General features: G+C 45.8%; 1 protein-coding gene across 1 annotated transcript; it reads right to left on the reverse strand.

Annotated features, from left to right (window-relative positions):
- Nucleotides 1-20,432: 20,432 nt before the first annotated feature.
- LOC142839413 (calpain-13-like) lies at nucleotides 20,433-91,840 on the reverse strand. The gene is made up of 22 exons (XM_075955530.1): nucleotides 91,643-91,840; nucleotides 77,460-77,532; nucleotides 76,364-76,479; nucleotides 70,171-70,307; nucleotides 63,299-63,473; nucleotides 62,440-62,514; nucleotides 57,680-57,765; nucleotides 53,530-53,604; nucleotides 52,060-52,205; nucleotides 50,095-50,237; nucleotides 46,179-46,193; nucleotides 43,718-43,911; nucleotides 42,842-42,878; nucleotides 42,397-42,456; nucleotides 39,430-39,487; nucleotides 39,290-39,348; nucleotides 37,683-37,751; nucleotides 34,319-34,394; nucleotides 32,300-32,428; nucleotides 31,340-31,395; nucleotides 30,326-30,384; nucleotides 20,433-20,532 (listed from the first exon to the last, which is right to left on the reverse strand). Exons 1-21 carry the CDS (start codon nucleotides 91,838-91,840, stop codon nucleotides 30,358-30,360), a joined length of 2,004 nt encoding a protein of 667 aa, XP_075811645.1. The 3' UTR covers nucleotides 20,433-20,532; nucleotides 30,326-30,357.
- Nucleotides 91,841-144,179: the final 52,339 nt, after the last annotated feature.

Raw genomic sequence — 144,179 nt, forward strand, 5'->3', positions numbered from 1 at the left:
ATTTGGTGATATTTCAATTCCTTTAAATGTGTTAGTTTTTTTCCCTTTTTTAAAGCCCTGGATCTGGTTTATTTTGGCAATTGTTTCCATGTGCTTTTAAAAAAGTGAGTACCGCACTGTTTCTGGGGGTGGGGTGTTCTACAAGCATCCCTCAGATTAAGATGGTCTCTAGATCTCCTGTGTCTCTGGAGAATTCGTTATTTCCAGAGGACCGTGGTGGCTGTTAAGCACAATGTGGAGTTTCTATCTCCTCTCAGCTACGTCAGGCTTTCTTTCAGCGTGAATAGATGCACGGGAAGGATTGCTGTCCTATTGGAGAATGACCCCGCCCTCCCCGGTACTGTCATCTTCCATTGCTAGCGATATACTTTCTCCTGAAGTTTATTTTGCTTGACATTAATGTGGGTACTCCAACTTACTTTCAAATGGTTTTACACAATATTTTTATCAGTTTACTTTGATCTATGCCTTTTTATTAAGAAACAGAATTTAATTTTATTTCTTCAGTGGGTAAAGCGCTCGTGGCTGTTTATATACCCAGCATCCACATAGAGAGCCAAGTATGATGACTGTGTGCATTTGTAACCCTGGTGTGGAGGTGGGGTGGGGCAGAGACAGGTAGATTCCAGGAACGTTCTGACTAGCCATTCTAGTAATTAGTAAATTCCGGGTACAGTGAAGAGGCCTTGTCTCCAAAGGGGTAGGGTGGGGTGGGACTACCTAACAAAACCCCTAAAGCCAGGCCTGCGAAGCTTCCTTTCTAGTTGTTGATCAGGGGAATCCAAGAGATTTTTTTTTTTTTTGGTTTTTCAAGACTGGGTTTTTCTGTAGTTTTGGAACCTGTCCTGGAACTAGCTCTTGTAGATTTGGCTGGCCTCAAACTCACAGAGATTCATCCGCCTGCCTCTGCCTCCCGAGTGCTGGGATCAAAATTATAATATAGCCTCTTGCCGTTGCCCTTGGTTGTGTCCCAGAACTTGAAAGTAAGACTCCATTGCTGAAGACACCACACATGTCCGACATTGGGCTTGGAGGGAACCATCTGGAAAGGACCCAGAAGTCTCCTCCTTGAGCACTAGTTCTACAGGGAGCTACTCAAGCTTCCAAGAGAGAAAGGCAGCTGCTAATTCCACCCAGCTGTAATGCCCTCAGACCACAATGATGGCCAGAACGGCAAGATATCCAGAAAGGCTCATCAATGGGTCTTACCTCTCAGAGTAACAAACAGCTGTCTAATGGACGTTAGGTCCACTCAGTAGGAGGGGATTCATGTCTGCCTCTGTAAATCTAGCCAGCTACCCATGGATGTTAAGGCTGTGAACCTTAAAGAAGTATTTATCACTGCCACTTCCCTAAACCAGCTGTATTCTAGATACTTATACTTAAACCCACAGATAGGTAGTTCTCACCTTTCAACAAAGAAAGTTCTTTTTGCCAAAGACAAATTCCCTTACAGAAAGTCACAACTGGTCAAAGTTCAAATAAAAACTGTGGGCTCACCAACCTCAACAAAACATCTATAAAGCAAACTCTATTCCTAAGACTTAATGAACATTTTAGAAGGGTCAGGCAGAAAGATGGTAAGAGCCAGAGGAACCAGGATGTCTGGTTGTGAGATACGTTTTCTGTACATGACATGGAAGCGGTGCCCATGAAATCTCAACAATACGGTTGCTTAAACAAGACCCGCACATTGGCAATACCACTTGACATGCCAAAACAGGTGGGAGAAATCTCACAAGCTCTTACCCTTAGAAGAAGAGCTGCAGCCAATCCATGACTACTGAGAAAAGAGCCAGTCTTCTCCAGAGACAAGACCACCCCTGATAAGTTATCCAATCCCAAGCATTCAGTTCTAGACACATATGCATCCAAATGAATGAACACACCACATGGATGATACAGGCTGTTTATATATACGTTTGTGTTACGGGAGGTCCTCCCACTCCTCCAGCCTATCACAGCTGAGATACCAGCCCATTGGGGCGTGGTCTCTCTCCCTTTAAAAAAGCTGCCACTTCCCTCTCCTCTCTCTCTTCACTTCCTGCTCCGCCTGCGACTAGACTTCCTTCCTGGTTACGCAGAGGGCTGACAGTGATCTGTAAGTTTTTTCCCCTTTAAATAAATACCACCCTATTAATCATAATTCCAAACTGGTGTGGCATTGTTTATGACTTACGTCTTTACGTTTGTGCATGTGTATGGGCGCACACATGCAAATCAATAATTGAAGAAGAGGTCATGAATTTGAGAGGAAGTCGGGGGACATGGGAGGAGCTGCAAGGGGCAGAGGAAGGAAATGATGTAAACAGAGTACTTCATGCATGAAAGTCTAAAAAAAAAACCCTGTAAGTAAACAAAAAATAAGATGGAAAGTGTAGAGGAAGACACACAACATCAACCTCTGGTTTCTACACACCTGGATACACACACACACACACACACACACACACACACACACACACACACACACACAAAGAAGATCTCTCTCTCTTTCTCTCTCTCTCTCTCTCTCTCTCTCTCTCTCTCTCCCTTTGTCTTTCCATTTTCCTTTCTGTCTCTCTATCTGCCTGTCTCATTGCCTCTGTCTGTCTGTCTGCCTCTCTCCAGTCTGGCAATTGCATTTTAAAGCAATTCTGTTCTTCTTATGTCTCTCTGTGTGCTTGTGTGTATTCTTGTGTGCAGGCGCCCATGGAAGGCAGAAGGCGGCATCAGATCTCTTGGAGCTGGAATTGCAGATAGTTGTGGGCTGTCCAAAATGGGCACTGGGACTAAATTGGGTCTTCCAGAATAGCAGCAAGCACTCATAACCACTGAGCCTCCTTTCTGGCCTGCAATGGCATTTTTAAATTATCATATGCATTCATTTGCTAGAACTGTCATCACTGCCACCAATGTGGTACCTTAAACAACATCACTTAGTTTTCTTAGTCCTAGAGGCCACACGTTCAGAATAAAGATCCCAATGGCCAACAAGTATTGCTTCTTCCTGAGATTCCTCTCTGTGATTTGGAGATTAATGCAAGAATCTCATAAAAGTTTATTTACCTCCAAAAGCCCTATACACAGTCACATTCCAAGGTGATATATCAGGAGTTCTCAGCCCATGGGTTGTGACTCCCTGGGGGTTGAATGACCTTTTCATAGGAGTCTAAGACCATTGGAAAACACAGATAATTACACCACGATTAATAACAATAGCAAAGTTACAGTTATGAAGTAGCAACGAAAGTAATTTTATGGTTAGGGGTTACCACAACATGAGGGGCTGTATTAAAGGCTTGTAGCATTAGGAAGATCAAGAGACACTGGTCTAGATATTAGGGGTTCAGTATATAAATTCTGAAGCTTTGCAATTCACTCCACAAGTCATAATGTAATGATAGATACGTTTGGATTAAAATCTGTGCTCCTGGATCCTGGTACAAGTTTTATATGTTCCATTTCTTTAGTTTACATTTTTTTCAGATTGAATGTTTGTTATTATTCTCCTTTATCCCCACTATTGGGTTATTTATTTAATTTAAAATTTACTTTCATCTGTTGCCCTAAGTTTCAGAATACCTTCAAAAGGCATCCTTGTGCTTCACTTAAACATGGGGCTCTCACCACAACACAGAGCTGAAGGCTACATCCTTTGGGCCAGTGCTGTCTTATGTTTCACTCCCACGGGTGCTGCAAGACCCAAGACATGGTGACTCCTTCAACCCTTTCCAGCAGTTTAAGATTCGCCTCCGTGTTTGCCTTTTCTGTGTCCCTTGCTTTCTTTTGTTGTTCTTGGCTTCGGCTTGTTATCATAAATTTTGTCCTCAAGAACGTCTTATTATTTCTCAGAGTGTCCGTCTGCTGGCAACAGATCCTTCCAGCTCTAATTTTCACAGACGTAGCTTTTGCTGGACATTTGTGATGGAAAGGTCCCATCGCATGGAGTGGAAATCTGGGTGGGCAGTCTCCACTTCTTCCCACATCCTCTTTCATGATTGTATAGATGTCATTCCCTTGCCTTCTGGCTTGCTTAGACTTTGCAGACAAGTCAGCCGTGTCCCGTCTTTTGTTCTCTTTATGTTCTCTGTCATTTTCTGTCTATTTTCATGATTTTTTTGCGAATATTGATTTCAATTCTTTAAGTATAATGTGCTCAAATTTTTCCCTCTTCTTTCTCTTGCTCTTTTCCCTCTTTGTCCTTCAACGCCTTGTTTTCTTCTGTCATTTTTACAGTTCTTAGATTGATAGATCTGTAAGGTTTAATATCTATTACTAAGTTTTTCATTATCCATAGTAGAAATACATGCATAAATTATTTCTTTGTGTGTGGTGTGTGTGTGTGTAGGTCAGAGGACAACTTTGTGGAGTCTGTACTCTCCTGTCACCTTTACATGTGTATGACGCTCAGGGCATCAGGCTTGGGTACCAAGCTCTTTACACGCTGAGCATCTCATTGCTCCCAGTCAGCATGTCTTAAAATGTTCGCACTGCTTGGTCTTCCTGTCCACCTTCCGGTTCGATGTGTGGCCTTTGGACATTGTCCCCAATAGTTTCATTACTGCTCTGTTTTCCTCTTTGCTTTTCAGTTTGAGTAATTTCTGTTGTTTTGTCTCAGTTCACCATTTCCTCTGCTCCCTCAAGTCTGGTGATGAGACTTTTGGTGTCGTTCCCTTTGTTTTCCATTTCTAGTCTTTCTACTTGCCCCCACCCCCACCCCCCACTGCCTGCTGCTTACAGTTTGTATCTCTTTTCTTTTGTACCATCTAGAACACACATATTGCCTACTTTTTTTTGCTAAAAGTTTTAACACATTACCAATAGTTATTTTAAATTTCTTCTCTGAAAGTTGCAATATCTACATGATTTTTAAGTTTAGTTCTGTTGATGGATCTATCTGTCTGTCTGTCTTTCTATCATCATTCTTTTTATCTATCTATTTATCATTTATCTATCTATCTATCTATCTATCTATCTATCTATCTATCTATCTATCTATCATCTAGTTATCTACCATTTATCTACCTGTCATCTATCTATCTATCTATCTATCTATCTATCTATCTATCTATCTATCTACCTATGGATTGATTGATCTACCATCTATCTATCCACCTATCTGTCATCCATCCATCTATTTATCTATCAAGTTTATTTTTTCTTCATGGTGTGCTTTGTAACTGTGTTGCCGCTGTTGAAGGCGGAGCATCTTCTGTAGAACACTATGGACTGAAGTAAATACCGGGAGTGGCCAGGCCTCCTTACATTTTACTGGACCTTCTTTATGGAGAGTTGAACACTCTAATCAGGAGTCAAGATGCATTTAAACTTTGTTGTTTCTATGGTTACCCCCAGTGCACCACAGATTTAATTTTTCTCACATTGTCTTATTGGTCAAAAGACTTTTCTTAATGTCAGTTCTATCTCAGCTTTAGGGCCTTCCTTTGACTTACAGAGCAAGAAAATGTTTGTGTCATGTGAATATTGTTGCTTTAGGTCTTTGAAAAAATCCTCTAAAATAGTTTGATGCTACTCATTACTCAATGGATTTTAGGTGGGAGTTAGTTCTTGGTAAAAGAGAGACAGTCTGGTTGCTGTATTCTGGCTTCAGTCTTGAACAGAACTCTGGCACTCCATGGAGATATTTCTCTCCTTCATGTGCAGATCTCTGTCTGTGTGTGCTTTCAATTCACAACCAGGGATGGAGGATTTTCCTTCTGCCCCCCCCCCCCAGCTGCAACAGGTGTCCACCATGTTTTATTTTTATTTTCTTTTAATTTATTTATTTATTAAAGATTTCTGCCTCCTCCCCGCCACCGCCTCCCATTTCCCTCCCCCTCCCCCGATCAAGTCCCCCTCCTTCATCAGCTCGAAGAGCAATCAGGGTTCCCTGACCTGTGGGAAGTCCAAGGACCACCCACCTCCATCCAGGTCTAGTAAGGTGAGCATCTAAACTGCCTAGGCTCCCCCAAAGCCAGTGCGTGCAGTAGGATCAAAAACCCATTGCTATTGTTCTTGAGTTCTCAGTAGTCCTCATTGTCTGCTATTTCAGCAAGTCCGGTTTTATCCCATGCTTTTTCAGACCCAGGCCAGCTGGCCTTAGTGGGTTCTCGATAGAACATCCCCATTGTCTCAGTGTGTGGGTGCACCCCTTGCGGTCCTGAGTTCCTTGCTCGTGCTCTCTCTCCTTCTGCTCCTGATTTGGACCTTGAGATTTCAGTCCGGTGCTCCAATGTGGGTCTCTGTCTCTGACTCCTTTCATCGCCTGATGAAGGTTAGTATTCAGGAGGATGCCTATATTTTTGTCTTTGGATTCACCTTCTTATTTAGCTTCTCTAGGATCGCGAATTATAGGCTCAATGTCCTTTATTTATGGCTAGAAACCAAATATGAGTGAGTACATCTCATGTTCCTCTTTTTGGGTCTGGCATACCTCACTCAGGATAGTGTTTTTTATTTCCATCAATTTGTATGCAAAATTCAAGAAGTCCTTGTTTTTTACTGCTGAGTAGTACTCTAATATGTATAGTGTGTTGCCTTTCCCCAGTGACCTATTTTTCCTCGAAGGGTTAGAAAAGTATCCTGTTAGAATTGCTTCAGCACTGCCCCTCTCTCCCAGATCTGAACCAGGAGAGAGGCTAGTGTGGGTCTTACCCTTCCCATTGGCTCTTGTGAGCACTTAAAGTGGTTCACAGAAGAGAGACAGCTGGGATTCAAGCCTGGGTCCTCTAGAAGAGCAGCCAGCATTCTTGACCTCTGAGCCTCTCTTTCCAATTAAAATCAGCCTCTCTTTCCAATTAAAATCAGGAGTCTGCGAGCTGGAGAGATGGCTCAGCAGTTAAGAGCCCTTGTTCAGTTGCCAACACCTCCACGGTGGCTCACAACCCTTTGTAACTCTAGTTCCCGGGCGTCTGATGCCCTCTTCTGATAACTAGCATGCGTATGGTGCCCACACATACATGCAAACATGGAAAACACTCATACATATAAAATACATCTATAAATAAGTTAAGGGCTTTTTTAATGGCTACAGAATATTCCATTATATGAACGGGCTATTTATTTGGAAACACTGGAGTTGCCCCCTTCTTGATGGCCATTTAGATTAGTTACTAGGCTTGACACTGTTTACAAATGGTGTTGAAAGTCATTTACCTTATTACAGAGACAATGTGTGGCATATATATCTACTCATGCTATTCCTGGACCTACACACAAGTGCATCTGTGTTACAGTCATTAGAGGGTTAAGACAGCCCCTTTAGGGGGTGGGGCTTGCCTCGGGCGAAAGCCTGCCAATAAATGGGCGCGGGGGGGGGGGGGGGGGGGGGGGGGCAGCTCGGCCTTTTTTTCCTTCCTACCTCCTGTACTACGCTGGAACTTCGGTTCTGTAAATTTATCATTAAAGTGGTAAATATTCTTTGATATCTGCATTGCATTTATTTTACACCGATACACAGTCATTGCCAAACTCGCCTCAGCAGGGGCTGCGCCCAGTTCAGTTCCCCTCCACAGCCCAGGAGCATTTGCCTGTTCTTGCGCTTTCAACAGAGTAGCATGTCCTCCTCCACTGATTTGACAGAGCCGAAATAGTATCTCAGTGTGGATTTCATTTGCATCCATCTTACTAAGAGTTAAACCGGGCTTCCTGATGTAGGCGAAAGAAACACTGGCATTCACCCTTTGGTTATTCAGAAGTTAGAGGGGCCTGGGATAGCTTTACAGAGCTCAGGAGAGACCCTCCCTGGGATCAAGCTTTCTCCAGCCCTCTACCTTCTCTAGATTCAGACAAGAAGACTGGGACTATTGTGCGACGCTTTAGTGTGTGCAAAGTATTTCCGTTACATTTTGTATTTATTTGCAGAATTGAATTTTATCGAGCAATTTTGAAAATTTGAATATAAAATTTAAGCACAGGCATTAACGGGGAGATGGATAGTTGGAAGAGGGAGATTGCATATCTAAGATAAGAGTATGCAGAGAGAGGAGCGAGAGAGGGAGAGAGAGAGAGAGCAAGAGAGAGAGCATCTCTGTTACGTTGAAAACCAAGAAAATTACTGATAGACATAATGTCTTTGAATTACTTTGAAGGCTGATCAGGGATGAAGTCCCCTGCTGTATTCCTTCCTCCTGTAGGGGTCAGTCCCTTAGTGACTAGAGGGGTGAGCATTTTTGGTGGAGATGGGTGAGGTTTTAGGAACTGAGTTAAGATACTTTTCTGGGGGATTTGAAGCATGGACTTCATCATGGTCCAGTCTGAGCTTCCTGGACAGGCCAGCTCAGGGTACATCTCTAGGGAAGCTGAGTTAGTGTTTTCCTGGAAGGGGGGTGCTGCCCCTGGCTGACCAGGGCACACTTCTGTGCTGTGGGCTAGGCAGAGGATGGCTCCAGACAATGCAGAGGACCTTTGCTCTGAGGAGTGGGAGTTTCACTTTTATTTTATTTGTCCCGTAAAGGAAAGGAGGAGTCTGAGAGTAAGACGGCAGTGGAGGAGATGAGGGACCAGCACTGGGTCCCGGAGCAGAGATAAAGTGCCTGGACAGGAAGTCAGGGCATTTGAATAAATCTGAGGGGGAGAGTCAAGCTCCCTGCTACACAGGGCTTGAACGAATTGAATTTTATTCTTCAGGGGCAGTTGGAGCCCCATTAATCTGTGGGTTACAAAATAAACACTAACTGCCCTGTTTGCAGAGCCATCTGAGCAGCCCCCCTTCTCCCTCATCTGAAAATTGCCCCTTAATCCAGCGGGAGTTGGTGTGAATGCAGGGTGGCCCCAGGTCAGTGTCTACCTCCCTAGTCCTGTACCCTCATCTCTCTCAAGGCATTGAGCTCCAAGTCCAATGGTGCCTGTGTATTGCATATCTCTTCTGTTCAAAGGCCACATTGTAACTGTTGGTTCTGTCCAACCCTCTCTGCCTCTGCATCCAAATCATTGATGGGCACAGAATATCTAGAAACTGCCTAGCAACAGCCCATACCAGCATGTCTTTCAGTGTGTCTTCTGAGGAGCTGTGGTCCCTCAGGGTTCCATACTTCCAGAGGCGAGGAGGGAGGAGGATGCTGGAGGTCCTCGAGGGATGAAAACAGCAGCTATGGATGCTGTAGATTAGACCTAGTGTCTTAGTAGTTCTATGGCTGCAAAGAGACACCGTGACCATGGCAGCTCTTATGAAGAAAAGCATCTAGTTGGAGCTGGCTTGAAGTTTCAGAGGTTTAGTCCGTTGTCATCACAGAAGGGAGCATGGCAGCATGCAGGTAGACACGGTGCTAGAGAAGTACCTGAGAGTTCTACTTCCAGATCTACAGGAAGCAGGAAGAGAGGAACACTGGGCCTGGCTTGAACCCTTGAAACCCAAAGCCCACCCCAGCGACATTCGTCCAATAAAGTCACACCCACTCCAACAAGATCATCCCTTTTAATCCTTTCAAACGATACCAGTCCCTGGTGAGACCAAGCATTCAAATCATGAGCCTGTGGGGGCCATTCTTATTCAAACTACTACACACAGCTCAACCCATCAGTTTCCCAGGACCTCATAAATGACCTTGTTCTTCATAGCTTTGTTTCAAAATAACACTATAGCTCTTCTCAGTTGAGGTCCTAATTTCACATATGAGTATCCTGAGAGCCAGTCAGAGCACAGTGGGGAGAGAGCTGTGCCTTCTTCTCCAACAGGCAGTAAGCCCAATATAGAAACACCACACACAGGTCTGAGGTGTTGCCCTAGGCCGCTTTCATGGGAAGAGAAAGGAAGGCAAGAGGGAGAACAGCTATGCTCACAAGTGGGCTTCAGCCTGACCAGCTGTCCCCAGAAGCCCCAGCGTGGACCCATGTTTGTATGTGTGGCTAGCCGAGACATTCCCCAGGAACATTCAGGGTGAAGGGATTAGAGGCTGAGTTTCCAAAGCTGTGGCTAAAGCGCTCAGTGGGCGAGGATGCTCAGCAGAGCGCTGAAGGGGTTTTCCACAATCCATTTTGGCTTTTGGCAAAGATAATTTTGAGAATGGAAGTGATTTTCTTGGGTTATTCAGGGGTCCAGCTTTTCCATGGCTGTGCCAAGCCTCTTACTGACTGATCCATGCCCTGCATGATGGGACATTTCCAGGAGCTGGTCCTTCTGCCTCACTCTCCTCAGTAGTGAAGGAGGATGCTACACTCACAGAGAAGACCAGCATGGTGAACAAGTAACCTGGCCAGCAGTCTTGGAGATGGGACTTGTTTGGTTCCTGGTTCTCCTTGTCAGGGGTGCCTCCTATCAGAAATCCCTTTCATTCCCCAGTAAGCCAAAACACTTGAACATTGTTTGAGTAAAATGCTCCCTACATCTTGAGCATAGTTAAGAACCCAACAAACAGTCTTGTAATTTTTACTCTGGTCCCACCAGCATTTGTATTTGTATTTGTGAAGCAGTATTGCCTATACAGCAAAGCTCTGGTTCGGTGGCCCATGCTGCCATCTGGAGGTCATGGGGGAAAGAAATAAAATCAACCGAAGATGAGAAAATCAAAGATGTTGATCACGCTAATAGACCCAGTGTAATTATCTAGGCACAGGCCTGACGCTTGACATGATTTGCCCCACTTAATGATTCAAGTCAGCCTGTCACTAAATGAAGTGACACTGCTCTGTCACTCTGTGTATGTGGGCAGAGGCATCACAGCCATCACTTAGTCGTTATGACTGTCTCAGGTGGAGATCGATCCTCTCCACGACTGAGATATAGCCCCATGAAGCCAGAGATGCTAAATACCTTCCCAGGACCACACAGCAAGTAAAAGACAGATCTAGGATTAGAACCAAAATTCATACATGTTCCTCTACATTATAACTTCCCCAAGAAAAGCTTTGGATCCTACCACAGCAGTGATTCTCAACCTGTGGGTCATGACCTCTTGGGAGGTTGAGTGACCCTTTCACGGGGGTCGCCTAAGATCATCAGAAAACACAGATATTTACATTATAATTCATAACAGCAGCAAAATTACAGTTATGAAGTAGCAACAAAATTAGTTTTACAGTTGGGGGGGGTCCCCACAGCATGAGGAACTGTATTAAAGGGTAGCAGCATTAGGAAGGTTGAGAATCACAGCTCTTCAGGCTCTGGGCTAACATAGGCATCTGGCAGGAAAGATAGGTGTGGCCAAAAAGAGAGACACATGTGAAATCAGATGTGTGGTCCAGGAAGCATCTGTGCCGGTCCTGGCCTCATGCCGCCCTCATTGCAGAGACTGGAGACTGACCCGTAATGAACAGAAACTGATGGTAGATCATAGTCATGCTGTCTTCAATGCTATTCAAGTGTGATGCAAACACGCACTGGCATTCACAGCCCCACAGCGGTGCAGATTCAGAGGGCAAGTGAGGGAAGAAGCCCAGCACCTCTGGGGCAGGTGGTTGGTACAGGAGAATTGTCTGTATTCTGTCAATCACGTTTTAAATAAACGCTGATTGGCCAGGCAGGAAGTATAGGCAGGTCAACCAGACAGGAAGTAGAGGCGGGGTGATGAGAACAGGAGAATTCTAGAAAGGAGGAAGCCCATTCCTCCCAGTCCTGTCCAGACCATGAAAGAAGCAAGATGTAATCTACCCAGCTGAGAAAGGTACCAAGCCATGTGGCTAACATAGATAAAAATAATGGGTTAATATAAGCTACAAGAACTAATAAGTAGCCTGAGCTAATGGGCCAATCAGTTTTATAACTTATGGAGATCTCTGTGTGATTTTCTTTGGGGCTTGCCGGCTGTTGGGTATCTGGTGGGACAGAAACCACAACATGTTACAGGTGGTGTTGCAGATGTTTGTTTCTGTAGCTCCGTGCGTTGTGCCTTTTCTGTGACTTTCAGTGCACTGACATATCACTTAAAAACACACACACTATCACCAGAGGAAGGACCTTTAGATGTCGCCTGGCTCATAGCTGGCTATTGAAAATGTATTCAGTGTCAGAAGGAAGAAATCCAGGGAAATTGAGGCCCAGAGAAGAGATTATCACAAAGCCACACATTTAACTGTGAAGTCAGTCCTGAAATTCAAGTCTCCAAATGCCAGCCTGTTCTCTCTTTGCTTTTCTGAGTGGCACCTGGAAGTACAAAAGGGTCGAACAAGTGAGGGGAAGGCCTGTGTGCCAGATGGCTACTCAGGGGGTAGGCAAGGACTTGGTATTCTCTGGTGGTGTCTACTTGATTCTTATACCTGTCCCCATCCCGAAGGCTTCTTGTGGGAGATGTGATGGAACCCGGTGTCCCCCTTGCTGTGGGGGCATCTTGACTTGTAAGAGGATGATAAGACACCATTTAGCTTCTGTGGATCTCACAGTGTTACAAAGACCAGGCAAGGTTGTTTGACAACATTGTCTTATATAATTCTCGTATTAACCTTCAGAGGTAATATCTCCCCAGATGTACACTGTAAAGAATACATTTTCCCTGTAAGGTTTTAGGTTTATAGCAAAACTAAGCAGAAAGTGTAGACTTCCTTCCCGTGTCCCCACAGCCTCCCTCAACATCAGCAGCTCCCACCAGAATGGTCCTTTTGCGGCAACAGATGGACTTGACACCTCATTATCCCCCAAACTTCATAGATTCTGTTGTGGATCACCCTGGGGATTCGAGTCATGTGATAAGCAGTTGTATGTTTTAATGTCTATTTACAGAAGAGGGCAGCTGGGACCAGGAGTTATGATGTAGGTCATGCAGCAGGAGGTGGCAGGGATCCCAGGCTGGATCTTCAGAATGTTATACCCAACTTTGGGGCTTCCTGATGAGGGTCACCATGTGACAAGCCTAGGCTGGCTGCTGGACAGAGCTGCCACCTTGGAGGGCCACAGTCTTGTGGGGCCACAGATGCACCTAATTTGGCTGTCCTTTTAGTAAGTGGTCTTCTGTTTGTGAGCCCACCACCGCTGGGGTTTCTCAAATGGAGCATGGGCTGGCAGGCAGACAGAATCATTGGGAGGTTGGAGCTGGAAGCATTCCTGCAGTGACTCAGGACTTCTGATCCGATATCCTAACTGTTGTGGGATATTTTACTCTTTTGACTTTTTAGGGGGCGCACCACTCAGCTCCCAAATAAATCACACATGGAGGCTTATTCTTAGTTATGAATGCCCAGCCTTAGCTTCGCTAATTTCTTGTCAGTTTTCCTTAACTTAAATGATCCCAAATGCCTTTACCTCTTGGTTTTTCTCTTTCTCTACTTCTGCATACCTTTCTTTACTTCTTTCTCCGTGACAGGCTGTGTAGCTGGGTGGCTGACCCCTGATGTCCTCTTCTTTTTCTCTTCCTGCTCATTCTCTTTCTCCTTTTCTACTGTCTCCCTGCCAGCCCCACCTATCCTTGCTCCTGCCTTGCTATTTATTGACCATTCATCTCTTTATTAGGACCATCAGGTGTTTGAGACAGGCACACAACACAGCATCTCAGGGTTAAACAAATGCAGCAGAAACAAAAGTCACACACCTGAAAACAATATTACACAACACATAATATTGGTGGGTGTCTTTTTCTGTTGAGTTGCATCCCTGTCCCATAAGAAGGCTGTCTGGCCCTCATCTCCAAATACCTGGAAGATTCGGGGTATAGGGTAAATATTCTTTCTTGCTCCTCTAGGACATTTCTGGGTGCTCTGCCTCCTGGTGGGTGGTCCAGCCATTCACACCTGCAAGTGCTCACCCCATGTGGACTGGTCTGCGGGCAGCCAGCCTAGACTCGCCTTTTCTCCACATTTGTGCAGAGCAGTAGAAAGTGTGGCTTTGCAGCCGTCACCCACGCTCCGCCATTTCAGCTCGCAAGCATGTGTCCTTAGTTGATAACTGTGGTATAAGTCCACCAAGAGTGCTTAGGGATCAGAAAACACGGCATGATTCTTATTACTCCGCAGGTGTGTTCAGCAACTGGCAGCCCTCATCCCTGAGCAAGATGCTCTCCCTTGGAGGTACCTCCCATCTAGAAAGTACGCCAGATGGGGCTGCCAGACAAAAGCCAGGGCGTCTCAAGGCCCAGTTCTCTGGTTTACCAGTCCGACAAAGAACAATCCGTTTTGCTTCCATTAGAGTTGTTACAACTTCATCATTCATAAAGCAACCACAGTCCCTACTGGATTCCCACTGCAGATACCAGCTATCCCTGCCAGTCTCCCCACGAGGTGCCTGCCGCCTTCCTCTCCTAGAACCCAGCGGGTAATGCTTTACTTGCCTCTTCTAGTCCAGTGGGGAGTGATGATCGTTCCCTGGGGTGCAGCAGTGACTTGAGGGTGGGGCTAAATGTAGATTCCAGGCTTCCATCAGCACCCCAGGTCTATCTAGAGCAGGCCTAGAACACTCTTCACAAAGCTCCCCAGTGTCTCTGGTTTGAGTGTCAAGTGCACCTTCAGGATGGCTGCCTCATGGTCTTTCTCTCCAAGGAGAGTCAAGTTAGGGCTAGGAGAATTGGGAAGGGAGGAATAAACTCTTCCTCATTGGTTGCTCCAATTTTAAAAATGCTACCGCCCCAAATTCTTTATAGGCAGAGCGCGGCAACGCACACTCCAGATATCTGCACATATTTCAGTTTAAACATCAGTTCAGCAGCTGTACGCTCACGTCAAGTTATTTCTCTTAGTTTTTAGTGTTTTTCCAACGCTAGAATGGCTTGAAATAGCTAGTTCAAAGATTTACAAAGTCATGATAAATTCACGAGAGACATACAAAGCACAGGGCCTAGCGTTGCCTTGCAACCCAAAAATCTGTCCTATGATGCCAGACTTTGACACACCTGTGTACGTGTCTCCTTTCCCTACTCATGCCATGCCCATCTTCATTACTAGAGGGAGCCAGCGAGACATTGCAAGGCTTAGCATGATAACCATCAGCTCATGGGAGTATCAGGTCCCTGCTCCAGTGAGTGTCTCCAGTACACATCAGAGAGCCTCTCCGGCTCCAGCTTCATTCCTTTGAAGAAGTCAACTGCATTTTATTTTGGTAATTGCACGTGGCATGAATTAGATTCCCCTCATTCAAGTTGCCGGTGTGACTTTTGTTCCCAACAGAGACTCTGACAAATACACAGCAGGTGTTTTGAAATGGCAGTACTGGCTCTCACCTTTAGAAGGTCATTTCATGACAGAATGTGGCCACACACTGCCAGAAGCTATGGAGACTCTAGAATTTGTATCCTCAACAAGAGCCTCAATTCACTTCCTTCTGGGAGGGCTCTTATGGGTTCCTTCTATGCAGGACCTCCGCGGTGGTCTAGGGATAGACGACTTCCCCCAGGTCCTCCGCGGTGGTCTAGGGAGAGACTTTTTTCCCCAGGACCTCCGCGGTGGTCTAGGGTTAGACTTTCCCCAGTGCTTTCTCACTGCAGCATCTGGCATCTGGGATGGAGGGAAGCCTTCCCATGCAATATCTTCCCTGAATTACCAGCTCTGCGGTTCTGTTACACAGCCACGTGGAGGTGGGTATGGACAGATATATGATAATATAGGTGAAATCCAGGGTTCCCCTACTGGATTTTGGGTTACTCCTAATTGGTAAGAACTCTGTTTTATACACATTGGAGAATCTTGAGGAACAAGGAGAGGATGTAGGGGCCAGGCCAAACTAATAGAAGAAACGGATTAAACCCAGACTGAGGCACAGTTTCAGGATGTAGCTTACATTAGCCCCTCAGTGCTCACACTGTGAGGTAATGCTGTTGGGTTCAGCCATGGCTGGGACTGGACTTCTGGCAGCCTCCTTACTTGCTGGACAGAGCAGTGGGGCTGGAGAGTAATTACCAGATATAGCCACTAGGTGTCACTGTCGCACCAGCATCTGTCCAGGAAGCTAAACTGGCTGATGGCCAGCTCCAGGTAGCTGGAAGGGGTTTGTCATTTTTATGCTCATGAACATCCAAGGCAGAGACACATCTGCCCCACCCTGTGGGGAAAGAACACTGTCTGTCTTACTGCCCCGGACAGTGTTAGTCTCTGGCTGTTGCGGTGCCAGGGGTCTTTTTTATGGTTTATCCGCTGCCCTCAATGTGGATTAGACTACTAGGAACTGGCTCCTTAACACTGTCGTATGGAAGAGACCTTAGAGATCTTGAAGTCAGAGTTGTAATTTTTGAAGAGGCCCAGAAAGAGAAAGCTGTTCCTCTAAGACATACAGTTGAGTAGGGAAAGAGTAAACCTGAGCCTTTGGCCAGGAGGTTGAAGGCTCTGTCTACTCCACTGTGTCCCCTGTTTTACACTCCGCTCCAACAACTGTGCTCTCGCCATCCAATGAGCAGTTGCTGTAGGCTGTGCTCTTTGTAATGGAACAGAACTGGGCACGTGTACCGATGCCCTGGCATGTGATCGACATACAGTGCCTGTATGAGGGGGGCACCATGGCTAGGCAGCAGGTCATTGCCCCTCTCTTTGGTCAAGGGTGCTTTGCTAAGACCACCCACTCTTTCTGCAAAAAAAAGGGGGGGGTCAAAGATGATGCGGCAGTTTCACAGACAATCCCGCACCAAATGGAAGAGGTATATACATGTTCAGGCCCAAGCAGGTCCTAAGGGCACAAACAAGTCACATGAAGACGTTGCCCAAATGCCTGTGTTTTCCACTCCTGTTACAATGCCTTCTGCTCTAAATCATGCAGCTGTAGCCTCATGGGGTGTGTCCTATGCTCAGTTGACTGAGAAAGAGAAGACCTGAGCCTGGCTTACTGAAGGTTCTGCAGGCTCTGCAGGCCCCGCCCACTTTAAGAAGGTGGGAGAGTGGAAGCTGCAACTGTGACCACCAGGGGGCAATATTTCATCATGTTCTGACCACCAGGGGGCAATATTTCATCATGTTCTGCCTGATCAAGGACAGGTTTCCCAACACTGAAGACTCTAAGGGACCAGAGTGTTTGCGATAATGTTCTGGGTGAAGAAAATGAAAAGGTCTATCAGTCTGGACTTGAAATCTGCCTCTCAAAGGTATCATCCCGCCTGTCTCACATTAATGGAGTTGGTACGGCTGCAAAACCAAAGAAGCGACCATGTGTTCATCTGCCTTGCCTGGAGTCATTCGGGGATCCAGAGTTATTCAGGCTTTTACTCTGAGAACGTTTTGTGGTCTCAGATGGAAGGATATAAAGTATCATGTATGCGGGCTACCCAAGTCTCAGGAGAGCAACCCAATGTGTCCAAACACATTTGTAGATGACGACCACATGTCACGGTGTCAAAACGTTGGACACGGCTGCCCGAGGTTAGAGTTACTCCCGTCCGTGCACCCCCAAGCCAGTCTTCCTTTTCCTCCTCTGCCTTCTACCCGGTCTGCGAAACTGGGCCCCACGGCCCATTCTGCACCCGTCCTCTCTGAAGTGGCCAGACCTGCTCTGCCGCAGCCGCCAGCCTCCCTTGCTCTCATTATTGACCATTCTGCTGGGATATTAAGCACTTTGGGCTTGGCTGGGCGACCATTAATCAACAACCTTGTCAGAGTGATGGATTCTGTTAGAATTATTGCTTAATTAGCTTGTTTAGGGCAAGAAAATCAACCAGGACATTAGTTCTCTGCAAGCCAGAAGGAAAGGGGAAAGTGAGTCGCGGTGTTAGGGACCCTCGCGCTCTCTGGGGTAGCAGCCTGTGTCATGAGCCGGGTGGGGGTGGGGTCTCTGATCAGAGCGAACCTTATGCTTGAATTCACCGGACATTTCTGCCCCCTCTGGCTACCACAGTCGGGACAGACACCCCATTCAGTGGCACTGAAGAGCAAGGGTTCCCGATGTGTTGTTCAAGGGCTACATCCATTCCCCGGGAGCCTTTAAAATTCAGATTCCCAGGCCCGGCTTAGAATTTTCTCAATCAGAATCTTTGAAGACTTTTGTTTTGTGTTGAAGACGAGTTATTCCAGATGGGTTTAGTTCACAACACGGTGCAGAAGCCTTGGCCTTGATGGTTGTAGAGTTAAGTAAGTCTGGTGAGTGAGTGACGAGCAGGTCCACATTCTTTTTACATGGGTGGGGGTGGGCTTCACCTGCAGCATGCCTACAGCTTGCATGCATGCCTGTCTCCCTCCCCCATACTCCTCTTTGCTTTCCACTCTGCCCTATCTCTTCCAGCACTGCTTATATTGCTCCTGCCTTGCTTCCTTGGCTTGACTATCATTTTTGTCTCAAGTCCCCTTTCCAGGTCTTTCCACCCTCTGTTTTGCCTTCTTTCTCTCCATCTTCCCTTCCACCTGTGCAGATGACTATCTCTTGGCACCAGGCACATTTTATACCCCTCTCTGTAGCCTTTGCCAGCTAGAAGGGGCTGGAAGCCTGAAACTGACTTTGCAGAGAGAGAGAGTTCCAGATACATTTGCAGTCCCGCTGTCGAGATGCGCGTATGTGGTGTTTGGAAGGCAGAAGAGGGAGTCACATTACCCAGGGAAGCTGAGCTCCAGAAAGCAGCTGAAACTGTATACTCAGTGACTTTGTTTATTTTGGGGTGGGGAGAGGGACTCCTTAAGCTTTGCTTCTCCCTAAACCAGCAATGAAGCCGAACTTTGCTCTCATTGCCTCCAGGTCCATGGACAATAAAGGCAGAAGGCAATTGCAGAGGCTTTGTCACCAGGGCACTGTGACAATCTGGCTGTGATTAGATGGGACACATGGGACTGTGAGCACCTGAAGTTTCTAGTGCATCACACCATCCTTGCATTGGGACCTTTCTTGGCCTTTGCTGAGGGACACAAAGAACCCTGAGAAGGTACAGCAGCGATACACTCGAGCTGGCCTGTCCCCTGCTGGGGGACTGGGGTAAAGAATCACCCAACTCCAGGCAGGAAGGGTCTATAAGTCCTGTCATGGCCACTGTAGCCTCCCTGAGTCCTCTGGAGCTCTGTGTGGCTCTGTGTGTCAGCATTTCAATCAACTGACCAAATAACCTCTCCCCTTATATCTTGCTACTTTAATGAGAAAATTAAGGCCTGGCTCCCAGACAGAGCCTCGAGGGGAGTAAGCTGGCCTGAACGGTTGTGGACACCAATCTAGTCACTGCAAAAAAGGCTCGGCCAACTCCCTGGGCTGTCACTGTTGACCCAATGGCTGTAAAGGGAACCGCTCTTTCTTGGTTCCTCAAACCCAAACAGACTCAGAAGGGGCACGGGGCAACATGTGGCCGAGGCAGCCAAGAGGGCAGGAGTGCTGGACTATACAGATGTTCAGAAGAAGGTCCCATCCTTCGGTCTCCTGGGGTTTTCCCAGAGCTTAAGTTGACCCCCAGGCCTGATATGTTTTCATGTTAAAGATCTTATGGAACAGGGAAATTCAGCCCATTCGCTATTTTATTCTACATTTCATGCAGGAGGCACAAAATGACCAAGAACACCCAGCAATGCGCACATTGGTTGCCTGTGTTATTTATGTCCTGGATGAGGTCACTTCCAAATGGTGACCTTGTTCTTGGCATGAGTGTGTGTGTGTGTGTGTGTGTGTGAGTGTGTGTGTGTATGTGAGTGTGTGTGTGTGTGACGGATCAGTCCTGCCCACGCCATCTGTTTTCTCATGGGATCTTCTCACAAAGTCACACTCAGGAGGGTTTCCATCTCCCTTTCCTTTCCACACACACTTGCTGTTTCTATTGCCGTTTAAACCCAAAAGGTCTCCCTGAAGCTCATGTGGGGAATGAATATTTGTTCTCCAGCAGGTGACGCTGTTCTTGGAGGTTGTGGGACGCTCAGGTGGTGGGGATGTAGCCCATAGGTGGGTTTCAAAGTTTATATAGCCTGGCTCTAGGTTCCGGTCTTACTATGGTGTGAGGAACCTGTCTCACATGCTCCAATCACTATGAACATTGTTATTCCTTTTCCACCACAGTAGACTAAAATCTCATGATACACTACGCCAAAAGAAACCTTTCTTCCCTGAGGTTGTTGTATCAGGTATTCCGCCATAGAGATGAGGAAAATAACCAATACCACCCCGCACTGGGGGATGCTCCCAGAGTTGAGCTCTTAGCCAGCATATACTCCGGAGTACGGTCTGGCCTGGTTATTCCTTCTGAGAAACCCAAGGACCACACAATGAACAAGGAGGAAGGTGCCTCCTTCACTGGCTAGACTGCCTTTCCCCTGCTCTACTTTTAAAACCAGATGTAAGATTCTACTTTCACACCAAGAATCCCTTGTGGGAATATATTTTATTTCTCCATTTAGCTGTGAAATAAGTAGCATATAGGTACAAAAAAAATGTGATTACTGGCAAACGACACTGAACAGACCATTCCTGGGTCACCAGCGCCACCAGTCTGGGTTTTTTTTCCCCCCAAGAAATGGATCCACAGAGATGGTGGGAAGGGCCGGAGTGGATTATAGGCTTCTTCTTCCTTTATCACAGTGGACACATTCTGCTCCGTTTTCCCGGAAGTGGCTACTGATGTCTGAAAGCGCCCGGACGATCTAGTGGCCTTGGGTTTATCAGAGCCTGACTCAGCTAGGAACTCGGCCCAGTCTCTTGCAAGGCATCTTAGCCTCCATTTCAAATGCCAGGTTTAACTGTAGACCCACCGCAGGGGGTGGCACCGCTCCGAGGAGGAGGAAGTCAGTTCCTTGAGTGGCCACCAGGAGCTTGTCCTAGAGAAAGACATGGACACTTATAGGCTAAAGGTCCAAGGGGAACAAAGAAACTGTTCCTTTCGCCAAGTAACCTTAGAGGCCCAGCCCCATTCCCGCTGTGTGGACCAGCATAGCAAAGCAAGCCTAGGCGTTTCCTGCGAGCGTGACTGGCCCCTCACATGGTCCCCCCAACAGACGAGACGCTCTTCTCTTTAAAACCCCAGAAGCCACTTTTCATCTGCCCCGCTCTGCCCGCAGCTGGAATCCAAGCCACAGTTCACCTGGCTCCGTGCGGGCCTGCTTGCGGCACCATGACAGAATCTTGGAGTCAGCGGCTGTTTTGTCCTCCCCAGGGCAGACCAGAAAGGCAGCTCTGCCCTCTGCTCTCCCCCTCTGCCCTCCGCCCTCCGCGTGCCCCAATCCGCTGGCTGTGGACTTCCACAGATGAACGGCTTTTCTCGAGTGTCTGTGGCTCACAGTGAGTGACCCTGCACAGCTATTTCTCCCGCAGCTAGAATTTGTCCCCGCCCTCGGCATCTAGGAGCCCCAGTTTTCCTTCCCATTTGGTCTCCTCTTTCAAGACCTAAACATTTGACTTTCAGGCTTCTTAGATTTATCTTCTACTAAGAATTCAATTTAACACATATAATTTGAAAACTCAATCATCACCACAAGCCATGAAGGAAGAGGGGCAGACGACTGTGTCTTTTCCTGTCCTCAGTTCGCCTCTGATTTGCTTTGGAAGCGCCTCTCTCCATTTCTAAATACTCAGCTCAGACAGCAGCTCCCTTGCGTGTCAATTTTCAAATGCCCATCGATTTCTGTGATGGAAGACGGGGCTGGGTGTTCCTCGCCCACTTTGATATTTCTATCTTCTCTTTCATTCTCCTAATATATTTATATTCTGCTTTTTGTTAAATCAATATTTAATTTCTACTTTATTACAGTTATATATGCACTGTTCACCGCTGAGTGAAGAAATTCTCTTGGATCACATTTCCTTTCTTCTGTAACTTTTTGTTCTTCCAGGAGTTACTAATTGCCTCATTTTTTTGGGGGGTCTGGATAGTTTGTCATTATCTTAATAATTCTTCTTAAAGTCTCCAGCAGAATTTCAAAGCGTTTTGCATGGCGAAGCCATCCAAGGTACTATTGTGGTTCGCTCTTCCCTCAGTTCACCCCTCTGCACCTCCAGGGACCGCTGGCCCCCTGCACGGTGTCTAATTCCACTGACTGTACTTGTCTCTTGGTGGAGCTCCAGAGTCCGGATTCCCACCCCTACCCACCCACCAGACTCTGCTCTCGGAGGGTGCATGTTCGTTTCTCCTCTGAGTTCATTTCTCTTGCAAAGCCAGCTCAGAAAGCCAGATGCTGTTTTCTTAGTGGGATCTGGAGGTCTTGTACTACCACTGGCAAATCCAGACTCCCAATCTTAATATGACCTCCATGGGAGAGTTTGATCCAAACTTCGGATGGTCTCATCTATTGGGTTGCTAGTCGTCAACCCAAAGTCTAGCCAGTCATCTCAGAGGGATCTCTTGGTCTGAAGGTTGGGAGAGATGGATTTATTGGGGGTAGAAGCAGACCCACTCTGAGGAATAGTTGACAGCAGTCAGCAAGAGCAAGGTCATGGCCGCCCGTTTTTCACTTTCCCAGAGATTCAAGATGGCTGTACAGTGGAAGCTTGTACGAATGCTAGCTTCGTTAGAAGGCGCTCTCCTGCCATATCATCAGTACATCAGGTGGCATTAGCTAGATAAGTTCTCAGCAAGATGCGATTCGCAATGCGTTAAACCCCTAGACTCTGAAATCGGTTGAGATCAACATGGCCTCCCTTGTCTCAGGGCACCACTGGCATTTCTGAGCTTGATAACTTAGCCTAAATGTCACCTGCAATGTGGCAGTGGAGGCACATGCCTTCTTCAAAAACAAACGGGTTTGGGGGGAGAGCAGAGGAGTCGTTCAGCCTGGCTGTGCTTACTCACACCCTAAACTAAGTCAGAAATGAGCGGGGGGCCCTGGAGATGAGGGAGGAAGAGAGGAAAACATGATTCTAACAAGAAGTACAAGCCACCCTATTCAGCAAGTCTAGGGTACATGAAAGGCTTCTTGTATACTTTATAGAATGTGACCCAGAAACAGAATGGCCTGGCAACAGGATTTCATTTCTTCCTCCTCTGGGGAAGAAGCTCATTTAGTAAACATAATAAATCCTTTGCTTATTCCAGCAACAATATGGCTGGATAAACAAGACCTGAACAGTGACAGTACCAGTAGATGCGCTAGCATGGAAATGGAAGTGGGAGACTTCACAGGGTCCCACACCCACACGAAGGACTACGGGCAACTAGTGACTGATAAGAAAGGAGCAGCTCTTCTCTCCTAGTAATGAGCTCCCTAGTCGTTTATCCCTGAAATCATCCACTCACAAGCAACGCTCAACAGACTCAGCAGGTTATAGTCATATATTTGTGCATTTATATGTGCATAAATATATATAATTGTAATAAAACAAGAAGCCATCAATTTGAGAAGGAATGAAGAGGGGGCCATGGGAGGGATTAGAGGGAGGAGAGAAAAGTGGGGAAGAGAGATAATTATATTTAAATTAGCATAAAATCTAATGAAAGCACAATGTCTTTGGAAACCCGGGGAATGGTTACTGAGTGATTCTCTTTGCCCACAGTTTACTTTGTGCTGAGGTCGCCACAATTAAGACACAGGCAGGCTTAGCATATGTCAGGGGATGTGGCCATCGAGCAAATAGCTGTAAGTGTATTAGCCAACTACAAACAGATCCTTAACCTGATGGGTGGTATCTATTAAAAACTCAAAGTTAACTGGGACTATCACACCCTTTCTCCCAAGGCTCAGGGGGCATCGTGGAAGAGAGAGCAGAAAGAATACAAAAGTTGGAAGTGGTGTGATGGAGGAAGGTCATTGGCTAATAAAGGAACTGCCTTGGCCCATTTCATTGGTTAGAAGATAGGTGGGAGGAGTAAACAGAACAAAACGCTGAGAGGAAGAGGAAGTGAGCTCAGACTCGACAGCTCTCCTCTCCAGAGCAGACGCCTCAGAGAGACGCCATGCTCCCAGCTCCCAGGCAGACGCACACTATGAAGCTCCGACCCAGGATGGACAGAGGCTGGAATCTTCCCGGTAAGCGCACCTAGGGGTGCTACACAGATGATTAGAAATGGGCTAAATTAATATGTGAGAATTAGCCTAGATAGAAATGGGCCAAGCAGTGATTAAATGAATACAGTTTCCGTGTAATTATTTCGGGTAAAGCTAGCCGTGCAGGCGGCCGGGGTGTTGGGGACGCAGCCCCGCCGCCACGCTTCTTATTACTACAGTGGTGGAACACTATTATGAAACACTGTTTTCTAGACTCAACAGGGACGTTGTTCATACGAACTCACAGAAGCTACCACGCAAGGTCAAGGTAGACAAGACCTCAGCATGAAATGGGAGGTGGTCACAAAATCCTGCCCCTAGCTGAGGAGCTATTGGTAATTGGTGAGAGAGGGACTCTCCCAGTCTGCTGTGAGAGGGAGGGTCTGTTTTCTTCAGAGATGTGGCCCCTAAGAGGATAGTCAGTTTCCGGCAGTTGGTCCTTACACCCAAGTGCCTATAAGACAGCACTAAGTAGACTCAGTAGGTTTTTTTTTTTTTTTAAAGAAGAGCACGTTAACTTTGAAGGGGAAAGTGTCTTGGGGAGGCATAGGAGGAATTACTGGGGGAGGGGGGGCCATGGGGGATAGATCTGACTAAAACACATTATATGCATGTATAATTTTTTCAAATAATAAAAAAGGAAAAATCCATCATGCACACAATTGTGCATGGCTCTGGAATACTCATTTCTGAATGAAATTTAGATGCGATGTTTTCTGAATACTAAACAGACTGTCATCTAGACATGAACACAATACAGTTCAACCACTGCACACAGCGTGGGAAAAGTACCATAGGAAAGTAGGAAAATTACAGACCTAGCTATTAACTCCACCCCCCCCCCCCCCCGTTAACTAGCCTTGCAACCCTGAGCAACTTTCTCAATTATAAAATGGGGATACCATCATACAGTATTTGTTGTAACATTAAAAAATGCTACATCCCCACTCCCCTAAAACAGTACCTTAAAATTCAACATCATATGGAATAGTAAAAGCCTGGGCTTCTTTTCCAAGATCAGGAACATAAGGATGTCTGGGGTTTTGTTCATTTTTTGTTTGTTTTTAAATTTCTGTTCAAAATTGTAATAGAACTCCTATCCTGCATAATAAATCAAGGGCTAAAAAAAGGAAAATGAAATCGAAACAAAAACCCAAAATGATAAACTGATACAATTTGGAAAGTAAAAAAAAAATGAAACTACTTTCAGATATGATTTTATATCTTTAAAATCCAAAGGGACCCCTTTAAAACCAGAGCTAATGAATGAGTTTAGAAAGGGTGTAAGATGTAAGATCAGTATACACAACTCAATGTATTGCTAAAAACTAGCAATGATTAGCTGAGAAGGGATAGGAAAACTGTTTTGCTCACAATAGCATCCAGAGGAACACAAAACTCAGAAGTCAGTTAACACAGGCATACAGACCTTCCATACTGAAAACAGGAAAGCGTCTCTAAGAGAAGCTAAAGATTTAAAATTGAAGCGTGTTCTGTATCTACAAATTCAAAAACTCGATGTTGTGAATATGCTATTTCCCAATTAATTGAATACTTGCTGTGATCTCTATCACCCCCGTAACCCCAGGATAAGACTGCAAATGTAAACTAAATCCTCACAGTAGGATGAGCTGATGTTCAAAGACAGCAGGGTGCGAGTCTTTTCAGCAATGGGTGCAGAGAAGACCAGATGACCACATGCGAAAGAATAAAGCTAGACTCCCGTTATATACAGGCAAAAAAAAAAAAAAAAACCTCAAAATAGTTTAAAATCCTAAATGACCAAGGCGAAATTATTAAAAAAAATGTTACAAGAGACTCAGGAGTAAACATTTGTGACTCAAGACTGGAGATCTTGAGAGCTACCACCCAAAGTATAATCAACTAAAGAAAAATGGGCAGGGTAGGACCTCATCAAACCTAGAATCTTGTGAACTTCAAGCGATACCACCCCAAATTGAAAAGACAAAAACCAAGCAAAACCCCACCAAAATACAAAGTGGGGAGGATCTGGGAGGAACTGGGAAAGGGTAAATAGGATAAAATATATTAAGTGAAAACAATTTTTAATTGACAACTAAACAAAAATTAAAATTAAAAAATTGAAAAGATAAGTTTAAAGAACAGGATAAAAGTCGACAGCATATGTGGTAAGGGATTAGGGACTAAAGTATGAAAATAACTCTTACAACTCAGTGCCAAGAAGATATTAATATATCATAATAATATAATCAACTTCAAAATGCAGGAAGGATTTGAATAGAATTCTCTAAAGAAAACATACGATTAACCTATAATCAATGGGAAAGAGACTCAGCATCATTTGATATCAAGGGAGTGCCAGTCAAACCCACAGTGAGGTACCAGTTCACACCCAGAGAGACAGACAACACCGAATGCTTCTTAAACACCATCCACTGCTGTCGGGAAGATGATAAGGCAAGCTGCTGCTCAGGATGTCACACAGAGTTACCATGTGATCCTAAGGCCCAATCCCTAGCTATATAGCCAAGTGCAGTGAAACACGTCCACCTTGAGGCTGGCCTGCAAACACTCCCAATATGTTAACTAATGATAGTCGTCACGAAGTAGGAATAACTTCAACATCTACCAGTTGTTGAATAATGAATCAAATATGGCATAGCACCAATGAACTCCTACTTAGAACTAAAGTGGAATGAAGACTGAGGCATGCTTCATTGTAGATGAACCCTGAAAATATCGTGCAAAGTGAAAGACACAGTTACTAAGGGCCGCTCATTTCATGATTGCACTTGTACGAAACACCCAGAATAGGCCAACCCACAGAGTCATGATGTAGGTTAGTGCTTTCCTAAGACTAAAGGTTGGATGCGCCTGGGGAGTGACTGCTGGGCGAGCATCACATTTCCTCATGTGGAGATGAAGGTGCTCTAAAATGATATTACTGGAATGTTCCTGCAGGCCTGCGATTATGCTAAAGCCACAAATGCAGCACTTTCGTGTGACGGTGTCTCCTCATGAAGCTCTGGCAGGTCTGGAACTCACGACGTAGCCCAGGCTAGATTGGAATGTATGGTCCTTCCACTTCTGCTTCCTGAACCTTAGGTTTCTAGGGGTGTACCGCCATGCCCAGCTTGAACTCCAAACTTTAAGTATGCTGTTGATTGCATTTCTCTAAAAAGGAGAAAATTGGCAACAAGAAAACTACGTGTTGAGTTTTGTAACTGGGGGAAGGGTATGTGAGAAATTTTATGGGAGTTGCCAGTCAGGCTACAGCAAGAAAGGGTAGGTGTTGCACTACTAATAGCCAGGGCAGAGCAGACAGTAAGGCCTGAGAGCCAAGGCTGGGAATAACAGACCGTAGAAGGCAATGGTATTAACCATGCATGGTGTATGTAGATGGAGGACCAAGGTGTGGTCAGAGGGATGGGCAGGGGCACATGGTACATCAATCCAGGGATCGATGTTAAGGACTCTAGAATTACCTTGTATGGCAAGAAGGGTTTTTAGCTTGGGGAATGCAGTAAATTAATTTGAACTTTAAAAGCATAGCTCTGGCTTCAGAAAATTGATTTGAGGGATATGAATGGATATAAAAAAATAAGCTCAAAAACCAATGCAAAATCCAGGGAGACAGATGATTTCTAAGAAATCCAGACAGGAGTAGTCTGAGGAGAGAGTAGGAAGCAGGATGTGGAGACAGAGTTCCTTTACGAAGCTTGGCTGTGTTGGGAGGAGAGGGGTGGTAACAACCGGAAGGGATTGTGAGGTGGGAGAAATTCAAAGGATGCATGTGCTTGAATGAGGCTTAGAACACCTGAGAAAGGAGAGAGAGAGAGAGAGAGAGAGAGAGAGAGAGAGAGAGAGAGAGAGCAGTTTAGTGTTCAGAAGATAGAGGAAAAAATCCATTCAATCAGGTCCTTGCAAAGGTGATGGTAATGAGTTATGGAACATGCCCAGAGGGAGATCCAAAGGGAGATGCTGTGTAACAGAAGACAAGGAAGGAGGAGGGGGTGTTTCCAAAGCAGGTGGATTTGTATATTTTCAGGCAGAGCTTCTTCACCTTGTCACCACCAGTTCCTCATTGAAGCTTATGGGCCACATGTAAAAGCGTATGTGCCATATTGTGATGTCAGAGAGTGGCTATGGACAAGGGAGAGGGTCCACTCTCAGGGTCATGACGGGCATTAATGCAAGAGATAAATACATATGTATACCCCCTCTCTGTACATTCTTCAGAACAGGAAACTGGAAAAATTAGTGAAAAGACAATTGGGACTCCCAAAAGAGACAACATAGAGAGAATTCTGTGACTTCAAAAGTTCAAGGATGTAGACCCTGTGTGCCAAATTAGCTTCAAGATACAATTAAAGAGTCATTCTTTGCATTAAAATCCATGTAGGCAGTGATAGGCACAATAAAATTGGAAATGATCTGTTTTTAAAAGGAGCAAAAGGGGAATTCAATGCAGCTGAGTAAAATTGACTCTTGTCAATCTGTAATCACTAGTAACCATCAAATGTTCATCAGGAAGCATTGATGCACAAATATTATATCTTCATGCAGACACCTTTCTCACGGTTTCAAGGCACACACACGATTCGTAGGTTATACGAAGACCATGTCCAGAAGCAACAATATTTCAGAGGGTGTGGGGGTGAATTTTGATTATCAACTTGATTGGAATAAGAAACATCTGTGGGATTAGTGGAGTGCACTTTTGGTATTTCCAGAGAGGGTATTTCAGAGAGAACTGACTAAGGGGGTAGGACATGTTCCGAATGTGTTGGGGAGGTACCATCCCATGAACAGTCCCTCACTGAGCAAAAAACGGGGAAAAAAGAAGAAAACCAGTTTGCCTGGGATGTCCTTCTCTATGTGTGTTGCTTTTATTGGTTGATGAATAAAGCTCTTCTGACCAATGGCTTAGCAGAGTAAAGCCAGGTGGGAAATATGAACAGAGATATATGGAAAGAGTAGGCAGAGTCAACAAGATGCCATGTAGCTGCCAAAGGAGAAAGGTGCCACATTAGCAGTAAGCCACAGCCTCATGGCAATATATAGATTAATAGAAATGGGTTAATTTAAGATGTAAGAGCTAGGTAGGAATATACCTAAGCCATTGGCCAAACAGTATTGTAATTGATGTAGTTTCTGTGCGATTATTTGGGTCTGGGAGGCTGGGAAACAAAAAAAGATCTGTGTTTAGAACCAGTTGAGTATCCTGCCCGTGGATGCAAAGCACCAGCCACCCTGAGTTCCCATTGCCATGCTTTCCCTACCATGACATACCATGTCCTCTCAAACAGAAACAAACTGTAGATGGAAGGTTGTTTTTTTGTTTTTTGTTTTTTTGTTTGTTTTTTGTTTTTGCTAGCTGGGTCCCACTTGATGAGTTCTCTCCGCCCATTGGGTCCCTGCAGTCGCTTATGAAATAATCACTCAGAGGCTAAATATTAAACATAATTATTGTTTGATAAATGGCTTAGGGAGTTTACTGGCTAGCTATAACTATAGACTAACCCATTTCTATTCATTTATATTTCACTATGAGGCTTGAGGGCTCATGGCTTGTTACCTCACATCTTGCTGATGCAGTGGCTAGCTACATGGTATCTCCTTGACTCTACCTTCTCTCTCTCTGTATCTTTGTTTGGATTTTCTGCCTAGCTATATTTTGCCTGTCTATGGACCGAAACAGCTTTATTCATCAACCAATGAAAGAAACACATATACAAAAGGATATTCCACATCAATGAACCTTTTCTTCTGTTAATTGCTGTTGTCAAGCATTTTGTCACAGCCACAAGTATATTGTAGAGAGGGTTTTGACCACAGTATTGTTCCATGAAGAACCAACAGTGATAACCAAATAAGAGAGACTTTGGGTCAGGCAACAAAGTGTGTTGAAGGACCTCTAGGTCTAGAATGTCCAGTCTTTATTTCTACAGTGTTCTAGTGGGTAGAGTTTCTATGGAAGGGTGTTAGAAATTTCCAGAGACTTGGATGCTTGTCTCGAAATAAGGAATATATAGACTTGAAGATTCCCAGAAAATGGGAAGATAAATCCTCAAGCTCGTCAGAATTTTAGAACACTCACTCAGTCAGAATTCGGCTGTGGCAGGACTGGGCAATGTGATAACAGATTTTATGTAACTCTAGTTTGTTCTATAGAAGTCAAGAAGAAATGGCAATGTGTTTGTTGATGAGCACAGACTAGAAGTATCCATGCTGATGACTACCCATATCTACTTCTGTCCCAAGCCAGCTAGACAATGGTAGAGCCAGTGGGGTGGCCAGCTCTCCTTTCCCCCGAGGTCAAGTGTTTGCGTAGCTCTGCGGTGTTCTGTTTCCACCATTTCTGGTCCCTGTCTGGAATGAGTCACCACCCTTTCTCTCTGGAACATTAATTAAATGTTGTAAATCTCTCATTCACGACTTTCAGGCTGTGCTCTTCATGAATGTGTCCGGATAAAATCTGAGCATTTGGCCTTGAAACCCAGAAGCCGTGAGCAGCAGGGCCTTAGCTCATAAAATAAGCCTTCCGGTGTCTCTGAGAGGCTGTCTCCAGGGAGTCTTATGTGTCATTTTTAGAGAAAGAGGGACACTGTTGAGAGGAAGAAGAAAGGACTTGAGTGCTGCCATGTCTTACCTGGTCCAGAGGGCTCGGCTGGACTCCTCACCTCAGCCATACATGACCAGGTTCATCCACTGAGAAATAAGCATCGTCATTAGAATGGCTATCTCTCTTTCTCTCCCCTCCCTTCTCTCTGGTGTGTAAGTCTTTATATATGGAAATTCATGTATATGTAAATTGTGTGTTTGGGGGCAGATGTTGCTGCCAGGTGTCTTCCTTACTTTTTGAAATGGAGTCTCTCATTGAACCCAGAGTTTACCAATTGGGTGAGGCTAGCTGGCCAGCAAACTCCTCAGATCCCCCTGTCTCCACCTCTCCAGGGCTCTGGGATTGTAGGCATTCACCACTATGCCTGGCTTCTTATGTGGGTGCTAGGGTTCTAAACTCAGGTCCTCATGCTTGTGTGATAAGTACTCACTGACTGAGCCCCAACCCCGAGTAACCAGTTCTTAAAGCTGGTTCATTTCACGCGGATCAGGGCAAATATATACACCTCCCTTAGAAGGTCTCAGTTCAGTACCAACGCCTTCCCCAGCTCACTCTACCCTCAGTGTTTTGCCACAACACGTCTTCCCTCTACTTCCTAGGTAACTCCTCTACAATCCTCCACTCCACCAACTGAGCAATTGAAGGGCATATATTATTTTCTAAATAGCCCAGCAGAGAGAGGTGTATGGGGGTTGACCAGCTGACTGGTTAGATGGCTCTAAAATTCAGGCTTAATGTACAGTGAGCTTGGTGGACTGTTCTTTACTTCTCTCTTGGATTTATGACTCCCACATAATCCTCTGCTTTATTAAGCTATTGGAAAAAAAATAAAATCTCTCTGCCAAGATCCTAAAGCAGCCCGGCAGCTTGCAATATATAAAGGCAGTAATTGGAGGCAGGTCCCCCCGCTCCCCTCTGCCCCAGCCTGGCTGGCCTTTGATGGACTATTCAATACCCTGGGGAGAAAAATGTCCCTTGGAACTGGATCAGGAGATTGTAGCCTGGGACTGTGCCTGGTTCTGGGAGGGGAAGATGCCTCACCTCCATCTCTGTGAGGTAGACTCCTTTGCCATCCTTGGAGAGGTTGCGGAATGCCTCTAGGATAGAGGTAGAAAGGGTTTGAGGGGCTGAGAGGAGGTCCTAAGTCGTCACTGTCCCCAGCGGGTGCTTTACTCTGTTCTCCCGTTTCATCTAGCTCTATGCCGTGGGGTGGCTTAAGGGTCTCCTGTCAGGACAGTTGGGATTATCCTCATCTCTCCCCTTCCAGAGTCCATGTACCTCGCCCCCCTGACTGTATTCACTGAGATGGGAAGACCACCATGGGTGGCACCATCCCCTGGCTGGGATCCTGGACTGTGTAAGTAGAGAAAGGGCATGCATTCGCTGCCTTCATCCCGGTTATGGCTGTAATATAACCAGTGGCTTCAAATTCTGGCTAACCTGTCTTCCCTGACTCTAACCTGCGACTATGAGCCAGAAAACAAAACAAAACCTCATTTCCCTCAGGTTGCTTTGGTCAGAGTATTTTATCATAGCAACGGTGAAGGAAAGTAAGACAACTTCCAAGAGAGGAAGCAGGCCAGAACATGGAGGAAGGCTAGAATCTCAATGGCATGGTGTTAGGAGGGTGGTAAGGCTTTCTGTGTCATTTACATAGAACCAGGCACCACACAAATTTCCACGCTATGGGATTTTTGTTTTCTTTTCCCTTTGAGAATGTACTGTCTGTTCTGTTGGCTTTGGTTGGGGAGGGTCCCAGCCATCTCTTGGCCAGATGGTTTCTCAGATGTGTTAACCTCACAGCAGCCGTGTCGGGGGTTTGCAGACCTCAGTCTCTACCCTATTCCTCACCACAGCACTACAGACAGTCTTACTCTTAGATCTGAGGAGTCTCAGGCAGGACACTAGCCTGCCTACTCTTGAGTCTTCACCCAGGTCCGGGGGCGTCAGTGCTTTCCTGGCCATGGGGAAGCTCCACAGAATGCCCCCAGGGTCACTTACTCGCCATGGTTTCTAGTCGTATCAGGAAGCAGACGAGGCTGGGGAAGCTGACTCGGCCAACGCTGTCGCTGTACCGGAGTGTCATGAGACTCAGCAGCTCGTTGCCGACCAAGATTCCTGAAAGGAAGTCTGGGACGGGAAGGCGAGCTGGTGAGCTAAGCGGACACTGGAGATGGGGTGGTCCTCTGCTTCACGAGGGTCAATAAACCTGTCACGAGGGTCTAGCAGCCTCCCAACATATCCCCTGCTCAGTCCAGTAGGTCAGCCAGCGCCGCCTCACTCAGGGCCTGGCCTTTTTCTTCTGATCGCTGGCTGTTGTGTCCTAGAGTCGCAAGCCTGCAGCTCGGCCAGAGGCCAGCTCAAGGGACCCAAGACACTGACACATTGTCTTTTCCAATAATTAGATAATCCCCATGCAGCATGGAGCTGCCAGGACACCTAAGGGCTGAAGTCCAACCCTGCCTCTGCCAGGTTTCTCTCTTCTTTCTGTATTCTAGCTAGATGTCATGACTCCCTGTAAGCCCCGTATATGGCGGGTGTGGTCTCCCTGAAAGATGGAGGTTCATTTCTACAGTGCCCATCCAAGGAAAGGCTGGGGCACAGAAGGGAGACACAACTCAGAAGGCTGCCTCGACTGGGCAGAAGATAAGCCTCTTGCCCTTGTCACCTTTGACCTTGTCATCTTGCATCTCTAGTTATAAGCTCCAGGGAGTCGCCAGCCACACAGGTGACAAGTGCAGAGTGGCCAACAGTTATTGCTCTGGTGAGCAGGCAGACACCTGAAATCTATGCAAGGACGAGCTTGGGGGCTCACGGGCCACATGTAGTTAGAGTCACACTTGACTTCTGCAGTGAAGCTGTTAACATAGTCTTCAGTTGGGGCTTGAGTTTTCCTGACAGCAACCTACCTAACCTCTGAGCTGCTGAGTTGAATTGGAAGTGGTCCCCACTTCACCCCCTTGTTCTATTCTGGGTCAGTTAGGCTGCTTTGGTGATTCTGTCTTTAATTGGTTCTTTAATGGTGCTCTAAGTGTGGCCCCATGTTAGCAAGAAATTAATCCCTGGAGCTTGCTGGAAATGGAGGGAGATCTGAGCCTTCCCAGCTCTCCCAAGCCTGGCAGGGCACTGTGGGGCAGCTCAGCTGAGTCTCTCAGCCTTCTGCTATGCTGCAGAGCCGTGACACTGGGGTGCACAGTGACTGTCATAGCTAAGGGAGGAGCTCTGCTCAAACGGAGAGCAGTGCCTTGCATTTCTACCCCTTTCTGTACCAGGAACGTGAGAAGAAGAATTATGGAGGCGCTTTTTTTTCCCCAGAGTTAACCTGGGGGAACACGAGTCTACGGTTTATTAAGGAAGGTGGCCATTTTCTTACATAACCTTTGTGTGATCTGTCTTCCCCACATGCATGGAAGAAGCAATGTTTCCTGTCCTTCCCAGTTCGCGGCCGAGCAGAGACAATGGAATGAGACGATGCGAACAGTTTGCGGTGACCTATGAAGCACTCTGCACCCTAAAGTGTTGTTATCATTGCCCCAGGCCGGAAAGCTCGCGCTCGGTTTAATTTAGCCATGAACTTTATGTGAAGAGAGAGAAGTGAGAGCCCCAGCCTGCTGTGGGTATTTAACCCTGACAGCCCAGACAGTGATCTGGAAGCTCTTGGAAGATGAGCTCCATTCCTCGTAGGTCATCAGTCATGTGGTCCTCCCCCACTCAATAAGATCCGGGTTGGAGGGAAATTGGTACAGGACTGTTCAGGCTACAGCGGGGCAGGAGGCGGGGCTCGCATCTGAGTTTAGGGTGCTGGGAACCTGTGAAGGTCAGTGTAGGTAGGGGAGGACACACAGCTAGAGCTCTCTTCTCTCCCAGCTGCCCACCCTCACTGTGTCAGCCTTGCTGGGAATGCTGGGAATATAGAACTTCATGCATGCCCCATGGCCCCCAGTCATGCTGGGAATGTAGGACTTCACACATCCCCCCCTCCCCCCCCCCCGTCATCCAGGTATCACAATCTCCTGTTACCTGTACTCTCTATGACCTTCCACAGGTCTGAGCTCAGGAGAACTCCAGGGCTCCTCTGGATGTTCTGGAAAACATGCTGATGGGGGTGGGGGAGGGAAAGAAGCAAGAAGTCTGTGAGGACCCAGAAGGTGACTGGGAGAGGTTTTGTAAGTCTCTTCTCCATCCCCAGAAGACACCTTACTAAAGTGTACAAGGAACCAGCTTACAGAGAGGTAGGGGAAGGAATGGGGCGAATGGGAATGGCCACACCCTTTAAGTCAGTTATTCTGGTCACATCTGGACCTGAAGCTTTCTCGTCTCACTCCAGACCCATGGGAAGTTTGGCTGTCTTTGGGAAAGCACAAGGCTTCTCTCCAGACCAGTGGCTCTCATCCTTCCTAACGCTGCAACCCTTTAATACAGTTTTTACGTTGTGGTGCCCCAACTATAAAATTATTTTTATTGCTACTTCATAACTGTAAATTTCCTGCTGCTATGATCGTAATGTAAATGTTTTTGGAGACAGAAGTTTGCCAAAAGGGTCATGACCCACGGGCTGAGAACGACTGCTCTAAAGAGTTTGTATCCAGCAGTTAAGTGCACAGACGGAGCAGGTGATCGATCATCTCTCCGAGCGGAAGTTCCAGTTCAGCTCTTGACCAACTGCGGAACTAATCTTCATCAAGTGACGTCACCTTTCTAGGCCTTGGTTTCCTCATCTGCAGTACAGGGCTAATTACAGTGCCTGCCTTCTAGGCTTGTTACAAGAAGCCGAGGAGCAAACACCGATAAAGTACAAATCCATGAAATGCTTGTCGTTCACTAATACCTAAGTGTGCAGGCTCATCTGTGAATCCTCTCACTTGTCCCTTAGAGAGAACTGTGTAGAAAAGACCAGCAGCGGGCTGGGGCTGGGTCCTGGCCCCAGCATGGCTGCAGCAGCCACAGCTAGCCACTCTGCTTATGCTGGAGACTTTTCCTCTCTGTCAAGTGCTCACTGGAATCCTGGTCCGTGGCGCACCTCCTAGATGAGGTCTTGGATTAAGTGGGCAGCTCCCCAGGGCTGAGCACAGAGTGCCTGACTGAGGTCGGTACACACCGCAGCCTCCTGGGAGCTTTTCCACGTCCAAATAGCAAATCCCAGGTATGCAAGACACGGCCAACTGGGGTGGGGAAAATAAATATAGGACCACAGCTTGAGAACCACCCCCCGGGCTTATTTGGTTATTGATAGGTTTGGAGACAGACCGGGTGATTTCCATTACATTAGCTCATTCATTTAGTCGCTGATTAGCTAGGCCATTTATTGAGCAATTCTGAACACGGCTGTGTTATACACACCGTGGAGGCCTCTGGAGGAAGATGAACATGAGGAAGACCCTGCCCTGGAGGACCCAGCCGTGTAAGGATAGGAGGAGCCTGTTGTTGTGGAGTGTTAGCTGAAGATGTGTTACATTTGTTTATGCCGTGGAACATTTGTTTAATGTTGCAAAGATGTCTTGCATCCTTTCGTGTTACATTTGTTTAAACTCTATAACTGTGTTACTTTGCCTGTCTAAAACACCTGATTTATCTAATAAAGAGCCGAATGACCGATAGCTGGACAGGAGAGAGAAATAGGAAATAGGCAGGGATGACTGGCAGGGAGAATAAATAGAAGAGAGGGAGAAGGATGCTGGGGGCCAGACACAGAATAAGAAGGAAAGAAAAGATATACAGACCTAGAGAAAGGTAAAAAATAGATGGGATAATTTAAGTTAAGAAAAGCTGGCTAGAAACAAGCCACGCTAAGGCCGGACATTTATATGTAATAAGTCTCCGCGTATTCATTGGGAGACCGAGTGGTGAGCCCCTGAAGAGCAAAAGAGAAAAGACTAAAAAACAAATAGCTACAACAACTTGTCCACCATTCTAGTGTCTGATGAGAAGCCCAGGGGTCCGCTGTCAGGGGTCAGGGGATGCATCTTGTCATAGTCGCCCAGGTGTACTTAATCCAGTCTTTCAAAGTGTTCAGAGCTCGAGACATGATTAGACACATAAATATTGGTGCTCTTTGTTGTGTAAAAGCAGCTTGTATGCAGGTATGTGTTTATATTTATTTGTGCACTCATTTATTTATTCGACAGAGGGCTTCTCTATGTAGCCAAAGCTGGCTTCAAACTCATACTCTTCCTGCTGCAGCTTCCTAAGTGCTGGGATTACAGATGTGCCCATCACGCCTGACCATTTTATACTTTTGTTTCATGTGTATAGACTTGCCTATTATAGGACACGCGCTGGAACGTATTAACTGGGTCTTAATGCTTTCCCTTTGGCAAGAGGCAAACCATGGTTTCTTTTTTGAGCTTGCCTTTTCTCATCTATGTGTTCTTTTTTTAAAAAAAAATTATTTATTTATTATGTATACAATATTCTGTCTGTGTGTATGCCTGCAGGCCAGAAGAGGACATCAGACCTCATTACAGATGGTTATGAGCCACCGTGTGGTTGCCGGGAATTGAATTGAGGACCTTTGGAAGAGCAGGCAATGCTCTTAACCTCTGAGCCATCTCTCCAGCCCCTCATCTATGTTTTCTATCAGCAACAGGCACAACTTTTAAAATAAGGGCAAAGTTCAAAATATCAAGGTAGACAATGTGATCTGCTCTACAGGTATCGCACAGAAGACGAGGGGTCAGAGCAAACAGTAATTGGGTCGTAGGGACTGGCAAGAAAGATTTGGCAGGGAAGGCATGTCCAAAGCTTCCTGCATTTTTAGGGTGGGTGAGAAATGGCCAGGCTTGGGGTATGGAGATGGGAGAGAGGAAGGGCAGGGCAGAGGAACAGAGGCATAGGGTTTATCAGGGACAGCAAGGCCTCTTAGAGTTGGATTTCAGAGGAAGTAGGATGAGTAAAAATGACGTCTTCTGGACTTAAAATTAGAAGCTCAACTCAAGAGGTCTGTGTGCTGCTTTGATGCATTCAGATTTTGTCCTGAGGACAATGGGAGGCCATAGGCCAACCACATCTCTTTTGGTAGGTCCTCCCACAGATGCATTGGGATAGAAACAGATGGGTTCTGACTAATGAGTGTTTGAACACACACACACACACACACACACACACACACACACACACACACACACACCATGCACCATGTTAATTCTAGACACTGCCCATGCTATCCTCTTTTCTCCAGCCTTCTAGAATATTCCTCACCCTGCCCCTCTGGCAGCATTGCAGCCTTTGTTTGCGTGTACGTCTCTCTAAGTAAAACGTGAGGTGACTTTGGGGGATGGGCTGATGCTCCCCATCATTTCATACCCCAGGGTGGGACACCCAATACGTATTTGCTCAGCTGGGTTAGATAAGAGCATTAGTCATGTCATAGAGCGTGTGACCGTACTTGGCAGTGGATGAGGCGACTCCACAGTCTTGCAAACTCATACTGATCCAGTCGCCCGTTCACCTTCAGCTGGAGGAGTAGTTAAGCGCCCAACAGTCCAGAGGGTGGTGGAGAAGGGGAGCAGCAAAGCCAGAGCCGCGTCATCCTTCAGCTAGTAACCCTGTGCCATGTTGGCCCCAGGCCAGCTGGCTCCTGCTCTGTCTCAAGGTGACCTGGTTTAGATTTGTTTTTACTAAATAAAATGCATTGTTAAAAAGGAAGGCACCCTGAGAAAGAGGCATCAGTTTCAGTTGTAACCAGCAGATGAGAGGGACCCCCACCCCCACCACAGCATAACCTTCACCAGTTGGGCTGGGTTCTCTGGCAGGAGAGGCTGGGGAGGAGCATGCAGGGGGCTTGCAAGGCAGATGTAGTGTGGATGGGTACATGTGCTGTCGCTGGGCCGTGTGTGTAACCGGATGCTTCCTATGTATTCCTATGAACTGCTTCCCCTTATAGTAAGCAACGAATGCAGGAGAACTAATTGAGTTATGAGAGCTAACATCCTGCCCTAGCACTCAACCCTAGGGGAGGCCCCATTTGCACTGTCCCAGTACAAAACATAGGTCTTTTCTAGCCCTTTCTTTTCTTCCCCCGGCTAGGTGCCCTAGCCACAGGGCTGCAAGGGCCATTTGGATTCCTCTGTGTCTCCGGGTGACTCCAGACCACAGTCAGCTAAGACAGGACTGATTTATGATTCCATCAAGAAGCCTTCTTGTTCTACAATAGCTGGCTTCGCATTCACACTCGAGCCTTGTTAACAGTGTGAGGGGGGTGATCTGTCTCTCTCTAGAGACAGCCACAGCCTGGGCGGAAGCTGCCAGGCTTGGGATCCATCCTACATGGCCAGTGTCTCTCGGGCCTGGGTAGAGACAGCGGTTGGGTAGGGGAGAAAGTCCCCTTGGGGAGGGTGTTAAGGTGAGAGTTAAGCAATTAAACTTTGATTCCTGGCCCTGTTCCTTGTGGCCGTGGAACTGGGCTAGCCACTGAATTGCCTCAAGGCTACTGTCTACATGTGCAAAAATGTCATGTGGGCCACAAGGGGGCGCCACTGTCGTGCACTGCAGACTAAGGAGGTCTGAGAGTTTTCAGTGGTTATCTTTTTAAATTGGGGGCCTTCTGAGTAAGGAACCCAAACAGCAAAGATTTCTCCAGTGTTGAAGGAAAGGGCAAAGGGAAAATAGTTCCAACTGGAGTATGAAGTACAGGAGGAGGTTAGAACAGAAAGCTTGGAAGCTAAAACTTCTATTTCAAATCCCTGCGTAGTTTCAACTAGCTGTGGAAGCAGGGCAAAAGTACTTGACCTCTGCGGCCTCCGTGTCCTTCATTGTTGAATGGAATAACAGCTGTTGAACCCTAAGGGCCCCTGCAAGCGTTATAAACGCACTTCCTTAGGAGTCCCAGCAGTCTGCTCAGTAGTGACCATGGCTGCCACAATGAGCTAGATTCTAGAGTAAGTCGGGAGAACAGGCACAGGATCTATGTGATACCTATGACTAGAAGCCCAGGGAAGCCCTCAGGCCAGGCGGGTTCCTAGGGTTGCAGGAGGGGGTGACTGCAAAGGATACATCCATCAGAGCCACGATGCTTTGGCACTGGTCCAAGGAGAAAGTGTCCCCTGGAGACCCTGAGGAAAGAGAGGAAGTGCCATCGAGCGTGGCGACCTGGGAGACAGGGCTGGAGCCAGCAGGACTCTGAGCTGACATACCTGTCAGGAACTCTTGGTTAAGAAGTTTCTGCAGTTGGGTGGCATCAATGTCCAGCCCCTGGTCCAAAACAGGAGAAAAATGGGCGTGAGATGGGAATCAGGAGCCAAGGGATAAATCCACCTGACTCAGTAGCTGTTCTCTGAGTTCTAAGCCCCTCCTTTCCGCAGCATGTCTACCTGTTCTTGGTCCCAGGCCTGCCCTGGGTTCTGGCCCTGCTGATAACCCACTCCCTGACATCCGTCTTGGCACTGGACTCCTGGTGTGGGCTCTTTCACGTTGCTCCCCTCCATCTATTATTAGACAGAAAGCGTGCTTCTTCCTCCCCTTCTCACTGCGGCTGGCGCTAGCAGATCGCCCCCCACCCCCGCCCCCAGGAGGCCTATGGCAAGCATTGAGGTGTGTTCTCCACTTCCAGAGGGACTGTGAGAAGATGTGATGCCTTCCAGCGTGCATGCGTGTGTTAGTAGGAACTAAACATGCCCGAAAGCCTAGGCACTAGAAACTGCTACCACGGCACCTTTCTTGGTCTTCTGGGTACTGAGGCTTTTGCTAGATTAACAGCAGAAGGCAGCTGAAGTGGTGGGTAAGCAGGGTGTTTTCTAGGCCTGATCTCAGGAGGAGGTCGTGACACTAGCTGTTCCCTGAAGAGAGGCACTGGGTAGTCTGGTGGGCAGTGTCCTTGACAACTATGTTACAGAGAAGCATGGCTGCTGTACTTGGGGGAGCCAGCGCTAGAGTAAGGTTTCTCCGTGATTAGACCTGGAGAGTGTCATTCCGTGGGTCAGAATGTGCCTCCAAGGGGTCTCCTGAGACCAGCCCCTCACAGATAACTGCCCTCACAGCCCCCCCCCCCCACACTGTCCCTTTCTCCTCTTAGGGTTGGCGGTTTTGCCTGCCCTGAAAGCAGAAGAAGTCCCATACCCTGTCCTTGTAAGGCCTCAGAGCAAGAAGCACAAGCCTCTAAGGTGCCAGTGCCTCATGCTCGTCCTCGGGCCTTCTTCTAACCTCATAGTTTGGGAATATCAGGGAAACTGGGTCGATGTGCCCAAAACATCAATCGAGTTTTGTTTTTTTTTTCCCCCAAGGAATCTTGCACAGAAGTTGGTATGCTAAGGAGGGACTTGCCGTCATGGGATTGCCCTCTAACTGACAAACTGAACAGAGCATGGACCCCATCTGCTTCCCCCTCCATGTTACCCACCTAGGGCCCGCTCGGACCAGGACTCTACATTCTGTCCCCCACTGGGAGCATTGGAAACACCGATGGCAGGGATGGCGATGGTGGTTGCTCAGACAAGTTCCCCGAGAATTGCATGTATGAGCTATGGGACCCTCGAAGGCTGGGGCTAGGGAACTGACAAAGCGTAGTGAACTAGATGCTTGGGGAAGGTCCTGGGAGTTTGGAAAATGCTTGCCAATTGAGTTCATAGAGGATGGCGGTTAGGTTTGCTCTGTCGAATCTCGAGCTCAAATGCATGATCCCTTTCCGACAGGCAGGCCTAGTTATACCATCCCCACTGCCGTGGTTAACGAAAGCAACCCGCAGCAAGGGAGGCTGAAAAACGACTGTGCTAATAGAGCTGGTTACGCCAGAGGGAGATGTCAGGGGGAAGCGACAACATGTGCATGAGAAATGCTTCGCTTAAAGATGTCTTGGGCGGCCACAACCTCTGAGCATAGCTTGCATGTTGTACAGGATGCTGCCAGGGTGCCTTGCCTACCTAAGAGGATACTGTATTGGTGTCTTATTCTAATTCCAACTAATGCCCAATACCAGCTGCAGCCACTCTAGGGGGAGCCAAACGTTTGGCTGTCTCTTGTTAAAGTCCTGATTAGGGAGTCTCTACCATCCTGTCATACGACAGATTTATATTTTTATTTTAGAGGTACAGGTACATGGGCCTGCGTGGAAATGTACCACCTGCCCTGGAAAAGCTTGGTCCCAGGCATCCTAATCAGGTCCCGCTGACCACTTCAGAGCAGCTAATCTAAGCTTGGGTGTCTGTTCCAGAGGAACTAATCTGTCTTAATTCAACCTGACAGAAATGATTGAGCACCTCCTCTGGGCCAAGGACGGTGATCGGCGCTTGGGGACGAGGAACGCATATGAAGTCGCCTCTGCCTTTGGGAATTCACAGACAGGGCGCAGTGGTCTTCTGGGTCAGTCTTGTCTCAGTGAGAGCTGGCCTGCATGATGGGTAAGCGCTGAGGGGCTGCTCTTTGTGGGACTCACCCCTCATTCCAGCCACACTCTTATCTGTAAACCCCCCTCCTTTGCCTGTGGGTCCAACCTGTGCCCGAGATACCACCATGCCGTTAGCCCTCTGAGTACAGAAGCATGGGATGGCATCCTTCCTTCCTTCCCCAGCCTCTGCTTGGCTCACAAAATCATCTATATCACTTTCTGCTTCCCACACCGACACAGTTATTAATGGTAAAAGGCCCATCCCACGGAGCCACTGGCAGCTCTTTTATCCTGAGGAGTCAAGGAGTTCTTTATAACAGTTTATTAAACCATTAGGAAAGCCCCATGTGCACATAGGTGGTTTGGCAGGAAGAGAGCTGTTGGGGCTTTCTGAAGCTGGCCAGCTCCCGGGAGGAACAATGCCAGGTTTGGTGGGGTGGGGGGGTGATGGCTGAGCCAGAGAAAGATTTCAAGGGTTGCTGCCAACTGCTTGTCTAAAGGCTTAAGCCACACTATATCCCTTACACACAATCCATAATTGTCCTCTCCCTTCCTAAGCTCTCTGTTCCAATGGGATTCCACCCTCATGGGGACATCACTTGTCCTACAGCTTGGCAGTCGGAGCCTCTGGGGCTGGTCCAAGGATAGAAAGCGGCTGATATGGTCAAGTCCTTTTTACTCCGTGCATTCTGACAAGCAATTGGAGATGGCTCTGTCCCTGGAGTTCCTTCCCCCGCCCACTCTCCTGGTGAGTAAGGTCCATGGGTGTTAGACAACATACCTGATCCACGTATCTGTAGAAAATGCTGTTTTGGGATTCATTTTCTTCTAATAGACTTCCCTGGAGCAAAAGGAAAATTGTTACGTCAAATTTCCGGGGAAGAGGCCACTCATGTGGTGTTGTAGCCTTGTTTCAGTAAGAGCGGGCCTGGTTGAAGGGTAAAATTAGCCTCACCCGAATCTAAGATAGATTCTTCACCTGGTGGTTGTAGGGGTCGGGGAATGGGGGGAAATCAGACATGAAGGGGGTTTGAAAAGTAAAGTTTGCTAGAAGGAAGATATTTGAATCCAGTCTGGTCTTGGGGGGGGCTGGTCTTCTCTTCTGCCCTGTTCCTTAGAGCTACCAGAAGCCTACCATTTTCCCTGGTCAATAGCAAGGGCAGGAAGGAGAAAGAAGCTCTTGGCAAGATGCTAATAAGGACAGCAAACAGGGCTTGCACACCTACCTTAAGGGCTCTGAAGTTGAAACTGCTGTTAAGATTCCTAGAAAATCAGGGGAAGAGTGAGACAAAAATGACCCGTACTGTATTCCCGGGAGTCCACTGTGGAGGACACCCAAAGGCACCTAACATCTCCAGTGAGGGTGAGCAGAAGGCAGTCATGGAAGGAGTCACGATGATCACATGTTCATTTGAGATGGGCATGGTCTGGTTCTCTAGCCACTGACTTGTTCATCCTCAGATGCTCACGGACAGTGATTTCTATTGTCAGGATGCAGAAGACCCTTGACTCATCCTCCATCTTGAATTGGCAGTGATGGCTACCTTTACATATCCACTGTCAAGACCTCTCTAACTCCTGCCTCAGGCTCAAAGGGACAGGACTCCCAGTCTTGACCCATGATTTAAAATTTAAGACGCTATAGAATCAGAATTTGCTTTTCAGGTCACTCTGACTTTCTGGTCTGCCCCACGTTCTGGCCGCGTTTCAGACAAGTGAATCTAACTCATGGAACGATCTTCCCATGCATATGACTAACCGAACTTACTCACTAAGCTCTGGGCTCTGCTATGTCTGCTTCTTCTCAGGATCTTTCTACACGCATGCTCTTCTCTTGAAGTTACTAATGTCTGTTTACCTCCAAGGACCAACTCAAGTGCCATTGTCTCTGAGAAGCCCTTTCCAGTCCCTAGGGACAGAAGCAGTTCCTCCACTCTCTCCTTTCATGCAGTTTTACATTGCTGTTGGGGTCAAGTTTTAGGTTCATGAACATTCTCATTTCCCACTGTAGTGAGTGTCTCAAGAGCAAGACTCATACAGTGTCCTTGGCACACCACGTTCTGCATGTGACACTAAAACACTCAGGACCCCCGGCTCTATACCTGTCCTTGTCTGGCATTTTGAGGAATATTCGGAGCAGGAACTCGACTTCTTTGCGGTGTGCCGAGGGAACCACTACATAGGTCCCGGGGCTCAAATGAAATGACTTCGTGAAGTTGCACTTGGAGACATAGTCTATGCCCTGGGCAGCATTTCTAAATGGGGAGAAAAATGCAGGTGGCAGTCTTTCCTGGAACTTCTGGAACTAGAAGAAACAAGATTATTGTGAGAAAGCTCTTCCCATGCATGAAACCTGGCTCCAGGGGCAGGCCGCTGCCTTCTAGACCCTTCTCCGCTCACCTGACCAGCATTTACGAGTTCTGGGGAAGGAGTCAGCGATGACTCCGATCCAAACTAAACAAACAAACAAACAAAAACCCCAATAGTAGCTTATCTATCCGGTGAATCCCACCTGTAGTCTGTGGGGCACATGGATCCCCAGGACATCCCAAGAGAGCCAGCGATGTGGCTCAACACTTTTGTAGATGATAAAAATCAAGCCGTGATGTCAGAAGGTTGGACTTGACAGATTCCAGACGCTATAGTGGATGCGCGAAAATCTGGCAGGTAATTTTATCTCACTAATCTAATGGCATCCTGGGGTTCTGGTTTTCTTTCTTATTTATGTGCAAAGAAGACATGGGAATGAGTGACAGTGTTCCAGGGTTGAGTTCCTTCTGGGGTCCCCACAGTTGGTCTCCTCTAAGCCTTTATCACATGCTCTGGGCTGCCATAGGACTGTAGGGTTGGATTTTCTTCTCTCCCTCTCTTTCATCTCTTCAGCAGAGCCTCGGGATTCCTTCTCATTGAAAAATAATGGGTCTCAATCATTTTCCTTTTATTTCAAATTTTCTTACAGATATAACAATAAATATAGCGCAATTCCTATTACCAGATGTCACATACATATTATATAATAAAAAACCCCTTACTAAACAAATTTTCCTACAACATGTGAGCGTGGTGATTCCATTTAGAATGGTTATACACCATGAAATGGTTATTGATGGACTCTGCCCTGGGGGACGAGCAGAGGGAATGGAGAAGTTTCTGTCCGGGGATAGAGATAAGACTAGGCTAGGCAAGAGGTAGGCCACTATTCCAGGTTATAGCAGAGGGCAGGGGGACCCTCGAAGGCAGTTTTGCTGTTCTTCACAGCAGCCCTTGCAGGTTTGGGGACCTGGTCTTCCTAGGTCCTTTGATGGAAGTAATGGATGATAGGGCCAGTCTACCAAAAGGGCAGCTCTGCATCCCCGTTCAGAGAGCGGACTTGCTCTGTGGCAGTGAGAAGTTTGACTAGGGAGTGATAGGAGACCTTGGTGTAGTGTGCAGAGGAACCTGCTTCATGCAAATTCTTGGCCGGAAAGGTACAGAACTGGCCCTGTTATTTTCCTGGTGGGGTTTGTACCTTTTTCTCACCGAAGTTCCCACTGTGTTCTGTGTCCCCCAGCTCAGGGAACTGGAACTCTGATCCATTCTATCCACTGAAGACATGCCCACAGAATTCTTTGAGGTGTCCTTCTATGGCTGGGGTATCAGGAACCAGAGTTAGATTCTAAGCCTTAGCTTTGTGGCTGGGCTGTGGCTAAGGGACACATCTCTTTGCTGCCAACCTTTTGTAGTTTGGAGCTGTGGGAGATGGTACTTTAGACACTGTCTACTTCTTGGGACCTTGTAACAGCCTTGGGGTGGGGCACTGTTATGATTTGCAGGCTATGACCACATCTTGGCCCTGGCCCATGCATCATCCCCTCTTCTTGGCAGCAGAGAAAGGTTACTGCTGAGTTCACAATCATGGCACAGTTTGTGTCTGTGAGGTCAGGCCCTCTAAAGTCCGTTGTCCCTTCCCATCCTTGCTATAGCCTTCAGATCTTTTATCAATACATGACCAGGTCAGGTTACTGGATAAAGAAGACATCCTTTTTATCATGAGGAGAGATAGAGGGTATGCCTTGAAGCTCTATGTAGTCAGCAAGCATCAGCTTGTGGTAGATTTGGGGACTAGTTTAGGAGTCTAAGGTCCTCCCTGGGTACCCCTTACTACTGCCCTCATCTTAAACGGACAGGAACCTGCTGCACCAAGCTTCTCTATGAGGACCAAATGCTTCAGGATGTTTGCACAGTTGCAGCCCCTCGTGGATGTTAAAGAGAGAATCCTAGTGGGGTCTAGTCCACATACCAAGATGACAAATCCTACCCTAGTTTGTTGACCTGTTTGGAAGCGCTAAGCAGACAGCTGATTCAACATACAACAAGAGCGGATTTGTGGACTTGGGAGACACATGTGGAGACCCCAGTGTGGGGAGAGGCAAAATAGTTTACCAAGGGACAGCGTCAGAAGTCAGTGAGGACAGCAGGGAGCCGTACCTGGGAGTCTACCTGTGGAAGAGAGGGAAAAAGGCTTCAGGAAGACACAACAGAAAGACGACTGGGTCTTTCATCCCGGCTCAGGGCAAATGCTACTCTTGTATGGCCAGCCTGTCTGACATACAGAATATGTGTCAGGCATGGGGATAGATGGGTGCCCAGGGTTGTGGAAAAGGAAACCTACCCTGTTGCAGGGAGCAGCAAAGGGTAGGAAACTAAAGAAGAAAGAATATACCCAAGAGGATGCAGCATGCCCTTTATGTATTAGGGGAAGATATGGTTATTACTCATAGTTATGATGGTAATATAGGAGGAAGGGGGAGGACACTGGCAGGACCAGAGATAAGACATAATCTCAGTGAAGTGCAGATTTCCCAAAGTCAGGTACAAATCCCTCAATATAGAGCCCACCAAAGAGAAGTCAACTTTGACCTCCCCAACCATAAAGGTGATAGGTGTTTGTTCTGTGGATGCTCCCCTCCTCCGTAGGGAATGTGTGTGTGTGTGCATGTGGGATGCGGGGCGGTTATGTTCCGCTCTTTCCATCTGGTAGAAGGAAACACCAAGGACAGCGTTCTGTTTTTATGACCCGCTACAATTTCCAAAGTCCTTTTGTGTGACGAGCTAGCTATTCGGCACAGTCCTTTGAGCAGATGCCTGGGTCCTGTTCCACGTGTAAGAAAAGGAAGGCTAGGAAGGCGAGACAGCGAGCAGGGAACAGGGCGAGCTGCGTTCTTTCCTTTGCAGAGAAGCCCCACCCACTTCCCATCAAGCACAGTCCTTCCCAGTTAGTCTGGGTTGGGATTCCTTTCTAGTGGGAGCTGGGGTTCTATACATGCAGACTAACACTTTGTAGGTGTGATTAGAGCTAGTTTAGCCATAGATACTGAGAGGGAGGTGTCAAACCCTGGCCTGTGGGAGAACCTTTGGGGAATGAGGATGAAATAGCATGTACTCTTATCATTTTTCTATCTTTTTTTTAGATTTATTTACTATGTATACAACATTCTGCGTGTATGCCTATAGGCCAGCAAAAGAATAACAGATCTCATTATAGATGACTGTGAGCCACCATGTGGTTGCTGGGAATTGAACTCAGGACCTTTGGAAGAGCAGTCAGTGCTCTTAACCTCTGAGCCATCTCTCCACCCTCTCTTATCACTTTTTTTTGTCCTGACTTTTTTCTGCTTGTTCACACACCACTGGTATCCAGTCGATGTAAGACAGCTGCCGGGGAGGGGGTGAGCTACAGGCTCACACTAAGCTTGGAACCTCATTTCAGCTGCGTCAGTATTATCATCAGCCCTAGGGACTCCCATAAGCCTGGATGCTGGCAAACTCATTGTTTCTGGCTGAAATGTAAAAAACAAAGTCTTTTTCTTAAGATGAAAAAAATGTATATGAATGAGTGTTTGCCAGCATATATGGGTAAGTTCCAGGTGTATGCCCAGTGCCCAAGAAGGAAGAAAGCATTAAAAAGCCTGGCACTGGAGTTACAGACAGTTGTGAGTTACCATGTGGAACCCAACCTAGTTCCTCTACAAGAGAAGCAAGCACTCTTAACCACCAAGCAATCTCTCCAGTCCCCCAAAAGTCTTATGATGAGAGCTAGACTGGCTTTTGGCCTTTAACTCAACAGGATCCTGGGAGGACCATTGAGACCTCAGGACGCCCTTGGAAGCCTCTGATCTGCATGCACTTTTGTTAAGTGTCAGCTGAGAGATGATGCATCTCTGTACAAAGGAGAGAAAGGTGGAGTTGATTACAACCTCACGATAGCTTCTGAACCATAAGCATGCTTGCCCGTTGGTTGTGGGTGGAATCATTGAGAAAAAGCTCAAAACATAGGCGAGAGCTGAACAAGATAGCGCCACAGCTAGGCAGGATCCTACAGACTGGCCTATATGGCTACTTCCAAGAGATTGTAAATTACACCTGCTTCTTCCTACCTCTTCTGTTTAATTCTTCAATAGTCAAGTATCGGCATGAGCCGGTATATGTGTATGGTGAGGTGACTGGAATGGAGATAAGAGGGACACCCAAGTGGAAACACCCAGGTCACAAATCTCTTTCTGCACCCAAAGCCTGGAGCCAGGGATATTTGGCTCTTTTTAGGTCCTACAGCAAAAGCACACACGCTTCCTCCCACCAGAGTGGAGGCAAGTGCTGGACAGCGATTCAAAGGATGCCTGTGTATTATTGCATCCTTAGAAGATGCCCTTTGCTAGTCTCGGCAGGCCTGAGGCAACTCAAGTATTGTGCTGAATCCCAGTAACCTCTTCTTCAACTCTTGAAGACTTAAGTAAAAGGGGTAGGGATAAGCAAGAGTTCTGAACTGTGGTCAGAGAGTAGAGCCCAACAGGCTCTCTTCCAAGGCCAGAATCCTTGTTTCTTTTGTTGTTCTGGGTACCGTGAGAAAAGCAAGGAAGCCCTGCTGAGAACCCTGGGCCTGAGCCTATAGGTGCTGTGATCAAACATGACCCATCACTTCCAGCTGCTGGAAAGATGATGGTTCTTCTTTGAGCCCAGATTTCGTATCTATGAAAGTGGGAATATCCATGGTTTTGAGACACGAAATGAGAAGCCATTTGTGACTCTGCAATGCCACATCCGTGAGGCCTTCTCACCAGCTAGAGCCACAGCTGTTAGCGGGACGGTTCCCCATGAGCAGAGGAGGCAGGAGATGTATCTGGCCACAAATGGACTGAGACTCATGTTTTTGAAATTTGCTTTGTCTCAATGAGCAACCGGAGTTGTTTGGGAGACTACTCCCATCTCTTGCTCAGTGTGTCAATAGACTTCTGAGCTCTGTGGTACTCATTCAAGGTGACAGGTGTGTCTAACTGCAGGCTTGAAGGGCATCTGGTGCCCAGTCCCAGCTTCACCCTTAACTCTGGCATGTCATTTCACACCCCTGTGCCATCGTTTCTTCAACTCTAGTGGGGGGAGGGACCACTAGCATCACAGGGATTCAGAGTCTTACTTGTACCATGAGGCTGCAGGATGGAGGACTTGAGAATCCCTCACTCTTCCTTGGGGATGCTTTGAATTTCTTGGGAGAAGAGATAGCCAAGCCATTAGATTTTCTTTTTTCTTTGTAGCTTTTTTCTTTTAATTAAGTTTCTATTTATCTAGTGTGTGTGTGTGTGTGTGTGTGTGTGTGTGTGTGTGTGTGTTTGTGTGTGTGCGCATGAGCATGTGTGCTGGTATGGGGGGGGGATGAGGAAGCTGGTTGGAATGCAGTGGAGGAGAGGACTCTGGGATGAAGGGAAAACCTGACTTTGAATGAGCAGCCAAACAGGGCTTGATTGTCGACCACCGAGCTGTAGCTGGGCTTTGGTCTAGACACAAGAGGACAAAGAATTCACCTATTGGATTTAGGTGTGTATGTGTGTTTAATTTTAATCAATGATTTTCAAAAATGACATAAGGAAGTTCCTGTAAGGAACTTGTTAAAACGCAGACCACTAGACTTTGCACCTAAGATTCTGATTCAGGGGGTCAGGGACTGTCTCAAGAATCTGCGTAATTAGAGACTCTGGTCTTGGACTTGAACACTTCTTGTGGTCCAGGAAGGCATATTTCTGAAGCACACCTGGGAAAGCTGTACCACACAAGTGGCACATGGTCACGAGGCTGGAGGGGTAGCTCAGGGTTGAGAGCAAATGCTGCTTTTGCAGAGTTCTCTTCCCAGCATCTGCATAGTGCAGCTCCCAACTGCTTGGAACACGAGCTCCAGAGGGATCCAGCCCTCTTCTAGACTCCATGGCTATCTGAACTCACATGCGTACATACCCACACACACATACATAACAGAAAACTATTGAAAAATAGTCAAGTCTAATTCTCCTGTGGTTTAAATTTTTTTTCTTAAAAATTTAGAGCTGGAAACATGCATGCTACAGAGCCTCTGAGCTTTTGTTACTAAATCTTCCAGCTCGGCCAGTGTCTCTATCTAGCTCCAAGTGTACACAGTATCCATAAAGAGCAAGTCCCCACACAGACTGCATACCTTGAACACCTGGAACTGTAGTGGAAATATATCCTCTTCTGTCTTCAAGCTTTGGGACGTAATTGTGAAGGCCACAACAACATTGTTGCCGTCTGTGGGCTCTTGAACACCAAAGAGATACTGAGTATCCCTCCCATGTCCTCCTGGAAGAGAATGAGCCATTATTAGTGCTCAGAAACACCCCTAAGGGTCCCAGTGCGGTGTTTTATGGAGTTGGATTTTAAGCTCTGTTTAGAAAGCTAAGACCTCGGTCAGCCATAGCCACAGTCAGTAGTTGTGAAACTAAGTTCTTAATATTCTGAACCTCAGTCTCTTTCTCTTATTATCCCTACTTGAGCAAAAATGTCTCCTAAACAATAAATTCAGTCCTGTGTGTGTGTGTGTGTGTGTGTGTGCATGTGCGCACATGTTTGTGGAGGCCAGAGGCCAACCTCAAGTTTTATTTATCACATTCTGATCACTGTTTTATTTTGTTCTGTGAGACAGGGTCTCTCAGTGACCCAGAACTTTCCAGCAGGCTAGGCCTAGTTAGTCAGTTAGCCCCAGGAATGTTCCTGCCTTCTCTTCCCCTACTATTGGGATTATAAGAACCCTACTGCATGGCCAGCTCTAAGGGCTATTTATATGTAAAATTACAGAACTTCTAAGTATGCCTGCACTTATTACACTGGCAATAACCATGAGAGCCTTGAATTGCATCAAATCACCAAGCACCCGTGAAGACAGTAGAAAACGGGTGGTTGGGTAGTTGTTATAGTATTCTGCATATATAACCCAAGCACACTTATCCAAGACAGAGCAAGAGCAAGGCTCACATGGAAACTATTAGACTCAAGTGCATGAAGCAGGGCAGGGCAGTCAGGATACAGGTGAGCAGATATTCTTCAGAAGGCATGGGTCGCCACTCGTGAGCTTTGTACGATGGCTAGGGAGACACAGAAGACGACCAAGGTCATGGCCTTCCTATGAGTACTGAATAAGATGCTGATTAAAATGCTCTCAGCAGCGTATAGCAGGCACTCAATCGCCGACTTCCTTCCTTTGCTTCCTTGTAAGGTAGCACTAAATGGCCTTGCTGTGTATATCTGGTTAGTTCACTAATGTGAGTTGTATCTAGGGGAAAGGGCTTTTGTGGCACGGCTTTGGGAGGTGAATAAATAAGAATGCCTCAGCAGTTGCACGCAGTCTGCCCGTGGCCTCCTTGATGACAAGGTTCTCTGAGTGAAGCGACTAGAAGAGCCTGGAGATCAGAAATGAAGTACACCTTGAGGTCTGGGGTCATTCAAGGAAACCCTTATGGACAGGCAAGTGTACACACGCGCTCTTCGCACAGATCCGTTTACAGCCTCTTTAACGGAGGACGTACTGTCTCGCCCAGACTCTACCCCCCAGGAAGCAGTTTCAGCCATCAGTGTCACAAACAGGGACCATGATAGACAGTGAAGGGTCATGTCAGAGGTGCCTGCCACCAGCTAACTCCTCAGCAGGGCAGGACTATTCACCCCGTGTCTGCATGGTGGTCTGTGGGTTCAAGGGAACCAGCAGGGGTTACTATTGATACTTTTTACAGTTATGGAGGCCGAGGACAGAGAAAACAGTGATATTCCCAGGCCCAAAACTAGTGTGTGGAAATGATCATTTAACTAGGCTCCGAATTCCTTTCCCACGCTCTTTCTGCAGCCTTTCCTCCTGGTCTTGGGTGTTTATTGGAGAGCAGAGAGCCAGATTTCTACCCTGGACATGGACGGAACTGAGTAGCAGGACCTGTAGGGTGTGGAAGCCCGGAGAGGTGACCACCCTGCCCACCCCTACTAGCTGCCCCTGTGCCTGGAGAAGCCCTGGTTGTCCCTTGAAGCTAACGCCTTTGCTTTCTTCATCAGGCTCGTGATTTAACCAGATGAAAGAGTCAGAGAAAAGTCTGGGCAGAGCAAGAGTTGACAGCTGCAGGTCTAGCAGAATGACCACCTGCCATGTTTCCTGAGATCACTTGGTTCTTGAACATCATCTGGCGCCATCTTTCATTGGGTGTGACTCCGTGATCCAGGGTGATGGGGATCTGGTTACAGATGAACAGGCATGAGAAGTTCTCCTGGAAATCTTGACATGACATCCTGTGGGAAACAGACACACAGTCCAAGTCACCTCTGGCTATGTCCCTGGGCTTGGCTTTCTCCCACTTCACTGTGTCTCTCCAGTCAGCAGAAGTGTCCAGCTGTTGACTTACCAGAGGCCTCTCCAAAGACCAAGGTTTGTCTCTGGTACATCCAGTGCCATGAGCTTCTGCCCTGAGACTCTCCTCCCAAGACAGAGACACTGGGAAAGCTTTGCCCTTCTATTGACGCTTGTCTCTCTGATTCTTAGTAACACAGACCAAGTGTTACTAACTTTCTTTTGTTATTTCACATGTGTTATTCCTTCGGTTTTAATTACTTAAATTTGTTTTCATACGATATATTTTGGCCATGTTCCTACCTCTTCTCCAAATCCTCCTCACTGCCCTACCCATCCAACATCACGTCCTTTCTCGTACTCAAAGAAAAGAACAAAACAAAAAATGAAAATCAAAAAAGATAAACAAAAAACCCCAATAAAACCCAAAACAAACATGCCCCAAACAAGTCTGTTGGTTTACTCCTTCTCAGCCTGGGCCGTGCCCTGGAGTGTGGGTAACATGCCCAGTGACACTCCACTGTGAGAACAAACATTCCCTTTCCTGGCAGGTATTAATGGCCAAGAGTTTCTTGGTTAGGGGTGGGACTTTGTCCACTTCCTTTTCTCAGCATTGGGATTTCATCTGGTTTGAACCAGTGTTGAGCTTGTCCATGCTGTCATAGTCGGGTTTTCTATTTCCTTTGTCCTGTTCTTCGGGGAGCACCGGAAGCCCCAGCCAGGCTTACTCTAAAGAGCTGTCCTGCTGTTTCTCTTTGTTTTCATTACACATGCTACAGCTCACCAAAATACGTCACTGAGTAAACCAGAGACCCCCTCCAAGGAATGGCCATCCTCTCTAAGATGCGCACATGAGGCAGAGCATGTGTTTTCCAGATATGGAGTCTTGAATGGTTTCTAGACAAGGACAGTGCTAGCCCTCCCAAGGCCAGGCTGGAAGATTCACCTCCAGTTACTCTTTTTTGGAAGAGTCTTGCCAAAACAAACTGAAGCTGCTGATCCCCTGTATGATGGAAGACAGAGGTGACAATGACGTTTCCAAGTTCAAACCTTTGAGAAACTACCTTTTTACTATCAAAATGTGCAGGAGATCTCAGTGTCTCATCTCCAAGATAACCTTCACACCAAAGAGAGGGGACACAGCTACCTGTCATTCAGAATGGCTGCAACACTGATTTCCATGCTCACCAAAGTTTAAAGCAAGTAGTTGGGAGGAAGGGGCTTGGGCAATGAATCCTTCAAATGTCTTTAAAAGAGGGTAAGTACCAAAACTCGCCGTTGTCCTTGTTCTCATACAACTGGCTTTTCCGTGGGTCTAGGGTTTCCTCCCACTCCTGGGACCTGGTGTGGAGAGAAAGACCACAGAGTAAGACCTCTCCCACATCACTGCAAGAGGCCCACAGTGACCTCACCTCACCTGTCCCCTTACGTTAAACTCTAGATGTCACCTATGAGAGAGAATACCCGACATCTATCCTTTGGGATCTGGCTTTTCCCTCTCAGTGTATTCTCTAGTTCTGTTCATTTTCTTGAAGATAGCATGTTTTCGGTCTTCTTTATGGCCGAACAAAACTCCACTGTGTGTATACCACACTTTGTTTACCCCCGTGTCTTTTGGTAGCTGCCTAGGCCGATTCCATCAACTAACAATGGAGAGGGGAGGGAGGACATGAGATGGTCATAAAGTGGGGAACTGATCAAAATACATCTTATTTATGTGTAAAGATGCCATAATTTGTATAATTAACGTACACAAATGAAAACTACCTCCTATCTTCAACCATCTTCTTCTTCTTCCCCTTCCTCCTATTACCGAACTGGAACACAAGAGCCTTTGCTGTCTCTATTAGACAGACATCAAATAGTATTCATTTACAGACTCTGTCTCCTAGACCCATCTCACAGATGCCCTGGTCCCCCTCCTCCTTTGGTTACCCCAATTCAGCCTACCGTTTCCTCCCTCGTGGAAATACAGTTGTTCTCCCTGAACATGCTCCCGCCCACTTTTCCTACTCTTCACGCTGTGACCAAAGTGAGCCCCCCAAAGCAGGAGCTTGATCATGACACTTCCCTGCTTAAAACATGCTGGTCACCTCCGGTCACCTCCAGTTACTGCCAGGGCAAAGTTCAAACCCCTCAAGAAAACTGTGGCAGCTGCTCCCGCCCCACCCCTACCTTTGAACATCCTGTTGCAGCAATCACAAATGCCTTCATTTCCTTAAAGAGGATCACCCCCCTCCCCCTCCCCCACATCCCTTGGCTTTCATCATGATGCTCCCGCATCAGGACCACTCCTATCAATGCTGAACCTCTCAGTATCTGTTCACCTACTGGGTACTCTGCACGAGAAGCCTGGCTAAAGCTCTCTTGCTTCATAGTGACACATGGCGCTTTCTTTGGACTCCCATAGAGCTAGACCTCTGCACAGCTATTGTTCTGTTGCTTTTTCTTTCTTTCTCTTTTTTAGACTCCAGGTGCCCAGCCAGAGAGCAGTGACTTTGCTTTCCATGATACCATCCCAGGGATCTAACAGATGCCATGACACATACTCCATGCAATGACTTCTCTCATTTTTGCTTAGTTAACTAAACTACAGAGATGATGTGTTCAGGAAGCCAGTTCTGGGCTGTAAAGGGAAAGAGACCCTTCTAGGCACAAGGCAACAGCTGTTCCTCCTTCAGCGTGTGCTTCAAAGCAGAGGCAAGCTCCACAGGCTACAGGCCCCAGAGGCACAACAATTTAATGAGATCTTTCCCACAAAGGAGGCTGAATGGAGAGCCAGGGTCACCTCTGTGTCAGGACAGCAAGGCAGAGACCACCACCCCCGGCTTCCTGCTGCTGGCTGGAGCAGTCAGATGTGTTATTGTAAAATGGCAATTTTATAATTAAGCGATAATTACATTTTTCTGCAGTGTGTAAGGGAAAATAAATGTAGTGTAAATCAATACGCTATTGATTCATGCAAGTTTGCCTTTAAGTGTGTGCGACTGAAATTTCAATTATGGCTGAGATTAGACCATCCGGCTCTCACCATCCGTCTCCATTCCTAAGGAGTCGGGGAGAAATCGACCACCTGCATAGAGACAGTGATTATGCGGTCCCCACCACTTCCTTCCAGCCTGGCTCTGGCAAGAGGGGGCTGACACTCAGCCAGGGGACTTGACTCTACAGGGGGGCGGGGGGCTATTGCGCTGTGCACCACTCACTCCTGTATAGGGGCTCCTTCCGTGTTCATTTCCTGTAGGGCTTGAATCCAGGATTCAGGCCCAATATGTCCTCCCTTGCTTCCTCTGCTGCAGCCCAGCAGTTTCCTGCCTAGGAAGAGGGGCCCTACCTAGTTCCTCTTCTGAAGCACACCCTATTCCTTTGCCACAAGGACACCTCCGTGCATGGCCACCTGTCACGCTTTCCCCAAGGGCCTCTTTTCTTCTCTGAGCTCTGATGTCCCTTGTGGCCTTCCCTGGCCATGGAAAACACAAGGGAAATATTAACCATTTCGAGTTTATTCTCTGCCCTCACCCCAGGGAACCTGATGTCAATGGTCCAAAATATCCTTTGGGTCACATTCAGCAGTTTGGGGTGCTGGGCATGGAGAGCTGGGGACAACTAGAGGTTACTTGTATTTACTTTGGAAAAAGTAAGAGACAATCCAGGTCAGCTTGCACACAGTCTTAGCCACCTGAGAAGCTGAGGTGAAAGGTGGCAAGTTCAAGGCCACCTTGAGTGATTCAGACCTAGACCAAGCAATAAAGCAGGGCCCTGCCTCGAACAGAAAATCAAGAAGGCTGAGAGCATAGTGAAGTGATTGAGATCTTGCCTGGCATGCATGAGCCCCATGTTTAATCTCCAGAATGGAAGGAAGGAGAGAAATATAGTTTTAAGGATACAGGTAAGAGACAAAAAGAAAGGGACCGTAAGGAAGGCATTGTAAGGCTGTGCTGGTGCTTAGATGCAGGCTTTCCTAAGTTCATTTCACTTCTCCCATGCTCCAGGGAGCAACAGAGGTTCCAGCCACACTTAACTCTACAGACATGTCCTCATGTTTCTCTTCTTCCTTTTATCCTTCCCCTTTCCTTTTTCTTCTCCTCCCTTTTCTTCCCCTCCTTTCCTTCTGTACTTCCCCTTCCCTCCCTCCTTCTTTCCCTCCTTCCCTCCCTTCATCCCTTCCTTCCCTTTCTTTTCTTTTTCCTCCCCTTCCTCCCCTCTATCACACATTTATCTCACACTATTTGCTAAGTGCCCACCCACGAGGCCAGGGACACACCGGCTCTGGCCCCCACAGTGAATCAAGGAGTCTTGTCTCAGCTTGGCCCGGGGAGTCCAACTCGGGTGTGGGCAGCTTGTGAAGCAACACTGGCTGTTTGCACGGGGCTTCCGGAACTGTTGTGAAAATCTGCCCTATTGATTTTCACTACTTGTTGGGTCCTGTTCTGTTTCCCTGACACACTGCATTTCCTTTCTGATCGCGCTTCCATCCCTGACTGGCAATGAAGCTGCAGCCACCCGGCTGTGATGCCTGTTACAGGTCTGCACAGATCCTGAGCGGAATGCGGCAGACTCATCCCCACTGGCCACCAAGAGAAGCAAATAAAGTATTGCTGCTCCTCGGTCCTTTCGCCTCCCTTTCAGTCACCAAAGCACTGGGGACTGAGGTGGGAGGAAGAGAAAACAGTGAGAGGGCCAAAAGAAAGACAAATATTGAATGTTCTCTCTCATATGTGGAGACTGGATATTGAATTGTTCATGACAGGCAGCAGGGTGCCAGAGGTCAGGCTATGGCAGCTGAGAATAACCATTCCAGCACCTGGATGAAGTTTCTGAGTACCCAGATGCTCATCAGGGTGTTGGGGACGTAGCTACTCAGCAATCCCCATCATGAGTCAAGCATCAGGGGCGAGCATCTGCGTCTGCTCAGTAAAGAGATCACTCAGAGGATAGTCTCAGCTCCTCAGCTCTACCTGGCATGGGGACTCCTCCACTCTGATCTTGTGGCATCGTTGGCATCTGAATCCAAAGAAGCCCTCCAGGAAGGATGCTTTTATTCTTTACTCGTCTTTTCCCGAGGGGGAAACATGGCTCCCGTCCTGCCTCTTTACCCTCTTGGCTAACCTTGGGTATGTGAGATCTTTTGAAGTTGCTTATTTCTCTTAGCTAATTGTGAGATCTTTTGAGAGACAGCCGTTGGGCCTTCCTATTTGAGCATGTATCACGGCACCTGTCTAGCCCAGTGCACAGCTTGTCATGCGCACATGACAGGTGTCTAATAGACGCCTGGGAAATGGTTCCCGAGAACACCCACAGCCATAACCAGTGATGAACTGGCCAGGCCTGCAGTGAAGACTGCAGAGGGCTGACCGGCCCCTGCCCAGATGTTCAGTGAAGAATCCGCCCCTGCCCGTGTTTCCATCACTCATACCCATCTCTCCAGCGCCCCTTCCATTCCGTGTTGCCCCAGGGATTCCAAAGGCGGATGATTTCTTCCCAGCCCTTCTGGTACCGAATCTGTAAGGAAGAACAGAAAAATCAACAGTTAGGGATCTCTGGCAAAAGTCAGCAGAGAGCTGAAGTATGAATGCAGCTCCTTTTCTTCTTTTTTCTTTTACCTCCCAGGACTAATTTAACTTCTGACCTCATTTGGCTGCAGCCAGGAGAAAAATGAAAAGAAGAAAAAAAAATCAATGTCTCTCTTGCTGCCTGCATGGAGCTGGAATGAGAGAGGGAGAGAGAAGCAGGGGAGGGGGGGGATGGGGATGAAAATGATCCTGGTTTTGCACTCAGCCCCCAGCAGGTGCACAGGTAGCTCCATCATGTTGGGTGCTGTCTCTCGGAGCTGGGTGAAGTCAGGTTTAACTGCAGACACCTAGCAGAGGCTAATTCATTCAGCTGTAGGGAAAAGAGCTTTGTGGTCCCCTGCTGCTTCGAATCCCCCTCCCAGAACTCAAATCCATCCCACCTTACACCCAGCAGCTTACCAGGGCTACAGTACAGTCTTGTGAGTGAAGAGATGTGAACAAGACAAGGATATCCTTGGAGCTGGGATAGCCAAGGCTAGCCTTCCTCATTCCCCATCTTGACCCTGACCAGACACCCCAGTCTATGAGAAGGTGGTCTCTTATAGCCTGAATCTTCCTTCATCTTTACACCTACATCCGACATGCAGGGCTTCCCTTGTGCTGTTGTGTTAGAGGGTAGGGGCTGCGGAAGTGATAGCAACAAACAATCTAGCCCACACTTCCGGGAACCCAGAGCCCTCAGCCTGGAGAGGGGGACTGAAGCATGACTGAGCTGTAGCTGGGCTATTGATCCTTGCTAATGCTGTCTACAGAGATGGAAGGCCCAGGAAAGGAGGCAGCTGCCCACCGACTTTACGGCAGAGAGAAACTCAATAGCCTATCACTAGACAAGGAGAAACTGTGCCGAGACCCCAATTCTCTGGGGTGGGCATTTCTACAATCCCTTCTTGCGGAGGAAATAACAGAATCAGAGAGGTAAGTAAACTTTCCCAAGACTACTGAACAAGCAAGCGGCAGGCAGAGGGGAGAATTCCAATCCTAGCTGCTGTGGGTCTCTGAGGTCTGGCTCTAAATTTTGGAATTAAAGATGAATAAAGACTCCTTGATGTGGCTGTGAGCTTGGCCTCGGATATAACCCTTGAGTTGCCTTGCTCAGGCCATCATGATCACTCACAGGCAGGCTCTGAAGAACAGCATGGTGCAGAGCCTGGATCGTGGCTTGGGAAAGGTCTTTTTTTTTTTTTTGTCTCTTTCCAGGTCTGCCCTGTCTCTTACCAGCATGCACTATGAAGTTTGCAGTTCCTCCAGAGGGCAGAGGCTTCTGGCACAAGCCCAGGCTCTCATCCTCTCTGACCTACCCTGAGCCTCCCCTCAGCTGCCAGCATCCGCTGGTACCCACAAGGCAGGGTCACCTTGTTTGCCACAGAACCTAACGAGTGCTCCTTTTGGTGCCCGGTGGAGTCAGGGGCTCAGTTGGGCCTAGGGAGGAGAAGTAGCCAGTGATTCAGAAGGGCTGAGAGGAGGGCTAAATGAGGCATGCAGATAAACACTCACCCCTAGGCCCAGGGGAGTTGCCAGCAGAGCTAGGTGCATAATAAAAAAATGCCAATTTCATTTATCTTCCTGTCTATGTCCTGCCTGGAGGGAGGATGAGCAGATTAAAAAGCATACTACATTTACAGGCTGGTTTAATCTTAGCGCTCATGGCTCAGAGTTATAGCCTCAACCCTCTGGAGGGGGAGGGAGTCTCTAGCAAAGTCATATCCCTGAGCCCCTGTGTTCTTTATTACCGTGCCCAGTTGGTAGCTACGTGGGTTGTGGCCAGGGGCGCAGAGGTCACAGTCAAAGCTAAGACCATGGATATGGATGAGAACGGAGTGGCTCATGGCTTTACCGCTCCCAACCGTCCTTTTGACCTTGGCCAGGCTTTTCAGCAAAGGTGTCACTGGACAAGTGGTAACCCAGGATATCTGTCCTAAACAGCAGCTTCTTAGATGTATTTCCTTGAATGAATGCTAGTTCCATTGACTATTAATAGCTCGACTCCAGAAAAGGTGGTTTGGTTGATGAAAAGCAAGAAGCCTTTAAACTGTGAATACACACTGCATCCGAGAGAGGCAGAGATGGGGAGAAGCATTCTCCAGACGTATCCATCAGGACATATACCTGAAGGTATATTCTGTGATGTGGCATCTGCTCAGAAAAGCAGGGCAGAGTTATCCACGCCATCTAACTTTCTCGCCTGCCATCCCAGGTCAGGCGCTCGGTTCAGACCATGCTCATTCCATGCTCACCACAGATAACCACTGACTCATGACAGCTCTTTTTCTCCAATTCTGTAAGCCATATCAGAATCTTGCCAACATAGAAACCCAGACAGCTTAGTTACCACGGCCACGTGAGATAAAATCTACTTGCAACCCTGAGACTTGTTCACAGCTGGGAGTGTAGGGCTGTGGGAAATGGAGTCTCTACACATGGCCAGTGTGATGAGGGTATTGACTGTCTATACCGACAAATCGTGGAAGAGGTTGGGAGAGTCGAATAGAGGGTCTGGCGAACAGCCCTGACAACTGGAGTCTGCAGCCACCATGACCTTGCTCATGAAAATGCCTTCTAGGCTGCTCACTCTATTCTGTAATGGGGGAATAGTGATGTCATCTTCTCCAGGCCAAGGGCAAGTGTGTTCATTCGTGCATGCAATTGCATTCATCCACGCGACAAGCATTTATTAGATGCCTACTGTCTTCAAGTATATTGATGCTGATTTACCATTTTGGAGGTCGGCAAGGGACAGCATGAGGTCCCACATGCTGGACTCAAAACAGTGGGGTAACTGGCTTGAAGCTGGTGGATGAGAGAGACGGATTGGCACAGAGGAGTTTGAGAAGGCTCCCAAGGGTACTTGGCACTCTGCATTCCTTAGTTTACTGGCACCTATGAGAGATCTTCCCTGGAGTTTGGAAGTCTGTCTCTTCGGTGACAGAAGCCGTGTTTGACTTCTAGAGGAGTGGGACATACAGTGACAGAGAGTGCTGAAGGAAACCCTTGAGGAGTCCTTGTACAGCGGGTTGGTGACTGCAGATGCGAACTGGGGAGGCCAGGCGCCAGGCAGCTAGGCCAAAGCTAGCCGTCTCTGTGACTCTCAGACAGAGCCCTCTCCTGTCCGCTCTCAGCTTCTTCATTTCAGAATGGAGGAAGCTGGACTTCCAGAGCGTTTTCTAGATGGATCGTACTTTATCCAGAAGCCACACACATTTTTGTTCATTTGCAGTCAGTTCTATAGACCGCCCTCTTTCTCGTGGAGTCAAGTTGCACTTGAATAGAAAGGCACGGCCACAAAGTGCACTTCCCAGCCTCCTTTGGGTCGCTGTATGGCTGGGGGATTAAATGCAGGCTAATGGACTGTGGGGGCGGGTGGGTGGATCTCTTTTCTCTTTCTTGTCCACTATGGGGAGCAAAGGGTGGTCCCTGACCTCTCTCTTTCCCCAAGCTAGAAGACAAGGGCACCATGTATCTTGAACTTAGAGATAGGATCCCATGCTCTGGATGTCAGAGTTACCCACTGTGGTGGTTTCAAGGAGAATAGCCCCTACAGGCTCATGTATTTGAACGGCTGGTCCCCAGTTAGTGAATTCATTTGGGAAGGATTAGGAGATATGGCCTTGTTGGAGGGAGTGTGCAACTGGGGGTGGGCTTTGAAATTACAAAAGCCTACCCCAGGCCCAGGTGTTCTCTCTCTCTTTCTTTTTTTTTAAATATTTATTTATTTGTTTATTTATTTATTATGTATACAATATTCTGTCTGTATGCCTGAAGGCCAGAAGAGGGCGCCAGACCTCCTTACAGATGGTTGTGAGCCACCATGTGGTTGCTGGGAATTGAACTCAGGACCTTTGGAAGCACAGGCAATGCTCTTAACCACTGAGCCATCTCTCCAGCCCCTCTCTCTCTCTTTCTGTGTGTGTCTGTGTGTCTCTCTGTCTCTCTGTCTCTCTCTCTCTCTCTCTCTCTCTCTCACACACACACACACACACACACACACACACTCCTACCTGTGGATCAGGATGTAGAGCTCTCAGCTACCGCTCTAGCACCCTGCCTGTCTGCTTCCCACCATGGCGATTATGGTCTAACCCTCTAAAACTGGAAGCCATCCCCAGTTAAATGTTTCCTAAGAGTTGCCTCGGTCATGATGTCTCTTCACAGCAATAGAACAATGATTAAGACAACCCACTGACCTAGGATTGCCCATTTACCCGAGAGAGAAGTAAATGCTATCTTGTTTGAACGCTTGTAGTTTAGAGGGCTTTGTTTGGTTAGTACATCACAAATGACCTGAGTTTCAGGGTAAAGTGTTCCACAGAGTCAACTGGGTGATTCATCGTACCTCCTTTTGGAGTAAATCCCCTATCTAACTAGATACCCATCTCTGTGATCACTTCACAGAGAGCAAAGACTTAGGGGAAAAGGGTCTTGGTGGAGAAGGACCAGAAGCACCATAACTTTGGAGAAGGGATTGAGATTGCCGGAGGAGAAAGTTAGGGTAAGCTGAGAGATAGAAATACTCCTGTCAGCTCTTGGGCTTTCTGCAGTCATCTGACCCTGACTCTTGCTTCGAGGACCTCAGAGGACAGACGCCAGGTTGGTAGTTTAGCCTCACCTGCTCAGCTCCTGTCACTGTGTAGGCATGCTGGCTCACCAGTCCATTCTCCAACACCTCGGACTCATCCGTCAACTGCACAAGAATAGACAGAGTGCTTTGGGGAAACAGAAAAATACATTCAGGCAGCAACTTAGCTAGTGAGGTACCCACCACCCTCAGCAGGAAGTGTGCGTGTGTGTGTGTGTGTGTGTAAACCCTTCATAGGAGTGTGAGTGTGGAGACTACTGGTTGGGAGTTCCCAATGTTTCATGCCCGGAAACTACCTACCCTACTAACTATGAAACTCATGGGGTTCTGGGGACATGGGCTGCTTGCTCCTCTTACCATTTGTCATGAGCAAGACATAGCATAACACATGTCAACACCCCCACACCCGGAAGGAACAGTGTGACTTAGCTAGTGTTTGAGAGAACAGGAAGTGTCATGTAGACAGGGAGTCAGACATCTTGGAATAGACTCAGATAAGTTGGAGGTCATGCAAGCTACGAGAGCTGCTACCCCCCTGGCTCGTGAGAACTTGGGCTTTTTGTAAATATAAAGAACACACAAGGGAGATACACATAGCTATAGTAACTTTTTCCGACACCTCAAAAGACTTCTGGTCACCCTGGCCCACATGCTGCTCTTGGCCATAAGGAAGCAGTATGTTAGGATTTGGGGGGTCAACTCCATTACAATTATGCACAGCACCCCCTCACCATGTGACTCTGAAACCTCACTTAATCTCTCTGAGCTCATTTCCTCTCCTCTGATAGGATTTTGGAATCCCTGTCTCCTCCCTACTTAAGGACTCTGGATGGACACTCCCAGCTGAAGAAAAACTTCTTGGGTACCAAGGAAGCCACCATCTACTCACCCCCTTCGGGGTGGCGCAGGCCACCATTGAGCCTGCCTTGACTGCAGTCTTCACTGCCATCAGGAGGTTGGAAGGGGAGGAGTGCAGGTTGACGATGGTGACCACGCCTCCTGTGAGGTCCACCAGGGCATCAGGAAGGTAACCGTAGTGGATCTGGGAATAGGAGCCAAGCAGCCTGGGAGGGGGAGGTCAGGTTAGCCCTGAAGCAGGAGATGGTACCTCAACCCTGAGCATGGCCCCTAGATGAGGGGCTTCTCTATCCATTGTGGGCCACACACGCTGTGGCCCCAGGAGGAGGGAAGACTGGGGTGAGCCAGACCCTAGAAAACATGGAATGTTATTTTGATGACAATCTGTGTTGCTGCCTCCTCCGTCAGAAGACACAGTAAGCACAGCACCAACATGTGCAGGGTCATCCTAGGTGTACGCTTGAAGAAGAACAAGACCTCACCCCCACCCTCAAAGGACACCCCCAAGTACAGACTGGCAAGGAGCAGCCTTTGTTCTCCCTGACCCAGAGCTCTTGTTTCTAATGCCACCCATGCCCCTGGAAATTAGGAGGGAGAGAGACTTTAGTGAAGGTGGCATAGGAAGAGGTGGGCATACATACCCTCAGATCTCTCCCACCCTGCAGCCTTTGGCCTGCTCCTTACGCTCCTGCACCTCAGAAATTCCTGGTCTCATTGTCTCAGCTTTGCTTCCTTCCTGATTTTGCTTCAGACTCCAGTGTTTGAACCCTGTTTATCACCCCCTGGCTGTGCGCTGGCAGGATTTGACTTAGCATCTCCGAGCCCGCTTCAGGACCCCATCACACATTATCGAGGTACCATCCTTGGCTCCCCTCGCAAGCTTTCAATGCCTGGAAGGAGACTGAGCTTTCTCAGGCTGCCTTTGCCTGTTCGAGGAGAGGACATTTACAAATGTCTCACTGAGTTAAGTGAATGTGGGCAGCAGAGAGAGAGCCTCTCTGGCCATGGCCAGCATTGTGAGGCACGGTGATCTGTGTGTCTCCTCCGTGCTCCAGATCAGTCTGTCCTCCACACCAGTGCTTGGCATCAAGACATAATCGCTTTAGAAAGGATTGCCAATGATCACGAATCAAACTCTTTGACCTAGTTGGGTCTCTATTTCCTACAGGAAAAAAAAATAAGTAACCACGGGAGATGGAAGACAGACTGACCCCGGGCCTGACTGACTGACTCTGGGTTAAGGTTCATGTGGGTAAAGGAAGTGCCAAGGGTATTTCAGGGAGAGGAAATCAAATTGGAGAGGCTCCCAGAGCCAGTAGAGCAGTGGCTCTCCACCTTCCTATATCTATGACCCCTTAAAATATAGTTCCTTACATTGTGCTGACCTCCAACCATAAAAGTATTTTCATTGCTACTTCATAACTGTAACTTTGCTACTGTTATGAATTGTTATGTAAATATATGATATGCAGAATATCTGATATGTGACTCCCCATGAAAGGACTGTTTGATATCCCCCCAACGGGTTACAACCCATGTGTGAGAACCCCTGCATTGGAGCACGGTAGACCTAGAAAGGGTGGACAAGAGTGTTGGGGTAAGCCTGCGATCTCTGGGAAAGGGGGTACTGAACCAGTCACAATGGGCTTGCTAAAACTGGAGCCATAAAGTCAGGGCCTCTCAGTGGGGTGAACTGTGGGTTGTTAAACAATAGCCATGGCAAGACACGAAAGATAGAAGATAGAGGCCTGTGGACTGTTTCCTGAATGCAGGAGCTGCGGTCCCCTCCATCCCTGCCAGATCCCTGTGCATCTGTACCCTACGGGTAAGCTGATGCAGAGCCTTCCACGGGCGATGGCCAGAGCTCCTGCCACGACTCTTTGTTTCCTCTGCTTCTATAAAATCAGACGGGAGTCTGGGCGTGGGTCCACTCTCACCGCTGCTGGTAACAAGGCATTTGGTCTTGGAGATGACCCCTCTCCGTTTTGTTCTTGGGATTTCCGCTAGACACAGCGGGATGGACTGGATCAGAGTGGGCCCCCCAAACACTCCTCTCTCATCCTATTTCTGCCTTGGTAGCTCTCCTCCTAGATCCACATAGAATTCCAGCAAACGTGTTAAACAGCCACTGTGTCCCAGGCACACCTGCCGTGGGTTGCTTAGAAAAACCTCTTGTTACATAAACCTAAGGATCCACAGACCAAAAGGGCGAGTCGACAGGGACACTCATGTGACATTTACCCACATTGTTTAAAATGAGTGCTGATCTTATCCCCTCCCTGGCCTCCCTGTGACCCCAGGTTCTGATTGACTTTAAATTCTTTATCTCCATGGTGTTTGCTCAGTCAGTGACACAGGTTCCCTTTGATCACGGTTATGCCCACTCAGGTCTGACGACTTGACTCTTGCTATTTACCAAGGACGGCAAAGTTAAGAAGGAGCATTGCAAAGTCTATTAGTGCTTCGCTGCCCCAGTCCTCATGCCTGTACCAAGGCTCCCTCCCGGCTCTCAGCAGGACCCATGAATGTGGCTGCTCCAGGGAAGCAGCTGGGGGTTTTGAGCTCTCTTCCCTGATGTTCCCCATCTCAGTGGCTCTGGCCTTCATCTCAAGTCTGTCACCCACGATAGTCTGCTGTCACCACAGAGGTACCACACACAATGGAAGAGCTCCCTGTCCAAGCTGCCACTGTCAGCACTCCCCGTCATGTCTTCCGGAACCTTCTCTCAACTTAGTGTCTGTCCTTGGTGCTACTGTCCCAGTAGCAGTTGGATGTTTTGACAAGGAGTTGAGTTGGGTCTCTTCTTTATAGATGCAGGCTTACAGATCCTGCTGAGACTTCAGGAACATGGTAACTATTCTTAGCCCTAGCTGCTGACAGGAAATGGTTTTGGGGAGAGAGAGAGAAGAGAGAGAGAGAGAGAGAGAGAGAGAGAGAGAGAGAGAGAGAGAGAGAGAACACTGCCCATCACATCTGTCATTATGCCTTGTTACCTGAACCCAGGAATTCTGGGTGAGCCTGTCCTTATCCCTCTGTTTGAGCCTCGTCTTGAGAAAATGACTATCTCCATTCTGTGACAGAACAGAAGAATCCAGATGTCTAAACTGAGCCTGACAGCAGGAGCTGGGATGCTGCAGTTCTGACCCACAGAGACACAGCCACGGCTGACGCGCGGCCTGCCAGATCTTGTCCCCATCTCTTCAATCTCCAAATACAGATTGCTCTGCCTGACACTTGACCGATCTGATTAATTTACTTCAGGACTCCCCAGCACAGTGATACGTGGGAATTGGGAGTCCACCTGTCCACTGGGCTATGTCTATGCCCTCAGAGGGAGAGCGGCCCCCGCCATGGATAGCTATGCTCTCCATGTTTGTATGGGTGGTGGTCTGTGTCTATGCCCTCAGAGGGAGAGCGGCCCCCGCCATGGATAGCTATGCTCTCCATGTTTGTGTGGGTGGATCCAACACAACATTTCCTTCTGTAGAACCAACAGCATCAAAAACTGGCAGAAAGAAACTGGGGGGACATCTCTTGGTCCCAGCTTGGTCTTGACCACTCTGTGATCTTGGGCAAGTGATGTGCTCCCCTCTTACCCTTAGTCTTCTCCTCCCTCCCAGGAGAAAATGCTCCCTGTCCACAGAGGCCTTTCTGAGCACCCTAGCTCAGCATTCACTTCTGCATCCTGCAACTCTCCTCTCCAGGTGGGTGGGTGAATGGGGGCAAAGCTTTTAACGAGTTTTAATCGTCCAAAACGTTTTATCCCCAGCTAGATTTCTTTAGGCGGGAGTATGTCGGATTTGGGCCTAGTCTCCCTTTTCTTCTCATGCTGAATGATTTCTTTAGGTCAGCTGTTAACAAAATGGGGTCAAAGTCATCATTTCCATCCTCAAGCTTTCTAATTCTCCTGGGCTCCCTCTTTTTACATAAGGGGAAAAAATGAGGCCCAGAAGTGATAAGGGTGGGATCTAGCCAGGAAAGATAATGGCAATGTTTGTGTAAGTAGCTTAGGAGTGAATTAACCTCCCAGAACGCCCGCTCTGGTTCAACAGCTCTGCCTGTTATCTCGACTTCTTTCTCCAGTGTGAGTGCACAGCTCTTCCCAACGAAAGAAGCGAGAAACAACTTTAGTTTTTCCACATATTGCCTCTCAAAGAGAAAAAGAAACAAAGAAAGAATTCTCACAGACGGGCCTGGAGGAACCTCTTAATCTAGATTGTGAGTCCAGCCAGGCTGGCACCCGGCTACATGGAGCCCCTCCCAGGCAGGTGGCCAAGGGACTCAACTGCTTGCATCTGTTGTCTTGTGGTAGCTTGGATGCTCACGTTATTCGTGTGTGAGGAAGGAGCCTTCCAGCCCTATGTCCCTTTCTCCTGTTCCCTTTCTCCCCAGGGATGTGGACCATGTCATGTCCTTTTTCCTGTGAGCACTGGCTTCCTCTTCCCCCTCTGAAGTGTTGTTCTCTATGTCTTTGCCCATGCATCCTTCTAGGGGAAACAGTCTCACCCACAGCTCTTAATCACAGGGCTCTATGGCCGCTGAGCCCTGGCCATGGTTGAGAAGGTCAATGGGGACCTAATGTAAGCCTGGCCAGTTAGACTGTCATTCTCTCTGCAATGGGAACCTTATTCGGAGCAGGAGATAGGGTCAGAGGAGCAGACTGAAGCCCAAAGGAGAGGAAAAGAGCAAGGTCACAAGGCCAGGTCTGCTATGAGGAGCAAGAAGGTAGACTATCCTGAGGGGATGGCAGGGGAGCTGAGACAGGGAGTCAGATAGGCCACCGGGTTTCTTCCTCCTGCCAACCATTTCAGGATGCATGCAACGTTTCTTCCTTCTGTGTTCTGTAAAATGCATGCTACAGTGACTGTAACGTCCATGCCCACAAGCGGCTCCATATTTTACTGCTCCATGTTTCCTGCCCCATTTGTTCAGAGCCCACCCTCCAAGGATCAGCCTGGGCCTAGATTGCATTTGTGGCTTCCGACCACTGTGTGGCTGTCCATGAGTACACCTACCCCATGGTTCCTGTGCATCCTGGCATGGGTATCTCACACCCCATCCACAGTGCCATTGGGAATAGCCCAGACCGGTCCTCTTAGAGCCCCTCTAGGAGAGTCCTCAGGAGGTGTGACACATACTTATGAGAAATCTAAGAGTTCAAGTGGCCCTTGGAAGGCTGTTTCAGGGCGTGTCCATTAAGGCTGTTTCCTACATTCCCGGCAGTCACTTGGCCTTACCTAGCTTTGATTTTTATAGTCTGAGAGCACAGAGGGGTGCTGTCTGACTTTTAAAAATTTGCATTTTCTTTCTTTTTTTGGTTGTAGAAAGCCTGGACCTCTCTCAGGCATTCTAAGAGTCTTTAGAACAGTGCCTTGTTCTATAGAGATGTGTGTGTGTGTGTATGAGCATGTCATTATACATATTCACTCGAGCCAGACTGCTCAAGGGCCTGAGGCAGTGCCAAACACAGTGCCTGGCATATGGTAAAATGTTCAGTGGGCATCTGTTGAAGAAGTAATCCTTAAAGCCCAAGGAAAACAAGTAAGGTGGGGTGCATACAAGTTCTGAATTTGTCAGGACCACAAGCTGGTCCCTGAACATCCTGTGTGGACCACAAGAGAAGGAGAAAGTCTGGCTCGACTACCATTCCCCCATACAAATGAGATCTCATAGGAGCCACACAGGACCCTCTCAGTTCCTGGACCACAGTTTGAAGTGTTTCACCCAAGCTTTCATCTGTCTGCCTCTCACTGCCTCTCCCCTCTGTAGAGTCATACCCATCCTTCTGTCCTTCCATCCTTCGTCCTTCCGTCCTTCCATCCTACCCATCCTTCTGTCCTTCCATCCTACCCATCCTTCTGTCCTTCCATCCTACCCATCCTTCTGTCCTTCCATCCTTCGTCCTTCTGTCCTTCCATCCTTCATCCTTCTGTCCTTCCATCCTTCGTCCTTCCGTCCTTCCATCCTACCCATCTTCCCATCCTTCCATCCTCCCATCCTTCCATCCTTCCTTGCTCAAATGTCATGCCTTCCAGAAACCTCAGTCTGACTCTCTATAGGCCAAGGGAGTTAGGACCATTTCTTTATCTTTACCACATCAGAGTGTGCTCAGGATGATAGCTAGCCCAGTCCTTTGAGTCTGTAATCTTTGCACCCACTATGAAACCAGCCGTGGAATGAAAGTTGTTGGAAACAAATGTAGTCAGTAATGAGCATGTGCAAATATCCCTTGTCTTTGTTTCCTAAATAATATACTCTAACGACTATTTGCATAGGATTTATATCATAATAGGAAGTATATTGTAATATATATATATATATATATATATATGTAGATGATTTAGAGCATACAGGATGTGTGTAGTTTATATGTAAATACTATTTCATTTCATATAAGGAACTTCAAATTCATGGTTTCTAATATCTACGGGAGGATCCTTGAGCCACTCTCCTTCAGATACGAAGGACAACTATATTTCATCTAGAGTCTAATTATTAACCTTACATGAGTCCAGAGGTCCAGTCCACACCTCGCTACATGTCTGTAGGTCCCTTCTGATGGCCCCAGTACCAAAACCTTGAATTTAGAGATTGTTTCCCTGGGCGACAAGGGCCCTGATGCTCAAATGGACAGTATTGATTTGTTTTGAGACAAAGTCTTATTATGTAGCCTTGGCATCCCTGGTCCTCACTAGGTCAATTAAGCTGGTTACAAAGATCCACCTGCCTCAGTTTCCCATTGCTGGATCGAAAGTGTGATTTCACCTCACCCAGGACATTGCTTGCTTTCAGAACAGATACTGTGAACTGCAGGGCCGGCTGGCAGGAGGCATCTGTGAGGGCAAGACACTGGGCCAGCAGAGCCTGCACAGAAACCAGGCGGAGAGGCTCACTCATACTTACTTGGCATAGGCTTTCTCCATCAGGCAGGGCCAAAATTCCTGGTTGCCTCTGCGAGGACGCACAAAGAGGAAGTTCTTGTCTATGACAGGCAATCGGTCATCAACCACTACTTCCATCCACTGGCCACACTGCCAGAACTGGAAGAAAGAGAAGGCTATGTCTTAGTATTGCCAGGGCAGCGGGAAGTTTCTGTAACTTGCTGACCTAAGCCAAAACATTTTTTGGAACTTGATTTCCATGACCCAATAACAAACTCAAACCAGAGCGATAGCACACAACCCAAGGAGCACATGCATGTCCTCTTCAATGGCAAGAGGAATAAAGGAGGTACCAATCATGAAAACAAGGCAGTTGGTTCAGAGAAATCCAGGCAGGGAAGAAGGATGTGTGGGGGTCTACTTCGGCTTTGCAATTAACTATAGCCTTATTTTGACAAATCTTTTGTGAGCTTCAAACAGACACAGGAGTGTCCTGATCTTTCTTGCGCACACAGGGCAGCAGGGGAAGCATATATTAACGAGAAGAACGGCAGGTGCAGGGCTGTGGCAGGGCAGGACAGCTGACCTGGAGCCGAGGGCTCAGGGAGGAAAGCATGGCAGGCATATTGAAAATGCACCTCAAGTGATGAAGACGGAACGGGCAAACGCCTCGAGGCAGAAGGATGCGGCTGGCTCAGGACTGAGCAGTGACAGCCTGACTCTGGCCCTTCTGTCCTCATGTCACACTGGCCTTGCTGTTATAATAGAGAAATGAAACTGGCTGGCGCTCTTACTGCTAAGAGTACAAACGAGCCAGATGTTCCTCTCCAAAGCAGACTGCTTTCATCTTTAGCATTCAACTCCGAATGGTTCACTCAGGGACATTGGGAAATGAGGCACATTCATCCCAAAGGTAGCCTTTTAAGTTCCTTTGTTGGTTTCCACTGGGCTGGATGGAGCAGCAGGACCTCGGGTTTAGGGCTGAACTGGATGGAGGTGAGTCTCCTCCAGCCGGGCTTGCTAACGTGGGGTGGATGTGAGCTCTCATCCAAGCCACCGTCTCCACAGCTGGATATCCCAGGACTGTCACACCCACCTGAGGACACACTATCAGAGCAGAGGTGGAGTCGAGACCGGGATGTCAGTGCAAACGGGGTAAAGATGCTTTCATGGTCATTCATGAGCCAGGGCACTCGAGCCGGCTTGGACACAGCTGGATAAACGTAGGCAGGGAAGTTCAGCAAACAGGGATGCTACTGAGAGCCATCCAGGAACGCTAGTCCCAGTCCCCAGAGGGTAGGCAAGAAGGCCATTCAAACTTTGGCCTCAGTTGGGTAAACAGACAGAGGATAACGTCCAGTTGGTAGAACTGAATTTTGGCTTTATCTCTTGCTATGTAATAACAGTTATTAGGCAAGACACTTACTTAACCCTGACTCCATCTCCAGCCTGTCAAGCGATGGGAAGATGAAAGAACTACTTGGGAAGATAAACCTGAGAGCAGGTGAGACAGCGAGAGGGACAGAGTGGTTCTGAGCCGCTGTGATTTATGGAATCGTATGACTTCTTTATTCAGCAACCAGGATGGTGTCATGACAAACGAGAGGGCCCTGGGACAAGGAGACTGTTATAACCAGTTTTGTCTTAGAAATCACTTCATCTCATTCTTCTCTCACTAGTAAGACTGACCAAACATGCTTTCCCTATGCAAGGAGAACACCAGATAAGACTGCTGTTGCTAGAGATCAAGAATACACACACACACACACACACACACACACACACACACACACACACACACACACACTTAGAGCATATGTGTATATAACTATGTAAAACATGATGAGTCTTCGTTATTATTATATGTATTTAAATAAGCTTTGTACATAAAGATAAATATATAAAGACAAAATATAAAGGAAGCTGACTGATTGATAGTCAGAAATATGGCCATGTCCTATTTCTTGGGGGAAGAGGACAGGCATATGGAGAGTGTTTAAACCCTTCAAAAACCACATAGGTGCCATTTTGCCAATGTTATGTGCCTGACAGGGAAATAAGAATTTTTCTGGGCAAAGCATCTGATGTGCCTGGGCACTGTGTGTTTTCTAGAAGTAGAGTCCAAGTTCAGAGTGGTAGAAAGAGACCTACAGAAACCAGCAATATAGCTGATACTGGGGAGTTTTGTTTGTGCGTGCATATGTATATGTGTGTGCACTTGCATGTGTGCATGTGAGCATGTGTGTGAGTGTGTGTGTGTGCATGCGTGCATGTGTGTGTGCATGAATGTGAGTGTGTGTGTGTGGGGGGAGTGTGTGCATGTGTATGAGTGTGTGCATGTGTGTGTGCCTGAGTGTGTGAATGTGTGTGTGCGTGTGTGTGTGTGCATGTGCATACCACAGCATGTGTGTGGAGGTCAAAGGACAACTGGTAGGAGTCAGCTTTTTCTTTTCTTGAACCCACAGCATCAGACTCAGGCTAAGTGCAGAGCCATCGATCCCATCAACCAAAGGTACTGGGGTAATTGGTTGGCTTTCTTTGTTATATAGAAGGACAGCGTGTGCTCTGCTGGGTCTCTGGTTATCCTAACCACCTAAGGCATGGTCCAGCAATGCTAGCAATCCTATGGTGAGCCTATGCTCAGTTTCAGATGTTCCCTGGTGCCCCTTGGTGTGGTCTTTGGATCACTTATCAAAGTATCAACATCACCAGGGAGTCTGTCATAAGTATCTGCCTGGTTGGACTTTGGGAAGTGAAAAACAGGATTTAAAAAAGAGAACCAGCAATGAGGTAATGAAAACTCGCAACAGAAGGAGGTTAGTCTAAAGACTGAATGTCTCATTCACCTTCTGGAAAGAATACGTATGCATTTTATTATATGCATTGGTGTATATGTGCATGCGTGTATGTATGTCAATGTGTGTGCATTGCTGCCATGACTGAGCCATCTCCCTAGCCCAAGAATATTTATTTTAATTTATATTTAAAAAATTACTTACATGTATATATGTGTATGCGTGCATATGAGTGTGTGTGTGTGTGTGTGTGCGTGTGTGTGTGTAGGTGTCCACAGAGGCCAGAAAATGGTATCAGTTCCTCAGGAGCTAGAGTTGTGGGCAGTAGAAGCAGTGTGGATGCTAGGACCTGAACTCAAGTCCTCTGTAAGAGCAGGATGTGCTATCAACAGCTGAGTCATTGCTCCAGCCTCCAAGAGTAATTTTTACATGGTGCACATCTGAATGTGCTCTAGAGAAGTTTCTGCACTCCAAGGAGAGATAGCTACATAGAGACTTGAAGTTTGACAGCACATGCTACATGTAATGTTGGCTGACACTGGACTTTTCTACATCAATGAAGATACTAAGACAGTGGGACAATGGGAATTTTGAGGTAAAGGAACATGGCAGGATATCCCAGAACAAACCAAGATGGTCTTCAGTGAGAGTGGGTAAATTCTCAAGTAGTTTCAGAAAATTATGCAAGAAATTACTTCTATCTGATAAAGTTAAATAGAACAAAATCTCAAGGTAAGAAGATATGAGGGTGGAAGAGACTGTCGAAAAATGATTGTTGAATCTTTCTTACAAAAAAAAATCACCCATAACAATGAAAGTGAGACCAATAACTAAGTCAAAAACAAAGACTTAAGAGGTTGTGTCTGTGTGCCTGATGTGGTGTACGTGAAGGTCAGAGGACTACTTGATGGAACTGGTTTTCTCCTTCTACCACATAGATCCTGGGTCTTGAACATAGATCATCGGGCTTGGTTGGCCGAAGCCTGCTGAAATATCTTGCTGGCTCACAGATAACAAGATATTAAATGAGCTATCAGAGAATCTCAGGAGCAGCTTTAAGACATTATTTTGGGAAACACTCTTTCTGGTAAAGCATAAACATTAGTAAGTAACTCCAGTTATCTGTAGGTATAAGAACAAACTTCTAGAGTGTTGTCAGGGATTGTGCTGATTTAGTAAAGTAGTGGTTGTAGGTTCTCTTTCACGAGAAGTGACTTTTTTAGCATAGATTATTCTCAAGGTTCCCAGTACCAGAAATGTTTTCCCTCTTGTTGCAAGGGTTTCAGTACAATTAGAGAACCGGTGGTTACCACCAAGATTTGTGTACCACTGCTGCACCGTCAGGGTTGTTGCGCTATGGTCCTTGTTATGGTTCCTAGGCAACATAGCTAGGTAGGATTGTTGGTGGCCTCCCTCTTTTGGAAGCTTGCATGGGGCCTTCTAGTAACCTGAAAGCTGGTTCTCATACATGCGAGTAACGTTAATTGGATGGAGCAGGTTATGTTTAGGTACATATGTATACATATACACATACATATAGGCATATGGTAACAATTAATAAAAACGATGACATGAATTTGACAGAAAGGAAGGAGGGATATATGGAAGGGCTGGAGGGAGAAAAGAAAAGGGGAGAAATGTTGTAAGTCTCAAAAACAAAAAAAAAAAACAAAAAAAAAGAAATAGCTCCAAGAGAAACAAGCGATGCAAACCAACTAATAGTTACTGTCTACACTAGAAGAGTTAAAGAAGTCATATTATTTTTTTGCCATTTTATTTTTTATTATGTCACTTAGTGGTAATGTGATCGTTAGGGGATAATTCCCAGGGTTGCTGAGGTGATGACCTCAGACAGTTAAACACAGGAAGAAGACGGTGCTGACTCCGGATGGGAATAGCTCTGCTTTGTGTAACAGCTGCCATGTGCCGAGATGGTCGCTTAGACCTGGATCCATTTCTGGGACACATTGGTAGATTTTTCTTAGACATTATAAAATTTGCCCTTTTTTCTGTTTATTCTGCATTATAATTTTGATTAGCCCTGTGGCTATTTTGGGGGTTATGATGTAGAAGGCTCATCTACTGGGCTTCTGTGGTTAGGTTGTTCATTACTGCCTTTATACAAGCAATATGTTATTTTAAAGAAGTCAAATTTTAAAAAGAGGTGGAGTGAGGTAATGTAACTACTGTCTGTTTTACTTTCCTTTTTGTCTGCTTTGCTGAATGTTTGATTAGCAAACATTACTCAAATTATTTCAAACAGCCAAGGGTGTAGCAGTTCTCTTTCCAAAGCTAGTATACCTCAACCATGACTAGAAAATAACACAGCGCAGAAAAGCCTTCAGATATAACGTAGGCGCGGACGTTCTAATGAAACTCTTAGCAAACTGAAGTTGGTGGCATCAGGAAAGTCCCTTACTAAAATCCAGAGGAGGACAGAGCTGACTCTTGTCACTCTGAGTCAAAGGGTGTGATAAGACAAGAGGACAAAGTAACAACTAAGGGCATTAAAAGAGGAGAATCAGCTCCAGCAGCTTGAAGATCATATCATCAAGTAACCAAAATAATCCAGATTTAACCACAGAAAAATAAAGGAGAACTAGAGAGAGAATTCGGTAAGGTCGCCAGAGAGTTTACTATGGAATCGGTGGCTGTTTTTGTCTTTTTTCCTCAACATCTACTTGGAAAGTGGGGAAGGAGAGCCAAAAGAACTTCGCAGTGGCTATACAGTTGTAAAATACTTGAGAATAAATTTACCAAGAAGAGTACAGCACCAATGTGAAAACGCAACTGTAACATTTTATGGGCAGTCGTAAAATCAGTTCTGAATAAATAGAAAGATATACCGTGTTTCTGGAAAGGAATAATTAAAACAATAAAAATGTAATTTTTCCAAATTAATACATAAATTGCACGCTGTTCCATTCTACATCACAGTGGCTTTTCTGTTTAATTAGACAAAATTATTTTAAAATTCCCATGGAAGAGAAATGCGCAAGGATTACCAAGGTATTTGAGAGAAGAAAAATGAATAACGAGGCAGAACACATCCTCCCAGATGCTGCAACCCCTATAATGCTCCTGCCACTAATACCACCCCATGGTGCAGGGATAAGAGGCGAGAACTTAGTGGTCGTTACCTTTAGGGTTCTAGGTCAGTGGTTCTTTCACTTCTCATGTACCCCTCAAAATATGCCAAATGACTCCTTAACATCATAGTCAATCCATTTCTGTTTCCACGCAAACATCCCCCCCCCACACACATCTTCTCTATGTGTGACTGGGCCATAAATGAAAGGCAGAACCCTGTTTAGGAGGAAAAAGGGTTAACTGACATATAGATGTCACTTCCAGCTCAGGCTTCCAGGCCATGACTCACAAGAGTCCCCCATCAATGAAGGAACAGATTTGTGCACATACCCGGAACCGGAAGATCCCAGCATACTGGTGTGAGTAGCTTTGGTCCATCAGGATCTTCTGCAGACATTGCGGGTTCTGGGTCAGGGAGCCCAGTGCTGCCAGGAACCAGCAGTCTCCTGGTAGGGGATAAAGTCATAACGGAAACTGGTTGTGCTGGGAAATCCCACCCCCTGAATTCTACAGGTTGCAGATACCAGAGTTAGCAAATCTTCCTACAAATAGAGTGAGTATCCGTTGGAAATCTTTGAGACCAGAACATTTTCAAATTATTTTAAAATCAGACTATTTTCACCTACATAATCAATTATTGTCAGAATGAGACCGAAATTTAAATATGAATTCCTTTATGCTTCACATCTCTCTCATATACTCAGACTTAAGCTTAAGGCCTAGTTTTCACACCTGTGTTTAGACTGTGACCTGTCGAGGGAGATAAGGTATGTAATTTTCTTCTTGAGTTCAAAGTTTAGAACAGTTAAGATTTTGGGGGTTGGCTCTAAGGAGATCCAACCTATGCTGAAGTTTTGCCCCCTGAGGGAGGAAAATTGGGAAAAGGATTTACCGAGCCAGTTCCAAGCAAGATGGAGGAGAGGATCCAGTGTTGGTGATGTAGGTATTGGGGGACAGAGTGGGTAGGTCTGGTAAGGAAGGCCAGGGAAGGCCCAGCTAAGCTTTGACAATTCCGCTTGCTCCCTGAATCCTTTTCTTATAGTTGCCCAGGGCTGACATCCAGCAATCTTTTTAACCACTAAACAGAGTCAGCAATTGTACTTTATATAATCGCAGAAAATGCACCTGTATTTTTCTTTGCTAATGTTTGTCCTGCCCCTTTCTATGCAGGGGTCTCTCTGATCCATGCAGGCGTTTTCTATGCTTTCCCTTGATGGATGTGTAGCCTTGACCTTCTCCAGGTGCTGTGCTCAGAGCAGCAATCACAAAGAGACCCTCGGAGGGGCCTTTCTCCAGTTAGTGGAAACTCTAGTGGGCAGATTACAGGCTGCTGGTTGGCTAGGTGTCTATGAACTTGGCTTAAGACTATAATTTCCCATGTGAAGACCACGTTGAAAGGCTGGCATGGAAGCTGTGGCGTTCTTACCCGCTCTTCCTTGCTGGATATCAAATCTGCTTGCCCCTTCCAGGATGAAGTGAGGGGGATCCTCTGATAAATCCTTACAAAAGACAAAGAAAGGTTATGAGCTTCTCTCATTCCTCTTTGCCTCGGTGTGCTACCCACAGCATCATTCACTTTGCCTTTGATGGGGACAGAAGTTAATTCTTAAATAGGTGCCCAAAATATGAGTTAGGAAACTTTCCTTTTTTCTTTGGGTTTTATGGCTCTTGGGGAAGCAGGTGTCAAAGGGGTGTATATGTAGCTGACAAGACAGGCAATAAATGCACAAAGAAACTACACAAGGAAACGTCATAAATAAGGCCTGAAGATCTTTATATCAAATAGGCAGCCTGTCTGTTCCCAACAAGCCTGTGTTTTATTAGACAGTTATAAACAAATAAAAGTGAATAGGATCCATTCGTCAGAGGAGACTTTGAGAAATATCAGGACTACACTTTGTCTGAGTGAAGCTTTTGCTGGGAAATGGCTGTCTTGGTTAGGGTTTCTGTTGCTGCAATGAAACACCGTGACCAAAAAGCAAGTTGGGGAGGAAAGGCTTTATTTGGCTTACACTTCCACAATGCTGTTCATCACTGAAGGAAGTCAGGACAGGAACTCAAATAGGACAAAAACCTGGAGGCAGGAGCTGATGCAGAGGCTATGAAGGGGTGCTGCTTACTGACTTGCTACCCCTGGCTTGCTCAGCCCACCTTCTTATAGAACCCAGGACCAGCAGCCCAAAGATGGCCCTACCCACCACGGGCTGGGCCCTCCTTTCATTAATCACTAATTAAGAAAATGCCTGTAATGGCTAAAATAAAAAACACCTTTGCTGGAGAGGTTGTGGAGGAAGGGGTACCCTCATCCATTGCTGGTGGGAATGCAAACTTGTGCAACCACTTTGGAAATCAGTGTGGCGGTTTCTCAGGAAATTCGGGATCAACCTACCCCAGGACCCAGCGATACCACTCTTGGGAATATACTCAAGAGATGCCCTATCATATGACAAAAGCATTTGTTCAACTATGTTCATAGCAGCATTATTTGTAATAGCCAGAACCTGTAAACAACCTAGATGTCCCTCAATGGAAGAATGGATGAAGAAAGTGTGGAATATATACACATTAGAGTACTACTCAGCGGTAAAAAACAAAAAAACAAAAAAAACAATGACATCTTGAATTTTGCATGCAAATGGATGGAAATAGAAAACACTATCCTGAGTGAGGTGACCCAGACCCAAAAAGATGAACATGGGACGTACTCACTCATAATTGGTTTCTAGCCATAAATAAAGGACATTGAGCCTATAATTTGTGATCCTAAAGAAGCTAAATAAGAAGGTGAACCCAAAGAAAAACATATAGTTATCCTCCTGGTTATGGGAAGTAGACAAGATTGCCGGGCAAAAAATTGGGATCTTGGGGGTAGGGTGGGATGGGGGTAAGTGGAGATGGGGAGAGAAAAGTGAGAAGGGGAGGATGGGGGGGGCGAACTTGGGGAAATGGGATGGTTGGGATAAAGGAAGGATGGATATGGGAGCAGGGAAGCATATATCTTAATTAAGGGTTGGCAAGAGACTTGAACCTAGAGGGGCTCCCAGGTGCCCAGGGCGATGTCCCCAGTTAGTTCCTTGGGCAGCTGAAGATAGGGAACCTGAAATGACCCTATCCTATAGCCATACTGATGAATATCTTGCATATCACCATAGAACCTTCATCTGGCGATGGATGGAGATAGAGACAGAGACCCACATTGGAGCACCGGAATGAGCTCCCAAGGTCCCAATGAGGAGCAGAAGGAGGGAGAACATGAGTAAGGAAGTCAGGACCGTGAGGGGTGCACCCACCCACCGAGACAGTGGGGCTGATATATTGGGAGCTCACCAAGGCCAGCTGGACTGAGACTGAAAAAGCATGGGATAAAACCGGACTCTCTGAACATGGCGGACAATGAGGGCTGATGAGAAGCCAAGGACAATGGCACTGGGTTTTGATCCTACTTCATGTTCTGGCTTTGTGGGAGCCTAGCCAGTTTGGATCCTCACCTTCCTAGACCTAGATGGAGAGGGGAGGACCTTGGACTTTCCATAGGGCAGGGAACCCTGACTGCTCTTCAGACTGGAGAGGGAGGGGGAGAGGAGGGGGGAGGGAGAGAAGAGTGAGAGGAGAGGGAGGGAAATGGGAGGCTAGGAGGAGGCGGAAATTTTTTTTTTCAATAAAAAATAAATAAATAATAAAAAAAGAAAATGCCTGTAGTTGGATCTCATGGAGGCATTTCCTCAACTGAGGCTCCTTCTGCTCTGATGACTCCAGCTTGGGTCAAGTTGACACAAAACCAGCCAGTACAACATCATCCCTCAGAATTCAGCTCAGCTACTCCCAGCTCTGGATTCTAGTTCACTCACCTGCTACACAGGACACAAGCTTCGGATTCCTCAGCTCATTGCCCAGCCCTCACCTACTCACAGACCAAGTCTGGAAACCTCTATCTACCCCAGCATCTAGCCCACACACACTTAAGCTGCCACAGAAGAGAAATGCAGCAAGGCCAAGACATGACGACATCAGGGTGACGCTGGAGGACTCTCGGAAGATGTGAATGTTATAAGAACCCCTGAGGGGGTCTCCGGACACTTTTGGGACAGCCTTCTACAATTGTTTCCTTTATGGAGGCCATGGTTTTTTCCCCCTTGGAACCTGTGTGGCTCTTCTGTTGTTTATGGTTGCTTAATCTGCTAACTGCTCCACTGTTGTTTCCCAGAGAGACGGGCCCTAGCAGCCACAAAAGGACAGAGATCTACACCACAGACAACCCTGCCAGCCTTTCATGTGCTGCCTGAGTTTCCTGGTGAGAACATGAACTGGGGACAAGTAAAGGTGTGTGATCTAAAGCACAGCTGTCTTCCTCGCAGCCTTCACTCACCTTCTTGGCTGTGAATTGACCCCATCAGATGCAGGAGAGGCACAGTTTGGCTCTCCAGTGGGACTCTCTGTTAGAACCATAGCCAGGGTGCAATTGGAAATCTTTCCAGTTCACGTAAGTAGGAAAAACTGCTCTGAGGGGCCATGGTCCTGGGCACTGGCTGTGCAGCTGGTTTTAAAACAATGTGGGCACACTTCATTGTCCATGGTTTGTCCCTCTTTCTACTGGGAAAAGGAACTAGAAGTCTCAAGGGAGGTCTGGTCTCTGAATGAAGACATTCAGTTCTGATGCTCTACTCAAAGGAACTGGGGAAGATAGTTCAGTGGTAAAGTCCTTACCTTTCAAACAAGCATGATGGCCTTAGTTTGGTCCCCAGACCCCATATTAAAGGCCTGCTCAACGAGAGGGAAACCATGCTTGGTACCTGAAACTCAGCCATCTATGCGGGGCTAGTGGCATCATGGATCTCGGAGGAGAATCTACAAACACCACTTTAGTAAACCAGCATAATCCCTAACTACAGTCTAAATATCTTTCTACTCATGGATAAGTACAGTTCTCACCCCTAATCAAAGAAACTTCTCTTTGCAACAAATGGAGACCATTACAGAAAACCACAACTGGTCAAAATACAGAAAACAAGAGATCCCGTGGTGCCCAATCTCAATGGATACATCTACAACACAATACCTGCACCATAAGGTTCAGGGAACATCGAGGAAGAGGGGGTGGGAAGATTGCAAGAGCCAGAGGAACCAGAAGTTTGCTGTGAGATTGTGTCTCCTACAATGCCAGAGAAGTCTCCTCAAAATGGCTCCCTAAACATAAGGTACCAATAGGCATGCTAACATGGAAGGGACACCTAGAGGTCTCCACACTAGACAGAAAACTTCAGGCAGCCAAGGGATATTAAGAACAGGGGAAATAGTCTTCCGCAGGGAACAGCACCCAAATTGGTTATTCAGCACTGAATGATCAGCACTGAAATCACGTGCATGTAAGTAACATTATATGGACTGAGTAGGTTGTGTTTATATTTTATGTATGCAACAACAATGAAAGAAAGAGGTCATGAGTTTGAGAGGGAGCAAGGGGAGGAGGTGCATAGGAGAGGTTAGAGGGGACAAAGGGAAGGAGGGAATGATGTAATACTTTCAAAAACTAAAAAATATATATAAAAAAATAAATAAAAGTGTATATATAATGTCAGGAGTGGTGTAAGTACACTTATAATCCCAACACTAGGGAGGCAGAGATAGGCAGATACCTGGGGCTTGCCCACCAACTAACCTAGTCTGCTTTGCAGGGAAAAGTGAGAGACCTCATTTCGAAAATCAAGGTGCATGGTACCTTAAGAAAGTTGACAGCTGAAACTGCCCTTTGGCTTCTGTGTGCACATTTATACCTGTGACTCATACAAATACATGCACACATGCATGCACATAAAACAGGAGAAGGTGGAGACCATGGAGGATTGGACCAGGAACATGGCCAATCCTGCAGTTTAACGTCATCCACTGTTGAGCTCCTTGGCAGTTGCCCTGTTGGCTTTGCTCCTGTGACTTGCGCAGGAGGGTGTTGTGTTGGGAGGGTCCCTGAAGACAGCCTGCAGATGGAATCTTGCCCTGATGTGTCTCCCCAGGTGACCTGGAGACCTTGAACACTTTCTTCTTCTTTACTGTAGCTCAGTGTCCTCATGTGTCACATGGGGACAAAAGTGTAGGGACAGCTAAGAGAATCAAACCCTGAAGCCCAGTGATGGCCGCCACTTACAAACCTCCCACCGAGCCGTAGATGCTGCCCTTCTAGGCTATTCCCTGCAGGCTCAACACAGACTCACAAAGCAGGATGAGTCCTTCCATTTGCAAATGAGGAAGGATGTGGAACACTTTAATACAGCCTCTGACAGGGTGTGTGTTCGATAATTATTGATTCCTTTCTCTGGTGTGGCAGCTGCAAAATTAAAATGCCTATGCTCATAGACAAACCCGTAGCCTCGGATGCATTCATTATTTAACAAGGCAGAATCAAACATAAATTAAGCAGTCAATTCATAGATAATAGAAAGGAAGGGACAAAAAAAATGGGAGGAAGGAAGAGATAAAGAAAACAACCTGCAAGTTATAAAATAAGCCAGAAACACAACAAGAATAATAAGGTAAATAAATTGTTCTTCCCCGGATAGCGGCTTTACATAGAACCGACCTTTGATAAACATGGTAGAGAAACCCAAATACAATTAGAAATAAAAATAGGTTTTAGAGGTAAAAATGCATAGCTCAAAATTTTATGCTGATCAATTAAAATACTAATAATGATAAAATGACTTAAATTAGTAACACCCCAAATCAATAATCTTGGCCATTGTTTTTTAAGATTTCAAAGACTATTATTACCCTAGTATACCTCTGTATGTAATTTTCCTGTGAATTCTCTCAAACTTTCAGGGGGTAAACAAGTCTTGTTTCATTTACAAAGCCTTCTTTCATTTACAGTTTCAGTGCTTAAAAAAAAAGAACCCAACTGCCAATTAAGAAGCCAGTGAGTTCTATGTACAACCAGAGAGTAAACACACATACACAAATGCATACACATATGCACACATGCATACAAGTACACACATGTTGACATCACAAACCAGACTGACGTAGACCAACTTACTATCACAGAGAAGAAAGTTCTACAGGAAAAATGTAAGAATATTTTCATTTCAGGATCCCTAATAGCCGAAAAAAAAAGCACTTACATGGGCCCAGTGGAAAAAAATTTATAATCTTTTGCTAAATGCTATGAAGGCATTTGATGAACACACAAACTTTTATCAAAATAATGGAAGTTATAAGCAAAACAAAATAGCGTGGTGGCACTCAGAAGCCTTTCGGGTAGCTCATCTGGCTTCCTGGAGAAAAAGCCCACACAGAACGTGTGTCACTGTGGCTGAGGAGGAGCAGGCTCCAGGCCTTGGGAAGTCCCAGATTAGCAGGTGGATTTGGCGAACCCGGGCAGTGGGGATGTTATCACAATAAGATCCTAGAAGAGACCTGTGCTGAACTCCCAGCAGAGGGTGACTCAGAATCAGCTGGCAGCCTTGTAGATGCAAAGGCTGTGGAGCCCCACCTCGCACACCTGTGACTCAGGAGGTCAGCCAGAGGTAGCATTTAAGAATGACAACAATCCAGAGGTGACTCTGAGATCCATTGGGGCAAGGAACCAGGCTTTGAGAGGTTTAGTGCTATGTCCCAGGTCAGATTGCCTCCAAGGGTCTCTCTTCTCCTTTCAACTCTCCAGTAGTGAGAGTCTCTCCCAGCTTGAAGCATTTGACTCTGTGAGACAGACAGAGCTCTGAGGGCTTAGAAATGTTAGGTATGCCCAAGGAAGCTGGGGTAGTTAAATTGAGACGTCAGTTTAACTGGATCATTTATTTGGTAAATATTTTATCTGGGCGTGTCTGTCAGGGAAGGGGTGGGTTGATTTGTATCTGAAACTGTGGACTCAGTAAAGCAGCCTGCCCTCCCCAGTGTGGGTGGGAATATCCGATCCTATCTAGCTCATCAGGTACTTGACTATAACAAAGGGGAAAAAGAACTCACCTGCCCTCAGCTTGATCTGATAAAATGGTCTCCTGGTCTCAGACTAGGAACCTGTGGTTTCCTTGGCTCTCAGGCCACTGACTTAAGACTTTCTTATGTCTTTAGGTGGCAGACTGCAAGTCATGTTGTTACTTACAACTACAAGAACCCAAAATCTTGGAGCAAATTTCTTTTAATAAATACATCAGTGGGTCATAGATAGGTATATTGGATTAATATATGAGCACCTGTTATCAATATGGATGTTGAGAAATCCATTAATAATATGTAATTATACATCAGTGCTATGTAGATATGACTATACATACATACATATATTCTAGATTTTGTCAGGTATTTGGAAAATCTGAATAATACACAAGCCATCACTATTCCTCAAACTAAGTAACTGTCAAATTAAGTAATTATAGTCACTTAAGTCTAGGCTATAGGTCCTTTTCTCCAGACCGAGTCTGCCTTACTATTTTATTAGGAATATCAGAAACCCATGTAATTCAAATCTTGGCAAACATCACCTGCAGGGGCAACACAGAAGCCACTCCTCTTGATCACCTCTGGAGATGTCACCCTGTCTGTGGACATTTGCATCACCGTGTTTTCTCTGACGACGGCTTATGAATTTCCCATACATAGTGCTGGTCTCAGGTAATAAAACATGTCTACTAGTTACCTTTGCACAGCCGTGACTAAAACACCTGGGGAACATGTAGAAGGGGAAGGGTTTATTTCAGAACCATCTGGGGTGAGGGTTGGCTCATTGGCGCCCTTAGTTGTAACATCGTGTGGTAAGATGCTGTGCTGGAGGAGGCTGTTCACAGCATAGTAGACAGGAAGTAGACAACAGCCAAAGGACTGGAGACCAGGTATAAGTTTCAAAGGCTTGCCTGTCAACGGCCTACTTCCTCCTACTAAGCCCTGCCTCCTAATGTTTCTAGAGCCACCCAAAATGCTGCCACCAACTGGAGACTAAGCGTCAGCACTCAAGTCTGTGGGAACGTTTCATGTTCAGTTGGTAACAATTATACTTGTCATTTTGTCGCTCAGCCCTTCCAGATGGTGACTAGGCTTAGGCTCGGGGAGGTGGCAACAGAATTCCTCCCCTGTTTTTCTGAGAAAATTCTGATGTGTTGTCGTCAAAGATTTTCCCGCTCAATGGCAACTGGCTGTTGGCACAACTACTTTCAGTTCCTTCTGGGAACAGCTACATGAGAGAACATCTTTACAATCTACCCCATGTTCAGATCTCTATCTTTTCCCTCTTCTTTTTACGAACAAGACATTATGGTGAGTCACTTCTGGTGAGTGAATGTTCCCATCAGAAACTATTCTGACTACGCGGAGATATTTCCTGGGTAGGCAAACTCATTGCTGTGGAGTGACCACAGACGGGTCGACAATAAAGCTGTGAACTGGGCTCAGGTACCTACTAGAGAACATGCTTTAGACATCCTGTCCCATGCTTTGGGAAGCAGATTATTTTTTTCCCCGAATGGGGTCAAAGATGACTCTCCAGCTCCTTGGTCTCTCCACATTGGTGATGATGTGAGGATCCACTGCCCTCAGCTCTCTGCTGTCCCTTAGGGCAGCCACAATTATACCTGTTGATTTAGACCTAGCGGATATCAACCTGTGGGTCTAAACCTCTTTGGGGTTGCATATCAGATACCTTGCATTAGGATTCATAACAGTAGCAAAATCACAGATTATGAAGTGGCAATGAAATCACCTTACTGTTGGAGGTCAGCACAACACGAGGAACTGCATTAAAGGCTGGCAGCCTTGGGAAGGTCTAGAATCACTGATTTAGACTTAACGTTAAAAGTTCCATCTCCCTGACACAATGATCACGTTTCAAGTACTCAGCAGACACATTTGATTGGTGGCCATGGCAGCGAATGGAGCAGAGTGAACACACCTCTGTCATTGCTGGAAGGGCTGCAGGACACTGCTGATCTATTTAGTGAGCATAATGATAGCATCCACCTTACAGGATGGCGAGGGCAATTAAGTGACAAATTGCATGTAAGCACTTAGTATAATACCTCAACTATGTACATACTCAGTAAGTGGGATTTATTACTATTATCCACAGGATAAGAGTTCTCCTAAAAGGGGGCCATCTAAGTACCAAGTTTAATTAGAGAATACATTACACACACGTACCCCCAGGTTTAACTCTTGGTATTAGCTCTTACTGAGAGCAGAGGTTACAGGAAGCATCAAGAATGATGAATCCTCGAGAACATTCCCTACAAGGTCACAGGCTACTGCAGAGCCCCAGTAGAAGTGAGGAGCAGGCTTGGACATTGCTTAAAGAGAAGCAGAAAGAGTCAGGCTGTGAGAAACATCTCCCTTCAACAACATTCCGGCAGGAAAAACCACACTGGATCCATTGTTAGAAGGAAAAAGAAGAGAGAAGAGGACATGCAAGGCTAATCCTGACTCTCGATCTGGTGGGATTTGGGGCCACCTGAGAAACAAACCTGTGGGCATACCTGTGAGGAATTTTCTAGCTCATGTTAATTCTAGCAGGAATTAACAATGTGGTTGGAACCATTACATGGGCAAGGGTTCTGGACTCAATGTCAAGAGGAAAGGGGTCTGAGCAGGAACACTATCTCTTCTTCCTGACTGTGGACACAGCCCAATCAGCCACCTTCCGTTCCTGCTGCCACGCCTTCCTAACCATGATGGGCACTACCCTTAAACTGCCAGTCAGAAGAAGCTCTTTCTTCCCTAAGCTCCTCATGCCAGGTAGTTTGGACCATCAACCAGAAAAATAACTAAGGCAGCAGGTGAAGGGAAGGAGGGAGAGAGAAGAAGAATCATGGGACATGAAACAACTTTTCTGTGCTACGCCCAGAGAACTGAGCCTGGGTCTCAGGCCCCTGACTTGTAGGTTATTGGTGAATCTGTTGAGCTGGGATGGGTACTCCAGGAAGAATAATATCCATGGCGGGTTAGCAGTTGTCCAGAATATGGAATTTCTCCATTGTCTAGAACAGGCTAGAATATGGAGATGGGCTGTGGAGCCTTGGAGGGGCAGGTGAGCCAAAAAGACCCATGGAGAAGCATCAAGCAGGTTGTAGGTGTGGGAGGCTTGACTGTGAATGCAGAGATGGGATACAGACCATGAGAAGATGTGTACATCCATTCCCAGCAGCCCCTTAGCCCCTTGCAATCCCTTCCCAGCAGCCCCTTAGCCCCTTGCACATCCCTTCCCAGCAGCCCCTTAGCCCCTTGCACATCCATTCCTAGCAGCCCCTTAGCCCCTTGCACATCCCTTCCCAGCAGCCCCTTAGCCCCTTGCAATCCCTTGCCAGCAGCCCCTTAGCCCCTTGCACATCCCTTCCCAGCAGCCCCTTAGCCCCTTGCACATCCATTCCCAGCAGCCCCTTAGCCCCTTGCACATCCCTTGCCAGCAGCCCCTTAGCCCCTTGCACATCCATTCCCAGCAGCCCCTTAGCCCCTTGCACATCCCTTCCCAGCAGCCCCTTAGCCCCTTGCACATCCCTTCCCAGCAGCCCCTTAGCCCCTTGCACATCCATTCCCAGCAGCCCCTTAGCCCCTTGCAATCCCTTGCCAGCAGCCCCTTAGCCCCTTGCAATCCCTTCCCAGCAGCCCCTTAGCCCCTTGCACATCCATTCCCAGCAGCTCCTTAGCCCCTTGCACATCCATTCCCAGCAGCCCCTTAGCCCCTTGCACATCCCTTGCCAGCAGCCCCTTAGCCCCTTGCACATCCCTTCCCAGCAGCCCCTTAGCCCCTTGCACATCTATTCCCAGCAGCCCCTTAGCCCCTTGCAATCCCTTCCCAGCAGCCCCTTAGCCCCTTGCACATCCCTTCCCAGCAGCCCCTTAGCCCCTTGCACATCCATTCCCAGCAGCCCCTTAGCCCCTTGCACATCCATTCCCAGCAGCCTCTTAGCCCCTTGCACATCCCTTGCCAGCAGCCCCTTAGCCCCTTGCACATCCATTCCCAGCAGCCCCTTAGCCCCTTGCACATCCATTCCCAGCAGCCCCTTAGCCCCTTGCACATCCATTCCCAGCAGCCCCTTAGCCCCTTGCACATCCCTTGCCAGCAGCCCCTTAGCCCCTTGCACATCCCTTCCCAGCAGCCCCTTAGCCCCTTGCAATCCCTTCCCAGCAACCCCTTAGCCCCTTGCAATCCCTTGCCAGCAGCCCCTTAGCCCCTTGCAATCCCTTCCCAGCAACCCCTTAGCCCCTTGCACATCCATTCCCAGCAGCCCCTTAGCCCCTTGCACATCCATTCCCAGCAGCCCCTTAGCCCCTTGCACATCCATTCCCAGCAGCCCCTTAGCCCCTTGCACATCCCTTCCCAGCAGCCCCTTAGCCCCTTGCAATCCCTTCCCAGCAGCCCCTTAGCCCCTTGCACATCCATTCCCAGCAGCCCCTTAGCCCCTTGCACATCCCTTCCCAGCAGCCCCTTAGCCCCTTGCACATCCCTTCCCAGCAGCCCCTTAGCCCCTTGCACATCCCTTCCCAGCAGCCCCTTAGCCCCTTGCACATCCATTCCCAGCAGCCCCTTAGCCCCTTGCAATCCCTTCCCAGCAGCCCCTTAGCCCCTTGCAATCCCTTGCCAGCAGCCCCTTAGCCCCTTGCACATCCATTCCCAGCAGCCCCTTAGCCCCTTGCAATCCCTTCCCAGCAGCCCCTTAGCCCCTTGCAATCCATTCCCAGCAGCCCCTTAGCCCCTTGCAATCCCTTGCCAGCAGCCCCTTAGCCCCTTGCACATCCCTTGCCAGCAGCCCCTTAGCCCCTTGCACATCCCTTCCCAGCAGCCCCTTAGCCCCTTGCAATCCATTCCCAGCAGCCCCTTAGCCCCTTGCACATCCCTTCCCAGCAGCCCCTTAGCCCCTTGCACATCCCTTCCCAGCAGCCCCTTAGCCCCTTGCACATCCCTTCCCAGCAGCCCCTTAGCCCCTTGCACATCCCTTCTCAGCAGTCACTTAGCCCCTTATAGTTTTCTCTGACCTACATTCCTCCTTGGAAATATTTGCTGATTTTGTCTGAGGGTTGAAACTGAAATTCTTGGACTTTGAAAGTCTAAGAGCATTGAGGGACTCGAGAAATAATAGGCAGCGCTTAGTAAGTACTTACAATGTGCTAGATACTAAGCATCGCAACCTGTTCCTCCTTAAAAATAATCCAGATTTCATCCCTATTATTTTTCATCTATGAAATGGAAGAAAGAGATTGTCTAAGAACAGAAATTGACTTTATGGAAGGGTTGATTCCTGGTTGACCATATGAGGTTGGAGAGTCTAATGGTGCATAAAACCTCCAGGATGACCAACAGTCAAGAATATAATACGCAACGTGAGTTCATGACGACACCTTATAGGGGACAGTATATTGTGAAGTCAGGCATTTAGGTCTTGAGCTGTCTAGTTGTGTGTCCTCAGACATATTGTTCTACTCTGTTTCTGATTAATGGTCGTTCCTCACGATGGTTTAAAAATTATTCAAAGAGCTGAAAACCATAACACTATGTCCATCTTGGCTTCATTATGGGGCCCGGGCCAGACTGGTTGTCTTCTGTCAAGACTCTGCATATCAAGCTGCAGTAGGCAGAGATGTCACAGTAATAAGGGGTTTTCTTTTTGCTAGCCTATGTGAGAAACTGATGGTCAACAAAAAAGGTTCTCTTTTGTACGTATGAGCTTGAAACCTGAGGAAGTGATTTGAAGACAGTCACCCACCAGCCACTCATTCATTTATTATTCTCCCCAAATCCTAACAACCCCTCACTAGTCATGCAAGTTCATGTGGGTAAAAGCATAGCATGTGGCCTTGGGAATCTTGATGTAACTCCTGGGCCCTTCTCTCCCTGACCATGTCATCTCAGTCAAGCGTATCATCAGGCTAAACCTGTTTTCTTTCCTGTAACATTAAACAAATATATAAAGGCTACAAGGAAGATAAGCTACATGGGAAGTTTTAGAAGGTATTCTATAAATGAAAGTATTGTTAAATTTGGAATGGAATCCTTTAAGAAATGCGATACTTGAAAGTATATGAAACGATGAAGTGAACAATGACTGTTAATAGAATATGGGTGAGTCCCTAGGTGTGAAGCATGATGGGAAAAATGGATCCGGCTTTTAGCTTCCTTAACTTTGGATTTCTGGTTTAATTCTGTATGGGTCATTCTACTTGCCTCAGTTTCTCCTTGCTCCCCAAAGACATCACAAGCGCGAAGTTGATGGGATTAGGTAATTAGGTTCCCTCCACCCTTTCTAAATAGGAATATTATTAATTCTCAATACTATAAGGTCTCACACAGACTGCTCAGCACCTAGGGAGGGAAGCAAAATTACTTTTCTAAATGAATCTCATCTTTTAAAAACAACAGAGGATGAAAAATGACTCCTCAGAATTTCCTTAGAGTTGTCTACCTCCTTAGGCGGTAAAGAGGAAAGGAGAGAGCTGTGACTAAGGCCCTGCTGCCGAGGGCTGATTGGATCAACCACACAAGACTACATACATCAGAACACCCAGCTTTCCTGAACTAGCATTGAAACTCCACCTGGTTCTCATGGCCTTTTCCTTCCCCAGAGATAGAACTGTTCAGGCCCAGGCAAGAAGTTTTCTCTTCTGAGCTTGGTGTTTGGAGTTCTCTTTCCCATGTGCAGAACTAAATTACATAGTCTCGAATAAGGTAGACACTGTGGCATCTCCCAACCTCTTCCCAGCATCACCAGAAAACACGGTTCTGTACAAGCTGGTCTGGTGTTATCCAATGTGCCAGGTAAGGTGCTTGGCATAGAAGCTGTGCTTGAAAACTGTTCTCACAATCCGCTAGTACAGACTTTGTACTATTTTCTTGTTTCAGACTACACTGGCGGGTTTGGTGGCGTGAGGAGGGCGCATCAGGCATCCCAAAGCATTTCCTGTTTTAGCTCCTTTGCACTCATACGAGTCCTGGTGAGATCATGAGAGACTTCAGCCCACTGAGACGTTTCCCACAGAGCTTCATGCTCTAAGGTTGAGATAGTTCTCTAATCCAGCAGAGCTCACCCTACTGCGAGGTAGCGTTAGTGGCCATCGCTAAGGTGGGGGAGTCAGAGCGATGGGAACGCTGCCCTGCACTCTTGCTCCGATGTCACAGGGGATGTCTGGAGTCCTTTCTCAAGACTGAGAATGTGATTATGAGAGAGAGGCAAAGCAATTATTTAAATTCATTTTATAGTACAAATGACTGACATGATATATTCCTTTTGAGTAAATTCTAGTAAGGAAGAAGAAAGGAACATAAAGACACTGACACCTGAAGAGAATAAAAGGTGACAGACTGATAGATGGGCTCAATTAAAGAGGTGGAGAGACCCCGGGGACCAACTAGCACAGCCTCCCGATCCATGACATGCCATTTTTCTAGTCACAGGACCGAGATGTTTTAATCTGTTGATGAGGTCATTATTAGAACTGAGTTAGAAGCAATGGTCCAGGCTCCGGCTCTGAGCACAGAGCCTTCCCATTCCTTGGGCTGAACATAAGACTGCAGCAGAGAAACCAGATAGTCTTACTTTCTTCCTGTTTGGTTGCGGCTGGATGGCCCTCTCTTCTCTAGGAGACGCCATGGTCCACAGCTCCCAATGCGCAGAGCTTGATTCCCAGGTGGGGCTCACTCACCTGTGGCCGCTTCCACTCCAGTTTTGAAAGGTGTTTCCCCTTGAGCAGCTTCTGGCCTATGGAAGATGCCTCCGCAGGGAATGTATCATCTATAAACAGCTGACCCCTGCTCAGGCATCGATCCCGTAAGGACCTGAAGTCCTGATTCTTGAACTTGACCACCGAGGTCTCTGTTAGAGGCTCTGGGTTATGCGCCATGACTATCTCTAGAGAGATGTCTGAAGTCCGTTCTTCCTGGTGAGAGAAAGAGAAACGATTAGCGCCAGAAGATTTTGATGCCTTACTTTCATAAGACCTGAGACTCAGATCTCTGCTGTCCCTGGGCAGGTAAGCCTCAACTGAACTTCAACATTCCTACTTCCTGGTTACATTCAACCTGGTGTACTGAATTAGTATCTCCGTGTGTTCTTGTGTGCACCAGAGACTATGAGGGAATTTGTCCCTTTAATGAATGTTTATTGAGCAGTGACCTTGTGCCAGGCACTCTTCCGAACGTCGGCAATCTGAAGATAAATACATCATGATCTTTATCCCCGGGGGCTCATTACCAAGTAAGAAAGACGGATTAGACGTTTCAATAGCAGCTAGCATTCAACAGACACTACTCAATTGAAAATGTGTACAAAGTCCGTGGCCGTAAAGAGGGAGCCCTCTGACTGTCGGACAGCCCAGGAGGACATGTCCATAGCTGGTGACATTTCAATCAATCCTTGAAGGAAGAGGAACCTACCAGATAGAGACATGGTGGGTAATGTTTTAAGTGTCTCTAGCCTCTGCTTCTCAGGGAAGCTGGGCTTGTGAAGTCATAGAGTCTGGGAGAATAGGAAATGATTTGAAGGGTTTGGTGGGGTTGGGATTGGAATAGTTAAGTATTAGGGAAAAATGGCTACAAAGGCAGATTGGAAAGTCCAATTAAGCTTTTTTCATTTGTTTTTGTTTTGTCTGTTTGGGGGTTTGACAGCCACCTGCAAGCGTTCGTGTGTGTGTGTGTGTGTGTGTGTGTTGTGTGTGTGTGTTTGGTGTGTGGTGTATGTGTGTGTTGTGTGTGTGTGTTTGGTGTGTGGTGTATGTGTGTGTGTTGTGTGTGTGTTTGGTGTGTGGTGTATGTGTGTGTGTTGTGTGTGTGTTTGGTGTGTGGTGTATGTGTGTGTGTTGTGTGTGTGTTTGGTGTGTGGTGTATGTGTGTTGTGTGTGTGTGTGTTTGGTGTGTGGTGTATGTGTGTGTGTTGTGTGTGTGTTTGGTGTGTGGTGTATGTGTGTGTGTTGTGTGTGTGTTTGTGTGTTGTGTGTGTGTGTGTGTTTGGTGTGTGGTATATGTGTGTGTGTGTGTTGTGTGTGTGTTTGGTGTGTGGTATATGTGTGTGTGTGTGTTGTGTGTGTGTTTGGTGTGTGGTGTATGTGTATGTGTGTTGTGTGTGTGTGTGTGTTTGGTGTGTGGTATATGTGTGTGTGTTGTGTGTGTGTTTTGTGTGTGTGTGTTTGGTGTGTGGTGTATGTGTGTGTGTTGTGTGTGTGTGTTTGGTGTGTGGTGTATGTGTGTGTGTTGTGTGTGTGTGTTTGGTGTGTGTTTTGTGTGTGTGTGTTTGGTGTGTGTTGTGTGTGTGTGTTGTGTGTGTGTGCAGGATGGGTCCTGATCATATCTGTAGACAGGAGGTGATGTGAGAATGCATGCAGACTGCAGGAGCCCCACACATCTGCCCTCAGGAAAGAGCGGCAGAGCATCAGTGCCGAAGATGGAAAAAAGTAGACAGACCTCAGGGCCATTTTATAGGTGGAGCCTGTCAATTGAGATGATGAATTGAACAAGGGGGAGAGGGGACATAGCGTGGTGAAGGGCCATGGGTTTTAAAGTTTGCTTTGTACTTTTCCCACCTACCTTTTGGGTCTACAATACTGAAATAACTCCCATGTCTATGAACCAATCTCTCTACCTACATGGGTCAGTTGTACCAGACTTAGAGGGTTTGTGACGATATTAAATAAGATTTGACCTTTGACCCAATCAAGAAGCTGGTATACAGTGTCATTCATTAAATGCTAGTGTCCAACTTCCTTAATACGTTGTCAATAAAGGTTTGGGATTCTTGTCCAGGAAGCCATACAGGTGTAACTGATGGACTTCAACAACATATACACCCCGCCCACCATCTGTGAAGCTAGCCTGGATCGCGGTTCAAAATTTACCCTATTAGTGGGGCATGAAAACCCCATGCAGGTGTTAAAGTCCTGCTGTTGGAGCTTCTTTGGCAAAGGTCTGTGTAGGCGGCACATAAAGTCCGAATGCCCATTATTTTCCACCCACTACTGCTTCATAGTGAAGAAACCAAGTGGGAAAGAGTAAGGGGACGTAGGGAAATAACTCATAAGGGATTAACGCAAACTGGCAGCAAAGACTTGTGAATCCCAGAAAAACATATGCAAACTTAAAATAACTTTGCAATTATCTTGCAGTTACTTGGTAGTGGTATGTGGCAAATTACTGAGATAGCGCAAATTCACAGGCAGAATATCGCCAGCTATGTGCCACCGTACGAGCACATCCAGAGGGAAATTGTATTTACACTTTCTTCCAGATAAGTTAGGAATAATTTACATGGGTATTATTCGAGCTCTATAAAACTGGCATTGTTATGGATCAAAAATAATTAAATATAATCAGATCCATATAGTATAACCTGAGTTAAAATAGTGGTTAAATACAAGCCACTTGTTTGTCTTCACCTAGCAAGATATATTTATTTCTTCAATTGTATTCCTTGGGAAACAAAAACCAAGATATTCTGTACAGCTTTCTGCCTGCAAGGGGATTATTCAGAGAGCCCACAACATATTAAACAGTAGTGACAGAGCCGGAGTAACAGCAAGCTATCATTCAAGAGCAGGAAAACAGTGATAGAAATTGCTTGTCAATTCCAGACAATGGCAACGACACCTGGTAATGAAGAGTTAGGAAATTGTGGGTTTGCCAGCTCTGCGTGCTCAGGGCCCAGGGAACCAACACAGCATTACCTAGCCTCCTGCCTTTCCATCAAAGATCGAATTGGAGTGTGTGAAAAACTCTAGCAATGACCTAATTTTAGCTTATGAAAACCACACTATAGTTACCCTTAATAACACAATTATGGGATTGCTAGTAAGGAGCCCATAATTGCATGTAAAAATTAAAGTTTAAAGAATTTTGTTTCATTTATTTGTCAGAATCATTTGGAGGTCTTAAAAGTGGGGAATGAGTCCCTGGCCCATTCTAGGGCACTCCCATTGCCCACTATGGGCTACTGGGTTGGCCAGACTTTAGGCATGCCCATTGAAGAGTTACCATCTTATTCGTAAGATGGAGATAACTTCACATACATAATAGGGTCATTCTGAGATTCAGAAGGAACTATGCCTGTAGAATGCATAACACCTTAACTAGTAAATAGAAAGTGGTCGGTAGGTAATCGCTTTTGGTCCAATGCCCACTCTCATTAGAGTATAAATGGGTTCTGTGGTGGCCTGGCATCTTCTAAGACAAGAACTTCTGTGTATTCAAGGGTAGGCTAGGACCACAGAGGCCTGAAGGATGAGGGTAAGAGGGTGATTATACCTCTCTTGTTATTTGTTCTCCACTGTTTGCTCGTTCACTGGGCTGTCTAGGCCCAGGAGGGAAGTGCGAAACTCCAAGGGCAGTGGCAGTGATGTCTGCTGCTGGAGGAGGTAGGATACTCCAGGGAAGTATCTTTTTTTTTTTCAATTTTCAATCCTGCTTCTTTCAAGCAATATTTTTTATTTATTATTTGAGAGTTACATACAATATTCACCACCCGTCTTCTCATAGGCTCCCCTTTATCTCCCTACTCACTCAATTTCCTGCCCTCATTTTCTTTTCTTTTTAAACCCACTGAGTCCGATTTGTGCTGCCCAAGTCCACTTGGGTGTAGGGCCATCTCCTGAAGCATGGTTGACCAACCAGAGGCTCCACCCGTAATGAAAACTGCCTCTCCCTTTCTCAGAGGCTATCAATTACACGTGGTATCTCAGTAGGGGTGGGACTTCATGTCCACCTCTTGGGGAGAATCTTGATGGATAACAAAAAGAGACAGGGTGGTTTATTCAGCTAACACAGACATACCGTGTACACACACACACACACACACACACACACACACACACACACACACGCACGCGCACACACACACACACGCAGCAGCACAGGTGCCTCACACCTACCATGTCTTCTCCTTCCCGAGTTGCTCATCTGCAGAACTTGATGATATGTCGCTATTATGCATCCCGGGAAGGACCACTTGTCTCTTTGGAGGGGGCTTTGAGGTTTCTTTCCTTTCCTACTTGCCTCACGTTCTCACTGACGTAAGAAAGAGAAAACAGAAGAGAGGGAAGCCCTACCTGATGCTCAGGTTAAAGTCTGGCTGGCTGCCGGGTCTCTCTTGGGGTACACCAAGAAAAATGCCATAGGAAAGTATGATAATGGCAGAACATGAAGAGACTGAGAAATTGGATGAGTTAATGGGTTAGGCTTTAGGAAAAGCAGTGGTGGGGGCTATGAAACTGCCCCTTCTGCTGACTTATGCATCTATGAAACAGACTGAATCCAGTCTCCTCTACACTCCTGTGCTGAGGGAAAAACTGTTTTAGTCAGCTTCTGCTGCCTAACAAAACACCCCCCCCCCAACTGGGCCTACTAGCAACTGATTTTATAGATTCCATCTGGAGGCTATAAGCAAGTCCTGATTTTGTGTTCTCACTTCCTGTTTATAAAGGCTACAGTGTTTCGTATGTTGTCTACATTCTTAACATAAACAAGTTTTTTTTTTATGATTACATCTCTAGGTGCTGTCATACCAGAGACTAAATTTCCTTCATACTAGTCTGGGTAGGGGCAGAGGGAACTCAGTTCAATCTGGAGGCTCACTCACTCCAGTTTGACCCCACAGCTCTCCTGGTACTGATTACATATTCTAAGAAGTTTGCCGATCCAAGGAAATGGGGGAATATTAATTAGAGTTTCGGAGTATAGGGGAATGGGTGTCAGTGGACATGAGGAAGATTGGCTAGGCAGCACCGAGCAGTACTGAGAACACAATTCTTTTGAAAGGGTGGAAAAATGGGAAGGCCCCTTATCCTAAGAGCACTGATACTTGCTGACACACGCAACAACATGGATAAATCACAAAAGTCATTGTGATACTTGCTGACACACGCAACAACATGGATAAATCACAAAAGTCATTGTGATACTTGCTGACACACGCAACAACACGGATAAATCACAAAAGTCATTGTGATACTTGCTGACACACGCAACAACACGGATAAATCACAAAAGTCATTGTGATACTTGCTGACACACGCAACAACACGGATAAATCACAAAAGTCATTGTGATACTTGCTGACACACGCAACAACACGGATAAATCACAAAAGTCATTGTGATACTTGCTGACACACGCAACAACACGGATAAATCACAAAAGTCATTGTGATACTTGCTGACACACAACAACAACATGGATAAATCACAAAAGTCATTGTGATACTTGCTGACACACGCAACAACACGGATAAATCACAAAAGTCATTGTGATACTTGCTGACACACGCAACAACATGGATAAATCACAAAAGTCATTGTGCCAGGTGAAGGCATCGAGGCAAAAGGAGCACACACCGTACAAGTACATTTAACTAATGGAATTGTGGCAGAAAATGGGGAGTGGCCATCCATAAACCGAGGGAGAAATGGATGCACTACAACCTTTCAGGGTGACACTGGTACTCATCTTGAGTGTAGTGAGGACATCACACGCACGGACATCTTCCAATCCCATAACATTTGTACTTCAAATAGGTACAGTTACGTGCTAGTTGTACCCAAGGTTGCTAAAATTGGGTGCTGTGCATAGCTTACATATAGTATTTATCATTCCCTTTCCTTCCCATATCACATGTTACCCTACAACTTACAGGGCCATCTTTCCATTGATATGAAAAGTTCTCTTCGCTTTAGTGAGAAGTTATGCCAGAAATATACTTGGGCAGACCTTGCCCTAATATCTCCAGGTTGGGTCTCCTGGAGTGGAAGTTCTGAGTGTAGAGTATGGACCACACAGTCAAAGTCGGCTATCTTATTCTGCAAGGAAGTCTCCACTGCTGTATCTCCTGAGTGAGTCTGGTATTGGCAAGTTTCTCATTAGTATCCGTCCAGTGTGAGCAAATAGCAACTCGTTGTGGTCTTAATTTGTTTCCCTGATTAGTAGTAAGATTGAGCATTTTTCAATATGTTTCTTCTCCATTCCTTCTCCCTCCCTTGAGAAATGAATATTCATATCTTATGCACATTTATCTACTGGCTTGTCCTTCTCTTATTGATTTGTAGGACTTCTTTATCTGCTTGAGATATTCATCTTTGGCTGGGTATATATGTTGCAAGTATTGTTCCCCCAGCTTGTGGCTTTATCTTCTTTCACAGTGTCATTTGAAGAACATGACTGTCTTCTAATTTACATAAACATATTAAAATATCAGTTTAAACTTTATAAACTAAGCCAAATGCTAACAGTTGTGGGTATTTAATAAAAGAGACGGTGTGAGCTTATCTCCTTTTTTCCCTTTGTTTAAAGTTGATTTTTAATTAACACTACAATTTTTATGATTTAAGGATTTTTATAGCTCTATGGCAACTTTAACAAGTCTGATAGAAAAAAATTGAAATAGGAACATTTTGAGTATTTAGTAAATAATGCTGGAGGAAGTGTGAGTGAGTGTGTGTGTGTGTGTGTGTGTGTGTGTGTGTGTGAGTCCCTATCTTTAAAACCATTTTTTTTTCACTAAAGGTCTCATCTTATTTTGCACATGTAAAGTTAGCTTGGGCAGTCTGTGCATCCTGCCAGACAGGAGCACTGTGCAATGAGGCATAGAGAGGCAGAATGTAGCACAGTAAACAAAATTCATGGTGTGCACTTTGACCCAGAGATACGGATAAGCGAGTCTGGATTATCTGGTCATCACTGTACTGTAATGGGCATCGAATCATGTCCCTTGTCCTGTTCTGCTCGGCGTTTCTGCCTCAATCACCAAAGACAAGGGTTGAGATTTAAATGAAGATCCTTTGCGACTTTCTGCTCATGTTTAATAATGGAAATGAAGGCCACCCACCACCCAAGAACTGACAGAATCAAAGTTCTAAGTGACCTCAGAACTGAGAGGATGAAGTGTGACCCAGACTGCCCCAAGGCTGTCTTTGCATATGAATGCTAACTAACTGTCCACATTCAAGGAGAGCAGGGTCGAAGTTAGCACTTCATTTTGGAAATACCCTGGGCACTTGACTATGTTCCAATAAATATATGGGCAACATAAATTGGACTTGTATTTATTTCTTCTTTTTTTTTGTGTGTGTGTGGGAATACGAGGGTGGGGGATGGACCTGAGAGTACTGGGAAGCAAGTGTAATTGGGATGTATTGGATGAAATTCCTAAATAATCAATAAAAATATTATGTTGGGGGAAAAAAGAAAACACTCTAAATATCTAACTTCTTGCTTTAAATGGAGCAAAACTGCGTTTAGGTTCTGGGCAGCTTCAAAGGCAATGCATTGCTCTAGATGGGGTGGCTCTAGCCTTGTATATTAAGCAGCTCTTGGCCTACTAGGGTGCTGAACATGTAGCCTCGGTCCTAGGGGCTGCATTCCAAGTGGCCCATAGCTGCTCTTTCTCGGTTTTGTCCAAACAGGGGTGGGATTTGGCTAGGGAAGCAAGCACTCCACTTGTAGGCAGGCTTTTTGACTTGTTATACCCATGCTGAAGCAGTGGGTGACTTTTTTGAACTTATCCAAGCAAGATATACAGGCTAGAGGAAGTCCAGTCAAGCAGCCAAGGAGCCTAGACACCATGATCAGTATCTAAATAAGTTTCCTGGGAGGGAGGGCACAGAGATGTCATGTTTCCAGCCACTGCCTCCGGGTTCCCAAGCCGTTCAGAACATTGCTGATCTGGGAAGGCAGAAGTCTGACTATCTCTGGACCCTGAACAGCTGCTGACTTCTTGGTCTCTCTGATGTGCAACAGCCATTGTTGTACTAAGCTGGCCACATCATGCAAGCCAATCTAATAAGCCTGACTTTAATGTATATTCTTTCTCTTGGTCCTGTCACCCTAGAGAACTCTGACTAACACACCATGGCACATACAACACAGGAATCGCTAGGCACATGTGGACCCTTGAGCTCTCGGTGTGAGGCAAGTGACTGACTTTTAATTTGATTCCATTTTATTTCATTTACATTTAAATTGCATTTAACTGTACCCATCTACGTGCAACTAGTAGCTGCCTTATCGGGCAGCACCGAGGAAAAGAACTACTAATGACACGAAATGCCATGGAACAAGGACGAACATGACCGAATTTCAGTCGGAGTCATCAAGCAGAGGAGGATGGCGGCCAAAGGATGCAGAAGAATCTTTGCAGCCTGCAGCTCTCTTTCAACTTTGGCCTGCTGGGCTCTCTCCACTCAATTACTTTTCTCCAGCATCCAATTTTCCTACCACGGGCTCACTCAGTCACTTTCTCCAGCGACAGGCCCAGGGAAGCAGTTCCCCCAGGCCCTAGGGTGACAGGTGCCTGAGCAGTCCCGGTGTTCCTGCCTCCAGGAAGTCCTTGGACTATTCTAGCCACAAAGGGTGGGTGCATTTGCATTTTTCCCCCAAGTCAGCTAAGAAACAGGAAAGAGTGTTCAATTGTTGCTTGCCCAGGAGTGATGCACACAGCCCTCTCCTGGCTGGTGTTTCTCAGAACAATGGAAATAAATCTGATGTAATGTAGCAGAACGCGACAAGGGACGGCTTTCCCCTTAACAAATACTCATTTGAAATGGTGCCCAAACCCCGCGCAAGGAGCGATCTATTTCCCACAACAGTGTTACAGCAAAACCCATTACTAATTCCACAACTCAAATTAAAACTAACAGAGCTTGAAGGCTGGGGCTGACACTCTCTCTGCTGACAAGGAACAAGGAAGGGTGGGGGAAGGGACCTGCTCACTCTCATGTGTATGTGTTTAATCACACTGTTTAACACGTGGAGAATAATTTAGTTACCGGAGTGGAGAAAATAAGGCACTTAACTGCTCTCTAGCGGAAAAACACCCAGTGCAAACCACTTTTAGCTATATGCCACCTTGACACACCTCAGAGCTTTAGGGAGAGAGAAAGAGGGAGGGATGGAGGGAAGAAGAGAGAGAGGCCAGTCAGACAGAGCTAGAGAGAGGGAGAACTGGGGACAGAGAAAGATGGGGGACAGTAAGGAGGGGAGGAAGGGAGGGAAAGAGGAATGGGAAGCAAAGGCAAGTGGAGAGAGAAGCAAAGGGAAGCGAGACAGGAACAGAGAAAGAGGCCCTTGAACGCAGGCTTATCTACCATAGTGGAAGGCACCGAGCTGTTGTTTTCAAAGAGCGCTTGAGGGAGACGGAGCCAGTGTGAGACTTTACACTGATGGCGGTCTCAGAGATGGAACTGAACTCCTAGGTCAGTGTTGATCCTGAGTTATCTTCATGCTTCAGACACCTCAAGGAGTTCCCCAGCCCTTTACTGTCTAAAGCGCGCGCTCTCTCTCTCTCTCTCTCTCTCTCTCTCTCTCTCTCTCTCTCTCTCTCTCTCTCTCTGTGTGTGTGTGTGTGTGTGTGTGTGTGTGGTGGTAGGTTTATGTTTCCCAGAAAGGCAGATCTCAGAGGAAGACTCTCGTAGTCCCTTTTCCTGCTGCTGTGTAAATAACTTGACAAAAGCAACTCAGGAGAGAAGGAGGCTGTTTCAGCCCACAGCTCAAGTTACAGTCTGTCACAACACGGAAGCCAAGATAGCAGGAGAATGGATTGGAGGACACATGCATGTACTCGGTTTGCTCTTCCCACTTCTACAGTGTACGACTCCCCTGTTGGGGAATGGTGCCACCCACAGTTAAATGGGCCTTCCCTTATCAATTAATGTCATAAAGGTCTGCCCAGGATCTTATCTCTTAGTTTATTGAAGGTCCAGTCACGCTAACAGACACCATGTATCATCACAAAGACTGTAGTGTGTTCCCTTTGCAGAGGAGGAAACTGGGAGAAACTGGGCGACACTTGTGGGCTTCTGGACTATGCCTGGTGATCTGGCCTGAAGTAACACATGGTGCCAGTCCATTCCCCCTTCTGCTTAATCAGGGCTGAAAGGGATGGGAGTAGCGAGTGTCTGCCATCCTCCGACGTAATCTCTAACCCACCAACTGGCCATGGGAGGGGGAGACGTGAAAGAAGCCCCTTTCCATGCTCAGATTTAGAAGCAGCGAAGCCTCTCAGCTCTGTAGCCGGTGCCAGAGGAGTGAGTGCTCAGAACAGAACTATCCATTGCCTGCCAGTGACTGGGCTGAGCCTCAATGCCAGCTGCCAAGGAGATGGACGGCTTGGCATGAGAGCACAGAGTGCGGAAGATGCTTGTGTGGGTCAGCGGACATGGAAACCACACCATCCTCTTCCCCACGGCCCCGGCACATGAATAGAGCCCCCCTGTTTCCAGGCCTCCCAGCCTCAGGGAGCTTAGAGGTCTTAACCGATGGGAACATCTAAGGAAATCGCAGATCAGAGAGGATCTGTGTAACTTCTCTGATCTCAGCTATAGCACTGGCTCCTCTAGCCTGGGTTCCTCCCTTTGGAAGACTAAGGAAATTGGACTTTCTTGTCCAAGTTTCTTTTCCCCCCTCTTTTAAATGTATGCTCCGTATTTCTGGCACTAAAAAAATGTGTAGGCTCTTGTGTACCCCAAATATTACTAGGCAGTAAGGTTGAGATCCTTTTTACTGTGTTTAAGTTTGTGTCCCACCAAGAAAGACCATTTGTCTTGACATCTCTCCTCTCTCCAAAGGTCTCTGATGAATATCACTGTATTGTAAAATGTACCTAAAAAGCTCTTTGATAGACTATTAGCTGTGTTCAACCAACCAGGTGGAATATTCTTTCTGGATTCTATGGCTAGATGTATCCCAGAGACACTGTACAGTATCTGTCATGTTCCTAGATGTCTGGGCATAGATTTTGTTCACACCCAACCTTAGCTAATTCTGATTTTCTCTTAAGCACATCATGAAGACTCAGGAAGTTGGTGTTGGGCATGTGCCAAGCTAGAATATTGGGTCATGATGAGTGAGTCTCTGTGTTAGAACCAAGTTTGCTCAGAAGGACCCTCCGTACTTCTCTTCACTTCCCAAAGGCTAAATCAGACACCACCAGGTTCAGAGTCTTTCCTCCTGTCCTTTTCTAAAAATTATAGAGATTAAAGTCACATTTGGATGACCCTTTTATTCTTAAAGGATCACCTTTCAGCCTTTCTTCTTAGTCTCTCATTGACATGAAACCAAGAAAAATCGATGAGAGAAGCAGACAAAGGCGGGGAGAACACACAGAGAAAAAGAATGGCATAGAGACCTGGACAGCAAGGAAGCCAGAGATAGCCACTCCATGGGAAAGGGACTATGGAAAGGAGATCTATGGTGTGCAGTGACAAGATGCAGGGAGGGACAGAATCTGTAGCTCATGGTACTGGAGCTGGGCAATGCCAGAATTCCTGCCTCTCCACAATGAGCATTCAAGTACAGCCAGAAAACATGCAATTGCCGTGACCCACCTCTAGATGGAGCTCTTGAAGATCGTCCCCACTCCTCTATCTCTGCTTCTGGCTTCAACATGGTAGAGGAGAAAGGTCAGCGGAGTTAGCCAGTATGGATCCCTTCCAATTGACTTGACCTACTAACTTTTGGCCTGGCTATCTTGGGCATCTGAGGTCAATATTAGCCTCACAAATGTACGGCGGAGCCGTGGACTGGAAGCCCCACCCAACTCTGACTCTATCAGCATAGTTTGGGAGTGGTAGGGATGAAGAGGAGGAGGAAGCAGTATCAACAGCCAAGGAACACTTAGATTAAGGGGACCATTCCCTTTTCCTGAGAAGCAGTCTGGGACATCTGTTGATGGCCTCAGGTTCTAAAGCCAAGTGTCCAAGTAGGTAAGGTCACATCTCTGTGGTCAGGGACAGGGTGTGGACCAGTAGGAGGACTAAAGTCTTCAGAAAACAAAACCTCTATATTAAATGTGTCAAAGAGCAGTACAAACGAGAAAGGACTTGGAACACAGGTCTGTGTAAATACATACGAGTGTGAATGTATTAATAAGCGAGGGGGGCAGAGACGAGCAAGCACGGAAGGGTGGCTAAGCCTGTAAGGCCTCCTGTATGCCTTTCTTCATTCACTCACATTCCCCAGACTTTAGATTTCCAAGTGGGGCCAGATAGCTTGTGAGAGAACTGTGTCTACAAAAGAAAGACAAAAACAGAAAGAAAGGAACCGCTTAAAAGGCTGCAGGTAAAAAGCTGGAGGGCTGGTATGGACAGACCAAGTCCCACGGATACAGACAGGCATGAAAGCCTTTCTCTGAGAAGATGTGGGGATGCTGTTAAGACTTCTTCTTTTGCTTGAACCAACTTTCAGAATACCTGAGGTTGACAGATGGGGGCCCTGTGCCCATGTGGGGAAAGCAACCACACTGAGTGGGCAGATAGGGTTCATGCACAGGCCCGAGAGAGACACTGCTGCTAGAACAGGGTGAGCCCTGAAATTATCCATGTGCCCAACAGCACAACAGATAGCCGGGACATCTGTGATATTATACAGTATTTTTCTCATGTATGAATCCACCAGATGGGCAGCTAGTGGGACAAACTGACTTTGTACCCTACTCCAGCTCTTTAAAAAGTTGGCTACATTGATGGTTATAAGCAATAAATATAGGTTTAAACAAAAGAAGACAATGAGATTGTCTCTGAGGCAATGCATAAGCTGGATGAATTGGTTCACAGCGGCTTTTGAACATATCATGATCAGAATAGGCTAGAAGGCTCTCACACACCCCACATGCAACTGTCTTCAGCATTAAGATGAGAAACCAGACCCCACTGAATTTTCTCAGCTATTTATTGGGAGATTCAATTTTGCAGGCTGATAAACTTTCTACATACTCCTTGACGTCTCATTATATCAAAGAAATTTTCTGCAAAAAAATCTACAGAAAAGAAAAACACAGAACATAGTAAAGTCTCTTGAGAATCCAGGGATCAAGGCAGAAGGAGATCAAGGCCTGCTCACAACTACCATGGTCAAAAGCAGTGTTTCCCATTGGGCATTCAGTAGAGGAGGGGGTGATGGGTTCAATGCCTTTCTTCTGGCCTTTCATAGCCTTTATATGCAGATTTTAATCATGACCCTCGGAGTAAAGGAAAGGCAGATACCAAGGAACCCCCACTACAGCTCTCAGAAGCCCTATACTGTTTTGTCTCCAGCTCTTTCAGGTTCATCTGTCTTTTAGGTGCCTTAGTCTTTTTTTCTCTCTTTTTTTCTTCCTTCCTTCCTCCCTACCTTCCTCTCTCTTTTCCTCCCTTCCTTCATTGCTCCCTATCTGTCTTTTTTCTTCCCTTCCATTTTCTTTCTTTCTTCTTTGTTGTAAATACTTGCTGTTTTTTACTCTACATTCTGTGTTTTAGGCAAGACTGTTCAAGAAGGAGATGGAGCTGAGCATTTGCTCAGCTGACAGCGTGCTTACCCACCACACGCAATGTCCTAGGTGAACTTAGTGTGGCGGTGTTTCCTGTAATTCCAGCACTCAGGACGTGTAGAAGGATCAGAAATTCAAGGCCACCTTCAAGTACATAACAAGTCTCTGAGCTGCCCAAAAAAACTATCTGAAGGTGGGAGGCAGAGTCCTGAGCATGCCAGAGAAACCACACTCTACTCTGGATTTCTTATGACCCCAGGCTGTCTTCGGCCTGTTCTACCATGTGAAGTTTCAGAACTTTGGTATGCACACCAGCTGCCTTCTTACAAACACTCAAGACACAGGTTGGGCCAGCCCATCTGAAACCCTTATGGTTCTCTCAGGGGTGAAAGAGGTGACCCCTAGAAAATTACATTGGGCCAAGAAAATTGCTAATTAGTAAAATATTAATTAGTAAATGCTAAAATGTTTATTTGGTCTCAGGTTCTTTTAGCCTCACCTATCTTTTGGGGCTCCTAGTCTCCCTCACCTTCTCTTTCTTTCCTACTTACTTTTTTGTTTGGTTTGGTTTTGGAGACCTCTCGTGTAGCCCAGGCTGGCCTCACAGTCACTATCTCAATGGAGATGGCACATCTCCGGCCTGTACCTCTATGCCTACTGTGAATAGTTGGCATTAACTACAATGTTGGCAGAGGGTTTAGCCACCCAGCAGATGGGCTTCTGGGACTATCTGTGGAGTATTATCTTGACTATCTTAATTGAAGTAAGAAGACCCACCCGCTGTGGGTGAAACTCTTCCCCAGGCAGAGGATCTAGACTGCCCAAGAGTCGAGAAAGCAAGCTAGATATTAACATGAATGTATTCATTGCTGCTGTCTTTTGGCTGTACATATAATATGAGTCACTGCCTCAAGTTCTTCTGTTGTGGCTTCTTCTATGGCGATGGCCTGCAACCTTGAACTGCGATCTGAAATAGATCCTTTGCCACTGTAGTTGCTCTTGCCAGAGTATTTTCTCACAATGGCAAAAACCAAAAAAACAAAACAAAACAAAACAAAAAAAATTACTCAGCCTCTCAGTGTTCTTTTCTACTCCAGACAAGGAAGCACTTTTGTGAACCGCTCCAGGACTTGGATGAGGTACCGACCCTCAAAGGCTAAATAGAGGTTTCTCAGCGTGGGGGCAATAAACCAGAAAGCACAGCCGGGAGTGCAGGAGAGTAAGATCATTCGAACAAGGCAAGTGAGGGAGCCAGAATGTGCGTCACTATTCCTCTTGGCTCTATGCAGCCGCAAGACGTACAGCCAGTTCGGAGCTAAGCCATATCTCTGAGTAAAGAGAGGCCAGATGGGTGACTCTCTATCGTTTCCCATCATTCTCTGATGACTTCCCATTTCCTTCACTCTTGCTTCCCTGGAAGCTCCTAATACGTTAGTACAGAAGCGCTTTATCTTTGCTGGTAGCTGTCTAACAGGGAGCCCAGGATAAAGTATCATCACCAATAAGGACACAGCTTTCTTGAGCAATAACCACATTCCATATACCGCTAAGCCCTTGTACTTCCCATCTCAGTGAACTTTTCAGTCTTAGGAGGAACATACTGTGGCTACCCCATCTTAGCGAGGAGGAACCTGGGACGCTTCCAACAGATGAGGTAGTTAAGGAAGCAAAGTTTTCCCTCAGTGCCAGTGAGGTGGTCATTCCACTGTGCATTGCCTCCCTGCGCCGTCTCTTCTAAGGCATTTGCCTAAGAGGGTCACTAAACACAGCCAAGGATTCAGGGAACAAAACAAGACCTGACAGACCTCTAGCTCTGTGGGTGCATTTAGCAGAGCTTCACAGTCACCTTCTCCATCTGTAAATTGGGGATAATGAACTTATGCTACCATCACATCTCCCCGTTACGTCAGCAGCTCATTACTGTATCCCATCACTTGGCAGAGTAATAAACAAGCTCTCGTATCGTTACCAGGCCTCCCTCCCTGTAGAAAACAGCGGAGTCGAGCCAAGTACTCGGTAAAGAAGTTCAAGAAAGTATTCGGACTGAAGATCCACTCAGTGCCTCTGGGGGTAGACAGAGGTCTTACCTGTCATTTGTGACCCCACTGTAAGCCCAAAGGGAAATAAGCCTTTGTTCTAATCTGGGAAGCGTTGGGTTGACCTACCTAACTGGAAAAGTCAGCCTGACCACAGCATCACCTCTCACAGACAGGATAACTTAGCAACCACAGAGGCGCTCATGTGCCTACGCCATTGTAGGAGGTCATGGAAGCCACTGAACCTCTGCAGTGGCAGTGACCCGTCTTTTGTGTTGAGCTCAGATTTTTTTTTTCAACTTCATTCTTGTAGCTATTATACCAGATTGTCAGAAAACAGTGTCCGGGCTCCATGCTGCCTTTTGTGAATATATATTAAATACCTGCTCTACCAGAGCAATGGGTCAGTAGACACAGAAGTCACAATTACTGAGCTAGGTATGTGGCTCAGTTGGTAAAGTGCTTGCCATACAAGCTGGAGGACCCAACTTTTATTCTCAGTACCTATGCAGAAAGTCGGGTATGGCGGCACACACTTAACCCAGCAGAGATTAGAGATGGGCAGCTCCCCAGAACTCACTGGCCAGTCATTCTAGCAGGAGTACTGGGCCTTGGGTCCCAGTGACCCTGATTCACAAAACAAAGTAGGCAACTTCTGGACCAGCATCCAAGGTTCGTCTCTGGCTTCTGTATGTGGGTGCGCGCACGCACACACACACGTTTATATACATAATAAATAAGTAAATAAATAAGGCAGACAACATCGGAGAAATGACACCAAACTTAACCTTTTAACTTCGCACACCTAAGCACATGTGTGTGTGCGCGCGCGCGCACACACACACACACACACACACACACACACACACACACACACAAAGATAGAGAAAAAGGAAATCATGATTCCAGTCATCAAAGTGTTTCTATGGTCAACAGTGACATCAAGGTTGTGGCCTTGAATGAATAGAAAGCAAAGGTGACTAAATGACCGAGACCCTCACTTTTTGTGAACTGGGGCAAAATTGTGATAAGCTTTTCTACGAAACTCAATTTGTGTTAGTCTCTGATAAGTTTTTTAAAATTACAAATAGGTATTTTTAAATACAGTATATTCTGATCACGATTTCCCCTCTCTTCACCTCTTCCCTCTGAAAGCATCTATGTCCTTGGACCGGGTGCATAGGAAAGGCACGGTTTTCAGAGCCCCTGCATCCTGCATCACAGCCCTGTACAGGACCCAGAACTGGCATCAGTAGGAAGGTTTCCGGGGAAACACACAGGCTCACTGATTGCAGGAGGGTTATCTAGGTGTAGTCAGAGAGGCTACTGCTTGCACCTCACCTGTGTCCTCTGCGTGGGCATTCAGTAGAGTGGTACTGTGGGCAGTATTCCCGCAAAAAGCCCTCAGGGATGGGTCAGTCGCACAGGCTGGGCAGCAGCAGTCTTGAGGGTTGGAGAGTGGCAGAGGGGACGATGGAGGAGAGCGTTGTCGCTTTGGAGGAAATACAAGCGAACCGGCGGTGCCGGCAGGTTAGGCTTACTTCTTCCCCTCGGGTGCTTCCTTATATGGGTACAGCAGGCACCGCAGCCCCACCTTAGTTAAACAGTAATTCCAACCTTGGCATGGGAGAGACAGAGACGGACACACACACAGAGGTGACTATGCTTTCAACAGTGAGATCTCCTGATCCCCTCCATCCCTACCGGACTCTACTTCACTTCTAACACACTAGCTCCTAATTTCTCATCTGCCTTATTTGGATTTTCCTTGTTTTCAGGTGCTTCCGTGGCTTCATCTTTACGTGGTTTCTGGGCCTGGGTGATTTTTACCAAGTTAGGAAAGCATCAGGCCTCATCCTCATCCAGGAAGCTCAAGTACCTTGTCTTCCCTGCCAGGTGTGGTCCCTCGGAGCGAGTCACATCATATGTTCCTTCCGCTGAAGGGCACATTTTCTTTCCACAAATAAATTTCAGAATACATTAACCCCTGGGCCTGGCGAGACCCGCAAATGGACTCCGCATCATCTCTGCCTAATGGAGTGTGGGGAAATGGATGGAGCCCGTGACGCCCATGCCTCCGGGTGGCAGATTCCTGATACTGCGGTTCAGCCTGGAAAAACGGGCAGAGCAGGACAAACGGGGAAACCACTAGAAGCTAACATGAACAGTCTGTTCCCAAACTGAGAGGGGTGGGAAGAAAGAGATTTAGGACACGGAAGGAAGAATCTGACCACTTGGGAAATGTAGCTTAGACCACCCATGGGGACAGGGTAGTGAGTGGGTGAGCAGGAAGGGGAGGTCACTGGCTTGACTTAAAGTGGGTTATAATCCATCCCTACAAGTTCTACCAGACCTAGGGAAGACCCTTCCTTTTTAAGTCTTCGCTTACCTATCTGTGAAATGAGTCTTGCTTGTTTATTGGGACAAACTATTAGAACTTTCACTACAAATACAACAAACAGAACACTTTCTATAACTATGAATAAATGTGCATAAACATGCATGTCTGTGGTACATTCCCCAAATGATTTTACTAATTAAATATGTGGTCAAAAACATTTGAAAGCCATCACAGCAGAAAAAAATAGTGAGAAAACATTTCACAAAGCCCCACCCACACGATCCTATATTAAGATCATGCCTCTTTGAAAATAATTGAGCGTTTTTTGCTGGCTTATTGATGATGGTTTTGTCGTCTCTCAGCTCATGAAATATTTTTCCTTCTAAAGCAAGAGTCCTTGTCCTTACGGTAGTCCCCGGAGGACTGAGTTCAAAGGGAACTGTCTCCTGACGGAGTGTTTGATATCAGGAGGAAAGTCCCTTTTGCTGACGGTTTGGGCTGTAGGAATAGTGATCGCGAGGGAAGGGCTGTTTGCTGGTTTCTTAGTCTTCTCCTTTCCTTTCCTGTATGCTCCCTAGCAGCCAGCGCCCAGGGATCTGTGTTTCTAGAGAATTCTACCCTGAAACTATAAAGTGCATGACACTTCACTATAAAATCTTAACAGGACTTCCTGCTCCGGAAGAATGTGGCAGACTTCTCGCTGTGCGAAATGGAGTCCATTGGTCCCCCAAATGGGAGGCACAACAGCCACCCATTTCCCATGTGTGGTGGCACTGTGTCACGGAGGCCTCCTAAAGTACCTTCCACCCCATCACGGTTTGTGTGTGACGGCCGCACAGATCCTGTGGTGGCCTAAGCCTGCACTTCTGGAGTTCCTTCCCCAGTGCTGATCCTGGACGAAGAAGCTGTGTTTTCCAGAGCCTGTGACAACTCCTACCTTCTCTCTACAGTGGCTCGGCTGTCTCTGCCATGGCTGCTCCCACGGTCGTGCTTGCGACATCTCTTGCTCGATGTCCTGTAGAAGCCATAGAGGGCAGGTTTATTTTCTTCTAGTGTTTGGAACCAGAAGAAAACCAGACACAGACTGGGAGTAGGAGCTATACTCTGTACTTTGCCCAGGCTACGAACCTTGGGTTAGCCTTCCTTCCCAAGGAAAGACTGCTTTCCCGAAAGCTTCTTAGCTTACCCAGGTGCCTCCCGCCAGGTCTCAACATGCCTACTCTTGAGTTTATGAGGCAAAGCCTTTCCTAGCTTCCTCTCCTGGCTTCTTCTTATCTTTTTCCTTGAGCCCTGTGCTGGGCTTTCCCTTTTTGCCTCTTCATCATTCTCTTTGTCAGGCTCAGACTTAAGACACAGCTGTGGACTTTGGTACTCTTGACTGCTTTAATGAGAGAGACATATGTAACTGACAGTCGTGGGGCAGCCGCATAGTGTGACTTGATATGAGTGTTGTGTAGACACTAACACCTTCAGTGAGGTTCCCAAACAGGGAAGACTCCTTGAGCTAGGAGTCATGGGAGGCCTCTCTGTCCTGTGTTGAGGATGCAGGAGAGCTGGTGGAGGGATGGGCAGAGTGAGGTTTGTGCCGGCAAAGCAGGGAGGTAAGAAAGCAAAAATCCTGTGCCCACTTGGTGACTTTTCTCCATATGAAACCCAGGATACCAGCTCCCAGGTTAAGAAACAGTAATATGGGGGATGGGCATGTTGATGGACTCCTTTAATCCCAGTATGTGCACGTGCAGAGGTGGGTGGATCTCTGTGAGTTCAAGACCAGCCTGGTCTACATACCTGGACAGCCAAGCTATATAATAGAGAGACCCTGTTTTAAAAAAAATGAAAAGAAGGAAGGAAGAAAGGAAGAAAGAAAGAAAAGAGAAAGAAAGAACAAAAGAAAAAGGAAAGAGAGATAGAATACCCAGAAGTCTGCTGGGCAAACTGTTTCTTCAGGGCACCCCAAGCCCCAAGGTAAAATGCCCTTTGACTGGTTGGTTCTGATAAACCCTATTTTGTTTTCCTTTATAAGAAAACAACGATGTTGATTTAGAGAATTAAAAATGTCTATGTAAAACCATGACAAAGGGCACCATTCGACAGGGTAAACAGCTCTACAGAACACTTGCCACACAGCTAACAGGATCATCTAACAAATTTCACGTGGGAGGAAACAACCAAGTCAAAACCAGTGAGCTGATTATTGTTAGTGCAGAAATGTATAAAGAGACAGAGATCAGCCCACTAGACTTACAGCAGACCCAACCCACACCCGGGTCTGTTCCACTCTGATTTCTTACTGTGCCCTGCAGGGCATGACCCCTGCCACCTGAGTCCCATTTGCATGCCCAGTGGAGCAAAAGTGATAGCGTGTACCAATGTGTAGAGAGTGGAGCGTCAGGCATAGAAGGGTCTAGAGAGGGTTTTCAGATAGTGTGGCAGCTCTTTCTTCCCTTGTGTCTTCCTACTCACAATCCGCAGAGACTTCAGGATTTCTCAGCATTCCAGTCTGTAGCTACACTTGGGACATGCCAACTCAGGATTCACAGTGGATTGCTCTGCCTCAGAGCCTTCTCTCTGGAAAGACCTTCTCCATGTTTCTGGTGAGTCCCTGGGTATCTTCTAGGTATCAACAGAACATGTTCTCTGACCTCTGGGGTGCTAGAAAAGGCCCACCTTGCCCAGGTGAAGGTCTGTGACTCACTTATTGTCTCTCATGCTAGTTCTTCCTCTTTCAAATGGCTTCTGGAAGCTTCTTCCCCACAAACACTCCTGCATAGATACGCCTCTGAGGGGTGGGAAGGGGGACCCTATTAAGACCCTAAAGCTTCCAATTGAAACTTGCTGATGTGGGAGTGATTTCTTATTAATAAAGAAACTGCCTAGACCCATTTGATAGGCCAACCCTTAGGTAGGCGGAGTAAACAGAACGGAATGCTGGGAGAAAGAAGCTGAGTGAAGGAGTCGCCATGGTTCTCCCACTCCAGTCAGACGCAGGTTAAGATCATTCCTGGTAAGCCAGCTTGTGGGCTACACAGATTAGTAGAAATGGGTTAGATCAATATGTAAAAGCTAGCCAATAAGAAACTGAAACTAATGGGTCAGGCAGTGTTTAAAAGAATACAGTTTCCGTGTAATTATTTCGTGTAAAGCTAGCCGTTCAGGTGGCCGGGTGCGGGGACTCAGCCCGCCGCTCCTACTACTACAGAGTGGCGCCCAACGTGCTAATGAACTCCACGTGAAACCTGAGAGGGCTTAAAAAGGAGAGAGAGAGAGAGAGAGAGAGAGAGAGAGAGAGAGAGAATATTTAAGACAGCTTTTTGCTGTTTGTGGGTTGCGTGCCACAAAGAAATTGTCCTGACTCAGCAGCAGGAAAAAACTGGCTGTTTTAAAATGCCGGCTTTCTGGGCTGTGCCGCCATTGCGATCTCTGTCTGGCTTCTGCTGCAGACAGAGCTTTTGAATGGAGCATTTGGAGTAATGTGCTACGGCTTGGTTGATGGCAATGTGGACTGCTGTGTGCCTGGAACTGTGTGTGGCCTGTGTGTGGCTGAGGGACACCAAATGTCTCTGAGGCAGGAGCAGCTCGGCTCCACCATGATGAACTGTGCTGGTCTCAGGCAGGAACTACCGTAATTACCATAAAAACAGCGCAGTTAAGGTTTCGACTGGGCAGGACACAGGCGGTACCGTATTACCTGTACATGGTGCAACTTAAGTTTTTAAGAACTGCTTAACATTTTAAGAAATGCTCCTGGATAGTAAAAAAATGTTACAGATTCACAATAAAACAGATTCAGACATAAAAGACCACATTGTTGGATGACTGTACGTAGGCTTGAGAGAGAGAAGAAAAGAATATAGACAATAAAGTTAATGGTTAAAAAAAAAAGGTAAAGTCTTTAAAGAGACAGAGTACAGATAGTTAAGAGATTAAAAGAAATAAAGAAAAATAAGCCACGTAAAAATGGAAAATTCACAGAGAGTCTGGATTATGTACATTGTGTTTTCTTTAAAATTTTTGACTGTGAAGGAGCTAAATACAGAGAGACATTTCATTATATGGGCTGCCAAGCTAAACCAGAATGGATATAAGGGTATTACGATTTTGAAATTTGGATCTAAGGATATGATACTTTGGAAAAGAGATTCTTCTTTTGTTTTCACAGAGGATCAGACCTTGTGGATTGCATTTATCCCGATTTGGTATGATAGACCACGCCCTCCTGAAGTGTTGGTGTGAACACCTTCAGAAAATTGCTTCGCTCAACTGCCAACTGAGATGAAACTAGCACACAGGTTATACCATGAAAGACCTAATTAACGACGCCCCCATTCAGCAGGAAGCAGTTTGGAGAGAAAAAACTGCGCCCATGTTCCCAAAATATTGTTTATAAATGTTCTTTTACATTTAAAGGGGGAAATGATATAGGTATGAATTTTGCATCGGTATGGATCTTAAGGTCAATTTTGTTATATGTATATGTATTTCTGATCTTGATTAATGTATTGTGATTGTGTAGTTCATTAAAAAATGTAATGTATAATTAAGAAATATAGGTTAATGGATAATCATCAATAATAGTCAAGCTTGTAGTCATGTTAGTTAGATTTTCTAGATATATAGAAATATATTTCAATTAGATAGACATTCTTCATATCTTTCAAAGACCGCAGAATATGGCATTTAATGTTTTAATAACTTAGGACTTTTCATGACAATGAGACACTCTGCTCCTGGCAGCACCAATCTACTTCAAGAAGAAGATGGGCATCGAAGAGGATCCTTATGGAGTTTGATAGCCATTTGGGCAAGAAACTGCTCTTGCCTGGACTATTGCATAAACTGGACACAGAGAACCCTCAGAGAGAGGACTGCTGAACTTGCCTAAAGGTGAGATGATCTTTTGGGGTTCATGACTCATGAAAGAGTCTGCGAGACATTCTGCAGGACACAGCAGAAAGTGACTGAACTGTCTTTGGAATTTCCTGCTTGATAAAAATGTCTGCTGGATACTATGGGCCTGAAGGCTGAAGATGGATGCCCCAACGGTACAAAAGAACTTTGGGTGACTGTCCAGGCAGCAAGATGTCTTTGTTATTTCTAGAGTTTGAAGTTTCTTAGTTCTTGTTTACTTAGGTAATATTATATCCTTCTGGAGTCTTTGATGGAGTTGAAGAATAAATAGATAGTTATAGTTTTCCTTAGTTATGATAAAAGATAAAATAGATATAAATATTGTAACTGTGATTCTTGCTTAATAACTGTTTTTGCTATATGTAATTTTACTATGTTAAAGTTAAAGCCTTTCTTTTTTGTTTAAACAGAAAAAGGGGAAATGATGTGGGAGTGATTTCTTATTAATAAAGAAACTGCCTAGACCCATTTGATAGGCCAACCCTTAGGTAGGCGGAGTAAACAGAACGGAATGCTGGGAGAAAGAAGCTGAGTGAAGGAGTCGCCATGGTTCTCCCACTCCAGTCAGACGCAGGTTAAGATCATTCCTGGTAAGCCAGCTTGTGGGCTACACAGATTAGTAGAAATGGGTTAGATCAATATGTAAAAGCTAGCCAATAAGAAACTGAAACTAATGGGTCAGGCAGTGTTTAAAAGAATACAGTTTCCGTGTAATTATTCTGGGCATAAGCTAGCTGGGTGGTGGGACACAGCCCAGCCCCGCCGCTCCTTAACACAACAACTTGCTCTCAATATTACCACTTTTTTTTATGCATCTCTCACGTACATCCTTCCCTTGATATTTTAAACCAACTTCAGATTATAATAAGATTCTATGTCTCACCCTTGTCACATAAAACCCAATTGCAAGCATACTTCTATACCACTGTCTAATCTTTTAGCCGAGCATTTGTAATTAATATTAAGCTTCTGTGTGGTTACTTGGGGGTGGCTTGCAGGACAGAAACTTCCACCTACATCTCCTCCTTTGATATATATATATATATATATATATATATATATATATATATATATACATATATATAATCTTTCCCCACAAGCAAGGGGAGATGACAATATATCCTATAGCTGGGGACCACCATAGTCCTAACGACTCCTAACGACCAAGTAGTACTTCAATGTTTGAATATTGTTTTGTGATAGAAAGGACAATATAGATAAACAGATGGCTTTAAAAGTTAGAAACTAAAAGATGTAGGTGGAAGTTTCTGTCCTGCAAGCTGCTCCCAAGTAACCACACAGAGGCTTAATATTAATCACAAATGCTTGGCTAATAGTTCAGGCTTATTACTACCTAATTCTTACATTTAAATTAACCTGTATTTCTTATCTGTACTTAGCCACATGGCTTGGCATCTTTTCTCAATATGGCATGCCATCTTGCTTCTCTCTGCTTTTGCTGGCAACTCCAGACTCTGCCCTTCTCTTTCCCAGCATTCTCAGTTTGGCTCTTGCACCTAAACCTCATTTTGTTCAGCTATTGGCCTGTCGGCTTCTTTATTAACTCATTCACAGTGATATATATTCACGCAGTGTTCAGCAAAATACCACAAAAATAGGATGTTAATTTGAGAGAAAGTGCAAGGGAGAGTGTGTATGTATTCATAATATATACATATATATGTGCATATATATACATATATGAGAATGTGAAATTTTTAAATATTTATTTATTTATTATGTATACAATACTCTGTCTTGTGTGTATGTCTGCAGGCCAGAAGAGGGCACAAGACCTCATTACAGATGGTTATGAGCCACCATGTGGTTGCCGGGAATTGAAGTCAGAACCTTTGGAAGAGCAGGCAATGCTCTTAACCACTGAGCCATCTCTCCAGCCCCGAGGATGTGAATTTGAGAAAATAAGAGAGAGTCACATAAAAAGGAGGCAAAGGGAAGGGAGAAGATGATATATTTTAATTTATTACAATTACATTATAAATTACACTGTATTATAATTATGTTATATAATTATATTTTATTATACTCTGATCACACTTAATTTTAAAACATTAATTAAAAAACAAGAATGTCCTGCCCTCAATTCTGGTTCTTGCCACACTGACTCTATTCCTGGAAAATGCTGATTTCTGCACGTGACCCTTCATCGGTCCTCATATAAATAAATGCCCCTACTGATGGGCAAGGTGACACTTAAGGTATTAAAATATCTGCCTCCCTGATAGCATCCTCTATAAAACCTATCTCCTCTCTCCCCAAAACTCATCTTTGGGCATTGATTTTTCCACGCTTCAAGCTTCCTGCCTCACGTTTGGTGACACTAACTCATCTTGCGTTTCTGAGCATTTAAATCACTTCTGAATTTTATCCACTACAAATCCCGATGGCGTAACTCTTCCTAAATGGTGTTGATGGATTTCTTATTTCGCTCCTCAGAGTGAAGGCTCTGGCTTAAGAGTTATGAACACAATGAATGATTGTGATTTCTTTGTAAAATTAACACGTGTGTGTGTGAGCACGTGTGTGTGCATGTATAGTATCATGCATGTGTGGAGGTCAGAGTAACCCTTTAGGAGGCTTTTTTCTCCCTTTTCACCACAATAGTCCAAGGCAGCAAGTCCTTTAACCCACTGAGCCATCTCACTGTCCCAAGATTTTGGTTTCTATAGTCTTCTGAAAGACTATACCCTCCTAGCACTGCACAAGGGACATTCTTTGGTCTTTAGGGTTTTTCTGATATAGCTCTGTATGGGTGATGTATGCACATGTATATGTTCATGTTGTATGTGTGTGGTCAGTGTGTGCAAGTCCACATACACGTGTGAGTGTGTGCATGTGTGTACATGTGTGCACATGTGTGCATGTGTGTGCACGTTTGTGAGTGTCATCCTGAAGCTGATAGCAGGGTTCTTCATCAATAATCTCCACCTTGTCCATTGAGGCAGGGCCTCTAAGTTGAACCCAGACTTTGCCAATATGGCTATTGTAACCCACTCGCTTGCTCCAGGAATCCCTGTAGATACTCATCTGCTATTTACATTCATGTAGGTAATCTTAACGGGAGAGTCTTAACTCCTGTCCTCATGTTTGTAGGGTACCTGCTTTACCCACTGAAGCATTCCTCCACCCCCATTTGGGAGTGTGTTCATGTGTATATGTTCATGTTGTATTTTTGTCATTGTAAACTGGACAGTGGAGATGTGAACTAAAGATGTGAGGGGAGCTTCGAGTGCTCACACAGCCAGTACCACTTCCTCAGTCTCATCTCCTCCACGCTCCACGGCCAGTTCCCGGCTATGGGCTGCCTTGACTATCCCTGCGAGAGTCTTGTGTTTCCACGCCACATGGCTTTTATTATGTTGCTCCTCTGTAGAAGATTCGTCACCACACCTCCCCTGCCCAGTCTAGCCTAAACCACCTTCCAAAACATTGTTTAAGCATTCTGTCTCTTCTTACCCTCGAACAGGAGGAATCTTCAGTGCATCTTAGCAATCTCCACTACTGTTATTATTTCATTATGGCATTCTGTGTCGGAGTCTTGGTTAAACATATTTCCTATGGCATATATCATTTTATTTAATCCTCCTGACTCTAGAGAGAGGTACTGTTGCCCTCATTTTACACACACACACACGCACACATGCACACACACATGCACACACACACATGCACCAGTGTATATTTTAAAGGTAAAATCACTTCCTCAAGATTCCAGCTGTAAATAGTCAATCATGATTTGAACTCGGCCCACTCTTACTTCAAAGCCTGCGGGAACCTACTCTCTGTGGAATTTTCCCCAGGCTCCTCTCACCTCTCTGTACCCCGCCATCATTTTCTCTCTCACGTAGGCTATTAGGCACTTGCTCATTTTGCAATGAGTCTATGAGCTACTTACAAGGCATGGATAATATATCTTCCATATCTGCAACTCCTAGCAGATCCATGGCCTACAGTAGGCACACAGTAAATCTGCGCAGCATGAAGTGCAGGTCCCTAAATCAAGGGGCTCATTCGAGGGTTGGTGAGGTAGACCATCCATTTATCTTGGGCTGTAACAATTATTTCACCCAGGCAAACGTAGTGCAAGTTGCACTTCTCAGAGTAGAGTCTGGAAGTGACATGGATGCCCCGGAAGTACTCCCCGAGGGCAGAGGGAGAGGTTAGCTGACCTCCAGAATGATGGGTCCCGGGGATCCTCATATTCTCCATGGAGTAGAGGTGTTCCCGTGTTCTTAGACTGAGAGACGTAGAAGGTAGATCTTATATTATATTTAATAGGAAGTTATAAGTATTCAAGTTTTCAAGTCTTGACATATCTGTGAGAGGCGGGGCAAGGTTTTCAACTCAGCCTGGGTCCTCATCAGGTCCGATGGGACTACCGAAGCCAAAGGTGGGGAAAGTGGAGTCTAGTTCATCCTATGCATGATAACTACTCTTTAGTAGAGATTTAGTATCGGGAGGGTGGAAGTTGGGAGAACCAAGTTAGTCCAGAAGCTATGACCCCCGGTGTGTAAACCAAGCTCACACCTGGGAAGGGTACAAGTGATGGCCTAGGACAGGTAAGTAGGCTATAGCAATGGCCAGAGTGGGAAGGTCCTGAGTGGAAGAGGGAGCACATTATCAGCTGTTATGAGAATAAGTCAGGATGTTCTAAGATTTTCTGAAGAAATTAAGAGACTGGTCATATCTTTGTCTCCGGTGTTACTATGTGTTGCTATACATATAAAGACAGAAGAATCTAGTCAGAGAAATGAGCCCAGTTGCCGACACAGAAACTCTAGCAGTGAATCAGCTGGAATGAATCTATTTTTGGTAGAGCAGCCATGGTGCAGGGGCCCCAGAGGCACCTAAGTCCTGTGTATGCGGAAGGAGTCGGGAGTGGGCACCTGGAGGGCGTGGATCTCCACCAGGGCAGGGTGACTGGGAGCTTGCCATGTTTTAGCACCCATCAGATTGTGTTCTGTAGTTGCCAGCCAGATCCATGAAAATGTGGTCTGAAGAGGTTAGCTCCGTATCTTGTCCTGGTAGCAGAAGCCCTGATTGGGGTAGTGTTGGGTAGATGTTTGGTCTGTTTTTTTCCTGGTCTAACAGCATTTCTATAGAGAGGGACATATGAACAATAGAAGTTTGTTTGGCTCATGGTTCTGGCACTCTCCCAGGAAGTGCAATATCAAGGCAACAGAATATCCTGAGTCCGCACACTGTATCATCCCATGGTAGGAAGCAGAAGGGCAGGACAGCCCAGAAATAGTGAGAAAGTGAGAGAGGCGAAGTCATTTTTGCAACAAATCTGCTCTTACAACAGCTGCTGTGATCTCACTACTCCACTTATTAGATTGCCACCTCCACACTGCTACACCGAGAATTGGCTCCTCCCACTTGAAATTTATGGAACACATTGGGCTATGGTGTGACAGCTGCATTGTTTTAGCTTGTCCTCTGGAGAGAGATTCCCCACACCCCATGGGAAAGCCCTTCAGGACTTGTCTTAGTTTCTGGTCCTGTTGCTCTGACAAAACATTCCGACAGAAACAATAGAAGGGAGTTGAGTTAGCTCTTAGCTCCTGGGTTCAATCCATCGTGTTAGAGAAGAGCTGGTCACGTCACACTCAGAACCAGGAACGGAGAGCGATCAGTGCGCCTGTGCTAAGCTCACATTTTCTGCTCTATACAGAATCCTTGGCCTAGGTAATGGTGCCACCCTTAATGGGTAGGTATGAACACAGATGTGATAATCTCCATATTCGTGTCCCCAAACCAACCTAATCTAGACAATCTCTCATTGAGATGGCCTTCCCTGGTGATCCTAAGTTGTGTTGAAATGATAATTAGCATTAACCATCACAGGACCCTTTAAGGAAACGGCAGTCAGAGTGTGCTGGTGTAACTTCTTGTAGACTCTTGGGCCTGTCTCTGTGTTCCGAAGGTGTTAAACAAGGAAAGTAGCAAAAGGAATACCTGTGCTGATTTGGGTGGTGGGGGACAGAAGAAAGGGCTGTTGCAATGAAGCTATCTCAGTCTCTAGGTCAAGGATGGCAGAAGGCCTACTAATAGATAACCAATCCCCAAAAGTTAAACGGATTTCAAAGGAAGAAGAGGGGAAGCGCTGACGCCTGACAGTTAGTGCAGGATCCACTTGGGACTCTTTCTGGGTCTGCTTCCTGCTGACATTTGCTGGGAAAGATATTGAAAATCCTTCATTAATATGAGCGCTCATGTCCTCACTAGGTAAATAAAGAGGTTCGAGGGAACACATGTAGCTAGGTGTGAGGGAGACAGACATGTCCCACGAGAGAGCCTTAGCCACGCTCGCATAGGCTTGTTGTTTTCACACAGGGGTCGGATGAATATTTGTATCACCTTGATAAGGGGACACAATTGGGTAAGTGTACACAAGTCTCTTAATATCTGTTTTTGTCCTTGTTAGTGCCATCTTTGATCCCAAGAAGACAATCATCAGACAATGGGCCGGGCCTGAAGGTAAGGATGGAGTGCTCGGCTGCAGACGCTGCCTCCGAACAGAGCAATCAGGCTTCATTCAACTCCTTCTCAGCTCATTATGTTAGCCTTTATTATACAAAACTGTCAATTCCATGGCACAGTGACAGAAAAATATTTGGAACAATTCATGAGATATGTTTACCACACTGGCTAGCAGGAAAGAAATGAGCTAAAAGGAGTTTGCTGAAGAATATTCTCAGCCTTAGGTGTTCACTGACGGGTTCACACATCTGCTTAGGAAGGAGCAGCTCCTGGCTCTTGAGTGTACTTTGGAAAACACAGTGTGCTCTAGGCAATGCAGTAGCAGGAAGTTATTATTATTATTATTATTATTATTATTATTATTGACACAGGAGGCAAATGTTTGCATGTTGGTAAACAGCACATGGGGGAAGGGTGCCTGGCAGTTCTCAAAATCCTGAGGGGAAGATTCACTTGGGGAGTTTGATAAGGAATGTAGATCCCCAGACCTCACCCTACAGATTTTGTTTATGTTTGAGTTGAGGTCAGAGAAAAGACAGGTTTAATTAGCATCTCAGAAGCTCCTGCCTTAAGAATCCCTGTGCTCCCCTCACTTCTGACTAGTTAGCTACTTAGATTACCACATGCATATGTACACCCTTTGAGAGGGACACAGGTTCCTCTAGAGAAGTGGTTCTCAACCTGTGGGGTTGCAACCCCTTTGGAGGGTCAAATGATCCTTCCACTGGGGTCACCTAAGACCATCAGAAAACACAGATATTTATATTACGATTCATAATATTAGCAAAATTATGGTTATGAAGTAGCAATGAAAATAATTTTATCGTTGGGGGTCACCATGACATGAGGAACTGTATTAAAGGGTTCGCAGCATTAGGAAGGTTTAGAACCACTGCGCTGGAGGGTCATCTGGCCTTCAATAGACTATGAGACAGGACTGCCCCAGTGAGTACTGCCCAGAAAGTGATCTTGCTGGTAAGTTCAACATCTGATCACCCAGAGGTCAGAGCAAATCTGTGGAGATATCAGTGGATTGTTGGTTTTCATTGCCTGTTGTTCTCCAGAGACAAATTCCTCAGTCGGGGCTGGACCTTAGATCTCTGAGGGAATTTTGAAAGATGTTTATGCCTGAGCTGTGCCCTGGAGCAGTCAACAGGATCACAGCAGCAGAAGGAGGGCACTCCTCTCCACAAGGGATATGCGGAGAGGGCTAAGAACCGCAGGCTTTTTCCTTTCTTTAACCTTCCAGGTTCTTTCTCCCTGGTTCTGAACTGGCAGAGATTTCTCTGAGAATTCAGCGTTGGAACCACACGGCCTGGCTGCCCACCCTGCTAACCATACCCCTGAACCCTGTTGTTCTTTCTCAGGGCTCCTAAGCCCTCCACTTCTCTTCTTTCATAGACAAAATGTTCTTCTCCAACACTGAGCCCCTAAAGGAAGATGCTGGTTGAAGGAGTCCCCAAGGGAAGCTACACATGTCTACAGCCCTTCCATCCATCCAATGATGGTTGGTGTTTGGTGATGCAATGGTCTTAATCAAACCGTGAGGGAGTTCACGCACAGGTTTATGGGGAAGCACTGCTGGGCAGCATCGGTGCCTGTGAGAGACTGCAGGCAGGAATGGCATGGATAGATGAGAGCAGAAGTCACCAGTTCTTGGAGCAAAGCCTTTGGCACGGGCAATTCATGCAGCTCCTAGGAGCATGCCTACCCAGAGGCCAAAAGCAGGTTTGTTGAGTCTCCTACAGGGATTGGTAATTTAGTGCTGGCTGGCTTTGGGAGGGGCCTTGGCCTTTGATGGATGAGGCAGCTCTCTTCGGTTAGTGGAAACTGAGGCAATGCCCAGAGAAAGAGTCCCTGGAAACTCAAGTAAACATGCTGAGCAGGTGGAGGACTAGGTGCCTAAATCTTTAATCCCAATTTACCTGCCACCCACCCCATCATCCATGACACTAGCCATGCCCTCCAAGTGGGGTGTGTATGTGTGTGTGTGTGTGTGTGAGAGAGAGAGAGAGAGAGAGAGAGAGAGAGAGAGAGAGAGAGAGAGAGAGAGAGAGAGAGAGAGAGAGACAGGAGCTTGCAATATGAGACTAACTAGCTTCTTAGGGAAGTGAGTGCCCTTGAGAGGGAACCTAGGAATGTAAAATACCTTGGGCCTGGATTGGAATGCTAGCATAGCCACTTCCTAGATTTAAGGTTTTAGTTAAGTCAGTTAAACCTCTTAGTCTCAGTTGCCTGATCTTTAACATGGAGCCATAAATGAGTTAGTTCCACACTAAGTTGCTCAGGTCTGATGTTTCTGGTACGGGCAATATCTGGGACACAGGGTGTATACCCTCAGTCTCTGCCCTAAGTGGGCATTCCTGCCCTGGTCTCTAGTTTTCCATATGACTGCAGGACCCTTGGACAGCACTGAGCCATTTCTCTTCGGTTCACACAATGTCCTGGTAGCTGAGCATCTCAGAGCATTGGTAACAATGCCTCTGCTGGGAGCATTGGTCACATTCAGTCCTGAACGGGAATCTCCGATGTCCACATTTCTTACTGCGACAGAAAGAAGTCCCTTGGCCCATTTTCCTTTAAAAAGCAGGGAGACGTGTGACAGAGAGAAGGGTTACAGCGTCACACGAGAATGCCAACCACCCTTATCCTCCTGCATCTGAGGAAGCCTGTTGGGGTTTCCAAGTCAGTGTGGAGGACTAACTCCGAGAGGGAGGGGCATAAATCTCCCAAGTCTGATCCTTAAGAGGCTGATTAGTAATTGGCCTTGGAGGGATGCTGAGAGTTTACCGAGTACAAAGTAAAAGTGGGACTCAATATAACACATTCAAGATGACTCCAACTCTGCCATATAATGGCTTAGGAAAATTCTAGAAGCACCAAGTGTCAATATGTCACCATAATTGCCTCTTTATAGTAAGATTGTGGCTGATTTTTTTTTCCTCCCTGCCTTCTATACCCGTCTCTACCATTGTGCATTTCCTCACAATAAGCAGGGAGTTGGGTACAAAAGAAGAAAGGATGTTCTCAGCGGGGGAACTCTCGAGCCATCCTTCCCACAAGCTTCTCCCTAGATGACATTGCCATGTAGTGAAGAATATAAAGCTGAGCATTCTTACCGCTCACCAGAGTTAAAGTGTCTGTGTGCAGAGACAGAAGCAAAATACACACTCGTGCTAATCACCGTTCTGAGCCAGGATGCTGGGTGTTTTCTGGGGGCCGCACTGTCAGTCGAGGGCTGCCCGCTGCGTGGGGTGGATTTCCCAGCCGCGGAGGATAATTTTATCACCAAGGACAACATTTGCAGTTCTGCATGAGTGGCTCTCCTGGTGTGATAAAGAGAGGAGGCAACTGCTCGGGGACAAGGGCTGAGAAGGCTGGCAAAGATGTCACGGGGGAGTCGAAGCTGTGTTTAGCATAGGGAGGCACGGAGAGACAGGGTGTCACAGAAGGTGGTTTAATGGGTGCTGTCTGTCTTTACAACGGCTGCTGTGGTAGCTGTCCCACTCTTAAAAGTTTCTTGGTCCTTGTCTTGGGACTTTGGGGGCGAGTGCTATCTATGTTCCTGATTTCATGTATTTTTCTTGTGCACATTCATGTGGTGTATGTGCACATGTGTATAGAAACCAGGGGGTGATCTCAGGTGGTATTCTTCAAGAATTGTTCACCTTTCGAGGGGAGGGGTTCTTGTTGACTTTGTGGTTCATTAGGTCAGGTAGGGAAGCTGATGAGTGAGTCCCAAGAATATACCTCTTTCTGCCTTCCCAGGATTATAACTAGAGTCACATATTACCACCACACACAACTTCTCACGTGCATTCTGGGTATCGAACTCTGGTCTTTATTCCTTTTCGGCAAGCACTTCTCTGGCTGCTTTATCATGCCAGCTCTCAAGTGGCATTCCTGTGTATAATCCACTGTTGGCGGAACCCTTAGTAGAAAGTTGGGCCAGTCTCATAAATAATAGCAACCATTTTCAGCTTGGGTAACTTGAGGGGTGGAGGACATTCTGAGCTTCGCCTGTCCTACACTTTACAGCAAGAGACTTAAAAAATCCAGAGACACTCATGGAAAGCCTGGATCTGGCTGTCCAAATCCAGACCAAATTCTAAGTTCCAGGTTGTTGAGGCAAGTTTTGGGTTGAATTCAACAGTCCACCTCCTCCCCCACCTAAACAACTAAAACCACCCACTGTAGTCTTAACCACAACAGCATAGCAGGGGACACCTTGCCGAGGTAACCAAATCAAAATGAGGTCACCAGACAGTCCAACATGATTGGCGTGTCAGGAGATGGCTGTCATAGATGCAGGGACAAGTTGACAAAATGTCCTGTACCAGATAATGTAGTGTTGTTGCAAATCCCTATTAAAAAGCTAGGCGTGGAGCCTGGAACCCCCATTCTAGAGACTTCAGAGGGAGCAGGGGCTATCAAAATTTCACCTCAGATTTCTGGCCTCCAAAAGTTTGAGGCAATAAATTTTTGTTGCTTGACCCCCTCACTCTGGAACTTTCTTCCAGGCAGTTGGAAGATTAACACAGGTTTTCAGAGGAGGGATGTCTACTTTTGGTTCCCCTGGGGAGGAAGTTTCTAGATTTCAGTAATCCCTTCCAGGTTGTTCTACATAATCATCAATAACTGGGGCTGGAAAAGACACAGATGAATTAGGCCATTCAGAAACTGAGATATCTTCAAGACCTCAGGGTTCACCACACCCTGGCCTTGATTATCACAATCTACAGTTTCCCTGCCCAGGACAAGTGCCTGCCCAGGATGTGTCCTTAAAGAGGTCAGGGTCTTCTCTTCTCTACCATGCTCTCTCTTACTTGACAGTAAGTAAACGCAGTGTTTCATTTTCTCAAGTCATAAAACAATATAAACAGCTATTGGTAGTACCAAGAAGACTGTGGTTTGACAGAACTAGAGAAGAGCAGACCATCATGGACCAGCAGACAAGACCAAATGTCTGCCTCTGGGTACAGAGAACAACTCAGTCCAGGGTATGACCGCAAAACAGGTTTCGCCATTTTCTTCTATTGCTTCTTGAATTTCAAAGACACATGTTATTCTGAGACCAGAATAAACCCCCAAGTATCATTAACCAAGGAATCAAAGCAGGCATGCTGAGCTCAATGACAGGTAGAGACTGTGAAAGAGCAGAGGAGGGCAAGGAAGGAGGGTAGACTGTCAAACAGAAGCAATATAATTTCTATCTCCATTTCAACCGCGTGTCTCATAAATCTTTCTCTTTAACCTGTAAGTTTTTTTATTAGCAGGAAGTTAAAGACAGAGATAAGTTGCTGTCAGAGTTACTTCCTGGCCAGGACAAATCTTGGACAAGAGTCTTCAGGCCTCATTTTGCATTCTCTTCCTTCTTCAGTGTGCATAGCACATCTGTACAGACCGTGGTTCACAAAGCAGTGAGGGAGCCTTGGAAAAGAAATCGCCTTTCCCCAGACGTCTCTCTTTCCAGGAAAATATCCTGAAATTCTAAGCCATTGATACGATGCCAAGCATAGTGATTTAGCTGGCAAAACGCCGTAACATGAATGTGGGAAAAAATTAGTTCTGAAGATTGAAAAGCAACGTGGAACTTAGACGTTTATCCCCACAGAGAGGTACCTGTGGAAAAGGCAGGGTAGAATTCTCATAGCCTACTCCTAAGCCCAGATGGAGGGTTCTGGCATGTACAATGGCAGATGGCATAGATTAATCATTTTAAAATATGATTTTTCATCTTTTCTCAATCAGTGGAGTTGTTTCTTCACATCTTAATTGGAAGCAAAAATTTAAAATGTTTTTTAAAAATGAGTTTCTCCCGTTTCAAAATGGGCAAATGACTCAAACATTCTCCCTAGAAGGTGTAGAAATGACCAATCAGCACACGAAAAGATCATTACCATCAAAAGGCATCAGAGACATGGGAACCCAAACTGTAATGAAATATCCCTCTGTGATAACTCAGACAACAACAGCAGAGAAGAGAATGTTGTCAATGATTTCAGGAAATTAGAATGTTGTGCTCTGCTGGACAGCATAAAGGATGTGGCAAGTGGCTCGGTATAACAAAACCAGAAACACCTTGTGCATATATATATAATTGTATATATAACCTTGCAATTCCACTTTTGGATAGATACACAGAAGAAGTGAGAGCTGGAGCTCAAACAGATACTTGAGTAGCCACTGCTGATAATAGTAGTATTTCCATCACTCAAATATGAAAGCAATCGTGGTGTCCATTGGTGGCTAAAATGTGCTCTATATGCACACTTATATGCTTATGCTGACGTGTGTTAGCACGTGAATGAGTCTTGGAGGCATATGCTAAGTGGATAAAGCCAGTCATGAAAAGGACAAACACTGAAGGACTCTACAGAGATGGCCAGATTCCTGTCATGTGGATACCATAACATGCATGTATATTATACGCGTAGAACAATAGTAATAATGATAAAGAGCTTCTCTGAATTTTTTGTTTACTTATTTTGTATGCATGTGTGTGGTGTGTATGCGTGTGTGGTGTGTATGCATGCGTGTGGTTTGTATGTATGTGTGTGGTGTGTATGCGTGTGTGGTGTATATGCGTGTGTGGTGTGTATGCATGTGTGTGATATGCATGCATGTGTGTGGTGTGTATGCATGTGTGGTATGTATGCATGTGTGGTGTGTAAGCATGTGTGTAAGCATGTGTGTTGTGTGTATGCGTGTGTGGTGTGTATGCATGTGTGGTGTGTATGCATGTGTGGTGTGTATGCATGTGTGTAAGCATGTGTGTGGTGTTTATGCATGTGGGTAGGAGTGTGTGTGTTCCATTGGTTGTATGTACAGGACAACTCAAGGAGCTGTCTTCTCCTTCCACTATGTGAACCCCAAGGATCAAATTCAGCAAATGCTCAATGAACCATTTCTCCGGACCCTTTGTTTGGATTTCTACAAAAATCTGTTTTTCTGTACTGGAGCTTCCAAAAAAGGTTTTCCCTGCTACACCTCTCTCCTAGACACAGTCTTTCAAGAACCTCAGAGAAATCTGAAAGAAATCAGGACTATGGATGACAGATGTCTGACCTTAAGATCCTGGGATTCATCCTACACTGACCTTAGACAGCCAAGATCCCCAGCAGAGCTCTCCTGCCTGAGGCAAGTACCTGTCTGTGAGGTGCCATTCAACCAAGTCAGGAGTTTCTTGTCCCTACCCTGTCCTCTCTCCTTTGTCAGTTACTAAATGCAATATATTTTTTTAAATTTTTTATTTTTTATTTTTTTCCGTTTATTTATTTATTAAAGATTTCTGTCTCTTCCCCACCACCGCCTCCCATTTCCCTTCCCCTTCCCCAATCAAGTCCCCCTCCCTCGTCAGCCCAAAGAGCTATCAGGGTTCCCTGCCCTGTGGGAAGTCCAAGGACCACCCACCTCCATCCAGGTCTAGTAAGGTGAGCATCCAGACTGCCTAGGCAATATTTTGCTTTTCCAAGTTATAAAACAATATAAACAACTATAAGGAAGCAAAACCCCATTCTTAGGAATTCACTCTGTAGGAACTAGGAGTTGGCTCAGTGATTAAGAACATTTGTTGTTCTTTCAGAAGGTGTGGGTTTGATCCCCAAGCCTCATAGAGCAGCTAACAATGATTTATAACTCTAGTTCAAGGGTATCTGAAGTGGGTACGATACATACGTGGTGCACAGACATTCAGGTGGCAAAACACTCACACACAGAAATAGAAATAATCCTTAAACAAAAGACAAATTCATTATTGAACGTGAGTCTAGAGTAGTGGTTCCCAACCTTCCTAGCTCTGGGACCCTTTAATACAGTTCTTCATGCTGTGCTGACCTCCAACCATAAAATTATTTGTGTTGCAACTTCATAACTGCAATTTTGCTACTGTTCTGAATCAAAATTTAAGTATCTATTTTCCAATGGTCTTAGGTGACCTTGGTGAAAGGGCTGTTTGACCCCCAAAGGGATTGAGACACACAGGTTGAGGACTAATTCTCTAAAGTGTATCAGAAGACTCACCTTCGGATTGAAATAACCAAATCTCAAATACAAGTGCATCATCCTACTGAAAACCACTCACAGCTTCAATAGAGACAGGTTCTGCTTGAGTCTCTCAGCATTGAGGAGAATGTGCCCAGCTTGGAACACCAGGTCGATTACCGCAGGGCCTACAAACAGATTGATCCTTCTCCCTCGGGACTGGCAGTGCTCAAAAGCTCCTTTCCCTGATGGTTCTTGAAATAAAATTGGCTTTGGACTATTGGGCGGAGGACATTATCTATTAGTGTCCAAACTTTGAGAAAACGAGAATTCTAGGAAGTTTCATATCACAAAAGTTTTTTTTTGAAGGAATTAGTCTAAATAGATGACCCAAAGTTACCTGTGATATTTTTGAAGAGACAATTTAATTTTATTTACAAAGATTCAGTAGGATTTTAGCTGACTGAATTTGGATGCAGTTTGTAAACGGGTCCATTATGGAACAATGGGGACATAATGTTCTGATTTCCCAGTGGACGGTGTTCCATTTCTGAAACTTATTCTAAAAATGTGTTTTTAAGAATCTAGTTGGGGGGGGATCTAAGGAGAATAATATGCAGATAATAAGATCTAGCCTTAGTTAGCATGCAGGGATATTCCTTTTGAAATGGTCTATTAACTTCTTTTGTGAGGATGCTGGGCACTCAGGGGTGGGGCATCCACGGGTAAGGTCCATTAGGTGGCGTGAATGACCCATGAGGACTTGGTTTAGAGGGAATTGATTTAAAGAGGCACATTTTGGGAATGGGTCCAAGTCTATTTGTGGGATTTACCTGAAATTTGTTCCTGTTTCTTACCTATCCTTTCTTCTTTGGCGTGTGCATTTACACACTAACAGGGTTAAAGAGTGTGGAAACAAATCACCTCAGATGTGTGAGTTTTCAGGAGCAGGGGAGCAATGGTGCCAGGAAAAAAAAAAGCCATGGTTGCCCAGGGAGGGGAGGACTTTGAGAAAATGGGGAAGTCCATGGATAATGGGTAAAAAATTAGTTCTCCTCAATTAGTTCTCAGGGCAAGGAGGTAGGTAAATTATAATATGTGCCCTCCGGGGGATAGTATAAAACCATTACATTTAATTTTATTAAGAGTCAGTTATGGCAAGGGCATATGCCATCAGACAATGCCTGTGTGTGTTTAGACAATCATGTGACATCAGACAATGCATGTGTATATTTATGACACATGCATTGAAAAGAGAAAAAGAAAGGCCACTGCCACCCAGGGCTCCCAATTTTCTCTTTGTTTGTAAATCCTCATCGTATACTGCTTCAAGACACTGTCACTATTTTATTTTTCAACCACTGGGACAGGAGATGTAGGCGCTGAACAGTAAAGTTATTTTGAGTTTCAGAACACTTGAAAACATTCAAAGAGAGAGCTGATGGCTTTTATTATTTTGCCGCTATCGCTCAACTATTCTATACATGAAAGATAATTTTGTATGAGAATAGTTTTTTAAAGGCTTATTTTTATTATTTTATTTCTATGTTTGTGAGTCTGCCACAAGTGTGCATCGAGGGAGGCCAGAAGAGGGAGTCAAGAGTCTCAGAAGGCAGAATTAGAAGCACCTGAGGTGGGTGCTGGGAACCAAACCTGAGTCGTCTAGAAAAGCAGCAAGTGGTCTTCAGCACCAGGAATGAATTTCAACGGGCATTTTTATTAGCCTACTTTAGTTGTACCTTACAAATAATTGTATATTTAAATATTGAAATGAAGTGGCATTTCATTTGTATTTTAATAAACAAAACTTGCCTGAAGATCAGAAAAGTAAAACAGCCACACTGGCCAGCCTTACAGACCAGGCGACAATGACACACACCTTTAATCCCAAGAGCCACAATGACACACACCTTTAATCCCAAGAGCCACAATGACACACACCTTTAATCCCAAGAGCCACAATGACACACACCTTTAATCCCAGGAGCCACATAGCTTGTCATAAAAACCAGATGGCAGTGATGCACGCCCTTAATTCCAGAACTAGAGAAGACGGGAGGAGACAGCTCTTAGTCTCAATCTCATTCTGAGATTCCTGGAGGCAGGATCACCATTTTCAAACTGAGGCTGAGGTAAGAGCCATTGACTGGCTGCTTTGCTTTTCTGGTCTTCAGGTTGAACCCTAATATCTGTCTCTGAGTTTTTATTAATCGTGCTTCATTGAAACATTGTACAGCTATTCATGCATACATGCACACACACACACACACACATGCACACACACATTTCCCTACATACCTATACAGCAGATAACAATGGGAAATGTTTATAGTGTATGTGGGAAAAAGAAAAACTCTGTACAGATAGTGCAAGTGAAATAATTCTGTTTGAAAAATAAAAATAAATCCAGGGAAATCCATGAATGCAGTTTTATATAGAGAAGAAAGTTGAGCTGAGAATCTTGCAGAAAGTAAAATCTAGACTCCGCATGGTGTCGTTAAGAGAACTTTATTTATTCTACAGATTTTTCTATGTTTTTCAAATTATCCGTAAAATTGAAAATTCACAATATCCTTAAATTTTTAAATGAAACAAATTTACTCTGATCTTAAATTCTAACCAAATTGAGGGTTTTCAATTTTTCAATGGAAAATAGAAGGTGATTTCACAAAATTAAGTACTGAATTATCAGATAATGTGATTTCTCTTCTGAGCGTATATCCGGAAATGCCAGAAGCAGTGACTCAAACAGATGTCTTTCCACGTGTTTGTAGTAGCGCCACTCACAACAGCCAATGAAACACGTGACATAAATGTCTACCTGTGGGCAGATGGTAAACAAACTGTGTGCTGTCTTGTTCAGCCTCAAGAAGGAATAAGGTTCTGACACCTGGAAGAACCCCGAAGACATTCTATTAACCAAACTAAGCAAGCCGTTCCAAGAAAAATCCTGGATAATTTCATTGACTGCAGTCGAAGTCGAAGACAGAAAATGGAATGGAGGTTGACAAGAGTACGGAGGGAGGAAGGAAGCGTTAACGCTTCCTGGACAGTTTTGCTAAATGAAATGAATTCTGGAGATGAGTGAAGGTGATGTTGGCGCAGCGAGAGTGTTCTCAAAATGCCCACTGAACTGCGCCCTTGATCGTGGTTAACGCTGCAAGTTTAAGGTTATGAATATTTTATCAAAATTAACAAAAAACTTTCACTTAATAGGAGTTGAAGTCCAGATAACACTGGGGGTACAGATGAGTTGCTAGTGAGAGTGTGCCAGCCAGTGAGAGGCTTGACAGTTGGATGGGATGTTGAGGAGGAGCCCTGGGGACAGCCGAGCTGCGGGGCCAATGGGGCAGTGAAGCTGGGGATGCAGGAGCCACCGAGGGGAAGAAAGTCAAAGCTGGCAACAGTGCCCTAGGCTTCTACTTGGATGGCCGTGATGGTCAGGGTAGTCAGCTAGGCAGCCTCTAGACTCACGTGGAAAATGCACTTCTAAACATGGCAGATATCCTGCTAACCTCAATCCTGAGTTGCGATGGTCCACCCACTGTGGGTAGCACCATTCTCTATTGGGCATCACTGACTGCACAGGGAAGGGGAACTGAGATATGGCATGTATTCGTCATTCTCTGCTTCCTGATTGTTGAGGAAATAAATGCAAGAGCAGCTTAAGCTCTGGTCTACTTGGTTGACTTCACCATCATGATGGACTGAACCTGTGAACCGTGAGCCAAATGAACCCCTTCTTTACTGAGTCGATCTTGTCAGAGTATCTTATCTACCCCCAGGAAAGATAATAAGACAATGGCTAAGGAGATGGCACCTAAGAGAAGTGACTTGCCCAGCGTCCCAGGGAGGACCTAGATGACCCAGATCCCCAGATAACCGTACTTTCTTTCACAAGATGTCAACCTTATAAAAGACAAGGCAAGAGAGGACAGACAAGACATCACAGGGACTGAGGACAAAGTAGAGAGAAATGGGAGGCAGCCAGCCCGACAAGAATCAAAGCTGCAGACAAGAACAGATATTTTAAACAAGGCCCGGAGTCGGCATTGAACTTTGACAATTATGGTTTGTCAGTACGGTTACTGATTCATAGCTATTTTATGGGAGTTTAGCGACTGTCTGTGAAAGTGGCGCAGAGCGGTTGCAGAGCTGTTTATTCTGGGTGTTTATTATCCACCATTCAGTAAATAGCTTAATAAATCTAAAGAAGTCCAATCTAGGGGGATGGCTATGGCAATGCTATTCAAATTTTAAGCAATTATAATAAAATCGTGTCTATCGAGGGTAAAGTGCCCTTCATCTGATATAAGATTGTTTCTTGTCTAGGCCCCCGGGGCCAGAGGCTGTCTTTTGGTTGCTGTCTGTCCAGAAGCTGAAGGGAACAGAGCTTATCATTTCCATTCTTTCTAGGGATTTAGGAGTCTGGAGACAGTGGTATCTCAAGACTCTGAGTGGGTACAGTGAGGTTGACCCCGTGGCTCGGCTTGCGCTGGCCTTGTTCTAAACAGTAAATTGAATGACTTGGGAAGAACCAAGAAGCAGTTCAGTTGAGTTTTTACAGCTTCTTTCAAAGTCATAAATTTCTTTGCTCGATGTCAGGAGTCCAATGCCACTGCAGATGGTAGTAGAAGAAGTAGAAAATCATGTGTGAACCCCTTTCTCTCCTCCCTTTTTTATTTTAAAAATTTTTAATCATTTTACATACCAACTACAGGTTCACCTCCCTCCCTTCATCCCACTTTCTTGTCCCTATCCACTCCCCAGAGAGGGTAAGGCCTCCCAAGGGGAGTCAATAAAGCTTGACACATCAAGTTGAGGCAGGACCAACCGCCTCCCACCCCCACCGGCATCAAGGCTGACCAAGGTATCCCACCATAGAGAATGGGCTCCAAAAAGCCAGTTCATGCACCAGGGATAAATCCTGGTCCCATTGCCAGGCACCCCAACAAACAGACCAAGCCACACAACTGTCCTCCACATTCAGAGGGCCTAGTTCACTCCCATGTAGGCTCCCCAGCTGTCAGTCCAGAGCCCATGAGCTCCCATTAGTCTGGGTCAGCTGTGTCTGTTGGATTTCCCTATCTTGGTCTCAACCTCCCACCCTTCCTCATATAATCCCTCCTCCCTCTCTTGACTGGACTCCAGGAGCTCAGCCCAGGGTTTGGCTGTGGATCTCTGCATCTGCTTCTGTCAGTTACTGGATAATGGTTCTAGGACGACAATTAAGGTAGTCACTAGTCTGATTACAGGGGAAGGCCAGTTCAGGCACCTTCTCCACGAATGCTATCTCCTCCCTTTCTCCATTTCTCTCTTCCTTCACCTTTCATCTCTCCCGCTCCCCTATTCTCCCTCTCTCAATGTGATCGCTCCTTAGAACATTGCTCCTTCCACTCCCTGACACTTTGCCTTCCTGAGAGACAAATGGTTGAAAATGATGCCAGCCTGAATAGCTTCTGAGAGGAGAATGAAGTGGAAAGGCTCTGGGCTGAACAGGACAGTGGCTCTCCTCCCAGCCTTGCCTCATCCTTAATATGTGGCCTCTGATAAGTCATTTCAACTGCTGTGCCTCAGTTTTCCCTTTGCACCATTCTAAAATTCAACAAAGAGGAACAGAATGTAGATGAAGGTGGGGTAAAGTAGATTAGTAGAAGAGGGTCTCTGTCTAAAATGGAAGATTATCCCCACATCACCAGTCCCTGGTTTCCACTGGAGGACCGACCCTCTCCACATCACCAGTCCATGGGAAGACTGACTCCACATCACCAAAAGGTAAAAAGCCAACTCCACCTTCCAGCTCAAATATTTTTAAGAATTTACTTTCCATGAAGTTCAATGTTCAAAACTTGACATAAGCAAGTCACAGGGAACCCCTTAAAGAGTTCAAATCTATCACAAAGATACATATTCAAATAACCAGAAGGAAAATGCTCAATTGACATTTTGAAGAAAGTCACCCATTTTTGGAGTTGGTTAGGATGTATTTATATCTTCCTTCATGGAGAATTCCTATGTGAGTTTGACTTTAAAGCATGATGATTTGACATTCACACCTGAGAGATGGGGGTTAGGGCAGCCCAGAGCAGTGTCCAGCTTAGAAAAAAGGACACAGGTGCTCTCACCCACTGCATGCTAGAGGCACAGGAGCATTAGGGCTACAGCAGACAGAGCCCCCGATGCTATCCAACTGGGATTAGGAAATGACAGCCTGAAGCACAAAGTACAGTCTGGGGAGAAATGGGAAACGAACTTGAAAAGATACAAGCCCTAAAGGAAGCTTCCTCGATGAAGGCTGAGAGCCACACTTACCTGGGAGTAAAAGGACATGCATTCAGGACACAGTCAAAATTACAACGGTTTAGGAAAGGGGCAGGAAATAGTAGGGTCTCTTCTAGGGTCTGTGACCTCACTTGCTGTGAGTAGTTGGTTAGGTTTAGAGCAAGAGGCATGAATTCCCTCCTACTGAGTGGGGTGTAAGTCTAATTAGATGGTCCGTAAGATTTAAATTCTACGGTTACACTCCTCGGGCTATCTTGCTGTGACTGGCCATCATTGTGGCTCACAGGCTTTTCAGCTTGTGACCTCGTGAGGTGAGCATTGAGCGATACAGAGGCGCAGATAATTCCGCCTGGTGACTTGGGGAACATCTATACCACTCTCAAAGATGGAGAAGCCAGTGGGTGGGCTTGAAAGAAAAGGCAATAATCTGAGCCAGCTGTGACTGGCAGTTAAGATGATCGTTACAACTCCTGTAATCAGATTGAGGACCCCCTTAGTTGCGAGCATAGAACCCTCATCCATAACTGATGGAAGCAGATGCAGAGATCCACGGCTAAACACTGAGCTGAACTCCTGCGGTCTAGTCAAAGACATGGAGGAGCGATAATATAAGAAAAGGGCTCAAGGCCATGATGGAGATACTCACAGAAACAGCTGACCTGAGCTAATGAGACCTTGTGGGAGAGGGTGGAAGGGGAGAGGAAGGGAGGGGAGCAGAGAAAAATGTAGAGCTCAATAAAAATCAATAAAAAAATTTAAAAAAGAGAAAGGCTAGCGATCACTCAATATTATGGTCATTATACCCATTTATTATTTACTAATGTAATAAATACTTTTTCTAACTTTCTTGTATATCCTAGGCACTTAGCTAGAGCGTCCTTGTAGAGGCTGGTAATAGAGATGTCTTGTTTTGGAGGCAGTCATCACAGAGACGCAGGCAATAGGGGGGGTATTTGGTTCATGTGTAGCACGGGGGAAGAAAATTTGTTCTCCCTGGTAGGGAAGTGGCAGAAACTTCTGACAAATCACCGTTCAGTCTTGGATTTAAAAGATTAGAAGATGCTTGCTGGGGGGAAGTGGGTGAGAATCATTTGGCACAGAATAAAGTAGGGTGTGATACAGTGAAGGGGTCAGAAAGGATGTATTAGGGAATGATGAACAGACTGGCATCCATGTGTCGTGAAGCATGAAGGGAGTGTCTCCTGGCAGGGCAGAAAGACAGGGACGAGAACACAAATGGCTTCAGATGTCATGCTTAGGCTGAGAACTTGGCCTTGGTCTCACAGGAGAGACAAGAGGCACATCATGGCGCTTTAAATAAACCTTGGGTTTCAACCGTCCTGTTTGCTAATTCCTTCACGCAATTGTTTTATGTCACTGTTATTTTTCCAGCTTAAGATGAACACTGAGTTCTTTTGCTTTTCATTATCTTTCTTTAATAATTAAACATGGCCTTTCTAGTGCTCTTGTATTTGCATGAGTTGTTATTTTTTTTCCATTGGCATCTAGCTGACAATTTATCTCTTTTTAATTTCCTCTGAAATCAGTGAAATGGAAATTTAAAAAAAAATAGAAAGCATAAAGAAATCCAAAATTTTATTCTTTGAGAAAGAATAATAAAATATACACACCTTCTTGCAAGGCTAATAAATATAAAAGAAAGAGAGTATAACGTGCACAATATTAAAAATGGAAAAGGAATCATATCATATTTACATGCTTGAGTCAATAATAGCCGAATCTGAAACCGGAGAGGAAACGAATGAATTCCACTTAAGGAAATAGCCACTAAAATCTACTTATGAAGGAATGAAGAAACGGATACCCCAACTCCATCAATTATTAGAGAAGCTGATACTCATTTAGTGGGCTGCTATTGGGAAATCACCAGTCTTCCAAGCTGAGTTTTAGATAACTCAACAGTGGCAATTCCAATGCAATCTAATCATCCTAGACAATAAGAGGAAATAGAAACTTCCTGAGTAATATTAATAACAAAGTTCAACAAGAACTACAAAGGAGAATTATATATGCCAACATTACTCATGAATGTGACCACTCCCGTCTGTAGACTCGGGGCTTTGAACACTGGGTCCCTCGCTGATGTCACTGTTTGGGAGGTTTGTAGGGCCTTTAGTAGCTTCCTTAGAGGAAGTGGGTCACTAGGTGTGGGCTTTGGGGCTCTGTAGTCAAGCCTTGCTTTCTTGTCACCCTCTGCTTCCTGGGTGTGGGTGCAAGGTGACTAAGCCTGCCTCCTGGTTCTGCCACCATGTTTTCCCTGCCTGCTGCATGACCGTCTTACAGTGATGAACTGAAGCCTCTGGAACCACAGGCTAAAACAAACCCTTTCTCTCTTCCATTGATTTTACTATGGTGTTTTATCAAAGCAATGAGAAAGCAACTAGGGTTGGTACAAAATGAAATAATTGGCAAAGAAAACGTGACAACGATCTGAAGAACACTTTATTATAAGTGACCAGTTTTTAACTAAATTACATGTATTATTGCACCTGGGAACGCATATATGTATGCACACGGAGGCTATAGGACAACTCAGTGGAGTTGCTTCTCTCCTTCTACCTGTATGTGGGCTCCAGGGTTTGAACTCAAGTTCCCAGGCTTGTTCAGCAAGTGCCTTCACGCACTGAGCCATCTCACCAGCCTGCTTAAGCAAATTTTATGCTGGGTGCTGCTGAATACAAGAAAATCTATCCAAATCGTCACTATGCCATAAAAACCATTATATCAATATGCATCAATTAGATCAATAAATGTAACATAAATATACATATGTGCATACACATATTTTAAGTATATTATAATACAGATTGAATGTGGATATATGATTGTCTACAACATGACATTAATGCGAATAATATATCTGTACAAATCTAGGGGACTATGGTTTGAGGTTGGAAAGGATTTACTAATAAAAGATATCTAGAATGGAAACAAAATACATGTATATTTGACTATGCACATATAAATCAAAATAAATTACAAAGTGAAAATACAAATTAAATGTTTTCCATTAAAGAAAAGGATACAAGAAAAATGTCAGAGAAAATGTCACACTAAAAGGCTCCAAAAAATTCCTTCTCCATAAACACGATGGTAACACTAATAAAAATGGTCCGAATAAACTTTTTAATGACTTGTCTATTTTTGTTTTCTGTGAATTGGGGTTTTGCATGCATGACTGTCTGGGCGATGGTGTCAGATCCACTGAAACTGGAGTCACAGATGGTTGTAGCTGCCATGTGGGTGCTGGGAATTGAACCTGGGTCCTCTGGAAGACCAACAGTCAGTGCTTTTAGCCTCTGAGCCATCTCTTCAGCCTTCCCATCTCTCCAGCCCCAGAATAAACTTTTATAGAACTCTCAAACTTAACCAAATCTTTATAAAAACCCAGAGTGCACTTAGCCAAGAGAGTGGGTGAAGTTATGTAAGAACAGTGACATTACAGGCTGTTTACTCTCTCAGCCCTGCAGGAGACACAGAAATAAAGATTCCGCATTCACACGGAAAGCCAGCTGTCTAGCAGCCGGCAGGGCAACTGTTTTGAAATCACTGAAAATAGAAATAAGGACACACCAAGGAAATTAAGATAGTATCCTAGAAAATAGCCACTAGAAAACAGCCATTTAGCACAAAATAGGACAGTGACGGAGGAGAAGAGTAACAGAGAAGACACACGATATATACGGAGCAGAGCGCATAATGGTGGCTATAAATCACACCTCATTAGCTATATTAAATGCAAACACATTAAACATTAAAAGTAAATTATTATACTCTGAACAAAAGGTGGAGATTGACAGAGTGGATTTTTAAAAATAGTCTTCTCATATGCTGCCTGTAAGACACATATTTTAAATTCAGAAGACAAGTAAGCTTAAATTCATGTATAGAGAAGCTGCGTTATGCAAACAGAATTTGAATGGATTACAGGTATCAAAAAAAACGGACTTTAAGACAAAAATTATCACTGGAACTTAGAAGGAAATAAAAATAAATACACTTGTATTTTACAACTGAGTCCCCAAGTATATGAAGAAAAATACAAAATGAATTAAAGGGGAAACTGACTGCTGACAATAGAACCTGGAGTTTTTTATGCCCTGCTCTCAGCCATGGATAGCAACACAAGGAAATAAAATCAGCTAGGCATCCCTAATAGATACCCGCAGAACATCTTGCCCAATAAGCCTAAAATACACTTTGTTCTTGAATATGTATGGAACATTCCTCAGGGCTGATGATAGGTAAGACCATAAGACAAGCCTCAATTAACCTTCACTTAAAAGGCCGACACCATGGACATCATGTTCTCTATCTACAACTGAAGGAATTTAAAAATAATCAGGAAAAAATGTGGGAAATTCACAAATTATAGAAATTTAAAAATCATTCATATGTTTAATAGTCATTTAGATCAAAGAAGAAGTCACAAAAGGAAAAAGAAAATGTACATTTTATTTATTACTATTATTATTATTATTGGGTTTTCAAGACAGGGTTTCTCTGTGTTACCATCTGAGCTGTCCTGGAACTAGCTCTTGTAGACCAGACTGACCTCAAACTCACAGAGATCCACCTGCCCCTGCCTCCCAAGTTCTGGGATTAAAGACTTGCGCCACCACCACCCAGCCAGAAAATGAACATCTTTTCTTTTCTTTTGTTTCTTTGAGATAGGGTTTCTCTGTGACTTTGGAACCTGTCCTGGAAACTAGCTTTTGTAGAGCAGGCTGGACTCGAACTCACAGAGATCCACCTGCCTCTGCCTCCTGAGTGCTGGGTGAAAAGGTAGGAAGGAGACGGGGCAGCAGACCAGAGCCCTAACAGAGACCAGACCTTAGTTTCACTAGAATGGGACAGAGCTGAGCAAGCAGGTCTCAGGAAAACCACAATTTATGGGTGACTGTCATCAAGCACCCCAACAAACCCTTCTGCTCTATCAGCAGGCCCTCAAAGCCCTTCTGCTTAGCTCAGCAGATGCCCCCCAGACTTCTGCAGGCTAAAGACAGCTTTCCCTACCCTGCTGCTGGAAGGTCCCTAACCACTAGGACTTTCCACCAAGCAGTCCCCATACTAATGTTTCCTCCACTAATCAACCCCGGATTAACCTTCTCTGGAATTCCCTTAACTCTGCTTAAAAGAAGTTTGTGACCTTCTTTAGGGGTGGCTCTTTAGCCACCCCAATGCTGGAATCAATCAAAACGCTCTTGTTATTGCATATGTGATTGTTGGTCTTCTCTGGGGGCTTTTTTTTCAGACCCTAACACTGGGATTAAAGGCCTGTGCCACCACCGTCCATCACTAAGCAGCTTTGTTGTTGCTGTTGTTGTTTTGTTTTTCGAGACAGGGTTTCTCTGTAGCTTTGGAGCCATCCCGGAACTAAATCTTATAGACCAGGCTGGTCTCGAACTCACAGAGATCCACCTGCCTCTGCCTCCCAAGTGCTGGGATTAAAGGCGTGCACCACTACCGCCCAGCCAGAAAATGTACATTTTAAAAACTTACAGAATATAGCAAAAATAATAGAGAAAATGTATATGTACTATAAGAAAATGTTAAAAGCAATAGCCTAAATACTTATTTAAGAAATGAGAAAACAAAATATAAACAAAACAAAAAATTAGACAGAAGAAGGTAAATAAAAATGGAGTGGACATATTGGATACAGAGATTAGGAAAACAATGGAAACAATAAAATTAAAAGTGATGTTTTTAAAAGGGACTCAAAGTCTGTTAACCTTTAGTTAGGCTGATCAATGGGCAAAAATCCCTTTAAGTAATCAAAATGACAAGTTCAAAATGGACATTGGGACTGGTGAGATGGCTTATTGGGAAAAGGCAGTTGCTGCCAAGCTTAGTGACCTGAGTTTGATGCCTGGAACCCACATCCCAGAAGGAGAGAACCCCCCACAAATTGTCCTATGATCTCTATAGGCAAGCTGTGGTATGGGCATGGTCACAAACACACACATACGCATGCACACACACACGGTGCCCATAGACAGACATACCCATGCAAACACACACACACATGAACATACACACAATAAAACGCAGTTTAAAAAAAATATGGGGCATTACTTTTGACCTCTGATAATAAAGAGGGTTATAATATCAATATATATCAAGAAAAAATTGTGGATCAACAGAAAGATAACTAAATGAAAGGATATATTTCTAAAATGACAGTGAATGAACTGGTTCAGGGGGTGCAAGAGTTAATTTTGACTACCAACTTGACTGGATAAAGAAACACCTAGAACACACTTTTGAGGGTGTCTGTGAGAGAACTTCAGAGAGGTTTAGTTGCAGAGAAGAGACCCTTTTTGAATATGGGATGTATCAACTCATGACCCGGAATCTCAGACTGAGCAGAAAGGGTAAAGGGTAGAATACCCCCCACTTTTCTCTGCTCCATGATGCACTGAGACAGGTGCAGGGCACCTCTTCCTGCCACATCTCTGCCAGGATGGAGTTTATCTCTTGAGCTATGAGCCAGAATCCAACCTTCACTTAAATGCTTTGTTTCTTATGAGGTGTTTGGTCACAGAAATGAGAAAATCAATATGGGAAAAAATTAAATCTGATTAAAAAGCTAAAAGATTAAATTAATAATCAAAAGTCTCACACACAGAAAAACCCAAGTTTAATTGACTTTGCTAATGAATTCTATCTATCATCCTTTGTAACGTCTTCCCCAAAATAGAGGACAGAAAGCCTACCAAATCATTCTGAAGCCTGCACGACCTGGTGTAGCATGTTAACAGAGATATACCATTGCTTTATGTTGTTGGCTTCTTTTTTTCCTCTTAGGGGGCCTACCTCAAGCTCCAAAATAACTACATGGAGACTTACTTTTACTCATGAATGCCAGGCCTTAGCTTGCTTTGTTCCTAGTCAGCTTTACTAACTTAAATTATCATATCCCTCTTTATGTTTTGCCTGTGGGCTTTTTACCTTTCTTTACTCTTTGCATCTTTCCTTCTTACTCCATGGCTAGCTGTGTAGCTGGGTGACTGGCCTCTTGTGTCCTCCTCTCCTCCTTTTCTTGCTTTTTGCTCCTCGATCCTCCCTTTTTCTTCTTAGATTTCTCTCCTGATTTATTATCTCTGCCTGCCTGTCCCACCTATTTCTTTCTCTTGCTTAGCTATTGGCCATTCAGCTCTTTAAGAGACCAATCAGGTGTTTTAGGCAGGCCAAGTACCACAGTTTGTATTACAGAGTTAAACAAAAGCAACATAAAAGAATTCAACACATCTTTGCATCATTAAACAAATATTTCACGCCGTAAGCGAATGTAACAATCTTAAACTAATATTCCACAACAACTTTATATAAACTATAGTCATATGGTCCCCTCAAGGTCTCATGGACCCAACGTCACATATCATTCACCACTCCAGTATAACCTTTCAGGGATTTCCAACCCAGAGTTCAGGGAACAAGAGTTTTCAGCGTAAACACAACTCTCAGGAACCTGGAAACCAAGCTTTTTTTTCTTAAGAATAACTTAAATACTTGTCATGAGAGAAATAATTGGTAACTGGTACAAACTGCACACTGTATAAGAAAGGGGATATATCTCCCAAACACTGAGAGTGATCCCTGCATGGAGATCCTCCCAGCCAGTCCATCTGAGCTCTAACTATACATGGTTGATGCTACCAGCCAGCTTCCTCCTTTTTTCTTGTTGGAGCACTCCTGGGATAAACTGAAACTCATCCTTGATTCTAATTAGGTCGTAGTGGAGAAACCGACTAACGAGAGCCACCAGATCACCTCAAACTTGACCTTTATTGGTAAGGAAGGAATTTGAACCTGCAAGTGCCAAGTTCAAATGAGATAAAACTGCAGCTCAATATACCAGAGCACCATGAGAATTCCAAGCAAAATAGTAGCGAACTGGGTCAGGCATCTCAGGAAAAGGATGGTATGACCTGACTAAGCTGTATTTGTTCCAGGAATACAAGGTTACATATAAAAATCAGCATGGTAAGATTTCATATTAATAGAATAAGAAGAAAAAGCCCTTTTCTGGAGATGCAGAAAAAAATACTTGAAAAAAAAACCAACACTCTCTTGTGATTAAAAATGAATAGCAAATTGAAAATGGAAGGAGACTTTCTGAGGAACAACATCTACCAGTCTTCCTGTGGGATCAGCAAACAAGATGAAGATGCTGTCCCAACACAGAACGGAGAGTCCAGAATCAAGCCTTTGGTCATCTGCTTCCCTCAAGGGCACCAAGATGATAAGGTATGGAAAGAATTATGTTTTTAACACATGATACTGGGACAGCTGGACATCCACATGCAGATGAAGTGATAGCCCATTTCACTCCACAAACATGAGAATTAAATCAATTAAATCACAAAGGCTAAATCAAAAGCTAAAATCATAAATGACATAAAAGAAAATATAGGTATTCAGGCCCTGGATTAAAAATAGCTTTTTAAAAATATCTATGACGTCAGAAGTACAACCAACCAAAGAAAGATAGATATATTAGACTTTACCAAAATTCTAAGCCTTGGTTCCTTAAAGGGTATTATGAAGCCATTATAGTCAACATAGATAATGAGAAAAAATATTTGCAGTAGTATATAGTATCTAGTCATATCTATAATATATAAAGAACTATTTTACAGTCCACTGATAAAGGCAATCCGATTTTATTTTATTTTTTATTTTTTCATTTTTATTTTTTTGAGACAAGGTTTCTCTGTAGCTTTGGAGGCTATCCTGGAACTAGCTCTTCTAGACCAGGCTGACCTCGAACTCACAGTGATCCACTTGCCTCTGTCTCCCAAGGGCTGGGATTAAAGGCGTGCGCCACCACTGCTCCGTTTGGCAATCCAATTTTAAAATGGATTGTGGCTAGGGCTGTAACTCAG

This window comes from Microtus pennsylvanicus, chromosome 21 (genome assembly GCF_037038515.1).
Source record: "Microtus pennsylvanicus isolate mMicPen1 chromosome 21, mMicPen1.hap1, whole genome shotgun sequence".
Taxonomy (NCBI): domain Eukaryota; kingdom Metazoa; phylum Chordata; class Mammalia; order Rodentia; family Cricetidae; genus Microtus; species Microtus pennsylvanicus.

Coding starts and splice junctions, on each gene's coding strand:
- LOC142839413 (XM_075955530.1), bottom strand. CDS start 91,840: ATGGCGCATAACCCAGAGCCTCTAACAGAGACCTCGGTGGTCAAGTTC. Junction 31,396..32,299: donor ACGACTAGAAACCATGGCGA/GTAAGTGACCCT, acceptor CCTCTATCCTAG/AGGCATTCCGCAACCTCTCC. Junction 30,385..31,339: donor TCTACCTCACAGAGATGGAG/GTGAGGCATCTT, acceptor CTTATTTCTCAG/TGGATGAACCTGGTCATGTA.